A 127,739-nucleotide genomic window follows, 5' to 3' on the forward strand; every position below is an offset into this window, starting at 1 on the left:
GTTATGAGATGGTATAGTGAAATTTAAAATTTCTTCATGTTATGTCACTTGTTTGGGGAAACAGGGTTTTAGGAGGAGCAATGAAGACCTTTATGAAGGGAGCCATTCACCCTTGACAATGCCACATTGAGATTCGAGAATCACACTATAGAAAAGAGTCTTTTCTTAAAAATAAATAAATAAATCTTGTTTTATTCCATTTCCTTCACGTTCTTTCTGCTCATCTTTAAGGTACATTTCATCATTATGTACATTACCAGCGCTGAGGCATTTAAAGTGATCTTTTCAGTTTGACACAGAACTGATAATGCATACTTTCCTTATAACCTCTCCTTTCCATGTGCCTGCTGGAAATTGTTTTTCATTGTTCATAAATCCAAGACGTGTTTACACTGGAATACAGGAAAAGCTAAAGGAGAATGCTAGTGTGTAAGCCATAGTGGCTTTTTTTGGCTTTTGCTGTGAAGTGATAAATGATTCTTGGTCCCCCATGGGTTAGAGGGCACCAAACTTCAAATAACTACAACATCCGATAACAAAGTTTTTCTCCATCATTTGCAATCAAAACAACAAGAACACAGCCCTCTGGACCTCTCATCCTTCATGTTCAATTGTAAATCCTGATTAAATAGCTTGCAGGTGTCAGGATTAGAGTATATTCATTGGGAGCCTAAACATAGCACCAGCTGGGTTCCTCATTTGCCAGTTGTAGTTGCTTCTTTGTTTTGAAACTGTTGACAGTACAACTAAAAATATTCCTTTGGGTAGAGACAGAGTTAAATAACAAGCAGGATGAGTAAGGGAACAGCTGTAGATATTTTTCTGTGTTTAACATACCTGCCTTGTTGATTTATAGTAAGCCCTCCATATAATGTACATTCTGTGTAATCCAAAACATTTAACCTTTCGAGCTGGGGCTGTGATAAAGCTATCAAACACAGGAAAGGGTCTTGACAAGTCCTGTATTACCAGCCTTTTTCTCAAAGGAAAAGTGAAATATAGTTTCACCTCACTTTTAGTATACAACAACAAGCAGTATTATGCCTTATCAGTTGCTACCAACTAAACCGTATGCCAGACATGTACATAAACAGCAGCGTGGAGACAGAGAAGAAAAGATGTAACTTTGGCAAGATCTCAAAATCTTGCTCTAGTGAGTGTCCGGTTGGTTTGAGCATGGCTTCCTTGAAAGGAAGAGAAGTTCCGCTCTTCTTTTAAAAACAGAACCAAAGTGAGTAAGTGCTTAAAGAACAGAGAGGCCATTTTCACAATTAGTCCTTTGCACAAAAGCAAGCAGCATCTGCCAGCTTGCAAGACCACCAGTTCAAATTCAAATCTCTTTTATTACGATTTTATAGTGTAAGGGTACTCCACTGCCAGTACTGTTGTCTTAAGATGCAATACCAGGGTTGCAACTCATTTCTGTCAAAAGAATTTCTATTGTTTTTGCTATTTTGTCCAAAGCCATGTTCTCTTTGGAATTAAGTTCTGGCTACTTAAAAATCCCTGAAGTTTTCAAATAGTTATGAATTTTGACTTCCTCTCCCAAACTCTTGAGTAAAACATTACTATGTTGTAATCCCAAAGGCCACTTCATTTCAATGGGCAGTGAACCAAGTCATACGGAATAGATGTAAAGAGAGAGACACATGTGTACAAAAGACATTACTACTTTCCCTATAAAAGAGCAGAGGGAAAAATCTGAAAAATTTAATAGTCTTTTTATTACACGGCACTGAAGCAAAAAAAAAATTTTGAGGGTTTCAGATAATCAGTCCAAGAGAAGCTTAAACAAAATATTGACTATTTTACACATCTGTATTTATGAGGGGGGAGGATCATGAGTAGACATGGGCCAAATGGTCCCAAAGCAATTTGCACAGTAGTGAGGCACTCACCTCACTCATGACTAATTGAACCCACTTTTCCCAACATCAGGTCTCAGGAGAAATTCAAAGCACGCTATAGCATCTATCTTTAATACAGAGATTTTAACAAGTTAGCTTGCAATGCTGCTAGAGTTTTAAAGGCAAGTTCTTCCCAGTAAATAATATAATGAGAAAACATCAGCACTTAAGAGGATGCCACAGGGTTAATGCCAGGTTTTAAAAGACTTCAAAATGGATTTTACCCAGTTCACATGTCAGGAGGCACAGCACGGAATCAATTTACAGCAGGAGCCAAAGATCACAAATTTTAGGGGAGCCTGGGGACTGATTCCCCCAATCGGTGCCGTGGGGTGCACAGATGAAAGAGCAAACTTGTTTTTTTTCTTTAATGGTGACAGCGTATTCTGAAATTACGCACAGCAGGCAGGAGAAACCTGCATAGATTTCAAAAGATACTGCAGGTTTGTGTGCTGAAGCACACATTTAAGGTCCTAGTTAATGTGCTAGCCTTTCACCTCTGGAGGCCTGGGCTCAGATTTATCTAAGGTAAAATGAAGGAGAATTTGGGACTTCTATCTTCTTAACCCTTATTGGCCTTTAGTACACATCACAAAAGTACAAACCAGTTATCAAACTTTGGATCAAACTCTACTTACTTTTACTATACTGAAGTCAACCTGAAGTAATTAATCTAAACATTAATAACACAGTTCTGGGTTTCCACTGATTTAAACTGGACTTCCTGAATGAAAAGCCAAATTCTGTTCTTGTTTACAGCAATGGAAACTTAGACCTGTACCAGTATTCAGGGAAACCACGCAGAGAAATTAAGTACAAGACATGAGAGAACGAGACACCTACCCAGACTGGAAAGCAGACTTTTTTTCAGGTCCAGAATATTTGCTCAGAACCTGCTTGGAAGATGCCATGTTCTCTATTTTTCTTGTCATGCACAAATGCTGTGTAAGTATACCTTCTAAAAACGTGTGCATATATTTGGCTTTTACTAATGCCGTTCTAGATAGAATTAGAGTTCAAGATGTGCCAGGGAATTTCAAACACACCAAGATAATCCTTTTTCCTGAAAGTATAGAGCATTACAAAGAAAACAAACAACTCTCAAAAAAACCCTAAAAAGTAGCTATTTGCATGGAGACTATCCTGACAGAGTGGTAATCCAGCATCCCTCCATTGAAGAAATGAGTTCTTAAAACAGGGAAAGAGAGCTCAGAAGACCTATTGGATTATCTGCTTATGTAATTTTTAGGGCTTCTATAGAATTGTTCCTATACAGTCATATTTCCAAGATGTTTTTCTTAATCTCATTTCAGAATTTCCAAGCAACAAAGTACTCACCACTTCTGCAGCCCTGTTCCTCTCACTTTTAAGAATTTTCTTCCCCATGCGTTCATTCTCTTTCCTAATTTTCATTCTACTCATGTGAATCAAATAATTTATGTGAAATCTTTCCTTTCTAGACCTACCAACTACAAATCCAAGGTTATATTTAACTCTGTGTACTTTTATGCCAATTCTTATTACGTGTAAGATCTGTGTTTCAAAGATTTGCACTGCATAGGGTGTATCACATGAGCGGATGTATTACACATTACTTTTTACCTAGAAGAGCCATTTCTCTTGCAGCATGCTCTGAGGATAATGATGATATCTTTAGCCTTATGTGCAATACAAAGCTAGTCTCCATTCATAGGTCTCTGATATACAGAGTTTTCTCTTTCACATCTTCTATGCTGTCAGATCTGTCAGCTGAAGCAGCCATACCTAGCCTTTAAGCTGACCAATCTGTACCCTATATCAAGGCCAAATGAACCTTATTGCACTCAGGTACTTACTAGAGAAAGATACAGTACTGAGTTCAGTTCCATGCTGATGCAGGTGAGGCTATGTATAAAACCCACTGGTCCTGTATATAAATTCAGTCCTTAACAAAGTCATCCTGAATCTTCATCATCCTCTCTGGCAACAGCATGCCTGTTGTTTCCTACTAGTACAGACAGTATTTGTTGCACACTAACAATTTTCCTGTTAGCGAGCTTCCTAAGGACAAACATAACTTCTTGTAGGATATGACATGCCTGAAAAGACATATAGCCTTTTTTTGTTTTAAAACACAAGGTCATCTTAGGTAGAAGCTTATCCTTCCATTTATCCTATTTCCTTTATTTTTATGATGAGTGTAACCACCACAGTAACTCATATTCACTCTTGCATTTATAAATGAAAATGCACTTTCTTCTCAATGCATCTGTTTGCAGTTTCTCTCCAAAACAAATTTAACCACCTAATTCTGTCTGTTAAAAAATACCTCTTTACACTTTACAGCTTTAAAGTCTTCATTTTCTCCAGAGTGGCAGAAAGAGCTATGAATGATTATTTTTAAAAAATATCTAAATAGCTTTGCTTAAGCTGATTTGGGGCAGGGGAAGAATCTGAATTTACTCTGCAACCATTACTTTTTAAGTCCCTCTGAAATTTAACTTTAAACAATGCATATAGCGTTAAGGCTAAAAATACCTTAACAATATTCTTTCCACCTTGGTTGCGGAAAACATGATATCATGTTTGTAGGAAAACATGATAATCACCATTTCTATTTACTCATCGGGAATGTTCCTCTTTTCCATGAAGGACCTTTGAGTAAATTCTGTTGCTAATGAACTTATGAAGCCCTCAGTAGGTTGAGAGACTGTTATTAGAATCATTTTTATAACCACCAAGCCAAAAAAACTTGCACATATATTCACTGGAGTCTCCCTTCCCCCTACTCACTCTTTCCAAGTTCATTCAGTAATCATGGGTATAAAGAAGCCTAGCATACACAGCTGTTTCAGTATTGCTGGCTAAGAAGTCTGACATGAACATACAAGTTTGAAGTTTGGCAGTTGTTTGCGTTGCACGTGTTGAACAATGTTTTGTCTGTACTTCCAGTGACAAGCTGGTCTCAGAAATAGGTTTAACATGACAGCATAAATAGCGATGAAAAGGGCCACTTCTGCAAGGTAAATGTCACACACACATTATCAGAGCTCACACACAGAGAAAATTATGTCAAAACAGAATAATTAGACAACAGAAAGGAGTCAGTTATGCCCAATCACTTATACTAACATGATAGGTTATACAAACCCATGCAAAGGAAAAAAATTAACTGTGCAAAATATTACATATTACAATCTGACACAGTAGCCAAGCCTCTAATACACAGAAACATGTAGAAACAAATACATTAGACTGAAGGACTGAACACAAAATGACAAACTACACCTTTGCCTGGGAGAGGCAGTCATAAAAGATACATTTTGCTAAAACTCTTTCTTGCTCTGGCTCATTCTATTGTTTTAGAAAAATGTTTAAAAAAAGAAAAAAAAATCCATATTAGCTCATTTGAGATCTTCAAGTTTTTTCTAAACAGGGCAGGTGAATGAAGCGAAGAAAACAGTGCAAACTTCCTGAGCTACAGCTTACAAGACAACAACCTGAGACACGCTGCATGGCAAACAGTCTGGTCAGAACGTACAGAAAACAGCAGCTTTCTCTTTATAGGTTTCCTGCAGGTATGAAGAACCAAATAACTTGAATGTCATCTCCTATGATCAGATACAATATACGTTCATTCATTCACACAAAGCTGAAGTGATGTAGGTAAGATGTTACTTTGTAACCAGAGTAAAATAACCTGAAGCTTTTCTTCAATACAGTTCTATGCCTATATATGAAGAAATGTATTTCCCCAAATGGCAATGTCTTCATTCTGTTTTAATTCAATAACTGGGCATAGAAACTATGTGAAAAGTATGAGTAAATTTTATTGTAATTGGTGTTTTAACTTTGTTTGCTTATTGACGTAAATTAACTGTATTACATATTCTTTCCTGGAAAGACAAGTAATCTGATCTGTTCATACTGAACTGCATGCATATAATATATGCAAGTTGTGTGTGTGTATATATATGTAAACAGAGAGAAATAAAAAAACCTGCATGTCTTATATAAGCAGTTGGTTAAACAAATCATTTGCCAGTTTCAAGTTTAGATTTCATCACTAAAATACTGTCAATGCCGTGAAAGTCATTTCAGGCAGCTTAAGCATGATGGACAATTTTGTGTCCAGAGTTGTCTGGATTTTGTTTGTCAAAAATTACTTGGAATAAATCTTGATCCATCCATAGAGGCTAGAACAATGGTGTTCCACGACAAATTATGGAACAACCTTCAGCTCAGCTTATTTTAAAGAGGACTTGCTTGGTTTCTAGCAAACAGAGATTAGCCTGAAGCATGGCCACCACAAGCGAAGTATAAAGGCATTAATTTAACTTTAAACACTTTAATGGGGCTTTTGAGAATCCTAATCAACCTGTTGCTCCTGTTTTATCATTCATTTTGAAGATATATTCATTTTTTTCATGGATAATACTCAACACCACCTGTGACAGTATTTTAGCTCTGCCACATGCAGATGTTAAATCTGCATAAGACACCTAGCAATAAGCACACTGCATTCCATGCCTCACAGTTTGCACCTCACTTTTGTACCCAAACCACAAGAGAGTTGTTTGTTGAAACCAAAGTGTGCTAGCAGGAAACAGCATCAATTAAAAGATGCATCATTAAAAAAAAAAAAAAAAAAAAAAAAAAAAATCGAACGGTGGCCTACAAGCGATACTGCCTGTAACTGTTAGGTTATCACCTATTTCTTATGCCAGCTAAAGCAAGAAAACTGGAAAACTGGGAATCAGTTGCTCATGGCAAATAGCACTCAGCAGAGATCAAAATGACTATTCAACAGGAATCTAAAAAAGCTACCAGAAATGCCAGTTTATACATTTTAGAAAGTATTTGGCATGGTACAAACTGTAGTTTAATACTAACAAAAACACCACCTTGCATAAAAAAGGATGATTTTTCAGCATAAATTTTCATAGAGCACATGAATTCCATAAACTTCTATTCATTAAGTAAAATAAATTTGAGATCAAGACATACAGACTGAAATTAATACAGCTATCATGGTAACATACACCAGTTTAGGGTTTTGTCTTAAATGGGCAAATTATTCCCAACCAATACAGGTAATTATTTTCAGAATAATTATTTTCTGAATGAGTTGCTGCCATATGTTCTACAAATTCTGCTTCAGACCTCCTAAATGTTTCCTAAAAGATGACAGGACTCCTGCAAATTCTTCCTAGTCATAAAACACAACCCTTCTATACAATCTCAAATATTTAAATCAACAAGAACTAATTACGAAATGGTGTTTCACAGAACTTTATGCCTGATCTACCATTAAGTATTTTCATCAAATATGATGGCTAATTTTACTCTAAGTAATAAAAAGCTCTTTCATGTAGTGTAATTTAAAATGACCACATTTTTCAGCAAATGAAACGACATGTTGTCAATGAAATTTAAGCAACCTCAGGAGTACCATAGAGGTTTGACTAAATAATGATCAGATGAAAAATTAGTTGGTTAAGTCTTACCAAGGATGTCCACACATTAGAGTTAAGTCTGCACTGAAATGCTGCATAAACATATACTTCTTTCGAGTTTCTTTTTTCTTTTTTATTTTTTTTTTAAAGTGAGTGTTTTTCATTTGGAGATTATATCACGAACAGATGTAGGATAATGTTAATAGTCCCTTCTGGAAACATTAATCACAAGGTTTTACTTATTATTTGGTGTCAGCATTTAAAAGTTAAAGCATTTCCAGAACTGTCACCATTGAAATATTCCTTTTGCTTAAAGCTAAATTATGAAACAGTAATTTATTTTATAGTCCCAGCATCTTTTTTAAGGCATATATAAGAAGGAAAATGGCAGGCAATGCCCTGTTCTCATGGCAACAGTGTAGACTGACAGTAGTAAGCCTGTTTCTACTTTAGGAAGAGGACTGAAAACCCAACTCTACCAAACTTTTTAAAAAGTTTGAGCAAATTTAAGACTCCACAAAAGAGATTTTGGTTGTCAGCATGATACTAACATCATGCTTTCAAAAGTGGATTTCCCATTCCCAGCTCACTGAGCAAACATTAACCAGAGTCAAAATAAAAGCAGGCTAGGGCCTTGTTACCAAAGAGACATCAACCTCTCTTCCATATATATTCCCACATGTAGAACATTGTGCAGGTGAAGCAGACTGCTACTACTTCAAAATGCTTGTTAATGTACGTGCAGAAATGTCTCACTAACTATATTCAACACCCCTAAGAAAGTAGCCAAAACAAGTCCATATCCTTCTATTCCCAGGTAATGACCCTGTTAGTTACTTCAATGTCCTGGAACTCAGGAACTCTGCATTATTCTTCCTGTTCAAGATTTGCTCAATATCATCCTGGACAGGTTCAGCAAAGAGCTTACATACACTTTTGTATTTGGGCTATTGAAAAAAAAAAAAAAAAAAAAAAGAAAATATGCAAGCCTCTCCTTAAAGCATCAATGAAATGTAACCAAACACAGCAGCACAATCTCAACATCCCCAAAATCATTCTCCATTCACATTTGACCAAGGTGAAAGTTATTAACTGCTTCACATGAGACTTACCTACGGTTTTAAAGCAAGCAGATAAGAGAAAGACTATTCACTTGTTTATATTCGTCAGCATTTAGGGGCCAAGAACTTTTGCTATAACATCCTCCATCACCTCTTCCCTTTTAGAATATACAAGATGAACATCAAATAAACTCCTCCCAGAGATGCCCGTCTCTCTCCACTGGCTCTAGAATTTAATCAGCTTTAACTAAGTACAAAGTTCTTAGAGTACTCAAGGGATGTGAAATGAATCTTAAAGACCATTTAGCTATTCTCACATCTTTAGTTCTGAAATTTCAGTCTTAATCTTCCTCTGCCTAACTTCACTAACTGGTCCTTTAGATCTTGTTTGGCACCTCTGGAGAACAATAGCAAAGGGCTAAAGTAAAGATGGAACTGTGTTTGCTTCCATGTTTAGTAAAAGAGACCACATCTTGCAGTCTGTACAGAAAAGTGGCTTAAGCCTTCTCCCTGGCAAACTGATTCTCCATTTAGTTTCCACAGTATAATTTTCAAAAACATCCATGTGAAAATGTAAGCACGTGCACCAAGGATTATTTTGACACATGGTATCCATCACTTGGATTTACTAATTTTCCAAAATAAACTGTTTTGTCAGTTTCCCCGTGCATGTGAATTTTTGAGTACAGGCAACGTGTAATGTTACAAGACACATTCATGTGCTGACCTTTCACAAAACCGAAATTGTTAGTAACGGTAGGGTGGTGGGAAGCACTCCGTTTTCATTTTGGCCACAAAACACCCAGATTTGAAAAGAGAAGCTGACCGGCACTAGCCTGTGCTAATTCTGCTACCTCACATGAGTGATCTGACTGAGGACGCAGCATTAACAAAAGTTACTTGCATGACAAAATGTTTATATAAGTAGATCCTTTCAGAAAATTTATCTGCATATGACATGCACAAATCGGAACTAACTACAGCTTATTTCCAGATCTAATTCCAGAGGCCCTATGTTCCTTTAGTTTGGCACAGGTATTTCCGCAGCACGCACACAGAGAGCCAAGTTTTCTGTATTCCTTCCTATTCCTATAATCACAGCTTAACCCCTACTTTTACACAATATACCCTATTACTTCCCATTCACAGGGTATTTACACACGTTCAGTTTATTGACAGACTGAATTCTGCCTTGCTTTACAAGATTTTTTTAAAAATGTTTTGTATTTCCAGTTAAATACTAGACTGGATTCGAATGTATTTAGAAACCAAAATTCCAGCCTTTATATATATCCAGCCAGCGGCTATGGGACTCCATGGAAAGAGGCGTTACCAATGCAAGTCAGTTAAAGCTGCAGCATGCTCCCCTACCAGGCCGCAGAACAACATAGATACATTTCCTCACTCCACTTGAGTCTCCCTTCTGGAAAGGGTTTATACCACTGCAGGCTTTTTCAAGAGAATTTGCATGAGATCAGTTTATAGGCATTCTACTTTGACCAAACCATGGCTCACATTTTTACATAAAATTTTTTCAGCACTCATGCATGCTGCCTCATAAAATTGACCTCTACTCAAAAGAGCTCACAATAACAGGTTTTTAAGCTGCACAATCTAAATTTTAAATACACTGAGTTAAAACTAACTTTGCTTCAGTTCAGGCTGGTCTCCTACAGGGACGAAGCTTACATGATCACATGCTCTATCCTTCTTTCCATCTGTCATTAAATTTTGAACTCATTCACTCATTTCAACTCAATGCAATGAAGGCAAAAGAACTATAACTCCGAGACCTGTTTTGTTACGGCAAACCCTTAAGAAGCCAGCCTTGTTCCTTCCCCTTTCACTTCCACTAAAGGCAGGAAGAAGCTTCAAAGAAGCAACAGCAGTCACCATCTTCAAAGCACCAGAACACAGCAAATCTGTTTCATCAGGTCTCTGTTCCCTAGACCAACCTTAACTTCCCATTCCTAGCTCAGATACGGTCCAGGTCCTGTCCTCCTACTCCTCAAGGCAGTGAAATCTAGTTTTGCCTGCAACAATGAAAAGCCTCTAACTGGCAGGGGTCATCCTGGTACCTTTCCACAAATTACATGAGCAGAGTAAAAATTCCTGCTTTGTGGACTCTTAACGTCCAATTTCCTACAGCTGCAGTGTTCAGAACAGCCCGAACACATCTGAAAAAGGGTCTGAAAACACATCTCATTTGTCTCAGCTTCTGGGTGCCCAACTCTGGACAACAACATGGAACTGTCAAGGATCATCATCAATTTAAGTTCATGTTTACAAAGTACTTCTGAAAACAGTTACAGACAAAATAGTAACACTGAGCAGCTTTTAACCAAGAATCTTTCACAGAGGTAAATGAAACGCTTACAGAGTCCTTGTGGCACAGTCTGGAGCTGCACTCTCTTAGGAACTGCTGTGGCTGCGTGACCTGAGCTGTGCACAGCTATTACTACTGGAGATCTTTACTAATCCCGTACCTTATTGCAGCTTCCAACTCCAATTCTTTTGGAAGATGTAAAGGGATACTGCTCCTCCCTGTCAATACTCCCTCCCCTCTCCCACCCTGTATAAAAGTCTACATATTCCAAAAATCGAGACCTAAAAAAAACAAACAAACAAAAAAAAAACCCAAGCACTTTTCTTCCCCTTGAAGCACTGCTCCTGCCTTAAACAATATCAAGTAAAAGCACTTCTGTAAGGGAGAATAATCAATTCTTACAAGTATCTGTATGTAGAAATAATGAAACAATCCTTAAACTGTATAATCAGCCTTTGTAGCGGAAGGAAGTTCGTTCTGGAAGGACACAGAACTTCCTACCCACACAGCCGCAGAGTGTGCCCATCAAGGACATTTGACTTTGTACCTATTATATTACATGAATCAGTAATGGGGGTTAGTGTTTTCAGTTTGCAGTTTCTGGCAGGATCCCCAAAGTAATTTTCAATTAAAAGGTTAAATACTGGTACTTGTCAAATGTGAAGACACACAGCGCCATAACAATATGAAATAGCTTCCTTACAATTAAATTAATTTCATCGTGTATTTAAGTAGGGGTTGCAAATATTATGCCTTTGGGTAACTTGAAGAAATACCTAAATGAAGTGCAATCATTTTCTGTCACTGCTGTGTCTCAAGTGCAATACAAGCCTGGCCTTCAAATCCTTTCAACTGAATGATTCACATACATGTAGGTCCAACAAACATTTGCATATTTTTGTTTCCATTAATTGTTTTTGGTAAATTAGCCATCTTGTTAAAAAAACTACATTTTTGTTTACAGTGCTAGTCTGGTTTTTCCCCCCAAATATGTAAACTAGCCATAACTCAAAAAATAGTGATGCTTCCAGATAATCACACAAAGAATCAATGACTTTGACTAAAAAGAGGCAGTACTGAATAAATTAACACCCCCCTCCAGATCAGCCTAATCAAACTGTTAAATAGTAGAATCATTTCTCTTTTATAGGTCCATAGAAAAAGGCTTGGGAAATAGAACACACCTGAAACAAGGAAAACACAATAAATTATAGATAACTTCTGGGAATTGAAGGCTCACTCTTAACCCCAGTGAACTCAAGAATGAGACTTTCATGATCTTCAAGACATATATGACTGGGCCTCTAATTCTTGTATCTAATTTGATTGAGGAGTGAGAATTATGAAAATATATGAAAGTATATTTAGCCAGAATTTTGAAGCAGTCTGGGCTTGTGGCTAAGGCTCTGGCCTGGATTCAGAGGATAAACTAACAAGACTTTCCTAAGTTTCCCTGGTTCTAATACTCTTGCAAGCACTTAACTTCTACATGTTTCAGTTTCCTCAGGTGTAAAAGGACAATAATGATACCCTAATTTGAAATGTACTTAGACATCTGTTGATGAAAACACTTCATAGTTATTTTTTAATTTAATTAATTTTCAAATCTGTTCAGTAAAATAATATTCTCAAATGTTGCTCCTGTTACGTTAGGAGGTCAATGCAAAGATCCTATGCCTGGATCATTGTTTGAAGTGCTGCAGGATTTAAAAAAATGTGTGCAATTAAAGCTTTGACTCAGCAAAGTCTTACAAATGAACTCAATTTAAGTGATGGGATTATCCTTGTATTTAAAATTGAGCGTATACACAATTCATGTGTTTAAATGCAGAAGTTCAGCTCGGCTGCAAGAAACATACTGCATACAGAAACAAAGCAAGAATAAATCTTAATTTTCCTGTGCAGATGTAGGTGACAACCCCCTCTCTTCTAGCCTTGTAACTTGTCCTCCATTCATCAGCTGGTGTGTTTATTTTCACTCTATGTGATGTGACTAGCAGAACTTAGGCAATGAAAACTTTTTAATCAAGTGAAGATCTTTTGAAGAAAAAAAGAGGACCTGCTCCACTTCTCAGAATGCAAGGTCAAGAGCTATATACACACATTTAGAGCCCAGTTTCATTTAGTTAAGTTTACAACTAAGAAAATGAAACATTTCTTCATACAACCTGTGAAAAACACTGCCTCATAGAGTTACTGAAATAAATAATGTTTTGGCAGTAACAGAAACAGAACTAGATAAGTATATTACCATTAATAATCTATGTACTTATGCAGATTATAACTCTGTATCAGATCACACAGCCCACATGAGTAAATCAGAGAGAAGTTACTTCCATCTGATGCATAGCACTACTCTTATCCCCAGACAAAGCATTGCAGAAATGTGGTTTTATGCACTCACCTACCACCAGAGTATCAAGGTTTTCAACCGGTAAATACATGAGCAGTCCTGTATTTCAGTACCTAGAACACCGAATCAGAAATTACTCTCTTAGTATCCAGAGTTGTCCCTCCAGCCTCACACTGTAAGACAGGAGTGCAGTAAAGACTAAGAATAACTTGGAGTGAAACACATATATTGCTATGGAGTAAGAGAGGTGGAAAGGTAGCAGAGATTTTTTGAAGGATTAACTCAGCTCACCTCACCTCAATTTTATCAACTTCAGTGAAGGGCATTATCTTATACTTACCGCAGAACAAAGACACAAGACTGAAAACAGTCCTACCTCTGCTAACCATTTCCCTAGAGACATGGCCTTCTCAAAACCTCTGAGCTCTTTCTTTGTACTCCTGGGAAATGCCCTGGGGGAACCATGGGATATGCGGTCTTGACTTTAAAGTGCTAGCAGCACTTATTAGTAGTGGAAATGAGAAAAGGGTTATTCCTACACTCCAAGAAATGAATAGGGAGAAAAGAGAAACTATGTTCCCGATTTGTTATTTATTTTCCTTGTTTATTTCCCTTCATTCCTTCTCTATAGAGGCAGAATATGCTCATTTCTTTTCCGCTTTCCAGGCTTGGTTAGAAAAATACAGTCAGTTTACATGAGGCTTAGAAGACAAAAGTCATAGGAGAAGGAAGGAATGAAGCATACATCAGCAGAGGAGATGATACTTGAAACTTAAAGGAGACGGCAGTGAAGCTGCCCGTGTGGCTTCATTGGTGCAAGGCACAGCTGTAGACCAAACACTGCACTGTCTTTAAAATGATTAAAGGAAACAAGTCAAAACTATAGGTAGCCTTTTCTGTTCTGCTTCTATTACTTCCTATGTATGCCCAAGACTACCACTACTTTTTTTTTAAGCAAAATCAAAAATCACAGCTAGGTTTCTTTCTCCCTTCCAGTGGAACAGTAAGCTTGCTTTGTCCATGGCCACAGTGCCTCTGCTTCCTTCCAGCTCCAATGTTCCTTCCAGGATGACGACCGCATGCTAGCCACGGGCAGATGCTTCAGCACTCGCCCAGTGAGGACACTCTCTATGTTGCTGCAATCAATTTAGCAAGCGGAGGTGGATTATAACATCAGTCAAACAGAAAGTTATCTGCATTCCTCACAGGGGTTACCTGAAAGCTAGGGGGTTACCTGAAAGCTAGGTTATATCTGTAGTGATATATATACCTCAAACGTCTGTCATGCCATGGTAACTACTTTTGCATGTGCTCTTACACACCACTAACTGTCATAAGTATGAGTTAACTTGGCCTTCTCTCCTCTACCTGTAACTGCATCATGAAGCTCCTCTTACAGCAGAACCAGAGCAGCGACAAAGGCAGTTAACACAGCATACCTTATAGACTGTGGCTTCCCATTCATTTGTACTCGTAGTAACTTATTTTTTTACCCGCCTCTCCTTAAGCATGTGAAGTGCACCAGCAGATGCCAAACTGAAGATAAAGCTATGTTTCCTTATATTGTTTTGTAAGACCATTCCAAAACAAGAGAGAATACCACCTGTGTCAGGAGAGAAAGCTGGGGAAAGAAGGAAGCAAGTAAACATGAGAAAACGAAGGAAAGTGAAAAAATATGAACTGTTATAATCTGTAGACATCAGGAGTTTGGGTCTGATGAGAGAGAGAGGAAGAGAGTGGGAGAGAAAGAGAAGCTGAAGCTTAGGAAAGGAAGAGTAGTTTAGCAACAATATTTGACAAGACCAAAAATGAAATAGAAGGAAAAAAAGGAAATACTCAAGTAAGGATATCTTTTGGGCTTAGTAAAGTAACTCTTCCAGAACACCATGGGTTAGATTTAGAACTTTTGGATTAAAATAGTTTTATTGGAGTTAAGAGCAGAGTCAGCTTCTCAGCTCAGAAGGAAATTTCCATTCAGGAAATTCATAATCGCAGCCTTGAGTACCAATCAAGAGGAGAAGATGGGATTGTTTTCATTTTTTTTAAATTGCACAGGAATTCAGTAGAAGGAAGGGCTGATTACTCCACGTAGGTTTAAACTGTGGGATGTATCAGCCCTAATAGCACTACAGCCACGCTTTGTTCTAAACCATCAATAAAGAAGCCACAGTTAATGATGAGGTCACATTCAAAACTGCTAAATTCTTTATGGCCTTTTCATGTCATAGGACTATGGCACTAGAAAGGGATTTTTATGAGCTCTGCAACTGCTTTATCAAGCTGTTTAAAATAATCTAGTTATTTCCATGTTTCATACAGATGGCCACAGCTTTCTCATTAAGATACAATCAACTTACATTAATTTAAAAATAAGTTTTAAAGTTATAGCCAGCTTTATCAAACTCTCACTCTATTTTCATGTGTATAGATTCCATTCACCTATTTTGTCAGGTTCAGATAGTTTAGCTCCGTATCCAGTCAAACTTAATTCCTTCTGGGAAGCCTAAACAACTGTATATTTAGCTCTCTGGGTTTATTTTGTTAACAGCTATGTTACTTACTTTTAATCCTTCTACTGCAATGTCAATTTTCTAGAGAATTGAAATTCAGTGAATTTACCATTACCTTTAAGCACCAAAGGTAAGATACTATTAAGCCCAACAGAGGATGAAATGTGGCCTTAGGGAAATCAGCAATGTCAGATGTTAACTCAGCATGAGAAATTATATCGGTTCTGGTCTTTGCATCTTGAAAAAGAAATAGTAGAATTAGAGAATATAGAGAGAGAGCATCTGAAGTGATGAATGGTTTGCAGCAGTTGACTTATAAGGAGAGACCAAAAAGTCTACAATTTATCAATCTGGAGAGAAGATTAAGGGGGAATGCAATCAGGATTCCCAAAGTGGTGAAGGAAGTGTGAAAAATGAATGTAGAAATTCTATTCACAAAAATCCTGCAATTTTTTCGCTATTAGGAGGCACTGAATGAACACGTAATACAAAACAGATAAAGTACTTCTTCACACAGTGGGCAGTCTACTTCCTGATCTTGCTGCCACAGGAGGTGGGAAGGACAGAGTGTACCACCAGGTTCAAAAAGGGATTATACAAATTCACGGACAACAGGTCCATAAGTGGATAATATGCAATGAGTATGGGTGGGCTGTACACACTGATAGGCCTATAAAACAACTGCAGATGCTAGGGAGTCTAAGGAGAATGGAGCACCGCAAGTGGCTAAGCTCATGTGCACTCCCTATAGAGTGTCTCCTGTTGCAATGGTTGGAGCCACAGAGCTCCTCTGATTCAGTTAGGCATTTCTTATCTTCTTATTTAGATGAGCTTAAGCAAACAGTCACTTTATTTAACTATTTGCTAAAGAAATGTTACCTGACCTATATACCAAAAACTTCAAGATAGCTGCACACAGGTCAGATTATTTGTGAAACATGCAGCCAAATTAGGATGCTAGAGGAGAGCTGGGTGGAAATGTCAGAATGCATTAATCTGCATTGTATATAGATTAGGAATGCATAAATAAAAGAAAGGTATTTCTGTATTTAATTTGGAACATCTGATCAACAGTGTTACGTTTATCTGGAGTAGCAGTGCACTGGTATATATACAAAGAGTTTTTCACAATTCAGTAATTGTCCCAACTGCAGAAGTCACACAAAAGAAAAGCTTCACATGGAAAACTGTTACTGCGTCAAAACGGTATGCAAACTTTGAGATTGTGGGTTCTACAATTTTTTTTTTTTTTGAGACATAGCATTGAGAAAAACATCACCATCCTTCCTGTGAGTAACGAGCATAGCAAGATCCCTGAAGAAAAGCCCTTCTTTCAAGAGTAGTTCTCCTAAAACCACAAGGACCATAGAAATATATCTTAAGTAATGCATCTTAAATTTTTCAGGATATATTACAAACACAGCTGCGCAAACATTAGCATATGAAAAAAAGAATTTTAGCCAATTAGCACGCGAATCATCATTTAAAAGCCCCTTTGGTGTCATTTTTTGTTTCAGTCAGAAGAACTTCAATTTCAATTGCAACTATTCTGGGATATTTATTTTATGGTAATCCACTTTTCAAAAGTTTGAATCTACTTTCTTTTCATTGAAAAATATGTTTCTAAAATGAAACATCTGGCTAAAAGAAGAGGAGGAGTTTTGGCATTGCTGGGCTTTAAAAATCTTACATATATGAACCTACAGTGACACGCACATCAAAAGGAGAAAAATTAAGGCGAAAAGCTGTCATGGGCTTAATCCTGCCAGCAGGACAATTGTTTTTCTTCTGAAATAGAACGATTACAGCAGCTTTTAGAGGATTTCAAAAGTACAACTTATCTTGACCAGAGAACATAAAACACTGATTGACGTCTATATAAATTTCCACACAGCATATTTATTTTTATACACTGCTGTATTCTATTCTTATGAATGGGAAATACTTACGAAAGAGTCTTCTTTGAATACCATGTCATTCTGATTAGACCACGAATATGTTGACAATTTTATCAACAAGATTTTGACTGTGTATAAGTTAAGACAGTCCTTTTAATGAGAAGAAAATTATTCTGGTTTCATGATACCTTCCCTCCTTGGGTGCTCAGAGATGGAAGCAGATAAGAAGGGACTTTAGCAAAGGTTTTTTGAGCAAGTTATAAACACAAGTTAAACTGGGAACGTGAAATATTGTCTTTATTGGAAATAAAAATGCCAGGCCCATCTAAATGCATTAAGTGGAATAAGTACGCCATTTGTACTATTAATTGGTGAAAAATTGATGTTATAAAAAATAACAGAGCATATGAAAATCTAGAAATCCATGAAATTTGGAATAAATGTTGGTACTGTGGAGCAGCTTCTAGCTCTGTACACTGATTTGCTAGTCTTTCAGAGGGGTAATGACAGATGACTTTTAGTGCAGCTTTAATGCCTCCACTTCCAAAACCATAAGGATTTGTTAGATTTCGTGGCCTTCTAGAAAGGGTAGTTTTCCCTATAGCATCAAGGTTTGATCTACTACAGTGAAAATATCTTAAGGCATTACCGATTCTCAAGTTTAACCACTGAACCAAAAATAAAATCTCATGCAATTTCTACACACTCCTTAAAATAACTGCCATCCAAGCACTAACCAAAGGGGAGTAAATTAGGATCAAGCAAGCAATTATGAAGCTCCTCCATAAGACTTTTGGGTCATGCCATCAGCTTCATCCACAGAAAAACGCACTGTACTATTCCTCTAATAAACTGATACAGCTCTGTAATAAAACTAGTTAGTCCTTCTTATTCTGTCCCTCTATGCTTATTTGGAACCTGGCTCTTCTGTTAGTTAGAAATCTAAACTGCAGCTCAAATTTCCTGAAGGCCAGTTGATATCGATTTGTTTGTGTTTAATTGTTGTCTTTTAAATAGCAGTGCTTTTCTGGTATTTTCTCCCATGGATATATTTATAAGTCACATCTCAGATTTCATTTTGCTAGGCTAAATAAACTGTTGCCAATTTAGTTTCTTCTTACAGATAAGCTTATCATTCCCATGATCCCGGTAACTCTTCTGTGTATTTGTTGCGGCTTGAGTTCCCCTTTTTTCAACAAGGAAAATTGTAGTTGTACATGGTATTCAGATACAGCTTTATCATGCCCTTTCGGGCACAAATACTTCCTTATTTCAACTGGGAAGACTTGGTCAATCTCAAATTCCATTTGCTCTTTTGTGCCTGGAACATATTGCTGGCTACTAGCTATCCTGTGATCACCTAATATACTCAGGTCTGTCTCTTCCTCCGTTGTTTCCAAACAATGAGCTTCCAGTTTATATCAGAAATTGTCAGTGATCCCAAAGTGCCTGACCTTGCACTTCATTCCATTAACTTTCAGCCTGTTCGTATTACTCCAAACCCAGAGGTCATCCATTTCTTCCTGTAACATATTCTTGCCCTTCTGCATTTACAATGGGTCCCAACTGTGTATCATCATCAAATTTCCTCAACATTCTCTGTCTTTGTATGCCAAAGTCATTCATAGAAGTATAAAACATACCCAGTCCCCTGACTGATCACCAAGGAACTTCACTTGTAACCTTCCTTCCCACCCAGTACTTCCCCTCTCAACAGAACCCACTCTCCTCCCTCCTTCAGGCAGTTCCTTACCCGCAGTGTCTGTACAAATCCCCACCTCCTACAGTCTAACATTAGGAGTCCCCTGTTGCTCTCTAGCAAACGTTTTGCTGCAAAACAGCTAGAACAAACATACTTTTGCTAGACAAGCTATTGTTTTAAATACCTGTTTAATGATCTAACTTTGGCAAACACATCTCACATGTCACTTTTTTTTTTTTTTTTTTAAATCTCCATATTTAATTATATTTTGTCTTTAATACCTGTTCTCAAGCCTTGAAAGCACATTATATCCACTACAGGAGGGAGTATGGAGTGGCACACAGATTCAGATTCTCAATTGTATCTAGTCTTGAGGAACATTTTAAAATAATTTTTCTTCCTCATTGTTTTTCTGCCATTGGATTGGAGGACAGAGTATATTACACAGAGATTGTTCGGTACTTTCTAATTCTAGATCATTTGTTTGATTGAGATCTTTACTAGAAAGAGACAACAGATACGAAAAAGCTTCTACATAGTGGGAAACAAAATAAAATAATATTTTAGCTGAAAAGAGATAACTTGAAGGAAATATGGTTGAACAGGGAATGACTAGTCATTATTTTTCACAATAAAAGAATATAGTAGGAGTACCACGTAAAATGACGTAAAACAAACAAAAGAAAGAATTTGTTGCCATAGGATATGTGGAAGTCAAAAGTAAGAATGTCTTATGAAAGGGGTTTGATCAGTTCATGAAAGATAGATATGCCCATATCTATTAAACACAATAATCCAGCACAAGATATTCTTAAGCTGCCAGTTTCGAAAATTTGAGAGGGTCTATACCTGACCTTATAAGAAATGGCCACTGTTGGTACTTCATTAAATGAATATCTGGTCTGACACTGTGATTTTCGCTGTAAAACATGATTGGGTGGAACACCTAATACAGCTAATTCATTTAATGATGTCCAATTATATCATCCATGGTATTGAACAGAACTCTGGCCCCTTCATCAATACATAGGAAATATCCCTTAGAAATTAATGGAACATATTTCCGTACTCTATTCATCCACCCACACAAAATTCCAGAAGACTGTACAATCCTATTTTATCATGCTTCTCAACAATTTACTCAGCTCTCTGCTGAAGTGAACTTGGTCCCACATCCCTCTTACACAGCACAGAAAGTATTTCTTCCCTTTAACTTTTACATTATTTGAAATTGTGTAATAACAAAACATAAATAACTAGTCATGTATTGAAAACCATGAACATCAATTTTACAGGAAAACTTAGCACTTTGATGTATTCAAGTGAAGCATCTCATGTCCAATACAAACTCTATCTGACAGTATACCTGTAAGATCCAACACACTCTAGAGAGTTCAAACTCAGCCAAAAATATGTTTCCTGCTGAAGCATAAGACAAAGTCACAGGCCCCAGAAGGAGGCTGTGGGTGGAAGAGAGATGCGGGCTGAATCATTTTTCTCCCAAAATCAAGGAACTGTTTTGGCTTCTTCTTTGCTGAGGTCATTTTGTGTCTGCATAGATAATAATAAATAAATACATTGTAATCACTGTGGATTTATGAGGCAACTGAAGCTATTTGGACTCTTGCAGAAAGCAAGGCTGGGAAAATAAGCTGGCAATTTTTTTGATGTGTCACATGCCCAAGTAAAACAAGCTTAAATATAATTTCCCTTATTCATCCATACTTAAAAAAAAAAAAAAAAGAAAAAAAAAAGAACAAACCACAGCTGGCATTAAACCCATAGTGCGTGGGCAGCTATATTATGTGCCCACTTTGCAGACTTCAGGAGCATTCACAGGCTGGTTACAACACTGACAAAGCAAATCTTACCCCAACTGATTCTCACACACTCTTGGCAACCAGTCCTCTTCCTGCTTATTTTTCTCTCTTAAATTAATGTTCCAAATCCTACACCACTAGCTACACCCTGCTGATTTTGTGTCATACTTATGAACACAATACAATCATTAGAGGGTTTCTCCAGACAAGCCACCACAGAAATAAACCCCACATTTTATTTTGTTTTGTTTTTCCTGAAAGGAAAAGTTCTTGATGTAGCATCTTAATTTGGATATCTATTGACTGGTGTAGCAAGATGTCTCTACCTCCAAGATCCCAGCTGCTTCCTCTACAGATGTTAAACTTTTTGGAGCTTCTATAGGAAAAGGCCAAGGTTCAAAATATTAGGAAATAATACCATGATATTTCCTGAAGTGGACCTTATAAGGTGAATTCACCCTGGCACATCACCTTATGAATACTGTGATTTGCTGAAGTGATTTTCAAACTCTCATTAAAATAAGTGGGCTTTTCTTCCTTAGCAATGCTTTCCCGACCACAAGAACAGATTACTGGAAGCTACTAATGGTGATATTTCAATCCTAAGTTCCCACTCATCTACAGCTTGGGCATATAAAAGGACATAGGGACCTGCTTTGGGACCCCTACCATATACAAGAAATACATACCTCAGGCTTCACACCATTTTATTGCCAGCTTGTTTTTTGCCATTTCATCTGTACATTTATTTAGGTAGACTTGCTCAAATGAAAAAGATGCAGTATGTTGCTATTCCATTTTTAAGTTCTCCAAAGGACTCTAGATCTCATCCTTGTACCTAAGCCTTGCAGAGATAAGAGACAAGGAAGGAAACACAAGGAACCCCAGCCATTTCAGTTATGAATGCACAGCTTTTAAGTGGTCAACAAATTGAATTTGCCCTGCCCCCAAACATAAACTACTGAAAACAGCCAGATCTTTCACATACAGTGAAAACAGAGTTTTGGCTGACTTAGCAGGAAGAACTCAACAAATGGAGTGAACAGGATAAAAACTTTTTTAACAATATTGGCAGCCTTATAGGACTCCGCATTCAAAGCTGACAAAAAGATACTCTTAAGAAAAAAAGCATTCTTATATCTTTCCAAGGGATGGTGGCACATCTCTAAGGATATCCATGAACAAGGCCCAAAAATTAATCCCTATTCACTTGCTGAACATGGCATTTCTCTGTTGCTAATGTTACAATCAGAAGTGCCAGTTTACTTAGCAGAAAGTACTTTAAGTTATCTAGTAATATGACTTAATATTAACTATCACAAGTAGTACTTGAGGCCCACATCGTGAATGGGAGTGAGGATGTGGACCTTAGTGCCTAAAGACCAGACAAGACCAGGACCCCTTCCTCTAAGTATCGCCAAAGTCTGTGAGCACTGAAGCAGTTTAAGATGACAGCACAGACAAAAGGAGGGGATGGCACATACAAACAAGCAGAATGAGCAACATGAGACCATTTACAGTCATGTTAGTTCTACATTTCTGTATTTAATTTTCATGGGTAAGATAGTACATCACTAACAGGAACCTAGCCAGCTGTAGTGAAAAATGGGTTGCCTTTTATTTCCCTTTCTTGCTAAACAGAAGACCCAGAGCACTACAAATGCATATTTGCCCACCTATGAGATTTTGCAAGGTTTTAAGAGCCAGGAACAATATACTGCACAACATGGGTTATGCTGTGAAGTTCCAGCATCCCTGAAGTCCACAGCAAAATTCCCATTGACTCAAGCAGAGCCAGGACTTCCTATCAGTTCCCAAGAGGTCAGCTGTGCTGACAATTGTGAGCTGTGTGCATTGCAAAGAGCGAGTATCACCAACCCTTCAGCTTGCACTCACTCTTCTTGCGATCGTTTTTGCATGTGGTGGTTTTAACTTTGCATGCTTTACAAATCAAGAAGCCACCACAGCATTCTGGTTTTGTTTTATTTATTTCATGCAATAACGAGGCACACTTAGTTTCTGTTTTCCAACCAAAAGTGCTGCAGGGATGGAAATTAGATAAAACCTCGTAATTCATCTGGTTTCCCACCCCCACCACCTAGCTCTCTTTGTAATTACCCATTTGTTGCAGCTCAGTTACTAAAACTTTTCCCTGCTCCAAGTAAGCTTTAAACCTTGTTTCTTCAGCTTCAGTTACACATTATCAACAGAACTTAAACTGTTCTGGCCTTACTGATGCATGTATGGAACCTGAAAACAAATTTAGATTTGGATGAATTGCTGTCCCCGTAAGGACAGTAATTGACCATGGAAAGACATCGCAGTTCATTGGCAGTACTTCTCCTGACAGCTACCACCATCAGACCCTCTGTCCTCCACAGCCACATAGCAAAGAGGAGGAGACTAAGATGACATTTTATCTGCGTAAACGGATAGAGCCTGACCTGTAGGAAATTTTGCAAGTTTGGTTTGCACAGGTTCTTGTGAATTTTTCCTTTGATTTTTCCACATACTTGTTTTTGCACCCCCTGAATTTCACTTTTGAGTTTCAGGTTCAAACAAGAATGTTAAAAGCTCAAATTGAAACTCACTTAAAACTGTCAGGTTTCATTTGCAAAACCCTAAGTGGGCTTCAAGTCACTTGAAAGGTGCAAATTAAGGAATTTAAGTGAAACTTACAACAGACAGTTTTATATCTAAACAGAGAGCAAAACCTGAAAGTAGACAAGTTTTGCATAGTTCTGTAAGAAACATTTCATGCAGCAGTTCTCCTGGGCTTACTCTTGGTGCATGTGGAGAAATGTACTCTCTGCACTCGCCTAAGATGTTGCAATGCTCTAATATGCCAGATTATTTTTTCTTTAAACCTCTGCTTAATATCTCTCCTCCTTACTCTCTCTGGAGCAGAACAAGCACCAAGACCTTTGGGCAATGAACTTTTATAACAATTCCCCAGAAATCTCCTTTCCCATTTTAGGACCTAAGGGGTTCCTTGCTCATGGTTATGCACCATCTGTGGTTATCTACAAAGACTAAAATGCCAAGGATGGCCTTCAGCTGTCAGCTTTGCCCCTCTGAACAGGGTGTTACAGGATGTCTCATTCAGCATTTGCAGTCACAGGAGAGGGGAGATTCTTTCGTTCAGAGCAGGGAATAGCCTCCACAGCTGCAGAACACAGGAGGCCCAGGGAACTTCCTAAGGCCAGCAGCTGTGGAAGCAAATTTTTGGCTGGATTGGTCCATCATTGTGGATGTACATAAGGCCTGAAAATCAGTTTCAGGAAACAGTGCACATGCAGAAAGGCTCATGGTCTTATTTAGCTCTGCAACATATAATAGTTAAGCCTTGCTTTGATCTTATGCTCAATATTGTTAGCATTAATAAAAAATTATGCCAGCTCTTCTGGTGAAGTCATATTTAAAGGAAAACTCAGACCTGCCACCAACTCCCTCTTCAACTAAACCAATCCACTAGTGCAGTAATCATGACTTGAAAAAGTTGTCACAAGCATGAAGTTAAACTAAGTTAGACATCTCTTCTTTCATACTGTAATATGTATGAAGCTGGGAACATTCAATTTTTACTCCTACTGTGACTTAGGCACCAACTACTTACCATGCTAAATCACCCAGCTATACCCAGTATAGCTGTATGCCCTATCTCATTGCAAAATTTCATCTTTCAGAAGCTTCCTAGGAGACCTACATGAAGTCAATGAAACCCAACACGGTGTTCAGCACTACACTTTTTTAGTACTTCTGGCTCTGTCATTATGCACAGCCCTGAAGATGGGGAGATTTCTGTCACTCTGCCGCTGAATTACTTGAGTCTTCTTGTAAACTCTGAGCTAACTCATTATTTTTGCACCTTGATTTCAGCGCCTGTAACATACAGGTAACTTTTGCCCAACTTCACACAGATGTGGGTTTAGCTCACAACCCTCTGATATCTCTGATCTGAATCTGAATTCTCTCAGTGCCAGGAGGCACACAAGGCGCGAACATCGTTATTCCACTTCGATCGGTCTGCGGCTGCGTGCTCTGGAGTCCAAGGGCCACAGCACAGTCTTCTGTTGTTTTTTTCCTCAGGACATGACTGATTCAGTTCCATCTCCTCCTCCTCACTTCATTACTGATTTTCTCCATCTCAGAAAGTTGATGCTCGTCGTTTCTGCAACTTTTTTTTTTTTTTTTTTTTTCCGGGAGGAGGTAGTTGGCCTCCTGCCCAACCCCCATGACTTGGAGGGCCAGTGGTTTTTCTGTCAGGGTGGCCTTCCCTTAGGCTGCACTGGTTCGCGGCACCTTCTTCAATTTTATCCAGTGCACCCTCCAGAGAGGGATCCCCTATCCACCACCCAGGGGACGCGCCTTCTAGTCGTGCAGCCCCAGCCGAAGGACCCTCTGATATTCTCAGATGTAAATTCAGAACATTATTAGCAATACACATAACCCCAGAAAGGGCTAGGACGACATTTTCCCCAACACGTTCAGGCAGACACTAGACACGATCTTTCCATTTCCTTCCAGTTTCAGTCTGAGGTCAAGTAGGAAAGACTGCCCCTCCAAATCTAATGTTCTGCAAAGCAGCAGCAGATTCAGCATTCCCTACTTCATACCCTACAGAGCAAGCCAAAACCTAAGAAACAGACTTGCTCAACAGCTGAACGACAGAGGCAGAAACAGATCCATTCAGCAAAGAGAGCCAAAGAAGGAGTCAGAGAGAGCGCCAAAGCCACCAGCTTCCTCCTGCTGGCTATGCAAGTAAGAAAGGAGCCCAGAACAATGGAGGCAGCAGAACAGAATTACTCTGGGGTCATTTGGTTTAGTTCCCAAATTCCTGCAAACAGATGCCTCTAAGTAAAATTTGCTCCTCGTTGCTGCTGCCTCATCACCCTGGAGCCACATACCCCATGCTCAGTTTGGCAAACTGCTTCTCCTTGTCTGCTTCATCTACCCAGGCTGAGACCCAGACATCGATGGGCCCACGTGGGGGGCCCAAACTCCACTGGCTCCCCCATGTTTTCGGCCCATCCCTAGGACTGGTAATTATTCCTTTGGCAACACTTGCCTGCCAGAGAGCATCTCCCAGCCCACCCCTGTGGGGTTATGACAAAAGTGCAGCTGAGAAAAGGACTGGTATAGAATGGGTCAACTGACAAGCAGAAAAGGGTCAAATAACACTCGATAAGCATAGGAACAGAGGATAGTGAGGCAAGAGAAGGCACCAAAAGGGACAGATCATGGGAAGGGACAGAGAATTTGGGGAACAAGAACATAAAGGGAATACTATGACATGGCGGCTCCCAACCTGTGGCTTGAAGGCAACACATTGTAATGTTGCTTGTCACACAGGAAATGAAAATGTTCTGAGGAGGACATGGAAAACAAAGTACAATGTTGCCAGCAGCATGATACTTGCTCAGGGTTGTTGTCGATAAGCCAACACAGGTTGGGGAACACAGCTCTTTGTCTCCCTTAGCTGGAAGTTAAAATTACTCCACCTGATTCCCCTCCAAAGTTGTGGGGGTTTTTTGGTTTGGTTTGGTTTGGTTTTTTTTTGTGGCTGCATCTCTGGTTAGAGGAATTTGGCTCTGGAGCTGGCCAGCTCTAGCTGGCTACAGCATGTGTAGGCACACTCTGCAGCCAAGATAAAACAGTCACAGCCCATTTCCCCACAGGCAAGCGAACACCACACAAAATGTCCCCAGCACTGCCTGTGGCTGAACTGGACTCTAATTCTTAGTGCTGCTCATTTTGGTGCTCTCGCCAATGAGATGGTGACTGGAACGCGGAGAGATGCTCGCTGCTGCTTTCTGGGCTGATCCTGTTTCTGAGGGCATAATCTTAACTTCCAAAACTGCAAATCTGCCATGCTTCACAAGTACCCAATATATCACAAAAAATTAAAGACTTCTGCTGGAGATCAGACAAAGGAAAAGATCCTCCAGAGAGAATCAGAAGATAATGAAATTTCTTCATTTCTAACCAAATAAACACCGGAATGTTTATTCTCTGGTCCCTATTTCATGTACATGATGATTTTGAAATATTTCTGTTTATTTTATAATATGCAGCAAAATGAATGCTCCTTACACACAGAAATAAACAACCCTTTTTCTCCCTGCCATACACACACACACAAAATCCTACTAAGAAACTTCCTTCCACATCCTTCCGTTGTGGTTGTGAACTCCTCTGGGGCTGACAACTCCCAGCAGAGCCAATAGAACACTTGCCATTGCTTTCAGTGAGAATATGATTGTGCCCCTTTCTTGTAGCAGGCAGAGAGTTAATTGAACAGAGTTGAAGATGTATTGTAGGAGACAGGAGTAAATCAAATTATATGAAAACATTCCCACGGTTTTGATTTACTTCACAGAAAGAAGCAAAATATTAGACATCTTATATTACTTCACATTTGCCTGGAGGGCAAATGTGAGGTAAATGTTCAGAAAATTCTAAAAATGTAGCAATAAGCCCCTTCTACTAAGTTCTGTATGAGTTCTGCATTACTGAGAATACAATATTATTCTAAGATGCTGAATAGCAGTCTCTAATCCTGTCTCAGAGGCCAATAGATTCCATCGGTTTAGATGGGCTATTTCTTTACAAAACTGAAATAGGAAAACTAATTGAAATTGTAAATAGGACTCTCGAAGCAGTAAACCGGGCAAGTTTGTAGTGTTGCTGACATCTACTGAGAGAAAGCGAAATTGCACATCTTAGCAAGGCGATGAGGGGAGACTTGGACCTTATTTGTTGTTTGCCATTTCAGTTTTCAGCTGCACTTTATGCATGCTTAAATAATAATAAATTATTATTTATCTTCTATCAATATTCACTTGCTTCATTTAAGGTCAGTGAGTCAACAGAGACGATATAGGGAACGTTTAAGAACAAATATAAGGGACATTCAGGAGACAGCTGTATCCCTTACATAAAGGCTGCAGACAGTTCCAAAAGTCTGAATGCCCAGATTGACACACAGCATCAGATATATCAGGACACACACCTAGTTCATACTGACTGCACATAAAGCCCTCAAATTGTGGCAGCTGAAGCCAAAATCCCCACAGTGCAAAATACTGGACTTGGGAAACCATGCTGCACAAGTGATATTGAAAATTTATATATCATTTGTTTCCTTTAGGAAATGGATAATTTAGCTAAACTACAGCAGGAATAAAATATCACCTCTAAGAGAAAGGTACTCAAAATAACAATTCAGAGATACTTTCTGATCTGTGTGTCTGTTGTCATGATGATATATGGCAGTTACACTATTCAGGCAGTTCAAGGAAAATTTGTGCTGCTATCCTCATGCATTATACGGTGTATTCTTTCCCCATGATGGACAGAGAAGAATCCATAGCCATCCTTACAGCCACAGAACAATAACCATTACTACAGACCTCATGTCTAGAGATTTCATGCTACAAAGTTAAACAGGAAAGGTCTGTGTATCTCAGTTTGGGTAATAGCAAAACTAATCTGGGGGGGAGGATGGGGGAAGAAACAACATATAAAATTCTAATAGAGTTGGAATGAGTCAGGGTGATAATGACTGTGAGTGGATTTGTGTTTCTCCGTTTCTGGGTGAATTTCTCATCACTGAAGTTACACTGAATTTACAGGATTATGAATAAAAACTAATTTAGCCAATAAATATTTGTAACATAGGGCAACACTACCAATAAAGCCGCTTAATTAATTTTCTTTTTTTAATAAGAGAAACATCCACAGTCAAAATTAAATATCACATTACAAGATCTGATCTGTGATGAAGTTGTTATGAAATGCCCCTCTTACCTTGACAGGGACAGGATTTCAGTGTCTACATGGGCTTTTCACATTTGTTTCTGCAGATTCTGAAATGGATATAAACATAAGATAAGATCTTTGGCTTACGTATCTGATGTATAAAATATCCCCAGTAGTCATTCTTGGTCACACAGGGCTAAACCCCAGCTTTTTTATGTGAGTAGGTTCAATGGATAAAGGATAAAGCTGATACATACTCAGCTCTCACTAAGTTCTGCTTTGAATATCACACATAGATTAAAAACTGCAGTGCAGTGTTGAAAACCCTCTCCCAATTGTTCTCTAACTGAAGGTACCTCATTTCCATCTACGCTCCAGTTATCACCTTGAAGTTTTCTTAGTACCTAAAGCTTGGCTTCTGCGTGCATTCTGACATGCCACAATCTTGGGAGGGCTATACAACTCAGCACTTACTTCTCACACCAGGGTCCATCAGGACTCATGCAGTCATCACTTGTGCCTGATCCAGTATATATTCTCATTGTTCACACTGGCCTCCTCAGAAAAAGTAGTTGCAGCCTCATCTGTCTTTCTGAAGTAGGAAAAGGTAGGTTATATAGCTTGTCTACCACAATAATCCTTCGAAGAGTGACTGGAACCTAATCTTTCCCTTCCACGTGTCAGATAGGTTAGACACCCAGGCCGTGTTCTCCCTCTCTCCGAGGCTTGCTAATCTGGACAACAGCTTCCCCAGAGGAGATAAGCTTACACCAGTACAGAATAGTTTGCAGGCCTGTAGCTAATGAATTCTTCAGAGACATACACGAAATAGACTTGAAGGGAACAGGCTGTCTGCAATAAAGGGATTTAATTCCAGCTGAATTCTACAGTCACCTAATCTTTGCATGGTATGATTTCAGAGAAATGACAGTCACCTAACTTCTGAAAAGAAACACCTAGGAACCTTTTGTCCTGTCAGGAACCAGACTGCAAGTCCAGAGCACCTAGAGGTACTTCCTTACTGGCCCTCTTTTTACTTTCTGATGTGATCTGGACTTTGCATGGCTCTTTCAGAAGGGTCTTCTCACATGAGAAGCCCTGGCACTTAACTCATGGCTGTGCGTTTCACTCTGTGCTCAGACTTCTAAAAACTGCACAGCACAGTGCTCAACACTGTAACGTCTAAGGCTCAGAAAATCTCTTAATGAAATGTCATTTATACACTCATATCAATGCACCTTAAATGGGCATTTAGGAGGGTTAAGTATCTAGCAAAACAAAATCCCATGGCCTGGTACTTGGATGGAGTTCTAACACAGTGTTATATTTAAAACTCCACAGATCAGAAGTAAAGATGAGGGAGCAGATATATTTGGACAACTGTTCCTGAACAGAAATCGTTTCCTTATTCTATTATAAATCTATTTCTGATTACCTAAAAAGAATGTTGAAACATTTGGCTTTCTAGAAATAACTTGGTTCCAAAGATGCGTCTCTGAAAAGGCTCGTTCTGGCTTGCACTCATTGAAAACCAAGGCACTCAAATTAATATCAACATTTTGGCAATTCTAATAACAAAGACTGCCAAAAGTATGTTGTCTATCAAACGTACACGGAAGAAAGATGTTAGAATATTAAGAACAGATGTCACAGATATCTTAGGAAATACTCATGCTCCCTAAGTACTCTGCAAGGCAAGATGTACAAAAGCTCATGAAAGAAGAAATTAATGCATTTTGTCCAAATGCTTCTAAATGCCATATATGTATGTAAACTTACTTATAAAATATGTACATTTAAAGGTGTTAGAAAGAAGGATTGTGTCATAATTTGATAATAGCCTTGTATCTTAAAATTTAGAGCGTTAACAGTTCGATAACATATTAAAGACTACTTTTTATAGTCTGTTATTTAAATCATTTTGTTCTGTTTCAGAGAAAATGTGCAAGGTTTTCTAGTTATTCAGCATTTATTTACAATGTAATGATTATTCTACTGACAAAGGAAGTTTACAAAAAAACTCCTATTAGAAAAACATATACGCAACTTAATGAAAGTAATCTTTACATAAAACCAGCTTATTGTCTAAAGTTAAAAGACCACTTAGAAAACCTAAATATCTTGAGAGTTTACTTGAGTAGGCACAGAATGTGCTTTCATCCTCTGCTCTAGTTATTTTCAGTATTGACAATTCCAAACAGTAAAAATTAAGCCAGCTTCCAAACAGAAAATCATGGGGATTGGCCGATTTACTTATTTGTAAACATAGGAAGCATTGGATTCTTTTTAACCGACAGAATTAAGAAAAGATTTTACCTCTAGAGCCGATGCTTGCAGATTTCAGGCGTAGAAAATCACCTTATGCAAATGAAGCCAAAATTTTCATATATGACAGATTCAAGTGATGGAGTGTTTAAAAAAAAAAAAAAAAACCACCCAAAATCACAAAACCCCAAAAAACCCTATTGAATATTTTAAAGCTCACAATAAAATAATGGGCAATGACAACACTGTGTTTCTTATGGGATGATATTTTAAAGTCAATGACCAAGAAACCTGAACATAGCAGTTTGAGCTAATGATTTTGATTTTTTAATTTTCTTACCGAAATCAGCATTTCAGTAAGAAGTCGATCACGGCTCTATAAAATATGCCACCAACCTGCATTCACTTGAGCAAGCGGAGCCAAACAAGACTTGTCTTTATTTTAAGTTTAAAATAAAGATTTTCTGAGGTAAAAGACTAACTCTTCGATGTTAAAATGACTGTGCTGAACTCAGCAACATGATGTTGTGGATGATATGAGAGTAATGTAGTAACATAATAATAAAATAATACAATCATAATGTAATAATAACAAGAAGAGTGACATTTTCTGCTCTTTAAAGTTTTTAAAACACTGCTCATTTCTTCTTACCATATAATGCTGACAGGATAATAGCAACACAATACTGACAACTACAGCAATAATAATTTCTTGGCTAAGGGCGGACTGGGGTGCCCTCGCAGCGTCACAGGATGCAGGCTGCCAAGCCCCAGCCCTGCCACGGAGGCCGGCTCTCCTCCCGCAGCATAGCCCTGAAAAACGTGTTGTTCCTCTAAGCACCAGCATGTGCGAGGGCTTCATTGAAAAGGGATAGATTTAAGCCTGTTTTTGTGAAGTACACATTTACAGGCTTTGCTGAACCAAACCATGACTGCTCTTTTTTTAAAAATCATCCCCTTACAATTAACAGATGTGAAGGCAAACTTGGCATATACGGATGGCTTAATTTTTTCCCCTTTGCATAACCTGGTTATATCCAGTTTCCACAGCAATTGTAAGAGTGTTTACATTGTTTTTTTTCATTTCCCTCTTTTAATAATATGAAGCAGACGTGGTGCGTCTGATTTACCTCAGGAGGCAGCGGGAGAGGAAGGGTGCTGCCGGCTCCTCCGCGGAATGTGCTGAGGGGAGTGGAAGGGGGCGCTGCGGTCGGAGTTATTTATTTTGTTAATATCTTCGGACCCCAAGGGCCCCATTCTCGTCCTCCCTGGCTGGTCTCCAGACTGAGGCTGTCAGCCAGGGAGAGTATAATATCTTCAGGCTATGGCCCATTTAAAGTTTTTCCTCGGCTCTCGCTGAGCTTTTCCTGCAGCTCAGGGGAGGCCACGCCATCCCGCCTTGCCATGCAACAGCCATGGCCGCCGGGCCCCGGGTGCCTCGCAGGGCCGGGGCCCCACAGGGAGGGCCTGTCCCCCGTGCACCCGCAGAGCCCGGCGGCACTCAGCTGAGCCTGCTGGTACCGGCGGCCGTGAGGCCAGCTCCTCCCTGCCTGAGCAACCCAAGGCCCGTGGTGCAGCTCGGCCACCATTCTGATTTCTGTCACCCGGGCTTTTTCCACCCCCTCGCAAACAAAATCCCTGGGCCGGTACTTGAGGCCGGGATTTTCCCCAGAGCCCTGGCCCCTGGCCTGGGGGGTGACTTGCAGGGAGTTATTCCTGCTTTCTGCATTTCCCTTCTTCTTAAGCTCCCTAAGGAGGTCTGATATTTAATTAAAGTATCATGGAAGAACTAGATCTTTAATTACATTATTATGTCAGTTAGCCTAGCTTGACAGAACATCATAAATCCACAGAAAAATGTTTTAATGTTGGTGTTAAGCTGTTACCCAGAAATTGCAAACAGGCCAGCTATATTCTTCAAGCAACAGAAACAGAAGTAGTAACAGCCAGGCTCACACACACCTGTATTTTTCAGTAAAAATATCAAAAGACATTTTAAAACCCTGTTAAACAACGTTCAAAATTTATCTTGGTTGGTTACTCCACTGACACGAGGGTACGCTACCTAGGACAACGTCATTCGTTAGCAGGGCTTCATTCACCCAGGCAGAGCTCGGCACTAACGAGGCTGTATTGCCTCCACTGCCCTGACAAGCCAGCCACCTTTCTGGGGTGCTGCCTGGTGCCATGGTGATGTCTCTAATGGCATTACACCAGGAATGCACTGGCTAATTATACAAAAAAATAGTTACAATTTTCAAACCCTAAAGCAAGTTCCAAACAAGGCCATTTCTTTGGGGGGTGCAGGGGCAGAGAGGAGAGGGGGAATTTGGTTTCTCTCTGCCTCAGGGTTTAAAATTACTACGGCAGCCTTGAACCATTGGCACAATGAGAAAAACCACAAAATGCCTTGTATGGCACAGCTCAGCTCTGCAGCAGGGAACAGGGTGATCGTAGGGGGGCATGGACTCTCCAGCCAGAAGCACAAACTGGGATTTTACTGAGATCATTGCTCAATCAGATGGCAAGCCTGGTTTTAAGCACCTAGTCCCAACAAGAAAAAAAACACTACTGGGCAAGAGAAACAAATGGCTACACTGGTTCAGACTCACCCCACAAGTTTCACATTTGTTCCAGCTGTTCTGAAAAACACCTTTCTCCTGGCAGGCGGTGTGCTAGATTGAGTATTGCCCATCCTTACGCAGCTGGCATAAAACCATGAAGGCAGCATAACCAGCACACTGGCTGCTCCAGCTAAATAAACAACAGAAATAAGTTGTGTATCCACATAGGATCCTGGTTGAATTAGTACTGTTGATTGATCCGGTACTATACAGCACCAGTATTACTAATAGTAAAACAATAACCTGGAAAAACATTTCCTGCTGCAGTGGCAATCTGTAAAGTGGAGAGTTTCTCCTTCAGTATGTCTCCTGGTTCTCCTCTGGCTAGACACGGCCAGGTGGTCCTTGATCAAAGCCCATGTGCAATGTATTTAAATGATCCAGGGCAGCCCTGTGACATATAGCACTCCTACAAACATCCTCTTATATTACTACCACAGACATTCATCTCACTGCAGTGTCCAGGCAACAAAGTATGGATTTCATATCAAGTTCCACGATAAAGTGTAATCTGACTCTCCTGTCTCCTGTACTCCCACCAGTAAAGCTATTTACTTAGACATCAATTTAGCAGGGAACATGTAAGTATTAAGTATAGGCTAGGGTTAAGGATGAGTGTCATGCTCCCCTTCCTGGCACATAGCTAGAAAAGGCATTCTAGGCTTTCATGCTGATCTCTACATCATTGAATCTTAGAGCCTCCAAATATTTTGGAGCTATCCTTTCTTATGCACCAACACTTGAAAGAGAGCACACCAAGTTCTCTGGAGCACTTGCCTCCTAAGCTGTGGCAGAGAATTATGGACCACATACACAGGTTAGACAGATGTGGCACAAGCTGAAACACAAACTCTTGCTCCCTCCAGACCTGTGAAACTTTATCTCTCATCTCCTTGTTTTTAAAAGGTAGGAAATGTGCCGTTCGGGTGACAGCCTCCCACAGATCCTCAGTCCACCAGTAAGAGCACAGTCTGATCTCTCTCGCACAAAGCAAGAGGCAGAGCCCCTCTTCTGTGGAAGAAGAGTGTGATACCTCATAAGACAGGCATAACGGGTGAAATCTGAAATGGTGCTTTGCTGATTCCCGTTATGATAAAAGCCAAACACCATTGATAACCCTGAGCAACTACTTGTAAGATAGAGAACAGAGCTCCTTTGAGCATCTGGCTAATATACCTGACCTATACTCTGTTCTGCAGGAGGATTCTGATATCCTAATAACAATATGTGCTGTTTGCTGGGTTGTTTTTTTTGGTTGTGGGGTTTTTTTGGTTGTGTTTTGTTTTGTTTTTTTAAACAAAGTGCTATTATAAAGTAGAAAATTGTAGCTTTACCATCTAATGAAATACTTGATTAACATTTTTTTCTACATCTTGCTTTTTTTACTTTTTTAAACTTTCTCCGCATATAATGTAGGTATGTAGCACATGAGTACAAAAGTCAGCTTGTAATGTATGTATGTAAAGGTTTGTTATCTTTGGATCTCTACAAAACTTTATAATCATTTAGGAAACAAAAATACCTAAATAGAGGAATGACTTAACATTTTAAATGTACATACGTCAAATGTCTCAACAGCCACTAAGTATAAAGTTCACTTTCTCTCTACTGCATGGCAGTTTGAGTCAAAGGAGGGGTCAAGACATACAGCTCGAGCTCTTTTGCCTTTACGCAAAGCACAAAAAAAACGCATAAAGAGAATTTACATCTGCTACAAATAATTTGAAGTTAATTCTATTACTGTTTTCTATCAGCATGTTTCATTGTTGGGAAAAAGTAATCAATGTTGGAACAGGGCACAGCCGATAAGTGAGGCAGTTACCCAGACTGCCCCATCCTTTCAGCAAGATCAGAACACAAAACTGGTGAAGGAAACCAGAACTGTCAATGTATTTCAGGTTCAAGATCTGATCAGCAATTTCCATTAAATTGCATGGGAGTTAAGGTAGCCAAACCAGACCCTCAGGTTTTAATCACAAATAGAACTGAAAACAGTGGCTGTGCTGTAAGAGAGGGGTACGCTGCAGTTATGGCACGGGGCAGCGCGCAGAACAGCAGCACCGCCGGATCACGCGTTTACCCGGTCAGCACAGAGCTGCTCTCTGCAGTCAGTGCTTTGCCCAGTGGAGTCTGGAGCACCTGCAGATGAGAACCTAACACCTTCCCACAGGGGATCATTCAGCAGATAATTCCTCTGTTACAAGAGCTTTTACTTAATAGTCACAATCTACATTTTCCTCTCAGCTTTATCCATTCAGCTTTATTCCCTGTCTTTCCTAAAATGCATCTCTCCGAGTAATAAACCTCTAAATGATTTGTCTTCCTCCTCTGTGTTCCTATAAAAATGACCGGATTATACTGTCTGAACTATAACACTACAAATTTCTGGTGCATAGTTTTAGCAATAAGGAAATAGGTATTCTAATAAATACAAGGTTAAAACTAGGGGAAATTAATTACCAAGCTATAGATCAATGAGCAAGAGGTGAAACTGCCGAAGAGATGCTCTTATTAGATTATCAGACTCAAGGCTGATTTATAGCTTCCACTGTGCTTCCTTATCCATCATTTTTATAGTATGTAGAAGGGGTTACAAAGCACAAATTGCCTTTTTTTAATTAACGTTGAAGTTTTAGATAGGCTCAGATCCCGATAACCAGGCTAGCTTACTTTTTTTTTTTTTTTTTTGCAAAACATGAAAGCAGCAAACATATTTTATTGATCTGGGAGAGCTGTGACAGAACTGAATAATACAATACACTTGTCAGCCTGCAGCTTCCTAATATGCTTGCCTATGATTTGCCCAGAAATGACAACAAGCTGGGGAGCAGCCCTGCTGAAAAGGGCCCTGAGGGTCTTGGTAGAGCAAGCTGCAGGAGCCAGCGGTGTGCCTGTTTAGCCTGGAGAAGGGGAGACTTCAAGGGGATTGAACAGCAGCCCTCCAGTACCTGTGAGGTGGTCATCAAAAGACAGAGCCAGGCATAAGCTGGAACAAGAGAGGTTCAGACTGGGTTTAAAGAAAAACTTCGCCCCCCACCCCAGGAGGACAGTCATACATAGGAACAGGTTGCCCTGGGAGGTTGTATAGTTTCCATCCTTGGAGGTTTTCAATTCTAGACTGGATTAAAGCCCTGAGCGACCTCATCTGGCCTCATAGCTGACTCTGCTTTGTGCAGGAGGTTGGCCAAGAGCACCCCTGAGGTCCCTTCTAACCTGAACTGCCACATGAACCCAAGCCTGACTCAGGACACAACAATTTTGACAGCTAGCATAGAAGGGACTTTCTGAATTGTACTCAAACATAATTCCACCTCCTCCAGCTCTGAAAGGGATGATGACCTGTAGGTCAGGCTAACACAGCAGTTCCCTAAAACTTTCTTAACCTGTTGATATAGCATAACTCAACCAGTGACTCAACAACATTGGCAGCCAGCTTACACTAGCGCTCCTGCTAGTGACAGCCAAGGTAGGAAACTGTAGGAACACGTGCTGATCTTGACAGCCTGGGCTGTGGGGAAGCATAAATTAAACTGAAAGTGCCAATGAACATTACTAAGTCCTGAATACTCTTCAGAAGAATCCCTCAGCTTGTCCAGGGCCCCTGGCAACAAAGATACAGATTGTCTCAAAATAATAATAATAATAATAATAATAATAATAATAATAATAATAATAATAATAATAATAATAATAATAATAATAATAATAATAATAATAATAATAATAAAAAGCATGAACGTAGTCATTTTAATATAATAGGTACATAACTTCAACTCAGAGACATGATTCATTCCTTTTTAAATAAGTGATTTTGCAACTAGAGCCCACACTAGAGGCTTTTCTAAGGAATATAAAAGTCGCATAAAAACTGAGCATGCTTTTACTAGCCATTCCCTCATCACAGTTGTAATATCAGGATCAGATCTGGACTGCAACCAGTGTTTCATTCAGTCTTGTAGCTTCATTGCTACCTCTTTTAAATACGTTGGTACATATAAACATCTCTTCACGATAAGGGATACTACATTCTTAGTGCTACCGTATTACCAAAACTAAAAAAAGATAAGAAAAGAATCTTTAAAAATATTGAGAATAAAACTTTTAAAAATTATTATTTATAATTTTCTTTTCATCACAATTTAAGTGGTTACCATAGCTGGAATGAATTACAGTGCACTGCCAGGATTTGCAGAGAAGGCCCTTCCACCCCAGGAAAACTTCAGCTGCATTCTGCTTTAATGGCTCTTGGCAAGCTTGCACTATTGTTTTTGTACAAACAGAAGTAAATTTGATATAAATAAAAAATGGAACTTTATGTGAATGAAGCAAACATCAAATTCTTTAATCTTCAAAAGAAATTCTATCCCTGAATAATTAACTATGATATATTTATAAAACTAGAATAATTGGAAACAGAATTCTAAGTTGATTCATGTGGACTGCGCTGAAATATTTATTATTGCAAGTCCAGAAGATCTGTCTGGGTTTTGTCACTGGAAATGTCTAAACTCAGTGTCCAGATGTTTATTTAAGTTGCTCCCACATAGTTCTAATGTCAATTACCAGGGGTTATCAGAGAGCATCACTGTGTATCTTCCTTGACTAATATTCTCATTTCTTCTGCATCTTTGATGTTTTCTTTCATTAAAATTCCTGGCTCACAGCCACAAAAATCTGCCATGCAGGCAAAAAAATGGTCTGCAGACATGACACATGATGATGCCCAATGTCTGTGCAAGGATAATATTTATCATCAGCTATCATTTAAGCAGTACTATAATCAGTACAATGCCAATTTAAAGCAGCTGAGAGAAATACATGTGAAACCAGGGAATAAGAACTTCTAACCAATATGAAATAACTTGGGTCAGTAAAGAAAATATCATTGCATATAATGAAGATTTTGTGAATCTGTGTTGGGGTTTTTTTTCCCCTTCAGGAAAAAGCAGGGAGAAAGCCAATGACAAAGTAATTTCACACATAATTACAAACGGAATTGACGGATCTGTAACTCTGGAAACCACAATTACATCAAGACTTTTATAGTAACCAGGAGACAACACAGGCCACTCGTAACAGTGACTTAAACAGAAAGAGCATATCACACAGTCTCTGAAGATTTCCTACATTCAAATGCAAGCAGTTGGCTAACACAGCTCATTTTTTTGTCTATCTATCTGTTGCTCAAAACCAGTTGGTTCATTTGGTTTGGAGGCAAATTCTGGAAGATTTTTTTTTTTTTTTTTTTTTTAAGATTTGTAAGAAAACGGAAGAAAATCAATGCTAATTTAATCTAAATGGAAGTAGACATATAAGATGGCTGGAGAAAATAGTGCCAATGCCACCTCATGTTTTCACATTAGTACCCGGGTACTAACACCAGGTTCTTCTCTTGGTGAGGAATGTTCCCCATTTTAGTTCTAATTGATCAGTGAGAGATGGACACCTTGTGACTTCAATGGATAATGGTCTAAATGGCTTGGAAATGTAAATCTCATTGATTATGTAAGTTATTTCTCTCCCTACACTGTCAGTTCGGGAAGGCGTATCCACCTACCAGACAAAGCCCTAATAGCTAAGCATTCAGCCTTGTCAAGAATCCTTCTCCCTCACTGAGATCTTCTACAAATGGTGTCATTGCACGTCCAGATTCAGCTGTGATTCTGCGTGTGCCGTAAAAAATCCCATAGCTTCTTGCAGAATCGCAAGTTTCGTCACCGAATTTGTGCTCATTGCAGCACAGGTTGCACGCAACCTGCATGCACTGGGAGGGCAGTGCAGATGATAGCTTCAATTCAGAGGCGGATGCCGGAGATCACATGCTGTTATAACCAGAGCTACGCTACTCCCACCACTGTCTGACTAGTCTCTGAGTAAATTAAATGTGTATGTTACTAGCATCAAGTAACAATTGAGAAAACATTTTTCAGAAAAATTAACAACAGAAGAAAAACACAGATGGAAATTTTGCAACTGAAATTTCTATTCAGGAGAAGCGTACAAAGAACATCTCCTATCAAGTGCTCAGCTTCAGAGACTCAGCAAAACCTTGGACTGCAACTACTTGCCACGTTATATCACTGCCTTGATCTAATAAGCAACTACATTAATACCAGCTGTGTGGATAGAGGCAGGAAATATGAATATGTTCATTAAGCATTATGGCCCCACTTATCTCCCTCATGACTTCAGTGGAGATGTGCCAATTCGTGCATGACACAATTATGGTCCCCAATATCAAACCTGAAAGAAAAGCAATGAGGCCGTCACTTAGTGCAAATTCTTACAAGTTGCCCTGTCAAGAAATCTCTCTTATACTTACTGCTAGAGGACACATTCACTCATATTTGGGTGATTAAAAGTGAAATACTTAGTTCAATGATTCTAGCAAGTTGAAAATCAATTTGCTTCCCACACACATTTCACTGTGCTCATTTGTGTCATCTCCTCACATTCAGTAATTGGTTCACAACTCTTATTCACAGATTCCCTTGCACACGGAGATTAAACAAAACAGAGAGCCAATATCCCAGTTCAACAGAGCACTTGCACGTAAACGTTCCTAGAGGAATCAAGCTTTGACTTCAGTACGTGCTTTCATGCTTCACCAAATCAAGGGCCAATTTAATAAAATCTTAATAACCAAATGATCAAAACGGTTGCTTTAAACAAGAGATGACTAAATGCCTCTAAAGCTTTGCATACATATGGAATAATAATTACAGTATTTACAAAGGAGTCAAATGGAGTTAAGCACTCGTATCCCACGGAAAGTCAATGTGAGTGTAAAATGTTTGGACTACAGTCAGCTAACATTTGCCTGCCACAATGTCAGCAGTGACACAGCACTGCAGAAGTATGAGAATAAAACACAATCATTAGCTTACTGACAAAGAAAAAAATACCACAGCAAAATAAATGTTGTTTTCACACAGCTGTCTTTTCTGCTTCCCTTTCCCTCCCAGAACGTGGGAGTTCACAACCTAAAAACAAACATGAGGAAACCAGGAAATCTCAGTGGTGATCTCCACACATACCACCCTAAGAGCAGTGGACTTGCAACAAAACTTGAACCACAAACTCAGGAAAAATACAGTTCAGTTAGCACCCCCCTGGAACAAGACCACACCATGAACACCTACTCCCTGAAAAGCTTGTCCTTACAAGACACTTTGGAGAAATTACGCTTCCTTCTTATACTGCTCTGAAAAAGAAGCAAGGCTGGCAAAGCAGAGAAAAGCCACCTTTTCCTACAGCAGAGTCCACGGGGTAGGGCACAGCTTCTTCCAAGACAGGACTCCCATTCCCTGTCCCCTTTATGCCATTCATTTGATATAAAAGGCCAAGAATTCATTGTGATTCCCCTGGCCCAAGGACATTCCTTGCAGGCACTAACTTGCTAAAGGCAGGTGATGAGCCAGATGCCACTCAAATTAGGCCAAAAATGTTCTGAACAGGGTCCCACTACAGATAACTTTGACTGGCAAAACCCAGCATGGTACACAACTGAGATTAGAGTCAGCCTCCTGGATCCAGGGAACTGGCCCTGCAATGGAGCTGCACAAAACCAGCCAGCCAGATCTCCACCTACAACTCAGGCTAGTCAGGTCCTACCTCCTCTGCGAGACTGCTAAAGGCTGCCAGCTTGTGGTGTGTCTGCGATATGGGAATTGTCCGCGAGCTCCATACAAACCCCCAAACTACTGCCCAGGGGCTGCTCATGGAGCATGACCAACTTTTGCCTTGGCTTCCTCCTCAAGTTTCAACTCATCAGTCCGTAGCGTCTGGGTATTTTTTTCCCGACTCCTGATACTGCATCCCTGTGACAGGTTCAGAAATTCCACAGCACAGAGCCATGGTTTTCAAATTCTCTCAATCCGCAGGCCCCATTTCCTCCACACAGGAACTTGCAGCTGACTTTTTTTTGATCGCATGGCCCTTAGAAGCAGTCCACAAGCCATCAGACAGAAAACTACTAACAGTACTGCTGACCTGTCAGCTGGGTCTAACTCTAAAAACCAGGAAAAACTTCTGCATCTTTTCTACCCTTAGTTACTCTTATAGTCCCCCAAAACAATTAAGCACAGCAGCATTTAGGTCTTTCTGCTTTCAAATGTTATTTCCCAAATACTTAACGTAAATTTTTGGGCTGCTAAATCCTCTAGATCATGTTATCACCACGGCTGGCAAACCAGATTGCACGTTCTCTCCCTCGGTTACAGCTGTGAACAGAAACTCTATTAGAGCCAAAAAGTGCTTTTCTGCTGTGCAGTCTGGGGATCAGGTACTCCTAACAATGCAAAAAATCAAGGTACTACAGCTGCTGCTGTGCAGATAGCTGCCTCACACGCTATAGCTCTCAGACTTGCAGCACACCATTTAAGTTCCGTCTCTGTGCCGTCTTTCAGACCTGCACGATTGCCCAGCTTTAGGTCTCACACAGATCTTTTCTCATCCATTTGCATTCCCAAAAGTTTTCTTTCCCTATGTAGCAATTGTTTCCTAACGCCATCTCCAGTGTTTTCCTTGTGGAGCATTGAAGCAAAAGGTTCCAGTTTTCCCCCAAATTTGACTGCCAACTTTACATGGTCAAAACAAAACATTACACAAAGAACTTCAGAAACACATTTTCAATTCTTTATTTTCCACTGAGTTAACAGCCCACTCCAATAAAACAGCCCACTCTCCCCCAAAAAAGAGAGAAAGCTCCTCCATTCTCAGTGTACTTTTTGAAACGTTCTGGAACTGGAGAACAGTGAAATACACAACAGCAGCGATACCATACTTGATCAGAAACTTAATTCAATATGACCAAACCATTCCAAGATTCATCCTCTTATTCTCTAACCTTTTACAAACTTCTGGATTGTGCATTCTCCCTAACACAGGACTCTCCTTATACCTGACTCTTTGCTTTGTTATCACTCACAAAATCTTTATTCAAAGTACATACCTGCGCTCAGAACCTAAAACCAACAACCCCCCGTGAAAACCTCCAGGTTCTGCAGTAATACAAACCCTTTAGCAATAACTTAAAATTCATACCTTAAGCTTGGTTTTGTGTTCATGCAGCACTCTCTTCCACAAGGACGCCCCCAGCACTGTGCTGAACAGCTGCTAATTGTGTAACAAATGTGTAATGCACTACACCTGTTAACACAGTGATCCCCCCCCCCTCCCCCCCCTTAAGGGTGAAGTTTGCCCATTCAGGGGATCCACTTTGGTAAAGTCCCAACATGTTGAATGCCATCAAAATACAGACCCAGAAAACTGCCTCAGCTTCACAAAGTGTAGAGAGCAAAAGTAAACCTTAAAAGCATCACGGAAAGAGCATAATTTTAGTTAGCATAAGAGAATGGTCAGCAGAAGCCTACATTGAGCTAGATTTCAGTAATCTAGAAAACAAATTCTTAACTGTGTAGCTTTGTGTAAATTCCTTTAGCACAGAAAAGCTAGCATGGAATAACCACACAGAGTGACTTGAAAGGCGTGACAGCACAGTCAGTACAGGGACAAGGGTGGTGATCTTCACGAGGGGGAGAGATGCAAACAGGCGTGGAATTGGTAACTTGTGCTTCAGGCAACAGCAAAGGGAAAGCCAATATGCTTCTGAGGCCTCTCGTTCTTAACCAGTACAGCAGACTGAAATAATGGGAGGACTGATGACAAGACCCAGCTGGACAAGCTGGTGGTAGCATGGACAATGGTGATTCGAGAGATGAACTGCATCCACAAGGGAAGAGCACTCCGCTGGCCTGCGGAGTAAGAGCCACGCGCTGAAGCGAGACACTGAGGGCAGAAACACATAGAACAGAGGGATCAGATGGATCATCAGCATGGATGCTGAGGGATGAATGTGAATGACGGAAAGTGTGCCAAAAAGTAGTGCTGACAAGGACAAGCGATGGTGAGAAGCTGCAAGGATGAAGCAGGAGCACAGAAAAAACAAACAAACAAACAAACAAACAAACAAAAACGGGATAAAGCTGTAAAAAGGAGGCTATAAGGCTTGGAAGTGGCAAACACCTGCACAGTCTGAAACCAAAATAGGAAATAAGAAAGGAAAGCCTTAGTAGGAGGGCAGCTGCGGCAAAAACACAAGGACATTCAGTTTTCTGTGACATATTCAAGTGACTGAGGCATGTAGAAGGTGCCCAGGTGCACAGCTGGCATTTAGATAGAGTTACAGAAAGTAAGAGAAGACACCAACGGCAGGAAGATGTGTGACACGTGGCAGAAGTTAAATGCAGATACAGAGAGCGATATGTCTTATGAAAGGGAATGGGTGGTGCAGGGATGCAGAATATGAACTTGCTTTAGTGACGGGAGGTAAGACTTAGGAAGAAAAAGGAAAAGCAGACAGCTGATGAGAAGCCAATGAAGAAAGAGAACAAGAAACCTGTGAGAGGAAAGGGTACGGGAAAGAGGCATCACAGATGAGCAACAGATGACCTAGTCAAAAAATACCACATAGCAGCTTCGCAGCAGTTCCCCCTGCCAGACTGCACTGCCAGGGTACGGACTGTGCCACAGGGACTGCCTGGCAGAACTTGTGGAGCCGTTGGGAGAGAGCTACTGCCTGCTAGTAAAGTGCTGTATGCACTCAAGAAGTGATAGAGACTTTCATCTCCCATTTCTAGATGGCATCGTGCAGCTTTTTGAATGACTCACACCTGGAGCACCCTTGATTTCCAGAGTCGCCATTCCTGCAGGAGTATGTACACATCCAGGGAGAGCCTTGCACACGCTACTGTTGCAGTGTCTCGGAAAACAAGCGGTGCCGGGCTATACAAGGAATTTCTGAGGTTTGTTTTTTAGAACTGAACTCATACTAGGGCTGGAATATCCTAGTCAACAGTGGAATATCATTGTGAAATATTTCTCAGGTGTGTTCCTTATCTTTCAAAATTCATATTAAAAGGCAGAAAATGTTATTGTGAGGAAGAACTTTTTTTCATCTTCAACAAAGAGCTAAAACTGCAAAATACACAGAACGTTTTATCCAAGAAAACCAGAGGGTGGATCTCTTAATTTACAGTATCAGGCTATGAAAAAATAGTATTCCAAAGTATGAAAGCAATGTACAAAAATATGGAAAGACACCAAGACCTTTAATAAAAATATGAAAGTCTTCAGATTAACTTGATCTCTTCATGTGCTTTGCAGTAATCACTAAAAATGGAACAGCAGAGCCCCTTAAAGCCCAAACAGAATTTGAGTTACAAAATACCTTGAAATTCTTAACCTATTTATTACAACATAAAGGCAGAAAGTGTTAATTTAAGGTGCAGGCACAGAAACAAGTTCTCATGTGATAAGAGGCTAACTTACAGCCTAACTATCACATATTTATTGTAGCTGTCCGGGCATGTATTTTCACCATATGGTAAAAGCAAAATAATCTTAAATAGATAAAAGAAGTATCTCACATTTATACAAGACAAGAGCTTTCATACATGCGAGCAGTTCACAGGCATCTTAGCTTACTTTACGGACATTTGTGCCAATGCCCTTTGCAATCACACTTCTGTGCAGAAGAAACCTCTTGTAGGTGAGTCATCACAGCCTGCAAAAGTGTATTAAGGAGCTCACTTTGCTGTACCTGAAAACTACAGGGCATTCCACAAGGATTAACTGCCCCAAGTGCTCAAAACAGTCCCCAAACAACACTGGGGTTACCACTTAATAACACTTATATTCATGAGGTTTATATTGAACCCTTCCCATAGCTGTAATGTTAAAATTTTAAGAAAAAACTGGCTAGATCAAGCGTTCTCAATATTGAGGTTTGGGTTTTAAGAAGTACTGCATAAAGATCAGTTATGTGGCTCATCCTCAGACGTCTCTTCTTGAATTCAGTCCTCTGCTGAAAAATAATCTTCATCTCTCACTTCTCTGTATTGCATCGAGGCCTCCCCCTCTGGTTCAAACCTGAGCATTTTTATATTCAATCTCTCTGCAAGCTTCTGTGCTGCAAGCTTGGCTTGCATTCCCTATGCAGAAGAAAAAAAAAAAAGGACACAGTTAGAAAAAGTGTTCATTTATCATTTTTATCCTCATCATGAAAAAAATAATATACTAAAGTATAAACTTGACATAATAATATTAGTAATTCCAGAGTGGGCTTAATTAAAAGTTTTAGTAACTAGCAAAGAAATTTCAGGTTTCTTTTCATACTTAGACATAACTGTGCTATTAATATTTGAAGACCTTTTTATAAGAGTTGAAACTCCCCACGTGGCAGTCCTCGCCTGTGATACGCTAATGTCAGCTTTAATAGAACAAGATCAGCCCAGGTAAGAGAGCAGCTGTGCACAGTAACCATGTAGCAATAGCAATGCTTGTCTTTCAGCAACCTCAGCAAAAAATCTGTCCCCATTTTCCAAATAAGTTACCTCCCTTAAAGTGCCAAGATGACTAAATTAGCAAGTGCTTTTAAAACAATAAGCGGCAACAAACACTTTTACAGTAGTGTCTCATTTAAACATTAGTTTAGCACCACCTGGCAAGTCAAAATCAAAATCCATCACAACAGAATTTGAAGAACCTCAGAACTCGGACTCTTCAGGCACAGCATTAATAAAGGCAAACACAGATACCTGCATATTTTAAGACTAACAAATACTGCTAGGCCTTCATTTATGCAAGGGCCGAAACCACTTTAAAGACTAACAGGTAAGGTATACATTTAAATTTCTACTCAGAGGTGAAGTGAGTGCAATGAGGTTAGCATATCAACACACAAAGAATAACACTAGATTTTGTTTAATGCAAGAATAACAGTTTCAGAAGGGATTAATACATTATTTAATTATATCATTAAAAGAATCGAATACAAGAAAAAGTGCCTTTCCTCAAAGTCTGCCCATCTCAATTTCAACATCAAATTCATCAGTATGAAAAGATCCCCTTATGCTTTCCTTTTTTAGGAGCGATCCCAATTACATAATTACTTTTCAAACCAAATCTTAAATTTGTACCTCATAAGCTTCTTTTTGCTGTATCTGAATTGCTATGGACTCCTCTATGGATAACAGCTTAGCAGGGGAATGGTGAAGTGGTGGCAGCCGAGCTGCTGTGATGTCGTTCAAATGTTTCTTATCTCTAAGTCGTCTTTCTTCAGTAGTAATTGGAGAGCCAAATCCCCCAGGTGACTGACTGGATGAGGAACCATGCGATGATCCACTCTGCTCTCCTGATAATCTGGAAGAGATAAAACATAAAAGTTGTGACCCAAATTTGCAGCACAAGGTTGAACAACTTCAGTTCCAAAACTTGTTATTTTCAACATGTGAAGAGTTGAAAAGAAATCTGAAGTGTTGTGACACCATAAACAAAAAATAAGCAGCGCTCAGAAAAACTAAAAAGTTTTGCCAGTGGTTTAATAGTTTTGTAGCTTAAGCTATGAAACTCTATGAAGATTCATGACAATTGTTTCACCGCTCAACATTGAGATTCTGTGGCAGTTAATGCTAAAGAGCCAATACATTAACCTCGCCTGTCACATGACTTTAAATCTCTTTAATCGCCACAAGAAAATAAACCCACCATGCCTGTTCTGTACCTTTTCCAATTTTATACAAGTCAATTATTTCACAAAAGGCTTTTCTATTCCATAATACTTACACATTTGTTTTAAATTTGCTTTTTTTTATGACTGGGTTTTTGGCTCTAGACTCTAGAACTTCAATATAATGTGGTGTCTTGGGGTGCAGGCTTCCAAAGATATTGCCCTTATGTTTAGCCACATTCTGCTCTTTTTCCAATACTTTTTCACTATCATCCCCATCTACAATTGTAACTTTTTGAAAGGCATCAACCAGCGCGTCTTTGCTGTTGTCCAAAGCAGCTGTATGTTCTGTACCATTCTCAGCATTGCTCCGAGATACCTGCCGATCATTTTTCAGATGACTGCTTGTGGCTGCCTTGGAGACGACTTCATAGAAAAGATTCTGATCTTTTGTAACAGTCTTTACTTTATCGTTTTTCCTCTGATTCCTTTGATTTTCCAGAGCTGTATTTGTGGCATCTTGCTCAATACATTCTACCTCCTGCTTTTGAGAAGAAATCTCAGAAACTTCTTTAATATTAGAGTTTTCATTAAAGACTGAGGAATCTTCACAGTTTAGTGTGTCCTCATTTAGGATAACTTGCTGTTTGCTTGTATTAATCTCCTCTTGTTTCACCTGAAACTCCAACCTGACAGCAGATAACAGCTCAGCCGTCCTTGCCAATTCTTCCTCTTGTAAAATGGCAAGCTTCAGCTTTTCAGCAAAATCAGAGATCTTCTTACCCTTATCTGGAAGCCTAGCAATGAATTTCCTAAGACAAAAAAAAAAAAAAAAAAAAATTATTTAACAGGGTATAAACAATCCTATTTCAATCTGATATACAAAACAGTTTTATTAGAATAGCTAACGTGGCAGGTTTCTCATTCTACCATTAAATTTCTTATTTACACTGCAGATCTCTGAAAAGTGGCAAGACGCAAAGCACCTGCAGCCTCAGATATATACAGCGATAAAGCAACTATTACATCTTTCTCTGCGCAAAGGTGTACCCGCTGCTCTGAGAAGGGCAGCGTACACCTATCATTTAGTATTTCCATCCAAGTGGAGTACTCAGATTTTCCTGTCCGTGTTCCCAGAAATAACCACAGGGTTGCTACTGCGAACGCCCAGGGGCTGTAAAAGCGCGCAGAGGTGCGTAACCGGAGCGATGCCCCGCGGCTGTGACCCCGACAGCCGCGGCCGCGGGGCGCTGCGCGGCCCCACCGCCCAGCGCAGCGGCAGAGAGGCCGCAGCGAGGCCGGGCGGGGACAGGGCCCGAGGCGGGCGCAGGGGGCGGCGGCCCCGCGCCCTGCGGGGAGCCCCGCATCTCCGGAGGGCGCCGCCGCTGCGGCAAAAGCTGGAAGCCCCTGCGAGGCTCACGCAGCTTCACCAGCCCCGAAGGGGGCTGAACGAGAGGAGGCGGCCTGGGGGGACGGGCGCAGCCGGCGGGGGGCCTGACCCGCTCCTCGGCGCCCGCGCTCCGCCTCTCCTCACCGGTCCGCCAGCAGCCGCTCCTGCCGCCTCAGCATCTCCCGCAGCTCGGGGAGGCTCCGGCCCCGCAGGCCGCCGCCGCCGCCCGCCGCTGCCATGGCGCCCCGCGCCGCCTGCCACCGGGGCAGCCGCCCGGGCCCGGCGCCGCCGGCGCCGCTTCCGCAGCTCCCCGGCGACCGCCATCTTACCGGAAGCGACGGCAGGGCGGCAGGGCCCGACTTGGTCGGTGCGCGAAGCCGAGGCGGCGGCGGCGTGAGGCGAGGGCTCCTCCGCCCGCCGCCGCCCCTTCACCTCGGGGAGGCGGGCGAAGCGCGGGAGAAACCGCCCCGAGCGGAGGACGGGGAAGGGGGCGAGGCGGGGAGGGCGCAGCGGCCGGCGGGGGTGCACCCCAAGCGCTAGGGACTCGTTGCGATCCGCTCACAGCGGCCTACAACGCCGTCAGGCGTTGGCTTTCTGTCGGCTGAGGCAGCCGTTGCGTCGGGCGAGAGGCGCCGGCGGCGGCCTCCCCGCAGGGCGGCTCGGGCCCCTCCCGCGCGTCCGGCATCGAGCCTTGCGTCGCGACATCCTTGTGACAGAAATCCACGTCGCGCTCAAGACACTTCCCATTCGCCTGGGTGTGGGAAGCTGTGCGCAGCAGAGGCAGACGGCTGTTGCTGAACTCCGCACTTGTAGCGTGCTCAAAAAGCTGCAAAAGCTTAAATGTTTCTTGCATCAATTATTTTGCATTTTCATTGACGACAGCTGTGCCGTTTCCACGTGTTTGACTAGCTTTTAGCAGAGGATCCATTCCTATTTAGGACTCAAGGTTTAATTTTCAGAGATCTGTTAAGAGTTTTCTTTACATGGCATCTATTTTTTAACGTGTTTATGTATGATACTGAATATAGAAATTCAGACTGTAATATAACGTTGGCCTGCTCACTGCAAATTTCCCTAACTGATACAAGTGGCACGAGCATGAGTAAGTCTACTCCATCTAGTAGAAACAAGGCCATCAGCTGAACGGTAGTTCCCAGGTGGCAGATGTCAGCCTTTTAAAGTTGATCCCAGCGGAGAGTTCTTGATCCAAGTAATAGTGAAGAAGCACATTTCTCAGAGATTGTTAAAACAGTTGTTTTATGAACAGGATGAGCAGAGGGCCTACCCCGGAGGGACTGGAGGAGGAAGCATTTTAAAATGGCTGCCCGCCCCTTTGTTTGCTCAGCTGGAAGGTGAATGGAAAGGCTGAGGGCCAGGGGAAATGAGATTAATCAAGTAGGCAGCTACCCATGGAAAAAAATACCACGCTCAGGGTGAGAAAAGCCAAGTGAGGAGTTGAAGAGACCATTTCACTGTCTGTTATGCACAACCTGGATAATCTCCCATGGAAAATCCCTCAGGGAGTTTTCCCTAAGAGCTCACGGAGAGGAAATCACTGCGTTTTTCTCACCAGGACGTCACCCACTGTTATAGGACACAAGTTCTCTGAATTGCTGCCTCTGTAATACACGCTTGTTATGCCATGTATGTAACATTTCTGCATCTTGCAAGAAGGAACACTTTATCTTGCTTTTTGGCAGCTTTCTCCTGTGCAGATTGGAGAAAGGGGGAAGGCCGGGCATGGAAACAGCACTGCTTCTGCCCACGTGGAAGGGAGAGTCTGGAAGGAACGATCTCATTAGACCACTGCTCTGCATTTACGTGATTGTGCTGGCTTTGGCGGGGGTAGAGTTCATTTTCTTCACAGTAGCTCGCATGGGGCTATGTTTTGGATTTGTGCTGGAAACAGTGTTGATAGCACAGGGATGCTTTAGTTATTGCTGAGCAGCGCTTACACAGGGTCAAGGCCTTTTCTGCTTCCCACCCCACCCCACCCGCGAGTGGGCTGGGGGTGCACAAGAAGTGGGGAGGGGACACAGCCGGGACAGCTGACCCCAACTGACCAAAGGGCTATTCCACACCATATGACGTCATGGTCAGCATATAAAGCTGGGGGAAGAAGGAAGGGGGGGACGTTCAGAGTGACGGCGTTTGTTTTCCCAGGTAACCATTACACGTGATGGAGCCCTTCTTTCCTGGAGATGGCTGAGCACCTGCCTGCCAGTGGGAAGGAGTGGATGAATTCCTTGTTTTGCTTTGCTTGCATGTGCGACTTTTGCTTTACCTATTAAACTGTCTTTATCTCAAACCACGAATTTTCTCCCTTTTACCCTTCCAGTTCTCTCCTCCATCCCACTGTGAGGGGAGTGAGCGAGTGGCTGTGTGGTGCTTAGCTGCCGACTAGGGTTAAACCATGACAATGATGATGATGATGGTTCATCTCAGTTCAACTGCCGTTATTACATGTACAGAAAAGTAATGCCGGTATTTACAGCAGGTTTCAGCTTATGTGCTAAACTGCATAAACACAGAAAAATAGAGCAAAAAATTAAGAGAATGAAGTCCTAATAACATGACTGCTGGGAATCATGATTGACCATTCTGTAGCCTCACTTGGAATACCATTCACCAAGTCTGTATTTGTCCAAGGTCATTGGGAAGGAATATTGTTCATCTTTACAGTTCAGGAGTGTTAAGTTTTGGAATGCCATCGTCTGTTTACAGGTAACACACAGTTCCAGAATGATGAACAAATAGCTGAAATTTGGAAGGAGCCAGAACAAATATGTTCTTGTTTATGGAGAGATGGGCAGCGCCTAGATACAATACAATCTAGATTGTATTAATTTAGATACAAATGTGAAGAAGGAAGAATAGATTTAAGCTTTCTCAGTCAAGGAGCCGAAGTATGGGGCACTTGTGGGACTGAGGAAAATTACATGCTGAGGCGTTGCTTGCCCTGGGGCAAAATACAGGTGTGTAGGAAAATCCTCACTAGCCACACTCTGAACATGAGTAATCAGCATCCAGCAATACCTACTGCAAGTTTAGTCTTAGGACTTCGCTCTTGCTTAGGCACAGTAATATTGTTATTGTGTTCCTCAGAGCATGCTTGGCCTTTTTGATGAGAGGTTTTGTTTTTCATCACTTTCTTGAATATTTTGATCAGCATTCATGTGAGCTAAGTATATAACAAAACTGGCATTTTTATTATTTCTTACATATGGGCTTTCCTGTGTTTCTCACTTAGGGCATTATCTCAAGAGTTATTAGATAGTTTTCAGTCAGTCTGTTTTCTGTCACTAGATATCTAGAGTTAAATATAATTTATTCAGCAATAGCATAGCTAGAATTACTATGCAATTTAGTATTATTTCTACAAGAAAATTAAATTAGTAGAGTGACAATGAAGAAGAAAATCAGGTACACTAACAAAAAAGAATAAACTGCATGAAAAAAGCAACTCAAAGCAAGATGTGACCCACGAGTATTCATCTTTGTATATAGTATAGCTAAAAAAAAAGGTATTCAAATAAATAAGTAACTAACTTATTCTAGCATAGATTTTTTTTTTAATGGATTACACCAGTTACAAGGAACATTACAACAGACATTTGTGCCTGAACTTTTAGTATTTCTGTTTTATCAATGCCAGTTACGACTAAGCTGATGTATTCTAGTCATACGACATTTTGGGGGAGATGGCCATGAAGTACTAACTGGCTGAATTTTCTCAGGTGGAAAAATTTCCTCTCAGAATTATCCGAGTCTGCCCAAAATTGGTATTGAAAGTAAAACTAACACTCTTGCTTCTTTTCTGTTAAAGGTATGATTTCCATTGTCCTTTTCTCCTTTCTTCAACTTTATGTTACTCCTTTTCACTAGGACAAGGGGCAAAAGAGACTTTAAAAAGTAGGTTTTGAGGGGGGAAGAAACTACTTTTACAGTTTTTCTGCTCCTAGGTGGAAATATGGAGGGGCAGGAGGAGAGGAATCGAGCCACACGTACAAAATAAACCACCCCCAAAATAACAGAAAAAATGGTATGACTATTTGGAATTAAAATGAATAACTTTAATTTCATTTTCAAAAAACCCAGAAAATTTTTCTAAGCAGCATGATGCACCTTTGTATTAGTTGATTTTATTTTCCTTAATTTAAAGAAAATAACTCCTGCCTTAACCTTATTTCTCTAAAAAAAACCCCAAACACTTTAAAAGCAATCCTATATATACTTATACCTATCAACATACTGGTTTACATATGGGAAGCAACTGTCAGATTATTGTAGTATGCCTACACACCACACACACCTGTACAGAATATTGTCACCTCAGCCATGTTCACTTCTACATATTTTCTCTTTAATCCACCAGGTCCCTTTTTCCCTTGAAAGTTTTCACATACCTTAAGTTGTAGATGGCTGCTGTCACCTTGTTTTCCTGTGTTTCTTCCATGTTCTAGTGCTTGAGGTAGGGCTGGAAGGGCCTTAACTCCTCGGGTCTCTGAAGCACATTTCTTCTTTTACACATGCAAATAGCCCCAGGTGCTGAACGGGAATGAAATAAAATGTAAAAGTGGAGTGAAACTCTCAGCACGTACACCTCCATTCTGCGGAGCAGGGATTTCCCGTACAGAATTACAGACTTAACAATGTGGAGAGAACTTACTTCTTACCTATTTGCTCATCTGTCAGATGTCAAAACAAGGATTTAAAGCCTCTCCGAAAAGCATTAGTATCCAGCTCCCAGAATCCTGTGTTGTAGGTTCAGCAATGAGCATTGCTGATCTCAACAAGATTTTATGAGGTCCTTTTGGCAATCTGTACTGAATACACGTACACAGGGAAGCATTACTCAAGTAAAAAACTTCACATTCTTCAGCTGAGCACTGCAAACCAGTAACACCGTGATTGTCGTGTTTGCATGACCTCTTCTTATTTAGTTGACATGTAGATTGTTTCATTGTGACAGTCTTACAGATAAATACCTGTTATCAGTGAGTGCATGCAAACTGTAAAAAAAGATGGGCCACGGTCATCCCAGTCTCATCATGCTGAAGCCTGGAGAGCATCGTCCCAGATGTATTCAGATGTTATCTGTGGGATCTGAAGTTGCTGGGATTTTTTGCAGGAGCTGCGCTGCCCAGTTCTTGTTTATCCTGTGTAAGTCAATAGTTCTTTATTTCATAAAAGAGTTCATCTACTTTTGTTACTTGGCTTTAGGAAGAGTCTTTAGTCTTTAGCAAGGGAGTGTCTTCCTGTTCTCCAGAGCCCGTTGCCAAAGGAAACACTGACAAGAACATCAAGGCTCCAGAGGAACTGCTTTCGCATTCATACATGTTTTGAACAAACAAGATTGTGTAGATTAAGAGTTTGCAAGGTTTTAAGGTAAGTTTATTTCTAAATGAATGTTGACACAACAGAATAGAAAGTTTAAATAATACAATATTTATTGCAATTTATCCTTTTCAAGTCCTACATACAGGCTGTATTAAAAGCATACAACGTAACTGCATTATTTATACAGCGTATATGAAAACTGTATCCCAAAATACTTTCCAGAGTATCTGGAATAAATCACAAAAGAATACTTACCACGGTACAAACGTAGTCATACAATTGACTTACATTTAGTGCACTTTCTGGGACCTATCTATATGGCTTTTATTGATGTTTACGGAAATTTTACTGGTTTCTAATGTTATAGTACTAATTAATCTCAAATTGACAAAATTTATACCGAAGTGTTACAGTCTTTTCAGTCAGATTTGTTATTATCTATGCTAATTTACATTGCTGCCGATTTGACTGGAAAGCTCTGCGTTTTCAGGTAACACAATTATATAAATACTGCTCCTCTCCTGTTCTTCACAGTTACCGAATTTAGACCAGTAGCCCAGTCAAGTGATGGCCATCCAGTTCACTGCATGTCAAAATGCTCTTAAAATATAGCATAGACTTCAGTCCTTATTTGGTTTAGGAAAAAAAATCATTTAATCGAATAGTCAAGACAGAATTTACACAGAAAACTTTTACAGGAAAAATTCAATGCCTTGCTGCAGTCTTGGAAGTCTTGAGCAGATGATCATCATTTTGCAAGTCTCAGAGTTAAAATAGCTTGCAGTATTTCTAGAGGAGATCCTCAGGAGTATATTAAAAGTAGAATGAACTTCCTTTTGAAGTCTGTGTCAAAACAGCATTTTGATACTTCATCCTGCCCTCTGCTACCATTCACTGAGCACCTCACAGTCATCAGGTTCCCTTTTCTGAATTCTGGCCCAAAATAAAGGGATAAAGTATTTTTACTTATTTAAACTTGTCAGTTAATATCTTTGACAGCAACATGCATTTCCTTTTATCTATAAATACTGCCTTCAGCCATTCATCTTAAGTTTGAAGGTAAGTTTCACAAACCATGCTTCAGAAGTAAATTCCTGAAATATAGAGGGAGGATTTGGGCACAAAAAGTGCTAAAAGGCACTCTGTAGTGAAGTAAAGCTGCATCCCTAACGGACATGAATACGGCCAGCTGGGATTAGTTTTTAGTGTCTTTCTCTTCAAAACCAGGTACTGTCCAAGTAGGTGCTGTTAGCAGCCACTAGAGGGAGATACGATTACACAAGTACCAAGCTTATCCCTGAAATTCGAGTTGGGTCATTACCCATCATCTTTTGGGTACCTCGACATACACTTCCAATTTAAATGTTTTCTCATTTAGAGTTTCACTTCATGATCTTAGTTGTTCATAACCATAATTCATTCGGTTATTGATCAAATTAACTGTTATTTGGGAACTCTGTTCAGCAAACAGTCTCCCAAATTCACTCGAGCATCAAAACTTCATTCAATCAAAAATACCCTACGCACGGTTAAGACTACAGCTTCTCCAAGTGTCGGCTGTTTCCACGTCTTTAGTACCCAGGTACAAAACAATTCCTCTGCTTTGCATAATGAGAGGGTGCTTTGTCTGAGGACTGTTTTTATAGGGAGCAGACATTATTCTCGGGGACCTTCTCTTCAAGCCCTTTCCCACTACAGAGGTTTTGCGCCTCTTCTCTGGGAGAAGCTAGTTAAGCAAATGTGTGGTATTATGCCTGTTTACTAATCTGACAGCTGGAGGGTTTTCTTTGCCCTTTTGATATCTACGAGATCTTTTGCACTCCCTCATCACATGCAAAGTAAAGAGAGTTTCCTTTTAAAGCTATTAAAACTAACGATGTATTTTTTAGTTATTCTTTTTAAAAGAAACATTGAGCAGCTGTTAATGTTTGCAACTTTTATACTAGTGAAGATTACAGGCTTCCCTCACACAGTAGATAATTTACTTTTTTGTTAATGGCTTTGATTGCAATTATTGAATTTTGTGCATTGAGATTGTGTTTGACTTTTTAGAAAGAATGACCATTTTAAGTTCTCAGGAGTTGAACAGGTCACAAGAAAAAAACTAGCTTATGTGCAGAGGATGATCTGAGCACAAAAGCTGGAGAGGTCTGAGCTTCCCATTTTATTTTGTGTATGCTTTGATTATATCAAGCAATTCATGTTCCTGCAAGATACTTGTACCACATCAAAACAGCTTCTTTATTTAGTAGTTAAACAGCACAGCTACAGAATAAACAAAGTTCTCTAACAAATTCAGAAACCCATGAAATAATGCAGGAATAAGATTTGGATTATGAGATCAATATTATTATTTTAAATACAACTCTACTGAGTATACCTAATTTGAACAGACAGTACTGAATTTAAGAACTTGCATTAGATGGGAGATAAAAGCAATCGCTTTGTGAAGCCCTGTGGAAAGGTGAGTACCTCCTGGGACTGACCTTCAATGCAAGAACAATATTAACCATACAAAACATAAGTTGTTTGTCTTCTATAGCAGTTACTGCAATAAAAAAAAATGCCCTTCATTCATGTTAATAGAACTACAAGAAAATATTCATAATTCATTTTAGTTCACTAAGACTGGGAGATCAAAACAAGATGTAAAAAAATACCCTATATATATATTTAAATAAGTTCAGTACTAGATGCAGTCATTCCTGCTGGTACTTTGAAGTCAAGGATAATATTTTAAGTGCTTTGGAAGAAGAAAAAAAAAAAAAACCAAACCAACCCAGTACTCAAAAATCAAAATCCTGATTCAGGATTGCTATTGCTGTAGGAATTGCAGGGACTGCTGCAGGTTGCTATAGGCAAAATTCTGTTTAATGAAAATTCCTTCCTCTAATGGGAAAGTAAATAAAAATAAAAGTGACGGGGATTTTCCTACACAATTACTATTGAATGTATCACCAATAGTCACTCTATCCCATGACTGAGGAAGTGCAAACCAGTGCCCCAGTCCAACAAAGCAAAATCCATTATAATCCGCTCTATCGCTTACTGTTTTGAGCAACAAACACGACATTCATCTGCATGTGTTGAGGGAACTGTTTGAAACAGCCCAGTTGAATCTCTCCCTGCCAGCAAACGCGTGCTGGTTACAAGTGAACTTCTTCCAGGTGAACAGAGCCCTCAGCTATACCTGGTCTTTATGACAGGCGTGAACAGCCCTCACACTTTGTACACGACAAAGGGGGAGCTTTCAGACTAATGCCCACTGCCAGCGTAGTTTCAGATACTGCTTCTAGTAGTATTGAAAATAAAATACATTAAGAGCCTCATTACACAAACAGAATTACAACACAACTGAAGAAAAAAAAACTGTACAGTTATACAACTCCTTCCTTACAGGCATTTGAAATGACACATTGCACTAGACAGCTTCTAAAGAAGCAATATTGACTGCTGTTTCACTCATCCCGCTTCTTCCATATCCCCCTCACAGTTAATGTCAGTAGTAGCTTCAGATATGAAGTTACTAAAAAGTTGCTTTCAGGATAAATTTAGCAAGACTCCATGCTGCTGTTCTTCTCTATGACTTGATAAAAATGTATCTAATCAAGCTGCAAAGGCGCAAGATATTTGCTTGTGTTTAGAAAGCACGTTGACTTGAATGCTCAAGATGTACTGTTCTTTGTGCTAAATTCCAACACTCTCTTGAATGGGGTGTATGTCCTCACTGGCCTTGCACTTTCAGGAGATCTTCTGTTCTCGGTACTTGTACTGTTAAAGAGACAAGAAAAAGCTTACAGAGGTAATGTCAGAGTATCCGACAGCTGGGCTGGAAATGCCACGGCAATGAACTTGTGCCTTGTTATTGATATTGACAGGCTAAAAGTAAACTATTCAGTGTATTTGATATGTCCTATATTTCTTTTCTATAATGCCACAAAAAAAATATTTGATAAAAACGGTGGCAGATATTGAAAAGTTTACATGCAGGCATCTGCTGGAGCTCATATTGGAACGTCCAGCAATACAGCTACTAGGACTAAGGATCCTGCAACAATAAAGACAGCAATATTACATTTGAGAACACGTTCATTGTGAAGAGTAATTCCATAAAATCTGAGCTGCATAGAGGTAAATTTCTGCATAGAGAGAAATCTCAAAAATAGGAAAATTATCAGATAAGTAGGGGCTGTGGTTACATACAGAGGGGCCCCAGAGAGGACAACATGCTTTCTGTTGACACCATGAGTGAAAAACACTGTTTTTGAGGTTTCAAAACTCATGCCATTAAAATATGCTCTAGGCTGAACACTGAGATGATTGTATTTTTAAATCGGGAAGGAAATTTTAGTTTGTATTGCAGCTTGCTGATTTCATATGCTAATTTACATTCCTCAAACTAAATTATTCAATTTGCAGGGCAGTTAAGATGAGCAAGTTTACTTGTTGGATGGTCCTCCTTACCTTACTGTTTTGGCTTCTGTTTTGCCCTTGCCTGTGGTGACTTGTTGGGGGGAAGATTCAAGTGCAAGTCCCCAGCCTTGCTCCCAGGGCTCAGTGCAACCCTGTTGCAGTGTTCAGGGCAGAGAAAAGGGAGGAGGAGAAGGGGAGGCACAAGACCTGGATCTTTACAAAGCCGGGCTACAGAGCCACTGGCCACCACAGATCAGAGACAACCATTCCAGTGCAGAAGTGCTAATGTTACTGCACTGTTTATTTGGCAGTCTTCCACCTAGGGCTAGGATATCTCCAGAAATTGCTGCAGCGCTAAACTGTTAGTGTTGGTGTTACCTGCCCTTTAAAGTGGTCCTGGACACATCTCCCGGAACACAAAGAATAAAGCATGCATGAAGCCAGCATTAACCAGCCTCAGGGTAGATCTGCCCATTGTCTTCTGCTGCACTGCCAGCAGACACATTTCATCAATATTTCCCATATTTCACAAAGTCAGATCTGTTGACTTCTAGCTTTACTCCCTGCTTAAATCACGTTACTGTAAATAAGTACTCCCCAAGGGTTTGCAATATGTTTGCATCTTAAAAAAAAAAAAAAAAAAAAAATCCTACTCCGTAAGTCACTGAAGTACACTACACCCAGTAGACGTGCTCTTTTAAACTTAGGAAAATTTTGCAAACCTCCACAATCCACGGTTTATTAGCACAATGGTTTACTAATACAGCACCAATAAGGAACTTATGAAGAAGTTTCCTATGAACAAGCAGAAAACCTAAATACCTGTATGGAAGATCACATCCTACACCAGTATCTCTGGTTTCTATATTGGTCTTTGGTTGGTTTTCCATCAAGTAGTCCAATTTATCTTGTAATTCTTTATTCTGGAAAACAGTAATCTTCATTAGAAGCTTCTCTTATTTAAAATAGGTTAATTAAACAAGGAAATAAAATTGCACATTGGCTTCTCCCCACAAGAAATAATGTAAAAGTATTTATTGAGAAAATAAAGGAATCCTTATTTCTGGGAAAAATATAACAGTTTTATAATTACTTAAAACAGAAGCTTCTGAATAATACTGTTATAAAATTGTATGTTAAGAAACTTAGCATGAATATTGAGACTCTGGATTACATACATTCCTCATGTGACAGGTGTCATAAGTTTGATTTCCATACTGAAGAACAGCAAATACATGTAGTAAATATGCATCCAGATAACATCAGGTGACATCATTGGTTCAAATTTTATTTGGTTTCATAAAATAATCACAATAATATAGACTTAAAAGGTAATGCCTTACCTCACATTCTAGGAAAGAGATTTTTTCTAAAAGCTGTATTATAAATAATTCCTTTTCTTTTACTTTCTTCCTTAGCATTTCAATCTATGAAGAAAAATAAAGACATTTAGTCTAATGGGGATGGGAAGAGGAAGAAAAAGACTGAGATACTGCAGGAAGGAAACATGTTTGATTTTATAGTTCAGCAACAATTGAATACCTATACATATTCACAAACTGCTTTAATCCATGGATTAGCATCATCCCATACAATTAGGATCGCTTGTATAAAGATGATACATGTATACTAACATAGCTTTTAAGAATTTGTATTTTTCTGGAAAGAGAACAGAAACTCAAACACTGTCATGCAACAAAGCAAACTAGGGAAAACTCCATCTTTGATTCAAAGGCCTTTGCTCTAGTCAATTCTAACTACATCCAGAAATATGTTGCACATTTACTAGTTTATTGAAGGTCTTATTTGTTCAGTTATTTCCTGGCATACCAGACTCCTTGGAAAAAAAGTGCATTTTCATTTTATACCTAGGGAATGGAAAGAAGTTATTTATTTTAATTTTCATGAACATTTGTAGTTAGCTGCACCAGAAGCATTGCATCTAATACTGTTCTATATGGAACAGAAGACAGTCTTCCTTATATTCTGGGATTTCTGCTGGTCATGGAGGCATATAACAAGAACTTTTGTATTAAATCTTTCCCTGCTACCAGCACAAGCAGGTATGACCAGAGAAACTGGGTATGACCCAGAGTTCATACCAGTCCCTTGCTGCTGGCCCAAAGCTGTTCTGATTGTGTGCAAATGGCTTTCTAAAGCTTCTACAGCCACAGCTTTCCTTTTCCATTCTTCTGAAGCCTTTGCTTAAAGCAAGACTTGCTGTGTGAGGTTCGTACTGTTATCAGCAACAGTGTAAGAGACCTGTTGACTGGCACAGAGGTCAGTTCCTTTCAGTTGACCACACTGAGGAGACAATAGCATCTACTGCAAACAAACTGAATTTTCCCCTTGGACCAAAGGAAAAGTCACTTGTTATTCTCTCTCAACCCCTGCTGACTACACCTACTAAAATAGCGGCTAATAAAAAGAGCAAAACAAAACAGTAGCTAAATAACAATTTCAATTGTTACTGCTTCCCCGGGAGGCAGTTCAGGTTATTACTCATAGACAGCTGTAGACACACGCCACTTTACAAGCACAGAAGACAAGGTGCTTCCTATATCTGTAGTTGCAGTCTACTTCAGATGCAGAAAGCAGTGTTAAAAGTATTTCTGAGGAGAATCATCAGAAGTGCACTGAAAGATCAGTTTGAGGGAGAAGAGGGATTCTGCATCATATTTGCATGCAGGTAAGGACTGGGAGAAGACAAATTTCCCACTGTGTTCTGTGCTCCTGCAAGTCTTGTCCTGCAGCAACAGCAATGAAAGCTGATAGCAGTGGATGCTCTTTTTGCTCTCAGTGTTAATTGGTATCAGGTCAGTAATTTTTCCAATTAAATTTCAATCCACCTTTCTTGAACAAGCCATTTCAGCTCAGACGACATGGAAGTCAAAACCCCTATTTTCGCCCTATTAAGTCCGTGGGAATGTGTCTCTCAACTGAGGTGCGGCAACATCATTAGCTAAACCCCTCTCCCAGCTTCATGCCAGCTCTCTTCAACTAGGCAGAGCCCAACCAACAGCTTCTGCTTTACCAAACAGGGCATTATCTAAGGCAATCGTCTCCACAATTCATTAAAGTAAATTAAAGATATAAAAAGTTTCTGCTCTTAAGCCTGAAAGCAGAATCAGAAGTAAACCAAGCTAGTAAATGGATGGTTCACATCACAAATGGAATGCCAAAGTCTGCCATGCACAGCTTTTATGTATATATAAAAAAAGTACACCCGTTAAAGCTGTGTTAGATGAGGAAAGAAAGATATTCAAACTGCCATTACAGCACTAGATAAGTGTCCATCCCGCACATTCCTTCATATTTTTGGGCAATATGCCAACAGTGGGGAAAAAAAAAACCCTCATATCTATGCCTATAGCTTTTTTATCACAAGAAAACTATAAAAATACCTATGCTTAATTAAAAAAAAAAAAAAGGTATTTTCTATAATACTTCACATTAAGTGAGGTAGCTTTATTTTGTCAAGTTATTGATTGTCTGTGGGGTTCATTGATACAATTTTAAGGAAAAAAGTAAAAAGTATTTGGTAGTAAAAAATTTCGTGGACTTTTACTAAAGTGAGTTCATTTTGTAGAGCAGCCAAACTGGAATCAAGGAAAGCTCAGAATACATTAATTTTTCCTGGCAGTCATTATGTTACACTGATATGCAAGAAAGACCATTTGTAAATACTTGGGTCAAATTTTCCATGCACTCTCACCAGTCACTTTTTAACTCTATATCTTAAAATCAATTTTGTGAAGAACATTAACAAACCCTTTCAAAACCACCAGTCTAAAACTTTTCACCATGTCTGGAAACAATGATTAGTAGAAATATTCACATCCTGCTAAAAAGAGAATAATAAAATACTTGAAAGTACAATAATCAAAACAACAGTAGTACTATCATCCTCCCAAAAATTTACTGCTGGGTGTTATAAAACATTTCAACCAAAACATACAGAACTATGAAAAAAATGAAGCAAAACAAATGCATAAATTAAACCAAAATATGAAACGTTATAAAACCAACTCAACTTTCATTTAGTCTTCATGATCTTCAGTTATCACATCTCATTGACACAATGATCAGCTGTAACTTGGAAAAGCTAAAGCGTAAACTCCATACAGTAAGCGTTCTCAGCTGAACAGTTACAGAATATGAGTGCTATCATCATCCATCTTTCCCAAAAACAGATATTTCCTTTTTTTCTTTTACTTTAAAGTGCATGTAAAAACTCTCCATGTCATCTAAAGCTATTATCATTTCAGTTTTCAAATCACAGAAACACAAAGTTGTAGCATTTTCAGAAAATCATAGAACGTATTTTGATATTCATATTTAATTACAACTTTGTTTAATAGTATGACTAAATTAAGTCAGCTATATCTTCACTGGTTCAATAGCTTCAGTCCTGCCAATAAATTCCACTTCAGAAAAGATAAACTGCTCTTTTAGGACTTTCAAGTGAGTCTTCTCTGTTAATATTCTGTTCTCCTATTATGCATACAAGGAGATAATTTTAACACCAGTAATCAGTACAACACAAAGACGACTGAAGCCAAGCACAGCTACGTGATCAGTGAAGGGTTTTGCTCCGACAGATATCCATTCTTGTTATTGAAGATAATATAGCTCATCAGCTGCCTATTCTGTTTTTTACATCAAACACAAAATATTTCTGTTTCCACATAAGTGATTGAATTATCTATTATCCAAAAGCAAGACCAAACTCTTGTGTTTCATAGCCATTTACCTTAAGTTATATTCACTCTATGATACAAAGGCTCTAAGACGTGAAATAAACTGTGACAGTAACCATAAAGTTTACCAGTACTGTATACAAATAGATTTAGTGTCCGTTAAAATTAAACTTATATTTGTTTATTCTTCACATTGGCTACAGAGACACAAACTCCCTAAGGATGTTTTTGAGTTATTTCAACTAGAATAGTCTGAAGGGAAAAATGAGCAGGGACACCTTAAAAATCTAACAGAGAATACAAAGAGGAAGACCTTGACAAACAGCTTCTTCCCCTTCCCAAACACAAACTTGAACTCCAAAAAGACATTTTGTAATTTGTCAGGAATGTTACTGCTTTTACTTTTTGAAAATCCTCAACAGACTGGCAGACTGAACCATACACCAGAGCACTCCCTGCCTCATTTTAACATCTTTACATAGAACCAGTCAGCACCCATTAAATCGATCTACTTTGTCCCTCTGAAGAATTATGCCAGAATTTTAAAATAAGCCTTCTCCTCTACAGTATGGAGAAGAGACAATGTGATACTATATCATCACATGCACAAAGTCTTAGTCTGGCAGTGAAACAGAACGGAATGATGAGACCATGCAGATACAGATATGATAAGGCTGTGAATTGGGTAATTTACATAAAACTTTTGGTGGATCTTTAGAACATTATGGACTCAAAGACACAACCACACAGACCAAATATATTCCAGGAGGAATAAATTCAGCAGTGGCTAAAATGAGAGAGGCTGTTTCAGTGCCAGGAAAAAACTCCCGCAGTCCCTGCTCCCCAGATGCAGTAGAGCTACCCTTTGAGGCCACTGCAGAAGGAAAGCAGGGCCAGAATGTAGCAGGGCACCCGTATTACTTCATACGGGCATGCTGCGCCCCCAGACACATGGCCAACTACTTGTCTCAGCAGCTACTGCAGTCCAAGGGCTGAAACAACTTCCAAAGTTATGACACACCTTTAAACCTACCCATAGGCCTGACATAGATGACACATCCCACCAGAGCAGTTTACTACAAAAAAGTTTATTTACTGACTAAGGACTTGAGTACACATCATCTTATGCCATTAGCACCAGGTGTGAGCAAACCTGATTTGATTAACCCTTGAGGGGATACGTCACAGGAAACAAGGAAAACCAAGATTAACTTTAGGGGATTATATTAATATATTTCTATATTAAATAAAATGCAACATTAATTCAATACATTTATATAAGTCACATTGCATAAAGTAAAAGTGATGGTTTCCTTTGAGAGAGGAATGTAACAAGAACACCGTATCATAACGCTGATATTGGGTAAAAGCACTTCAGAAATGAAATTCATGCCTTGCTACCTAATGTCATTTTGATTTTTCCATAAAAATGTTAGTTATGGCGAACTAAAATAAGATGATAACACTTACAGCACCATAAACCTGTATTGCACAAACCCAAGTCTTGAGAGTGTCTTTGTTTCAAGGAGTTGCATAAAGCAAGAGAAAAACTAGCAGGTGACAGAGCAATAGATTTTGACTTTTGGTTGAATATAAGGTAAGGAGAAGAAGAGGAGGAGCAAGATAGGTCAAACAATACTGAACTGAGGGCCCAGGTGGTGGCCAGAATAGCCTAGGGTCAGAAACAAATCAGTGCAAGCCAAAGACTCTCAGCTTCCATGGACTGACTCTTGGATCTGAGTCACATCTGGACTGACTCCAGGACAAAATTATCACCAAGATGTTCCTACATTTTCTTTGCTCAATGCCCAAGGTCTATAATCTACCTCATTCTTGCTGTGTAGGCAGACTTCAGCATTTCAGCTCACTGACAGCTCAGCAACGTGCTCCCAAATCTGGCTTTTGCACAACTACCCTCTTGGATTTCTCCATCATTTTCTACAAGCACTATTCTGGTACATCCTTCACCCTCTCAGATTTCTCCATAATTTTCTACAAGCACTATTCAGGTACATCCTTCAGCCTCTCCTCTTCCAACCTTCTCTAGAAGTGCCCAGACCTTCCCTAGCACTTACCTCTTGTCCAGACTTGCATTGTTAGACTGACTAGCTGTTCTTTTCCCTCCACGTTTCTACCACCTTCATTTCTACAACCTTCAGGTCCACAACAAGCAGTCAAACAAAACTGGCAACCTACTTAGCAATATCATTTTACATTAATGAGCCACTCATTCCTTTCAAAACAGTTTGGCTAATAGTAAAAATGTGAATTTAGCAACCCTGGGCCACACCATCACCCTTTTTCCTATCACTTCATTCTCTCTTGCCTCCCCCACCCCACTGTATTCATTGCTCCTGCTTTCCCTTCTCCTGTTGGGAGACATCTGACTATTCCAAAACTGGGAAGGGAAGAGCTACAAGGCCAAAGCTACAGTTTGGAATTTATCTGGTCTGCCAGCGACTGAGGGGCACCATGTGCTCTTAGGCCATCCCAGGGGCTGGGGAGCAGAACACATTCCCCCCAGTGCTCTAACAACTAGGGCAGATGAAGTCCCTGGCTCAGTCACTCAGTACACACACGCTGCTCAGGAGCTCTGTGCCCGGCGACAGGCCAACGCGGCAGGGTGCACGTGAGCTCAGCCCTTCGGCCACCCCACTTCAATCCCCGGCATTTGGCTGTCGGGCACAGGAAGGGCACCTGATCTCTCCCCGTCATGGCAGGATCCATGAAGCTCCCTGCAGATTGCGCTGGGTGTGCAGCTTGCATTTCACATACCCACTACAATTTCTAATGATTGGAATCAGCACACAAGGCCCCATATGCAATGTGAATCATCCTGAATTTATCCACTGGCTCAGGATTAATATGGCCACAGCACTTCTCTTCAAGCTCTCTCCTCCTTGATTCGGTCCTATTGCTGTTACCACCTCTATGCTTTTGCCTCCTTCTGAAACCTTGAGGTCATTTCTCTCAAACTCCCTCAACCTCCAGATTGCCACTTTATCTTGTAGCAACTCCCAGAAAATTCAATTCTTGTCCATCCCATCAATGAAGATGTTTCTTTCTCACTACTGCACTTATAGAGTCTCCAATACATCTCCTCAAATACCAAACAAAATTGTCATGCTACTTAAATGGACTGTCTAAATACTTTCTAGGAAGAGCTGCCCTTCTGATTTTCTCTTGCTCCACCAAGCAAGTAAACTTTGCTTCACTAAGGTGGAGAGCTAGACGTACAAGTCAACAGCATTAAATTGATCTCATGGATAGAACACCTAAGAACAGTCAAGAGGAGAATCACGAGACCTAAAAGAAGAGTCTCTACAGAAATGCTGGACATGCGAGTAGTGATATTAGAAGGGAAGTCAACAGAATTACAAAGCAATTAAAGCAGAAGGAAAAAGCATCTTAAGAGAGAATTAAAGTTGTGTCCAATTGTAGAGCTCTTATAAAGAAAGTCTGAAATAGCAAACTATTTTATTCTGTGTATTCAGGCACAGTTCTGGAGGCTTGAAATATACAGTGATCTATTGGATTGGAACAGATCCAGCTGTTAGGTAAACTCAGTCAACATTTACCACTTGATATTATCATCCATTAGTGTAAAATATTTATCAGAACATGACAGTGTTAATATATTTAAGTATTATATATTATTCAAGTATCGTGTATTTTCCTTATTCATCTACCATTAATGGATTGGGCATCTGTAACACTGATACAGAGACATGAACAAACTGGTCATAAATATGACTAAACACAGGACAAACACATACTATATGATACAAAACAAGACAGACAAGACGTTGCAACATCAGCCTGAACTCTCAGAGGTAATTGGTGTAGAAGGAGAACAAGACTTTACTCAGTCCAATATTTCACTGGACCTTAAGTGGTATTTATCAGAGGCTAGTTAAGAGTGTTGAAATTTTTTCAGCGAACATAATACAGCAAACAGGAATAAGCACCTTCGCCTTTTAATCCTCCTTAAATCACTTGAGCAACCCCTCAATACTTTTTACATATTGTATTTAAAGAAAAAGTAAACAACTGATCGATTTAAGTTAATGCACCAACTTAGAGACCTTCCTAAACTAACAAGCTGCATAAACACATTATACCACTCTTTGATGTACATCTGTTGCTAAAGCAGGCTCACAGGGCCTAGATGTCCTAATGAGTTATAAACATTGGCACATTGTCTAACAGTTCAACCCACCTTATTAATAGCTACCTTAGTAATGTGCAAGTTTTCTAATTAATGACTTGGCCAGGCAATTCCCAGCTGAAAGAGCTGATGCTATGCATGTATAAACACTCTCACCAAACACCAGCAGTGATTCTACTTCTGCCAACAGATAAGCAATATACTGCATTGCTCAAGTCCACTGAGGCATGCCAAACACTTGAATTGGGGGTGGTGGTGAGTTATTTATGTCCTGCCATTTATCTTCTTCCTCCAAGCTCCCAAGGTGGGTTTCTCTTTCTACATTTGTTGTTGTGTGTTTTGTTGTTGTTTTGTTTTTACTGTAGGTACTATGCAATGCAGATTTTGATTAGTAAAAATTTGGCATCTGTTTGCGGCTGGTAATTCCATCTTCTCATCCTCTATGCTTCTGTGTGGCTTCTTTTACTTGACCTAAAATTGAAACTGTACCTCCATATTAAAACTGGGATATTTTGCTATATATCTGGAGTTGGAGTATCTTGACACAGAAGTTTTCAGCTGGTTATTAAGTTTTGGGTGGGAAAATTTCTTCTTTATTCCCCATTTGTGCAATACAATGTATCTTCTGTATTTGCGATATCATTTGCTCATTAGCACTTTGTCCTTTCATGCAAGTATCTTCCACAACAGAACAGGATACAGCTTCTCCCTGGCGTTTGGTCACCATCTATTATCCAAGGAATCTGAGACTAAAGCTGGAGAACAGCTCATGGGCCATGACCTAGAGACAGTTCAATTCAGTAGTTAGGGGAATTTCATGTGAAATCTGAGTTCTGTAGATAATTTCTTGGCATGGAATCAAATATCCTTTTCTCTTCTCAGTCCCCTTCAGAACAGCTCCCTATATCTGCATCAACCCACTTGCCTTGCTTACAAAATGTAAATGCTTATTTCCTTCCCCCTCCTGCTTCTGAACAATGAAACAATATTACATATAAAATAAGCTTATTGTGCCATGAAACTGCAATCCATTTCAGTGTCAATTGCACAGATCTCAAAAACTAAAGCTCTCTTAAATCTCTCCAGGTTTGAAATTGAGATCAAGCCAGGAAATACTTCTGTTGCCAATATAAAAATCAATGTTTTGATTTCATTTATCTTACACTAAACTCTTGCATCTCCTACACTGGCACAGACAGGATAAACTGATTGACCGTATCAAACGGATAACTTACAAGACAAGCTTTCACCCCTCTCACAGAACAGCAGCAATTTCAACCCTGAAAGAAACAATGTGGTAGCAGCTTCCCGGCCCTCCCATAGCGCCTCTGTGCCTGCATCTGCCTGCCCAATTCTGTCTCTGCATTGGAGACTCCTTAGTGGAAGGGCCTGAAGTTTGCATGCTTCCACCTTTCACGCTGTGAGTCTCCCTGCAAATTCTTCCTCTGATCAAACTGGCTTCTTCCTGGATTGTCTTTGAAAGTCTCTCTCTGCCCATCCATACTTTAAGATAGCTACAAATGCGAGGGCTAAGAAGAAACGAGAAGAGAGAGGAGAGAGAGTAAGAGAGGAGAGAGAGAAAGAGAGGGAAGAAAAGCTAATTGAGTCTACCATTAATAATGTTCACTGATTTCACCACTGAGCTCTGGGTGACCCACTCTAGCCATCTGTCTCTTCTCACTCTTTTTTTGAAAGCCTGCTATGTACAGTATGAGGAAAGGGCTGGGTTTCTACACTCCTGCCAAATGCAGGTCCTGCACTTTCAACTGCCAGCACTTCATGTAAAATGTACTGCACTAAGCTGGGAACAAATAGATTTATTTAACAAAAGTTCAACACAGGGATAAATCTGTCAGCCTTAAATCATCTGCAATCTCTCTCTAACGAGAGCATGAGGCTTTAAGATTATGCAGGATAACTTTCTGCTCAGCTGGTGCTCCAAGGCGCTGTGATCTTGGCTCTCACAGCAGAGAATACCTACAAGGCTGAAAAATGGGTGTGCGTGGGATCTAACACACAGAGATGTTGAAGGTCACAGACTCCAGCAAACTTCCATTTTATTTCTTCCATTTATTTTCTTCTGAAAGTTATTTTCTATGCTCCTATTTAATTTATGACTGGTTTGACTAGGTCAAGTTGAAAAAGATTCTATCAATGCCTGAGATGGAAGGATTTATTTTCAGAGAAAAAAATTAGAAGCAAATTATTTCTTTGCTAAGGAGTATAAGCACACTGAACTGTGATTGTCCTTCTCTGCCTAGGCTCAATTCCACAGGTCACCTATCTACTGCATTCAGTACCAACAAGATGGGTCCTATGAAAAGGAAGGCTTTAATACTCTCGTCCTCCATGGCTTCCTACTTTTGGTGCTTCTCTGCCAGCATCCCCTTTCATGCATGCCTAGACTAGGACTGACCACAGCCTCCCAACACACTTTTAAATGCCATCAAAACAGCACTAGAGGTGTTACACCTGCCTACTGCATCACAAAACTCCACTATAAAGCTTCTCTTTCACTTCCTCCTGACTACTTGCTGTTCTTTTACAGAATTCCCTGCATCTGTCACTTGCAAATAATCTGTTATCTTTCCCTAAAAAGGCCTGAAGAGCAACCTATTTTGTGATCCTTCAGCCAGCAGATTCATCTCGGTACTTGTTCAATTTTGACAGTTCTCCATATGAGTTTGAAGCAGCATATCTTGTTTGTTCAGCACCCCTTTGAAATGATGTTCATTTCTGTAGCTGCACTTTGTCTAAATTGGAGATGATAACAGCATAAACCCATTGTGGTTTACACTGAAAGAATAAACCCCTCATTTATACTTCAGATCTGTGTCCAAATATACCAAGATTAATACTAGATAAAGCTCATCCTGTAGTCAAGCAAGCATAGGCTTAACCATCATTCTCACCTAGTTCATACAGTAGCTTTGTTTCAGCTTCTAACAAAAGCACTGCTGATAATTTTGACTATTTACTTTCTTTCCACTTCTCTTCTGAGTTTCCCAGGTTAGCCTGTTCTCAGTCTATTCTCATGCAACAGAGAAGCTAAGTGTTTCAGAAAGCAGGCTTTCTAGGTGCTTTGATAATTCTTTCTTTCTTTCTCAATTATATTGTTTAAATGCAAGTTATTGATCATTATAATACCCTCATAAACCCTAAGATGGAATGTTATTTTACAGATACCAGCCATGAATGTATTGCAATAACGAGTAACATGGGAGGTTTTCATGACACTTTTCTAGATATTCCTAGCCATTACATTCTGCATTTGGTTAAATTTAATGGAGAGAGGGCGTGCATTTAAACATACCCTGATGAACACATTTTCTGGGACTTAAATAGTAGCGCAATTACAAAATCATTCCTATTTACTCTAGAAAGTATGTTTAGTGCTGCTGCTCCCTAGTTTTTAACTTAACTCCAGAACAGACTCTTCAGATAGCATTCCTTTTCAACAGCCTACCTTTTAAGAAGTACTTTTGTTGCCAATTTCTCAGCTTCTGTGCCATAGTTAGTAAGTGTTGCTTAAAGTGAGCCTAAAAATACTTTTCTAATATTTACATAGAGAAGAGCACAAAAGCATGAAAAATACCACATGCATGGATAGCTCAGGGCATACACATCTGCAGTGCTTTTTATCTTCCTTGCTTTATAGTGGACAGCTACTCTTCTCTGTACTACTAAAGCTGCTATTTTTAGGCCTTTAATTAAAATAGTCCAGTTTAAAATAGTGCATGCCAACTATATTGTCAGTATTTCCTCAAACACAGTACAAACACAAACAACGGATAGCACAAAATTAAAAAAAAAAACATTAAGTGCCTAATGTATTTGGTACCATCTGACCTGATCAAACCTCTGTTACAGGAGTCTTTAGTTAGCTCACTAGTGAAAATACAGATGTAGCTACAGGTGTTCATGCAGTTCTCAAGGAACCTGAATTAAAAGAAAAACTGAAACACACGAGGACACTAAAGGAGAGAGCAAAAATATATTCCCTGTGGCTACATGGCAGTCAAGGATTTGCAGAGAGATTTAATTGATTTTGAAAAGCAGGTAGTCAGACATCAATTAAAAGTAGACATATTTGACAGCTAAGCAGTGAGTTGGTCATCTAACATTCTACCTGTAAAATAGGATAACCAAAAGACCTAGAAGGACTTTCTGTGTATATGAAGGCACCAGCAGAGATACGTTACAAGGAATCAGCAAGGTAAACTCACCCATTAAACCTAATATTTATGAAATAATAATCATTGGCCTAAGCTTTACACATGTTTTTGCCAAAACACCCCATGGAACTGAAAGTATTTGTTACACCAATGCAGCCCACTGGAGGTCAAGTTACATCCAGCAGTTTAAAATATATTTAGTAATAAAGGGCAAAGTTTAGGCCACCATCCTCTTATATAGTACTAGAATCATCTGGGTTGCCACATGTATCACAAAGTGACATGTCCTTTAGGACTTTTGCTGAGAACAAAAGAGGCTCATAATATGATGGTTGGCTTACAGAGATGCAAAAAAGATTAAATAATTGTTCCCATAATCCATTAATTAGATGGACTGGATTATTAGATTGGAGAAGAAGTTTTCCTTAATAGAACACCATGGTATAAAGATTGTTATCTCAGTTTTAGGCCACCTGCTATGATGCTTGAAAATAGTGAAAATGGCAAACTGAACTAGAAACAAAACCTCAAGACTTTATACCAGTCTTCTATACTGATGATACAACAGAAGAACTTTAATGCAAAGAGATAGATATTTTTGCATCCCTCTGTGTAAAAGACACTTAGTATCACACATCTGATCATACAGCAGGACTACATCAGAATCTTCTAAAACAAACCAGACGTAGTTAAATGTATATATATAAATATAGGAGATCTATATATACATATAAAAAAAAAAAACACACCTTGATAAAAATGGAAAAACTCCATGTCTAATCAGAAATCCTATAATAGCACATTGTGAATGCAGAAAGAATGCCTTAGGTTAGAACGGTTTCCAAACATTTGATTTTGTGAATGTGTGGTGTCCAAACACAAATAAAAGATATTTCATGAATGCCTATCCTCTGTGCAATAGCAAGGCTCAGTGTAATAGTGCTGTCAGTCTACTTTGTAAAGTTCCAATTTAAACTTAATTTACCTATTTCCCATGTCATTCTTTCATCCACTTGGAGAAACAGGAATGTTTGCAATCACAGCCTTCTGACTGCTAAATAGTTTCTTGGCACATAGGTAGCCTGTAGCTTGAAGCAGCTTTCCAGCAGAATGCCACTTAAAATTTTACAGGAAATTATATCAGCTAAGGTGGTGTCCCAAGACCGGGGTAAAAAAAGATGAGTGGTGAAGAACCATGTTTGCCCCCCTATTTCTGTGAGGAATCACATTAAAAAAATAAAGAGCAGTTTTTGCCTTCCACTTCTGTACAGGAAGGAGACCCTTGATGACTAGTTTGCATTGTTTCTGCAGTTACCCTCCGAATGCGTCAAATTAAGTTGCAAGTTCTATGTTGTATTTCCTGGACTACCATGAAGAGTTCCAGAATCAGTGTCAGCCTAAAGATCACAGTATATAACCCACAGCCACTGGATTAAACTGCTTTCACCTAGTTTTTCTGCTTCACTAGCTCCAGATGCTTAACTCATGTTCCATTTTGTTTGTAACTAAGGTGGCATAAGGAAATTGCACACAAAACAGAGCTCTCTGTGGATTATGTACTAAAAGAATCAGCGTTCCCAAAAGACTCAGAATTGTTTTACTAGATCTCACCTCCTCAACCATGTGCTTGACTTTCTTCTGTTGGCAGTGGACCATATCATCCAGATGTTTGATTCGCTCTCTTAGGCTAGCTGCTACCTCTTCCAAATGCTGTGACCTAGCAGAACATGGAAGAATTAAGCATATCAGTGGGGAGCTATGCAGTATAAGCAAAACAAGAACAACCCCCACAATCCCACCATAAATCAGGAACGCTAGGTCTAGAGGCAGGCAAGTCAAATTCCACTGACAGATATCAATTTGTCCGAAGTACATTTTAAAGGTAATCTTTTAGTCAAAGTCACTGTCTCCACCCAAGTTAACTCACCTTTGTCTTGCATACTGGCACGCTTACTCAGAGCCTGAAGTGCTGACAATTAAACAATGTGACACAGCTCATCTCCTTAAGATGTCTGTTTTTCCTTGAAGTGAAAGGCATTTAGACAACTAGATCTTTATCATCAGAAATACACATTTATCCTGACTTATTACCACCTGCAAACTTTTTGGAAATAAATACTAAATAAAAGCCAGGAAGTACATCTGCTGGTGTCCTTTTAAAAGCTCTGCTGCAGGGAAGCCTTGAGTCAAGGATTTGGCATAGTTGCCAACAGCAGCAGAATGCTAACTGGAGTAGTATTAACACATCAACAGTCAGCAGGAATTGTTGTGGATGTTTTAAGTTTGTATGTATGACTGTCTAGATAGATTCTACATTTCTTCAAATCTGTTTAACACAGAAATTGAACACCCACAGAACTCCTGCCACAAGCTGGTTTGAAAGCTTTCCAAAAAAGTAGTCTTAGAATATGCAAAGAAACAGGAGGAAAGCTTTTTAATAAATTTTTGGCATGTTGGCCATGGGAGTCTCCATTTTTATCTGAACGTACAATTCTTGAAATTCTTCAAAGAAAGCAATTGCTTGCTTACAAAATAAACTTCTGTACTCCTAGGTTCAGGACTAGACAGAATTTGAGAAGTGGAGGAGGGGAATTAAAAACAAAAAGGCTTTCTTCATCTTGGTCTGTGCACAGCAGAAGAAACTGTTGAAGCTGCAAACAGAACAACCATTCTAAGGCAAAGCAGCAGATGGCAAACTGTATGACATGATTCCAATGAATGACTGAATTGTATGCTGTTTCCTCCCAGAAAGTCTCTATTAACAGTGAAGTACTCTACAGAATTGTAACTGCAGCACTTTGACAAGGACTCAAAAAATCAAGGCATTGCTGCAGGTTTTTTCAATCCTGCATATTAAGGTCTCACAAAAACACAATTTACACTTTGATTGCAATTGTAACACGTATTTCGTCTCTCATTGAAAGATTCAGAATTTTAAGCACTGATAGCAATGGAGCAATGGAACAGAGGTCCTTCCTCAGGTGGAGCTCAAGTGTCTGGTTGGGTGCAGACAAGTAAAGAGAACTTAAGAACAGACTTCAGCATCTGAACACAGATTCATTGCTTGCATTGCAGAGATTGCAACTGTGTGCCTGTTTGCATTGCACAGATTCATGTCTGAACATTGCCTTTACCCTTTTTTACTGCAGCATAACTTTTCATGCTGAGCGGACAGGGCAGGATTCACTGAAGCGAGAAGAGTATCTGTTATCCAGAGGTAAAGGAAGAAAGCAATTATCTTTTATCTCCATATTCTATGTTGTATGCAACATCTGTTCACTTTAAATTATTATTTTAACAAGCTGCTGTGAAAAGCCATTATTACCCTGAAACCGGATAAGCTGGTCACAGATCAATACAACTAGGCAGTGAGAGGCTCTCGGCAGGGACCTCCTTTTATGTTTATGCTTCCTACAGAACAGCGGGGTGCCAAAACCTCAACCTCTGGGTGCCACAGAAATATAAGTAGTTATCAAGTACAATTATTCAGTCTCTGCTTATAATTCATCTTTACCCACTCAAGTAGTGTCATATAAACCTTTGAGTGGCAGATGCAATTTTCACTCCAACAGCAGTTTATGCTATTTCAGCGCTGGATAGATTTCTCTTGAAACTTTGCCTCTGGCTTTCCTTGAAGCTTTCTTGTGCCTGGTCATGGTGCTCTGTCAGTCTCAAAGAAGCATCAAATGGATGCACCTGCCACCTGTGGGCAGAAACAGCACATCCATACCACTAGATCTTTCTTCTAAGCCTCATGCTTTCGAGAACAACCATTCACAGAGGTCTCACTGCCAATGACATCATCCTCACTTTCCCCAAATAACTTCATAGATAGATTATTTCTGCACTGTGATGCTACGTAACAGATTTCTTCCACGCCTTCACTTTGTTCATGTGCATATGTTAATGTGCACCACACGTGTAAACCTGCCCCTCCAAGCCTCAAATATATTCACCACTTTCCCTCTTTTATACAAAAAAAGACACCCCTGGCAGTTATATGTAAAACTCCTCCTCTCTTCAGCAGTTCATCTTTTCAAAGGGGATGTCCTACAGCTTAATACAGGATACAAAACGTCTTTTAAAACTGTGTTGAACAGTCTAGAAGGAGATAATGAAAGTATTCATAGTCAGGATCATACTGTGTTGAATTTGGGAATCCAGATTTAAGAAAAATGCAATCCACAAATATGTCACAACTTTTTCCATCTAAAATGTACTCTGCATGTTTGCAAACAACTTTTCAAGAAACATGCATGACAGTGGTTTTGTTGCAAAAATTAATCCTCTTGATATTTTACATGTAAATAAGCTTACATTCAGATGGACAATCCCTACCAGACCACAGTTTTAAAGTTAGAAAAAGTAAAATTCAGGTGTCTTCAAAAAGAAACAAATAAACCCCTAAAGTTTCCTAGCAATACTAGAAGTCCCAGACAAGACATATCTCACCTTTCACTGTCAGAGCTGTTGTCAGATTTTGCTCCAGATATTTGTATTTCATTTAGTTCGAGTTGTTTTTGCAGCTGGTGACGTTCCTAAACAAGAAATGTTATCCTTCAGTTCTCCATATGTCAAAATGTAAAGGCTTCACAAAGCATATTTCATTGCAATTCAAAAGATCATTTGTGAAATTAAAATAGAAAATGATTAAACAAAATTCATGCATTTCCTATAGCCAAGGAGCACAGAACGCATAATAATAAAAATCAAATTCCCAGCTATGCATGGAAATAAGATCAGAGTTTTCAATTTCCTATTCAAAGATGTATGGTTGTACTCGAAGCAGAATTTTTTGAATAAAAAGATGAGTCATCACAATCTTTAACTACATAAATGTCAAATTTTCCATGTTATCCCACCAAAAAGATGTCTCAGCCCAAGACTGAGATAAAAGGTATTGCTCTATGTTCTTCCCCAAAATATTCCTGGTTATTTTTTAGGTGTCCACCAGCACAGTGCTCATGAAGATCTATGAGGATTTGGGGACTGAGCCAACGCAAATTAACAGAGGAGTCTGCTATCCACTTTAATGGGAATTTAAGAGACATTCAGTTTTACCCTGCAAGTATCAGCCAGATAAGGGCAAATTAAACAAGCAACGTGAAGAAACTCATCTGTACTTAAGGATTATATTGCAATTCTTTATTCACTGCATAATACTTACAAGCTGTAGGCTGAAGCCCAGATGAAGTTAATGGAGCTACTAAAGGGGCATATTAAGCTGAATGATTTCTCATTGTAATCACTAATTCTACTAATAGATTTGCAAGCATTAGACAAAAGGGGCTCGATACAAATGCACATTAGACTAACCAGTCAAGCCAACAAGACTGGCTTAAAAAAAAAAAAAAACTATTTCTCGGTAAAAAATCTTTACTATACTGAAATAAAATTGGTGAAAGAAGACTTCACTTGTAGGACAGAAGATCGTATTCCCTCCACTTACTAGAATGCTCTCTGCTTCTGTATTTTAGATAGCAAGGCATAGATCTTTAAAGATAATGAGATGCCTGCTATTGAATGAAATGAGAAATGCCAAAGTACATCCAAGACCATCGGAGTCTTTTGGAAGGGCTGCTCTTATACCATTTAGAGTGACACTATTCAGTCTAAGGAGTAAACAATAACATTCATTCTCAATTAGGTGAATGATACCAGAAAACAAAGAGGAAATTTCACCGTAACTGTCTGAGACAGAAGATATAAAGCTTTTTCAGATATCTGAAAAGGTTCAACAAATGATGTTCAGATGCAATGTACTATGCAAGGAGAGGTACTGTGATACTCTTAGGCTTAACAATACATTAAAATAATCATCATCTGACTACTAGTCTGAGTTTTGCCCTGGAGCGAAGTTCCTAAAACAGAAGAAGGAAAAGCAGGAAATAAAAAGCAGCAATACAAAAACTGCGACAATTAGTTTTACAGTAGTACTACAAGAGGTAAATGTCTCAACACATTTCTGCTTTCAGAGCTTTAAAAGTAAAGTGTCAAAAACCTGCTCTCAATTACATTTTGGTAGGGAATATTTAGCCAGAGAGAGGAATAATTAAAAGTTTAATGCTATCAGGAAAGGAAGAACGTAAGTTTTGGTTTAAAAGGCAGTAAAAACTATTTTTTCTTTTCTCCTCAAAACATTCTGAGCCATAACCTAAATAAGACAGATATTTAGAAGATTAAGTAGCTGCTACATACCCACAAAAAAACCTCAAAACATTTTAGTCTGAAGCTTTCAGTTTAGCATTTCACCCACATGTGGAGAAATTTGGAGATACAATTCCAATCAGTAAATAGTAAGGTCTATTTGTAACTAAAACACATTTTAATGGACCTACAAACAGCATTTCTAAGAGACTTCGGATCATTTATGATTACTGCTTCTTTAGGCTTAGGAGACCTTGCATATTGAAGGAAGACTGAATGTTTTTTTTTAAACTCTTTCTTTAAAATAATGGTTAATATACTAAATAAATTTTGACACCTTAGGCAGCCCTGACTAAAGGCCACTACAAAGACAGAACCACCACTTAATCACAGTGTCTCTATGGTAGTCCAGGTCCATTTACTTATATGGAAACAATAACTAAGTAAGATGCAAATAGCAATGGTATGTCACTGAGCAGGGTACTGAGCAGCAGACTAAAAAAAAAAAACCCAAACAAAAAAAACCCCCAAAAACCCAAACTTCCTCCATGTACTTCTGCATTTCCTTTAAAGGTGGCAATCAACTAACTCTCATACCTCTTCCATGCGTTCAATCAGCCGGTCCAGCTCACCGATTCTCTGGTCTTTTTCCTGTATGCTTGTTTCTGTAATCTGCATCTTCTTATTTGCCTCTTCAATAGCCTTCAGAAGCCGATTTGTTTCCTCCTTCAAATAAGAACATTTACAATCACATTAACATACAATATATTAATGAGGATTTTTTTTTTTTTTTTTTTTTTTTTTTTTTTTTTTTAGGTCATAGAGCCAGGCTAATAGCTATTAAGCAAAGCTCAAAGCTTTTCACTACACCTACCCAGAAGTCTGGAAAAGTTGTGACACTAAATGTGAATTGTATAGAGCGGCACTTTGAAGTGCATAGGTATTTGTAAAGCATCATTATGAAAATCTGAGAAAAACTTTTACCCATTTCTTAGATATTTGTTTTCCCTTCTGAGGATGCCATGAGGTAACAGCATAAGAAAAATATGCTGTTGCAAAAGATCACATTTTAAACACCAAAGTTTGCCATGTTCAGCTTTGTACTTTCCTCATATAGAAAACTATATGAATAGAAAGAGACTGAGGAATCTGCCTTCAATCTCAGTCATTATCTATCTTTATCAGTTAGAAAAATGCAATGAGAAACCACTCATAGAAAGGTTTTACTTGAGGGTGGAGGGAAACGAGGGGACAGGAAGTGTTCTTGCTCCAGTAGCTTCCAATGAAGTTGTTCCCCCTCCTTGTCTTAAACTATCACTAAAATTGGACATATTTTCCTTTTTTTTAGAGAATCAGAAGTTAAAAAACCCAACTTACTCCATTTCAAACTTTGAAATCTACATTATCATTACTGTTACTGTGTTTGAACACATTATTTTCTCAGCCCTACAACCCCAAAAGCCTGGAAAGCTTAGTAACTGTGGCATGACTAGTCCCAGAGACAGGAGTGAAGGAACACGTCAACTATGGAGTATTAAGTGATTGAGAAATGACACCCAAGCTAAGCACCACTCTTACAGACTGGCTATACGTACTAGGAGGATTTCTTTCTCAGCTTTATGTTTCTGCTCCTCTTCTCGCATTTTTTCTTCATACTGACTATACAGTTTTCTTGTCATCTCTCTCATGACTTCAGCATTGGCCTCCTGCGACGACTCCACCTATGAGAGGGGAAAGGATGAAAGTCACAGCTGACCCATCAGTCACTAGAGCACTGCTGGCAGCAGGAGAAACAGAGTTCACATGATGTAAGGATAACACTTTGAACTTCAGCTCTACCTTGCTATAAATTTGACACTGCTGAAGCAGATTTTCATTTGCATCAAGACCATTTACAACACTCTGCCAGCATACAAGTCATTCGAATTTGTAGAAGTTACTGTTTCATCAAGTTTCACGTTGTCTGAATTTAACTAGTCATATTGCTTATCCAAGACCTGGCTATGCCTCTTTACTGAGCCCTTCCATAACAGTCTCTAAGTCACTTGGTTTGTTTCCCCATTGAAAAGATATTGTCTCCCCCCATTTTACAGAAGCATAGATTAGAGATGGTCTAGACTCAACTCCTGTTTCTAAATGACCATGAACACTCAAAGCAATAATTATTTTAAGCTGGACCTAAGTATGTGTTGTTAACTAGAAGACACAGCTGTATCCTCCCTCCTCTCTCTTGCTTTTTCACATACTGCTTTTTGTGTAGGCACAAGAACTGGGGTGACCATGGAGCAAAGCAGATCAGAGAACAATCAGACTTAAAATTTGTATACTCAGGGGTGTGGAAGGGTTAATTTTTAAGCACAGGACCAGAAACTTTACTACTGCTACAGGGAAGAGGGCAGGAATGGTAATTCAGAGACAGGATTTCCCCCTTATGTTGGCTCAAAACACTGACTGAACCACACCCTCGGTGATTAAACACTAGATAGGATATTCACAGCTTAAACCCATCTACTCCGTAAACCGCAGTAAAAGCGAAGTAAAATAGCTAGTCCAGGACATAGTTCCCTGACTAGAGATGCTATAAATCAGACAAGGTTCTAGTGAAATGCTGTGAGTGCTACAAGAATGTCAGGAAGAGGAGGAATATACTGTCATCTGGGAGAAAAATAATGTGTTCCCTGCTGATCACTACAGTTTGCACAGCTACAAAATACCTGGTTCTGATGATTAAGGTTTTGGGGTTGGTTTTTTTTCTTTCATTTCAAGGACTGAAAGATTTATTAAACCCTTGTGTTTATCTTGCATGGTAGGAACAAGCTGTTTTACTACCCTGTAGGATTAACAACAGTGTATTTCATCCTTTGAAAAGGGACTGAGCTCTGAAGGATTCCACTTGTACTGAATTGCCCCCTTTGGCATCTCACCTAGACCAACACTGGGGCAGGGGTAGTAACCTGCACTTTGTGAGACGGACTGGAGTTAAATTAAGTTTCAGTACAACACAAAACCTTCCACATTTCAGGAAGCCTGAAAGAATCACATCATTCAGAAAAAGCCAACAATCAAAACCCAGAGTCCTTAAGATACACTGAACTGGAATATGATCTCTGGCATTGTCTCTCCATCATTCCTTTGCTTATAGCTTGAGCAATGAGGAGAGTAAAAACAAGCATAAAAAGGCAGATGCATCAGGGCATCTGTTACAGTACTCTTAAGCAACGTCTCCAACCTCAATTCTTGTTACGATTGTATGAATAAACTGAACCTACTTAATAAGCTACATGGGTGTGTTCTCCCACCCAGAAAATAATCATGGCATATGGTAGTTACTGCCTTTCAACTGCTAACCTCCCAGGTTCCACACCGTCCTCTTACATTCAACCCTGGAATTAAATCCCAGATGTCTTGGCATCTTTGATAACAATTTTACACTTAACTTTCAAAGACAGCAATGAGGTATTTTATCCACTGACTTTGTAATAAAACTGCAACTTTGAGGGCAAAATTTAAACTTTTTCCTCATTAAGGCAGTGCATGTATCCTGCAGACCTTGACACGCTTGAAGATAAACTAATCCTTATGCATTCAGCTGCACTGGGACTTAACTCTGCAGTTCTCTGCCCTTAGAAGCAGACATACCTTTCCCTGACTTGTTGGTGCATGTCCTTTATAGTAAAGTCCAAATTTCCATTTTGAAATCTTAATTGCATCAGCTTTGCTTTCTTCTTTTAATTGTTTTTTCCCTCTTTTTATTTCCTGCTGGCAATAGCAGGTACAAAATACAGCTACTTTTATAGCCTGTAAAGCTTCGCTGTGAGAGGAAACTACAACATGAATTGTAAGTTGTAATACAGTTATGTTAATGTTCTCTCTTTTAACCATTCATTCTTTTAACCATCTATCATTAAGCATGAATGCAAGTCACTAGAGAGCCAAAACGAAACATCTTCTCTGACAAAATTAAACATGAATAAACCAGCAGTCACTTTAATTTCACAGTAACAAATTCTGATACAGTACTATATCCAAATTAGTCTATTTTTTCAGCAATTTTAAGAGAGACAAAGGTTTCTGGAAGAGGGTTTTTTGGTGGGTTGGTGTGTTTTTTGTTTGTTTGCTTTTTTAATGACATTAAAGGAATACATTTGGCAGATGAGGGGAGAAAACGGTCAAGCTTTCTGGCATATAAAACCTCCCAGTGTGTGTTTTATTCCCTTGCATTTCTCTGAAAGAAATAGCTTAATTCTCTTTCCAAGACACTTGCTGTTACAGCATGTATCTGCTGACCATATACTCATAAGACTTAACAGACTACCTATTAAAAATTGTGCAATACCAAATAAACGCATCAAACATCAATAAATTCTTATAACACGGTGTACAGTTATAATATTCCTTTACTTATAGTAATGGACAGTAATAACCATTTAATGGTTTGAATTTTCACCTGGTAATTTTCACATGGTAATCCCATGTTATGGAAAGACTGACTGCTACCAGCTGAGATTCTTTTTTATTAAAACAGTATTGATTCACAGGAATATGTCAGCTCTAGGGAATGATGAAGGCATGAAGAACCCTTTACAAATAATGCCAACAAATTCATTTAACATCCTCCTAATGCCCTTGCTGTGCAATATTTTTAGGGGAGTTTATATACTGCACCTTTAATTTCAGTAACTGATTTTCAATTTGTGCTGTTTCCAGTTGCTTTTGCTTCTCTCTCAGCTTTTCCATAGATTGCTCATGTGTATGTTTTAAATTCCTTATTTGTTCCCTTATATCAGTGTTCTCCAATGTAACATCCACTAGAGTTTTCTAGAAGAAAGAGACAAACGATATATTAAAAATCACAAATAATTTGGTGAACTAATATAGTCAAGAGATTATGGAACAGACAGAACATTTAAGAGTTTCCTGATGTGTCAATGCAGTGTGAACAGTTTTGCAAGTTTTAACATTTACAATTATGGCTTTTGTTTCCTGGAAGGTATTTCCTTGAGGAACATGCTTGGTGAAATTAAGTCCTGGAACACTATAAAAAAAAAAAAGAAAGGAACATGGATACATTTCAGTATGAATCCTACTCCCAACAATCTTCCTTTCTTCTCTCCAAGGGCCATGCTATACATATTAAATGCACCAGACTGAGAAAAACTGTGACATAGAAGAAAGTGGGAACATTAAGTTGTTCAGCTCAGATACGTGGGAATTTGTAAGTCTTTAAAACAGAAAATTCATTCCCACCTTTTCCCTCCCGCTACATTTCACAGGTATGTAAAGTCTGACAAGTGTTTAGCATCCAAACATGCCACTTCCATTACTGTTAACCAGTGAAGGTAGGAATAGGTCAGAGGATGGACCGTTTTGCACAATACAGAACAAATCACATTTTCACCTTTGATATTTCATAGAGACATGACTAGTGGCATTAGTCTGCTGCAGATCAGTATCTCTTTATTGTACACTATTTTTTAACAGGTTTTTAAAAAACACAGGTGTTGGATTTTTTTTTTCTTAATTTCCTAAATTAACTGCCTTAGATATCCAAGACAGTACTTTATGGGCTTGCTTAGTGTTAGAATCTATATTTATCATCCATGTTTTATGTATGCTTTTAAATCCACATCAAAAAAGGCAGTTGTCAGCTGTGAAACAGCTATTAAAATGTACCTGCAAGTCTATTGATGCTGATGTCAAGGAGCTGTTCATTTCACTAAAGCTATCTAAGGCTGCAGCCTGCACTCGCACATGATTCTCTAAGGATTCCTGATGAGCATTTGTCACCTGAGCAGGAAAAAAAAAAAAAAAAAAGTTTTATATAGAATAATGATCAAGTTTACCTATTCTTTCAAAGGGAGCTACAGAAGAAAAAGACCCCATGGTTAATTTTCATAGTACTAGGATGCTTAAAATATACAGGCCTCAAACCATATCCTTCCACCTCAGAAACAAACAAACAAACAAACCTTAGAATCCAAATATACTAACAGAAATAAGGCACAAGTATCTATGTTTATTGCTAGTCTGTAATCACTGTAAAAGCTGTTCTTTTTGAAAGCACAAGAGGACACCTGGCAGATGTCTATTCAGAAAGTTTATATACACAGAGTGGGCAGATTGTAAAAAGTCACAGAATGAACAGCAGAAGAATGCAAGAAATGAGGAAATCTAGAAAGGTTTGGGTGAACTGTAGAGTAGCCTTAATTAAGAAGGAACTGACTAATCAGGTACATAAAGAAGCAACATCAAGAATACTTAAGGATGAAACAATACGAAGCAGGTAGGAGAAGTCAGCAGAGAGCTTTGTTGTGTGAAAATTTGTCATCTTCTGTTATGTATACACACGCTTAAAAATTGGAGGGGAAAAAAAAAAGGCACAAAATTATATCATTTAAGAAGAGACCAAAACCCAAACAGTGTAAATGATCATGAACCATCCAATAATAAAGAACAAAAAATATTAGTAATGGAGGTCAGCCCAACTCACATTCTTAGATAGACCAGATTTGTTTCTTGATAAAAACATAAGAACACTAGGGACCAATATGGAGAACTATTAGTGTTTAGTATCCAAGTCATACACAGATTAGGTCAGCATAGGGAGCAGAAGCCAAGTAGTTACTGTTAACCCTATATAAAGGTGCACTCATGTAAAAACAAACGAACAAACAAAAGCAGAAATGCTTTGGATGGATTAAGAAAGTTACAAGATAAGAACTTGTGTGAAGAAGCATACTGCCCAGGGCAGGATATTGGAAGTACAAACTTCAAACAGACCTTATGAACAAAAAGTAGTCCTGCAAATTGGTGGGAAAAAAGCGTAGTGATTCAAAGCTGAAGCGAAGAGTATATAAAGGATTTTAAACAGGATCCCCAAATAGCATGAAAGATGGCAGTCATGTAAAACCAAAACCCAACCAACAAAGCATATATTATTAGGTAGAACAACACTTGTGCTTTCTTTCAGGGACTCTGAAGTATTAAAAAAGGGGGGAGGGTGTCTCATAATGTGCCATTTATGTCAGAAGGAGTGCTTCATAAACTGCTAATTTTCAGAACTAGAGATTCTGTCAGAGCCGGTCAGAAACCCTTAATTAAGGGATATGTCCAGACTCATGCAGGATTTCTACTGGTCTGACAGAAGACCTGCAAGTGCAGAATATCACCACTGCTATTCAGGAAGTATCAGCAGCAAAGACAACAAAACTGCATCTGAATCAGCATTTGCCTCACCTTGTTGGCATCATTAAAGCTATTTAACACAGTTTACAGAAATTCCATTTTCTCTCCCTCCTCCTTTCAAGTCAGGGTGTTTTTTGGTTTTTTTTGAGACTAGTTGCCACAGAATAAAAGTACCAGTTTAGCAGCAAGTTCTGAACTTTATACATAATACAGCATGCGGGGAACTGACAGTCTCTAAACGAGGATGGCAGAAGGGCACAAGTCAGGGTCCCAGTCCCTTGAAGTCAGAATACATTTAATTGCCAAAGTTTCATCTGAACCAAAGCTGTGAAAATCAATGTTGAATATAAAATCCACAGCAAGTTTTCAGGGAGATTTTTTTGGACCAAAGAACTCAGCAGTTTAATATGAAGGATACTTCTACAGACTGCAGCAGCTTTTATTGCTAAACCAGCATGTCAGAAGAAAGAGAGGTCATCAAGTGACCATTGAAAGGGTCAGTTAGGAACCAAAAGGTAAGTCATTTTTAGAACTGTCATGCACTTTTAATATTAAAGAATATTGCTACTTCTTTTACTATAGTGTTTAAACAATACAGTCAGTAAAACAGAGCAAAGTCCGCTGAAATGACACCAACTAAGTTGCACATTACTCCTAATTATGTAAGTTATTTATTCAATTCACCTGGCAGCTTACTGGTACAAACATCTCCACTAATTACCGATACACACAGACAATGCTATCAAGATCATTCTTTTATTTCCAAGAAGCAGGCAATTAGGAATTCCATATGCAAAAGCATCCCTGTCCTACTTTACCTTGCTGGAGGGAAAAATAAATAAAGAAAAGTATAGATGTCACATAAAACAATGAACTGGAGTGGTTTGAGAAATTATTTCTGTTCTGCTGAAACAAACAAACAGAAAAAGGTTTCTAGATAACACTGGGACAGTTATTCTCATATGCTTTCCCTACAAATTAATGTATACTTACTTTCAGTTCATTCGTAAGCTGCTGTATTTTTCGTTTCATTTCATCATATTCACCATACATTTTCTTTCTTACTTTTTCCAGAGTTGCTCTCACCTGGTGTCAGAAAAATGAAATGCCTTTATCAAACTTATTGATGATACTGTTTATACTAGGACATGATTGGTTTTTTCCTATGTCCTTCATTGTTACTTTCAGTAATTTCCATTATTAATCTACCTTTTCATCAACAGCAATTTACTCTTAAGAACAATACAAAAACTTAACTCTCAAGACTTTTCTACATAGGGATGATACAAATAAACATCTCTGAGTAATTCTAAACTTCTCTGTACACACTTAAACACTTGTAAATTAATAATTTAAATAATGAATATCAATTAAATTATCTGTAACTCATTCTAACCTGATTACTAAAGGAATTAAAAGTAATTTGAGCATATGCTTTCTTTCTAAAAAAAAAAAAATCCATACATGGATTTACTACACCTTCATACTTTTTAAAGTGGTTAATTAGTTTTTCCTGAGTATCCTTTGAAGACAAACCCTCTAATTTCAGACTTTTAGGCTCATATCTAGCTAAACAATATATAAGCATGAATTTACCAATGTAATTTCAAATCTTAAGAACAGAGTACTGAATTTTATTTTATTTAAGAACTATGGATGTAAATTATACCTTGCCTTTCTAAAAAAAGAAAGGAAAAGAAAAAAAAAACATGCTGGAAGCCAGCTTGGGTTTACATGCCATTGCAATCATGCACAGAACCAATCTTCTCAAGAGCACACGTTGTAAACACTAGTTAAATGTTTGCCTACAGTCTACCTTCCAGCTACATAATTCAAGCTCCTTTTTTTTTTTCCCTTCCCTTACCTCTATCAAACACAGACTGATTGCAGATGATCTAGGGCAGTGAGCCTACCTCACCTCCGCATAGGCCTGGGCAAGGAGCGAGGGGATTAGTAGGGCCTTATACAAGAGGGGATGTTCTAGCAGCTCTGCAGTATACCTACTCCCTCCCAGAAAGAGGGGCATTGGCCACCAAACCTATGCAAGGAGTAGGCACAAGCCTACCCCAGACTATGTGCTCCCTTTATGATGAGAAACACAGAAGGAAGCTGACTCCTGCACTTACCTCAGGAAAGCAACACTCGCCCTGTCCCTACCTACACATAAGCACATGCACACACACACCACCACCACCACCCCACCCCCCCCGCCTCTTGCAATATGCAAATTTGACTCAGATACAGAGGAAACTGTCAGCAGTTCTGACATGGCCCATCATTTTTGGTCTATTTAAGTCAGCACATACGTGGCACAAGCTGAGGACTCTTGTTTAAGACTACTTTTAAAGACAAAACTTAGCTGGCAGACCAAAGTTCACATACTAGCATAGCTGAACACAGCCTCCAGAAGACGGGAGAGCAAGGGACAGTATGTCTCTTCCTATGTTTTTCCCACTTTTTCCTGAAAGGATCAGTACCCTGAACACACATGCAAGACATGCTGTTCACCTGGTCTGACACGCCCCTCCATGCCACAAGCTGGCTGTAAAGAAAAAAGGGCAGGGAGATGGTCCCGGTCCAAGCAATCTGTGCCAGGTACCAGAAACAGCGCGGCCCAGGGAGCTGCACCTGCTGCGTGCCAATTCACCCACCTCCGGACACCACCCCGGCAGGGCTGATAAGCAGGAAACCAGCAGCCGAGGCAGTTTGCGTGCCTCGCCTGCCGTGCAGTAGTGACATACCCTAGCTGTGAGTGCAGGAACTTGAGAGTGGTAAATGCTGGGAGCTAACAGACAGTGAGTAATAAAGGAGACGTCCTGGGTTCTGCTGGGATAAAGTTAATTTTCTTCACAGTAGCTAGTATGGGCCTACGTTTTGGATTTGTGCTGAAAACAGTGTTGATAACACAGGGATGTTTTAGTTACTGCTGAGCAGTGCTTACACAGGGTCAAGGCCTTTTCTGCTTCCCACCCCACCCCACCAGCGAGTGGGCTGGGGGTGCACAAGAGGTTGGGAGAGGACACAACTGGGACAGCTGATCCCAACTGACCAAAGGGCTATTCCACACCACCTGACGTCATGCTCAGTATATAAAGCTGGGAGAAGAAGGAGGGGGAGGACACGTTCGGAGTGATGGCATTTGTCTTCCCAAGTAATTGTTACGTGTGATGGAGCCCTGCTTTCCTGGAGATGGCTGAACACCTGCCTGCCAGTGGGAAGCAGTGAATGAATTCAGTTTTCCTTTGCTTGCGTGCGTGGCTTTTGCTTTAACCTGTTAAACTGTCTTTATCTCTACCCATGAGTTTTCTCACTTTTACCCTTCCAATCCTCTCCCCCATCCCACTGTGCAGGGAGTGAGCGAGTGGCTGTGTGGTGCTTAGTTGCCAGCTGGGGTTAAACCACAACAGGAAAGAAGCAAGTGCTGATAGCTAGAGACCAGGCAGATGTTAAGGGCACAGATAATTACAGTCTCTTACACCGCTGGCTTGACTCAGTGTTCCTCCCTTTTGTATCAACTCAGTTTGCCCTTAAAACAGTGTAACACAATAACCAGTGACCAATAGCTTCCTGGGTGGTGAAGGTGGATGGAAAGAGAAGGTCAAATTATTTGCCCTGGGCTAATTAGGGGGTTATTGCCAAAACCTGAGAGCCAAGGAGTGACAGGCAAAGAGATGCTGAGTTTCAAGCACAGAAACCAGCAGCATCAGAAATGCATTTTTTTTCTTTCAGGAGACCTTCTGCCAATTATGATAAATGAGCATGCACAGAGAAAGTAGTACAAAGTCATCCTTATTAGGCTGACTATTTTAAGGCTGCCTCAAAATATACCCATGTGATTTTACTATGTCACCTAATTTAGTAGCCTTTTCAAAACTGGGGAGTTTGGGGATGGGGAAAGCAGAGGAAGAGAGGAGAGAGTTTATACTTTCAGCTGTCTGCTTACATAGTTTCTTCTGTATCACGTTTGAAATTATGAAGGCTTCAGGACAGGAACCCCAAGATCTGTTTGGCAGTTTACTCGCCCAGCTGTAGCCCAGTCAGCCAGCATTAACAAGTATCACTTGGCACAGAAGCCTTGAATCTGGACCGCACAGTTCCCAGGTATATAGCATGCTTTTTTTCCAACTTGAATACTAACAAGGCAAGCCTTTAGCTTCAGAGTAGGTTCCCAATTCAAAGTCAGGTGTTGGGCTAGACATCAGTCATCCCATATACACTCACAGATCTACATGAATATATGGAAAGGGTATTTGACAAATTTTGAAGCTGAGAGCATAACTCACTTCTTTAATGTAATTCATCTCCTCTTTCAGCTGATCAGCTGACCAGCCATAAACCACCATTTCTCTCTTATGGTTGTTGTCAGTTCGGTGCACCACGCCATACACCATCCCATGAGAGAGCTTGCCTGGAGACATGCCATTTGGTACATGGTAGAGCTCCTTAAAAGTAAAAAGAATATAAAAAGCTATTTTAAAATCAGCACTAGAATAAAAAAATAACAAACAAAAATACAGTAACATAGGGCCAGGAGAGACAGCCAACTATAGTGAAAGCACAACAGTACCCAAGAACATTAGTTCCCAAATATTTTGGGGCCAAACTGTCAACCTTCATGTTTTTGGGAAGACCAATGACCGGTTTATAATTGATAGAGGTGACAGAGATGTCTAATTTCCACTGGCTTCAATGGAAGTGATACAGGTACAGCTAGAGACAATAGATTGTATTTGTGCAAGGAGAGGTAGAGACATGCGAGAGAAAAAATTATCCTGGCTTATTTTCATTCACCAACATGTGCTACTTTTCTGCATTCTTCCAGAGCATTGTCAGTTCTCACAGTTCCCTTTAAATTCTTGCAGCCACAGAATTGCCCCTCATTCCCCAAACTCCTGCCGCAGGAAATACAAAAATTCACAAGTTTAATCAAAAATTGTAGAAAGTTCTCAGAAGAAACTGAAATTAAAACATTTTAGGCAAGGTTCCTTACACAGAGCTCAGAAAAAAAAAAAATGTTTATTTTGGACATAAAGAAAGTAGAATTTCAGTTTGCATTTAAAGCTAACTAAGGATCTCCAAAGCAATCAAACATTCATTTCAGGGCTGCATTTCTCTTAGAGAAGTTGTAGAACTGACATTGTAAGAGCCAAAGCAAAGCTATGAAACAGCATTCATGTGGGTGTTCCAGTGATATTAACTATTGTAGGAGGATAAAACTTTGAAATCAGGTCTTGGTAGGTAAATAGAAAGGCCGTTTTGAAGTGCCTACATTTGTTATTTTAATGATCTACAGAAATGTGTAAAACATACGTGTAATAATTGTACATCTTGCATATACTCTTTGCACAACAGACTCTTCTTATTCATCTCATCAATACACTTAATAAGAAAAATACTCATGCAAACAGTAGGAATCATTTCCCTCAGCACGTAAATAAAAATCTGCAAGGTCAGATGTAACCACCTGACCTAACTACTCACCTAGGCTCCCTTCTAATCAACCCAGAGAAACATCCTTCTGTAGCAATCATCTGAAATGAGTCAGTCTCCAGAAGTACTAATTTCTCTTCTTGATTACAAAGAATTTAAACAACTAGCTTAGATGAAGACATCCACATTATGGCTTTTTAAAAAGAAGGGAAAAAAATAGTCTTACCTAACTTGGAATATTTGCAAACTAGGAACCTAAAATTAGTGATTATTTCTGAACAGAAAGTTAGAAAGACACAATCTTGGAAACACAGCTGTTACTGCTTAGCTTTGCACGCTGTCTTTGGAAGGCCAATGCTGGGGGCACATCAGTTATAGGTAATTTTACTGAACTTTCTCACAGTAGATATACCAGGATATGGGTAAATTTGAGAATATTTACTACATTGACCTTAGAATATGTTTTGTTTTGTTGTTCAGTAATGACACTGTATGAAAACCAACAAACTTTGAGATTCTTTACTAAATTAAGAGTCTAAGCAGTGTCTAAATACTCTCTTTGATACCAAACAGCGGCTGGAAGAGACGAAGCTCAGCATCTTATATCCATCTGCAGCTGCATCCTAGAGAGGCTCCAGTCCTTACCATGACGGACAGTGATGATAGCATCTGCAGCCTAAAGCAGTAGCACTTGCAGTTTTTAGCAGCCAAACTAACACAACTATGGTGGCAATATAAGAATAAATACTTCTTTGGGTAAGGGTAAAATGAACAGAAAAATCTACTTGAATTAAGAAGAATGGGTAAAGATAGACATTTGTTTTATATTCTGTCCCTCCCACACGGCAGTGACAGATTTTCTCAACGTGTGTGTGTGTGTGTGTGTGTGTGATAATCAGAAGTTTCATAATTACATATTATCGGGTTTTTTGTTTTGCTGTTTGGATGTGTACAAACAAAAACCCCACACCTGACTTTTTGAGAATAAATACAGAAACTAGATGGGGACATAACTCAAAACTTTGTGTTTGTTTGCTTCCAGGGTTGTACAGTTTCTTTGATAGTTTCATCGCAGCCCCTCCCCTGCATCTGGATAAAGGGATTACATGCAAGTTTCCATCTTCCTGATAACCAAATGAATAACCACTTTGATTGTTTAGAGGTTACTAAGGCACCAGACACTGAATTCATAATTCCATACCCTTTACCCATGATCATTCATTTTTTATGACATGAACAGCTGAATACCAGTAACTACCAAGATCCTTTGTGCCTCCGAAACATTAGCAGAATTGTTTAAAGTGCTGTTTGCAGAGTTCTGTATGAAAATTATGACCAAGTTCCTTATTTTTAGAGTATTATAAGCACATTCCTATGGAATGCTTTGAAGGATTTTTTCCCCCCTCTAAGACAGACCTACAAATTCAGACCAACGGGTTTGCAGCTGGAGAATCACCCATGGCACTTACATATTTCACAGATAAACAGATTTAAATTTACATCATAATGGGCAGTACATGCAGGATTAATTATGCACAAAGCCAGGCTGGTGACATGTCTCTAGCAATGATGCTAAACTTGCCTGTTGTCTATATTTGCACAAGCCTCACAAGATGCCTTTGTCACTTCCCTTTCAGAAGATTAAAAGAATCTTCATCATCTGTTGAGTGTTCCAGTTCTACTATGTACTACTTAAAATACAGGATATTGCTTTTATGACCCTTCTTATTCCTCCTTCGTATCACAATCCACAGGCAAGCACCTGTTAAAATTTCTGTACGGTTCTTGTTGATTTAAAGCTGTGTGAACCAACAGCTATACAAATAACTACTCTTATATTTCTTTAGGTTTTTTTCCTTACTGTTCTATTCCAGCTATGCTTACCTTCTACTCCCCCTTTTCTCTGGTTGATAACTCTTAATTTCCACCCAATAACTACTTGTTTCAGGGTTCAGCATATGCCCTGACAAAAAAGGGCTAACCTGATGCAGTCTCCTCTTAGAGGAAGGGTTACAATCAGAAAACTTTGCTCAATACAGGGTTGAGAGGTGGATGGGTTGTTTGCTTTGTTGACTATTTTTTAACACAACTTTGCCTCTAAAGGACGCCTGGCTGAATGGCTCAGTTCTCAAACTGCTCCACAGAACTGCATCACTAAGTATGCATCGAGTATACTTTCTGCCAGTTTGTCTCCTCTCTCAAGCTACTCCTACCCACCTTTGTTTATTTTTCTCCGTTCTGTGTTTTTTCCTTTTCTGCCTTGTCCTGTGTTCTTCCTCTGTCACCTCTCTCTCTCCCACATTTCCTCTTCCACAAATCCTGGATTTTCCACATCCTCAGGGACTACAGAATGTTTAAGTCAAATACTTTACATCATTGTTTTTCTCTATGTATGTCCCATACATACCCACTCTCAGAACTCAGATATTTTTCTGAGAAGGTCCTTGCCTGTCTCCACTCTGATCTGCAGTGAGGCACCTTGTGATGGTAACAGAATAAGTAAATACATGCAAGTATTTAGGAGGAAGTAAATACTGTAAAGCTAACCAGAAAAGTGCTTGAAGATGGAAGGTTTCGTTAGATTAGTTAACCATTGCCATTTAACGTCAAAATATCAGCCAGCTCCAGAGTACATGGAAGTTCTTGCTCCTCACCTGCCTGTGCACTTGCTGTACTGAAACAAGTGCAGTTGTTGCCCCAAATTGTGCTCAAAATCCCTTCTAATGGGAGCTGCTGACCTGAAAAGGCAGACTTAGCTTAAGGAATTTGCGAATATTTCTTTGTACCTATAGTCAGTTTTATGACAGTCCAAGGTAACAGCAGGCACACATCACATGAATACTATAGCAGCTTCCAGGAACATGCTTTGTCTTTGTTGCAGCAACAGTCATATTGCACTTGGTGTGATCACACATCATGTAGTAAAGAAACGCAGACTGTGTTTACTTAATTAATAAATATTTAAAACAGCAGCCTACACCCCAAGGTTGCAAAAGTCTTGATAATTGCCATGCATCCTGTTTATATCTCTGTCCAAGGAAGTAGCACAAGTAGCATGAAAGAGATGAAGCAAAGACACCATAAAAACAAACCCTAAATATGAGTTGTTAGCTGTTTTTTGTATCGCCCATGGTTTTATTGGCATTATGTAAATAACACTGAGGGATGATTTGCCTCCTCATCTCCATCAGTTTTTTAAATGAAGTCAGATTGCCCCATACTTTCTACTTTCTCCCTGCCCCAAAATTGGAAGCAGGTATCTTATTTTGAGGAAAAAGGACATCGAATGTAATGATTAGCACAATTCTGGGTTTAGTACTCATATAGCCTTAAAATTTTGCTAAATCATCATCTTCTGTTTGCCTACATGATCTAAAAACTCTTCTTTTAACCAGAACTGTATCAGTTAAGCGAGGCTTTATCTTTTTCTCAACTGCCACATTCCAGAGGTTTCTGAAATATCCAGTTATGTTTTGCTTGTTCACTAGTTACAGAAGGAACAAGAACATTCACATTGTTACTTAGGTTACATATTTTCTGTTCAGTAAAGTGGCAAATTTATAATATTGAGCTCACCAAGGAAAGTCACTGTGCTCTGACAAAAGGTAGCTGTGTTTTAATGTCTTTTCATATTCATCTACAGCCCATGAAACCCATGTTGCATTTAGGGACATTTCATACATAAATAGTATTAAAATAGGGAAAATATGCCAAGACATAGACATGAGTGTTTTTAAATTCATTACCCTAAATAAGAAGCATAATTTAACACATTCCAACTTCTAAGCTCCTTGAAATGTAGAATTTAGGTGCCTATCTCAAAAAATAGAAGTGACAGGCATTATACAAAGTCATACCTAATCAATGAAATCTGTACACAGAACACCAATGTTTACACACTAAGAAAATAAGATACAACAAATAGAATAGAAAACAAATAGTCAGTAGAATTCTTTCTGTGGTTTTTGTGTAGTACTGTTTTTAATGAAGGTGTCACTTAATTAGCGCACATCAAAAATCAAGCAATCAGTGCTGGAGAGGCTGAGAAACAGTAACATCAGCCACCTGTACCAGGCGAACCACATTTGTTATGACACAACTTCTGCTGTGCTGATGGGAGTGGGCTGGCAGCAGCAGATCAGCAGAGAAAATAGGCACTGTCCTAGATTCAACGTGCACAACAGCCCCATGTTCATTGCACTCATAGTCTTTGATCCTGACACAAGTTTCTGCTCAATTCTCTCCATCACATACAGGAGCAAATTCCCCTTCTGGCTTCTTTACAGCCTACTTTTTTGCTGGTGAAAAAAATGTTTGCTATGCTTTTGTATTCCTGCTTAGGAAGCAAAAAGAGTTTCATCTTTGGTTGGATGCTTTAAAAACATAAGAAAATTAAAGAGTTTGAGGATATATACAGCCAAAGTAACAATTAGAGTTTAAGACTAAACACTGCTCAAACTCTGTTGAAAGCCACAAAGACAGGAAAGTGACACAAATTTCTAGAGTGTTATCTCATTTTCATTCTCTTGTCCATGTGTCCAAATGAAAAAGAAAAACCTGCCTATATGTATCTCCATATTCCGACCTCAAACGCCTAGCTGCAGCTTCCCATGACACTTCCAAATTTAGCCATGACAGTGAAGAAAGGGACTGATGGATAAAAATAAGCCCAATCCCGAACAGGAACAATGCCATTGTCTGGTAGCCCTTTATTATGCAAGACAAGGCAGGCTTCAGGACATGCAGATTTTGCATACAATCTGACAAGCACAATATTCCTTTGTACTTCAGGGTGAAGTAAACAGCCTCACACTACTGTCATCCATTGTCTATCATTAACAGAAATAATGGAACAAAATCAACATAGTTTCAGATTCTCTCTACCTAAAGTGCTAACAATTCAGAGATATTTAGCAGTAGGCTTTTAGCCTGTAAAAAGCAAACAAACCAACCAACTAGCCTCTACTTGTGACCTCAGTTCTTATAGGCTTCTTTCAAGGTATCATAGCCTAAATATGAATATAAAAATCCAACCTGACTCACTGGAGCACAAGCTCACTCCCCCTTTCAGCTTTTGAGATCAACTGTGTACCATCTGCCAGCCTTTCACAAAAGATGGAGGGAGGCCATCCTAGTACAGTAATGCCTGCAGCAATTTTCTTGCAACAAAACTGCCCAGCTCCATCACTTTGTTTTAATCGTTTACACTGGTTCATTTTCATTTCATGGATGTATAGCAATAAAAAAAGTCAACCTAGAAACTTAATGCACTGATGCAGATTTAATGAAATACAGCATACATTTCCTGCTAAACTTGGACTACAATGTAAAAGGCTAAGCTAGCAGCTACTAACATAACCAATAAAGAATCAGTTCTGATCTGACATGAAGCTCCAAAACAAGTTATTGGGAGGATCGGCTCTAGCAAGAGCTTCTGGGCAGTTCACTAGCTGATTTTGCAACTGAAGCATCTCTTAATGAGAGATGTTTCTGAGCCCCAGAAAGATACAGAAAAGTAACAAATAGTCAGTAAACCATCACTATGTCACATTAGGGCAGCTCAAAATCACCTCCTTCTAATGAAAGATTTGAAAGAGGAGATTACAACCAAATGTCACGCCACGGTGTATTTATAGCTTTCTGGCATTCCCTTTGACACAGCAAGGTCTCTGCTCTCCTCCCTCACCAGCAGCAGGCAGAGGGAGGGAAGAGTGTCTCCAGCACTTGTCCTGCCCAAACAGGGCAGCCAGGCTCCGGACAATCCCACAGATTATCCCTGCAGTTCATTTCCGTAAGTCACACTACTATATTTTAAATACCAAAACCATTTTCCATGTTCCCATTTTCTTAATATTCAGCATTTAAAGACAGCACAGAACTCTAGATTCCAACAAGAGACCTGCTGTTAAATTTGATTCTTGTGAAGCTGTATTGTTGACCTTAAATTGCAAAGTGCAAGGCAGAAAACTGAGCAATTCCCCAATTTCTCTCTATTATCCCTATTTCCAAGAAGGGGACACAGTTCTCATAGCACTGTGTGAGGATTTGCTAACATTGGAAAAACCTGTTATTCTCAAAGTGCTTTAAGTAATTTCATCAACATTGAGTCAGTTGAGCATGGGTGGATCAGCAGAGATATGTAATCACTGCTTTTAGGAGATGCTTTTTTTTTTTTAAATTGAAAAAAAAAAACCATGACTAGTCAGGAGTCCTGTGTGCACTGTAAGTTACTGTGTAACTAATTCAAATACATAAAGCAATACATTACATAGACAATAAAAATCTACAGGTAATACATTACTGTCTTGTTTTAGAGACATGAGGAAAAAACAGTTCATGATTAGTGATTTTTTTTGTAGCTCTTCTATATACTATGACTATACAATCTGTAGGGCTATTTTTCCAGTTACACAAAGACCATAAAACACAAGTAGATGACACAGTTACTCAGTGTTTTTTAATTGCTATGAAATTGACTAATCAGATCCCGTCTAGCTCTGACGGCTGTATATATACTTTCTAAATGTCTTTAAATTGTGTAAAAGTACTGAACTTTAGAAAACTACTCAGAACACACAATAATTAAATTACATACCCTTTTTTTGGTCTCAACTAAAAATGACCCATCTCTTAAAAATCACTGTGCAATATACTGATAATGTACAAGTAAGTATTCTAAAATGAGCCCAATAATGTATTTATTACCTCTCATATCCTCTCCTTAACATTCTCTGATATAAAACCCACTTGCCTTTACTTGTATGATGGGGAAAATAGAGCTCTTATTAAATACAAGGTCCCACAGAGAAAAAAATGGTCACATAAGAAAGTCACTACAAATTGTCCAAGCCCTAGTCATTCACACTTCTTTCTTATTATTACGCTACTCAGCACAGTAAAGTGAGTAAGCCATGAGTCAAAATCTATCCTCCTCAAAAACAAACTTACATTACCCTTAGGGCAATGGGCCCATATGCTTAGGCCAGTCTGAGGGTTTCTGCAATCAGATACAAACTGACAGAGACTGACAGAGTAAGTAGTGGGGGAAGCTACTCTAGGTGCTACAACTAAACACCTCTGTACAAAATGAATTATTACTATTTAATGGTGGCCCAAATTTCGTTTGCATTAAGGCCTCTTTAATCCATTCTGTAAGTAACATTTATAGATCCTCTGCCAGAGCAGTGGATGAAAAGCTGAGCATATACAAGATTCCAGTACAAGAAATATCTGATAAGGAATCTTTACCTTGACCATTCTACTTTGCATTTATTTTTATTGCTTTAAAATGTTTGTCTTTGAGTCATTTTGCAGTTACTTTTGCTTCTGAGTACCACTAAGAAATTATTTCAAATAAATCCTATTGTTGTTTTGCTTCCTATTGTCATATTGCTATTCAGACACTGGGTCTGGTAAACTTAGCCAACTTCTTGTTTGATTTTGGTTTATCAAAGTGTAAATGTGGTGAAGTTGCGGAGCCTGTCCAGCTTCCCTTTTTTTTTTCCCTTGTCCCTTTAAGACAAATTAAACATTATCTATTGCTCTGACACAGCTCTTAAAGAATAAGTTCTGCACCAAAGCACCTGTAAGATTTTTCTGTGTGCATGCTACTTGCTTCTACAAAAAAACTTGCCATTTTGAACCCTTCTATGCACATGACCTTCAAATCACTTTCACTTCAGAACAATCCTGAATTCTTTATTTTGTATTTCTTATTAGTACATCACCTGTTACCAAAATTAGCCAACACAGCAAAACATCTGAGTCCCAGGCAAGCCAGCTCCCACACACATTAAGGCTAAAATCTTGCACACTGATAAGCCTACATGAAACATAAAATCCCCTTCAGGTGAGGATCAAGATCCTGTTTAATTCAAGACCCTGCTCTTGATAAGAGTTTCCTACTCTTTTATATATAAATATTAAATAATTAAGTCTTAACAGTACCTCAGTCACAAATTACCTACAATCTCCGCACTGTTCCTCTATTACTGTCCTGTCTTACATGCAGTTTTGCTATCCCCAGCTCCAAGGTTCAGGCTCAAAGCTCACAGCTGACTTGCTCAGCTTCCACATGTTCTCCACTCTTCCAAGATGACTGGGCTTTGGACTCCCCAAACAACTAATATCAGCATCTGTGGATGGCAATATTTACTCCTTGTTTATAGGGAATTTAACTTCGATTCATAGACCTTACTTACATTTTTCTTTCTTTCAGGTTCCTTTACTCCCTGTTCAGGCTGTGAACCTTCATCAGGTGGTACTGTTAAGCGTAACCTACAGACATTCATCTGAAAGAAAAATAGAAGTTTGCTTTTAGATTTAAGAGTTACAAAAAATTATTTTAATAACTTGCTTTACAGAATGAAGTGTACTAAAAAGTTTTAATTTACTATTTTCTACCTTCTGCCACATAGCTGACAAGAGATTATTTTTTTAAAGGTTGGAGGGTTTTTTTAGCTGGCAAGAAATAATTCAAGGGCATCCCCATAATTACATACCTGAAACAGCAAAAATCCATTTCAATCAACAACATGTTCTTATGTACTCATAAATGACATTGAGAACTGAGATAAGAGAACAATGAACATAATTTTCTAGTTTCTCAGTTTTGTTTGCAGATTTGCCATACTTTTAATCTTCCAAAGGAATTATTTAGAAACACAAAGTGTATTCTGGAGTGAATGCCTCTTTGCTGTTCCGTATATATCCAAGTATTTGATCCAAGGATACCTCAGTACTGCAATTCCACTGAATGTCAATAGGAATAGCATTGAAATCTGATACATACAAGTTGCTTGTAAAAACTAAGCTTCAAAATGCTTCAGAGAAAATTTAAAAGGTATTGTTTCCTATCTGATTTCAGAAAAGCCATTCTCTTGCTGAGGAAACAGGCCAATAGGGTTGATGCCTTTCTATCCCCAATTGCAGTTTGCCTTGCTTTTGGCTGAGAGATCTTTGGTGTAATGATATTTTTAAAGCAACACATTTCATAGAAGAAACTTGGTTAAAACTTTCATTCTTAGTCCTATTCATGAGATATTTTTGTGGAAAACAACTAAGTAAGTCCTAAATAGAGCATAGCAAATGATGAAGTGAGAAATTTGTCTGTCCAAATTTGAAGCTGCACAATACCTTCCCGTGAAATCCCAACTGTCTGGTGACAACAAACAGGGCTTTTAAAGCTCTTCCTCAAAATGTCTAAAATATCTCTTTCATGATTACTGGGGGCCATCACCACTGTTCTTCTATAGCCCAGCATTTCATCTGATCTAGATCTCTCTAGCTTCTCCTAACTACTTACCTCCAGTCATGCTGAATGAGTACCTTCTCTCCAAAGTACACCTTTCCATTGCATTTGCCCAAGCTCACACCTCATGTCTTGGTCATTACAGCACTTCCTTTTGCCTTGAAAATGGCAATGATGTTCTGCGCATGGGCATTCAGAGCACAGCAGCAAAGTCCTTTTCATAGACCCCAAATTTTACCATTTTATAATTCACTTCTTCCAACTGTATCTTATATCAATTAAGCTAACTTGACTTCACTTTCAAGGCTTTTTACAACACAACCTCCTCAGAGAAGCACTATTCAGCATCATGACAAGGATTCCCATTTTCCCTGTTTCCAAACAATGCACCTTTTTCAATTTTTCAAACAAGCTTTTTCTCCTTCCCAAGCAAAAGCAATTGGAAGAACTATGCAAATACTTGCAGCAACTTCACTGTTTTTCTTCCAGCCTTCTTTAAATCTGTTGAGATGACAAATCAACAGTGTTTAGACTACTGCTATGCTGTCAACTGTATTAAAAAAATGCTACTTTGTATTGCCTTCCATCTATCTTCCTCTCTCAGTTTCGTCTTTTAGGTCTGCAAGGCCTTCTACCAATAAGGAACAGTGTCCTGAGATACAGATGAAGTTCCTATAAAATATGTGAGCTGTGTCTGTATTATAAAAAAGAAAAAAAAAAAAGCCTATAATAAGATCAAGGTGAAATATAATCTACTCTTTAGACACATCTGTGGAGGCTACTTTTTGTGCAGCGGGCTCCCCACCGTTAATTCATCATTCAGCTGTATGCTAGCAAACCTAGAACAAGAAGCCACAGAGAAAGTGACATAAAACCCCCAAAACTTAGTATAAAAGCAGGTTATCCTTTCATATTTGCTAAAGAATTCTGAAACAGTGAAATGCATTTAAAAATGATGAATCCTTGCACATTGGTTTTTGACACTGATTGACTGCTATGTTTGTTCTTCTGAGAACACCAGACTCTCCCCATATACTGCAGAAGCTGGAGGTGCTTCCTACTTACAAATTAGTTATCAAGATATATTATAATAAACTCCTCACCTTTGGAGCTCGTTGGTTCTCAAGGTAATTAACACCACCTTTTCTCACCTATTTAATTTCCATTTCCTCGTGCTCTTTCTTCCCATTAGCTTAGCAAGGCCCTTTCCTCTTAAAACATGCCTGTTTACAACAAGAAGGGAAACGGCGTCTGGCATTCCTCCACGCAGGCAAACAAAGAAAGACCAGACCCATGAATAGGAAATAGAACTGAGTTTGTGCTGCGCTCTGCAGGAAGTGATAGACGAGGCCAACTTTTTCTTACAGTGATTTCAAATGAAGGAAAACTGGACTAAAAGGAATGAAAGGATTGTTAGGAGACAACATGAAAAATATACCCCAAATAAATAGAAACAGATAATGACTAGCAACTCAAAGTTAGGAGAAATGGAGTTGTGTATGATTCTCTGAAGCTGGCAAATGGCTTGCCTTTTAGTCAGTATGGGACTAATTATAGCCAACGTACTTATAGATTCACAGTGCAGTGATTGTAAATAAGTAATTATCCCTGTACCTGTATACCAGTTAGTGAATCATGACTGCCTGTCACATTACAGCAATTGATGTGTTACAGGGTTACTATGAAGGAAATCACAGAAGCCCAGTACCGATGGCAGTCAAATCATAACAACTAGGTTGGAAATATAAATTAATAATGGTAATTTGTTGTGACTAAAACCACTGTACAATCAAAGAGTTGCTATCATTTAAACTGTTTTTCTTGCCCTTTTCTTTTCACATTGCCTTCTCTACTACCCCATGAATCACTTTTTTTCCCTCCCGCTTCCTCATTTCCACACTAGCTCCTTACTTTTAAAACACCTCAAATCAGTATCATATTTTTGGCAGTATTCCTGATACAAAATAAAGTTTTAATGCTTTACTTTGCAGCCTGTTGCATGCAAATGCCAAACAGAGGGTGGCACTGGCAATCATCTAAGGATGCCAGCCTTGAAGTCGTGCCCAGTGAGGCTTGTACAGCAGCAGCAGCAAAGTACCACCCAATTCCTCGCTAGGACAAACTTATACAGGCTGTACTCTTGCTATTGTTTATAACAATAGGACTTCCTCAGCATCCCTGGGGACACAGCAGCAAACGTATAAAGTAGCCATTCACTCCTGCTCCTCCTGGGCCACAGATGACACACTCTATCTAAGGACAGAACTACACACCAATCTGTTAAAATTCAAGTACACTGTAGAGATTGGAAGGGAAAACCAACAGGTATTGCTTTTTCCTCTCACCTCCAGAAGCAATTATGAATACTGTACCTATACTGTTCTTGCTATGCAGCGCTTCCTGAAGAAACAACACACTGTACCATTTGTCAGCAAGTTTACTTGACCAAATGAATGAGCAGGCTCACGTGGAAACTGTAGCAAGCCCTCCTCCAATAGCAAAACACTGCTGCAGTGATACCTTAAAATGGAAATGAAATCCTAACAGGAAGAGGCTCAACCCAGTGCCAAACAGTGTCAGAATAATGTGCAACTGAGGATGAAGGAGTAATTTCCAGAAACAAATTGGGTTATGCAGAGAGAAAGCAGTTAGGAGAATGAAAGAGAACTCCCATAGCAGGGAAAAGGCTGTGATTCAGTTTCCTTCAACTGCTGACTGACAGTAAGAACAAGCGAGGAATAACAGGGACAATGTCTTCCACCCTACCTTTATGTTACCGACATTGTAACTTTGTGAGCATAACTTTTCAAAAGAAATACTGGGTAGAAAAAGAACCAGGTATCAGGTTTTCTAGACCATCAGATTTTAGTTTGATTTGCAGCATTTGTAGCTTTGGCAAGCCAACAATATAAGTAATTATAATTGTGCCAACATTTTATGTTTGCTCCTGGCTTTTTGACACCCACAACTCACAAGCAGTATTCCAAAGCTCATCTGACATCATTTGTGAAACAAATATGCAGACAGGAAAACAAAGGCTGACAGGTTCAGCCCAGCACAACACCGGACAGCAAATTTTGCTGAGTGCTATGGAAATTAACAGGGGAAGACATACTCTTTTACCAAATTTCTAAGAGGCTAGTGGGACAGCATAGATGAGAGCTACTGCAATATGGCAGTTAAGAAACCAATCTAGGTTAGTTAAAAATGCTAAGAATTCACGGCCCAGATCCACAATCCACATTCATGTTTACCATCCTACTCAAATCACCAGGGTGCAACTTAAAACAAATACAGGTGACATTCAGTTTGAGTAATGTTCTTCAGCTTCTTCTTCCCCCCTTCTAAAAATCAAAGCACCCAGAAAGACATCGATCATAGTTAACTATATACTGAAATAATTACAGAGTTAGCTTTAAAATAATGAACAATGTTTTTATAGAACAACCAAAGTTACTAGTACAGAAAGAGAAAAATACAAGCTGTTCTACCAGAAAACAATCCCGTTCTAAGATTTTTACCCCCACAGGGAAGATGTGGTTCAATATTAATCTAGCTCCAAATCAACTTTGGAGTTAACATCACCAGAACTTAATATCATTGATCTTTCTAATGTCCGATAACAAAACCGTTTGGGGATAAGACGTTTGTTGAGTAACTATCTGCTGACCTACCAGCTCAATGGCCAAAAATCACTCCCTTTTCTAAGACCCAGTGTTAGCTTTAGACTTTTGAAGGCGAAAGCAGAAAAGGAATGGGTGTTTACTTTCAGTCAGTCCTAAAAAGCAAAGAAGAAAGTACTTTCTTTGGTCATTTATCTGTTGATTAGCCTGCTCCATTTATAAAATCTCTGCTGTGACATTCCCCACACAATTAAAGGGCACTTCTCCTGTGACCACAGGCACACAGGAATGTGACACACATCTTTCATTTATTCAGCAGTTATTCTAACTGTCTTCCTCCCCTCTTTCGGCAACTCATGGTACGGGAGTCACATTTCACTAAAAAAAGGAACAGCAGCTCCCAGTGGGTTTTATTTACAAATTAGGTTTTTATCAGTTTCCTTAAGAGAATGTATCAAACACAGTTCATTTTACATTGTCCCCGGCAAATATGCCATGGGGATGAAAATAAGGAAGTTATCACTTAAACACAAGTTCTCTTAGCTTTAACTTCTTTCAGAAATTCATAGACATGTAGGGAACATAACTATGATTTCCAAGTCATCTTAATTTTTCCACATATATGAGCAAGGTCATTTTTATTAAGGCCAGCGATTTTTTCTGTGGAAGAGCCTGACCCTCATGTTATCACGTAAAACATAGCAACATGACATTCTTCATTTGTTTGAGTTATGAACTCATATTTTTGGAGTGTCAAAACAATCACTAACTAATTCAAAAAGCGTCACGATCACATGATTGTCTTTCTTTGTAAGGACAAGCTTATCACTTATTTTGATTTACTTCTTCACACACGGAATGTGCATTCACAATGATAGCACTGTGGTTACAGCAGCAAAAAAGGGCTATTTAAACAGGGTGGCTGTAGAGACATTCCTGTCATATCTGCCAGAGTTTTAACGACTTTTAAAAGCATTTCCCAACAGATTAATACATCATTATTATTTATCTCATTCATGAAAGTTAAAAAAAAAAGTCAGTAAATTATATTTCTGTATTTGAGGAACTGATTATAAAAATAAATTCTTAAATACTGTTGCCATCTAAATCATTACGGTGAGCTCCCTCATGACAGATAGCACTTGGATAGACAAGTTCCCAGTTGTAAATACCGAGTTGCATTTCAGGCGGCAGGGGAAGTCTCCAACACAAGCACACCTTCCTCGCATGTTTCCAGAAGAACAGTCAGGGACTGGCACTAACAAAAACCTTACAGGACACCCCAAAAGCTCTTCATTTCCCAGCACCTACTGCGAACGCGCAAAAAGATGTTCTCATACACCGCAAGCTTCACCTGAAAACACCGAAAATAAGCAAGGGGGAAAAAAAAAAAAGCGCTCCGCAGGTAAACTATAAGGGGGGAGTGTGTGCGTGTGTGTGTGAAACCGCCGCTGCGCCCCACGACACCGCCCGCGGGACCTCCCCGCCGCCCCCCCCGCGCTGCCCCGCGCACCTTCCGCCGGGCGCGGCCGCCGTCGCCGGACGGCCTCCGGGGGGTGGTGGCGGTGACCGTCAGCCCCGAGCTGTAGCGCAGCATCCCCGCGGGCCGCCGGGCTGGCGCTGACTGCGGCTCCCTTTGGCCGGCGGCGCCGCTCCGCCCCCGCGCACATGGCCGCGGGCGGCCGCAGGGGCCGGGCCGGGCCGGCGGGGGCGGGCCGGGGAGGGGAAGCGGGGCTCGGCGCGGGGCGGCTGCGGGGCTCCGCTTGCCCGTCCGCGGCCCGCCCCCGCGGAACTTGCGTCCCCGCGGTGGCTGCTGTGCCGCGGCAGCGCCCCATTGCCGCGCGGGGGTGAAACTGGGCAAAGTCGCGGTGGGACGCCGCCCCTGAGAAATCTGTCCTTGGGACGCTGAGGTCCCAGTGCGGGGTGGCATTCCCTCCGCTCCCGGGAATTTCGGGTGCTGCAGGTGCAGCGTGGGGACGGGGACTTTGAGAGGAGGACCCAGACGGCTCCATGTGTCACTCAGCCACCTCCTGGGCAGTGGAAAATGGGGGTTAGGGCTCGCAGGAGCCACTGGAGGCCACTCAGTCCCAGTTTTCTCCAGTACTCACCTCTGGGTGCTCTAACCAGAGAGTGCTATGTGAGAGCTGGACACTGTCCTCCCCTCCTTCCCACAGCTGCAATTCGTGAGCCACCCAGGCCTGTCAGTTTGTTAGCTGTGCTCCAGGAACGGGTACCAGCCTGATCAGAAAGCACCCAGATCCCAGACAGCCTTGGGCGAGAGGCACAAAGCCGGTGCAGCTCAATGCATGAGTGACAGCGTAAGCCTCAGTGCCAAAGGTCCAACAGGGAGGTGAGCCTGGTGCGCTGGAGTTAGCTGGCCCTGAGCCAGATTGCAGGTGTGGACTTCAGCATTTCAGGTGCTCAGCTCTTCCAGGATCTGGGCTAAGGGAACGCCGTAACCCTACACTGCTGTACACAGGCCTAGGCACACACACACCTTCATCTGCAGCGTTGTGTGTCTGTCATGAGCAGTACATTCCTCGGTAATCAAAGGAGTTACAACCAAAGGAGATGCTCTTGTTTAAAAGAAATTGCAGAACAAATACCTATAACAGCATTTTTGAAATAGATTATCCTGTGTCTCCATGTAATAATTACCTTGAAATAATTAAGACCATGAGAAAACACAGTTATGGCTATGCAATGTCCTTGCCCATTACGATGTTAACGACCGTGCTTGCTGTGGCTGTATGCTGGTTCCTCATTTGGAGAATGCTGAAGAGAGGGAAGTAATTTGCACTGGAAAAATGGAAGCCGCACTGAACTACCAGTGCCTCACCCTCTGTGTACAATGGGTCTCTTCTCTTCTGCCTCTCAGCTCCCTGTCCCCAGGGCAAGATACTGAGCTGTCAACATGACAAGGATCTGAGGCAGAGAGGAAGAAAGCATTGCCCAGGCCCAGAGGAATGAATGAAGGGTCTGCATTTAGTATTCAGCATCTTTTCTGTTGTTTTCCCAGCTACTTCTCTTCTCCACCCGAGGAAGGTAATATAGCCCAAGGCAAATGAGATGATAGAACAACCACTTTTATTTGGGTTTCTCTCAACTCAAGATTGGCTGCACGTTACATGACTTTTTTTGTGCGAAGGTGTCTTGTGCCTACAAACAATTGCATTTCCGTATGAAGCATCCACTGTCTCAACCCCTGGTTGTAATGCTGCTGAGCAGAAATATCTCAATTTAAATTCTGGTTGTGCAGCCAGCTGCTGGCCTTTGTGGTTTCAGCTGCGAAGTTCATACACCTATGAGATTCTCCTGGTTAGTGAGAAGTTGTGCCTTCTGGACTTCATTCCCCTCTGGGAAAAGGTGTGTACGCAGGGCTGTCTAGTCACTGCAAGGCACAAACGGGAGAACTGCTTTTCTAAAAACAGGCACAGAGACTAAACTTGTGCCACACTATGGGAAAGGACCTCCCCTCTCATACACTACAGCACAAGAGAGCAAGGCACAATAATTGGTGCTCTGGGAGAATTTGCAAGGTCTGCATCAACTTTGATAATTTTGGTAATTTTGATGGAAATATTATTGGTGCAGATGAGGAAAAGACTTGTCCATGGATAATATGAAGACAGATAATACAAATATAGTTTTCTCCATTTTGTCTACATTAGAATCATAGAATTGTTAAGGTTGGAAAAGACCTTTAAGATCATCAAGTCCAAATGTTAACCTAGCACTGCCAAGTCCACCACTAAACCATGGCCCTAAGCACCACATCCACCCGTCTTTTAAATACCTCCAGGGATGGGGACTCAACCACTTCCCTGGGCAGCCTGTTCCAGGGCCTGACTGCCCTTTTGGTGAAGAAGTTTTTCCTAATGTCCAATCTAAACCTGCCCTGGCGCAGCTTGAGGCCATTTCCTCTTGTCCTATTGCTTGTTACTTGCGAGAGGAGACCAACCCCCACCTTGCTACAACCTCCTTTCAGGTAGCTGGAGAGAGCGAGAAGGTCACCCTTGAGCCTCCTTTTCTCCAGGCTAAGCAACCCCAGTTCCCTCAGCTGCTCCTCATAAGACTTGTGCTCTAGACCCTTCACCCTTCATTGCCCTTCTCTGGACACGCTCCAGCACCTCGACGTCCTTCTTGTAGTGAGGGGCCCCAGCATGCTATTGGCCTTCTTGGCCACCTGAGCACACTGCTGGCTCATGTTCAGCCAGCTGTCGACTAGCACTCCCAGGTCCTTTTCCACCAGGCAGCTCTCCAGCCACTCCTCCCCCAGCCTGTAGCGTTGCATGGGGTGGTTGTGAGCCAAGTGCAGGACCCGGCACTGAGACTTGTTGAATCTCATACAGTTGGCCCCGGCCCAACAATCCAGCCTGTCCAGATCCCTCTGTAGAGCCTTCCTACCCTCCAGCAGATCAACACTCCTGCCCAACTTGGTGTCGTCTGCAAACTTACTGAGGGTGCATTAGATCCCCTTGTCCAGATCACTGATAAAGATATTGAACAGGACCGGCCCCAATACTGAGCCCTGGGGAACACCACTTGTGACCGGCCACTAACTGGATTTAACTCCATTCACCACAACTCTTTGGGCCCAGCCATCCAGCCAGTTTTTTATCCAGCAAAGAGTCGCCTGTCCAAGCCATGAGCAGCCAGTTTCTCCAGGAGAATGGTTTGGGAAACGGTGTCAAAGGCTTTACTAAAGTCCAGGCAGACAACATTCACAGCCTTTCCCTCATCCACCAAGCGGGTCACCTGGTCATAGAAGGAGATCAGATTATTAGCAGCTCTCCCCATTTCTTGGAAAATAGCAGCAGGCCATGTCTACCTGATTTACCAATATCTGTTTGAACAGGAGCATCTTCTACTTTTGGGCCCATCCTCAAAATCCTCCAAGAAAGAATAACCTGCATGCACGGCTGGTAGTTTGCTTTTTTTGGATACTCTATGAATCATCTCCTTCCCTACCCCCCAGTCAGCAAGCTGCACAAGTGTAGTAAGTAGTCTAATTTGTCTTCTGCCTTTCTAGTTGGCTGTGTATCCCATGCACCCACCTGCAGTCTCTTCAGCCCTTGTGCAGGCTGTGTGGTCCTATGTGCATAGTAAACATTTGAAAATACCTTATAATCTCCGAGATCTGCCAAGGCTGAGATGAACATGTAGATATGGGACTAAAAAAAAAAAAAAAAAAATCAAAAAATACCTCTGTTTGCATGAAAGCAACATTTGGAATAACTTTTTCTCCATCCCCAAAGCTCTGATAGACTACAGGGATTATGAGGCCAGCCACTAGTACTGAGTGAACACCTGGTACCCCCAGGTAGGAAAAAGGAAGTTCAAGAGAAGATGTTGCAGCAATATGAGACGTACACAGAAGGGCTGCAAAAAAGCTCAAAGTTACAGAATTATTTTGGATGAAGACAGAATAAACAGAGTTGGATACAGTCGGAAGCAGATTTGCCACAGTTTAGAGCTTTTTCCCTGCAAGGGTCATAGTGAGCTGTTGTGAGCATTTCATGCTGTCTGTGGTTTGAACATGGCACTAGCTTACAGAAACAGGATGGGGGAATGGAAAGTAAATCACTACTTGGGAATTAGTTTGACTAAAACAACAGTATTCTACTGATTTTTACAGTTGGACAGACTACACAAAAGGTATATACAGTCATATAGACTGCTCATAGACAATATACAATGTGGTGGCAGAACATAATCTGACCAGGATACTGAGCTTTCAGTTCAAAACGTGCCAGTGCTTTGTGAATGCAATGATCCAAAGGCACAGCAGGTTAATTACAAGATGACATTATAGTATGAATATCTGGAGCAATAGTTGTTGTGAAACAGCTAATATAATTACACAGAAACTGCAAGAAATTTAAAGTGTAGGCACCTTCTTAATTTTTTTTGCAGACTACCTTGTTCCCCACCACCAGCATTACTGAAATGTTTTTTTCCCAGGAGGCCTAAAGATCATTATGCTGTGGGAAAAATGAAACAGGATGTCACAGAATCAACAGGCCTTTATATGAAAAGCCCTTGGTCACAAGATGGGCAACAGAGCATTCAATACATGGAGTAGGAACTAGGTCTGCCCTCACAGAATATCAGATCATAAAAGAATTCCTGCGGGAGTAGGTAGCCTGGTCTTACCTTAACAAATCACCTAAATGTGGGCATGATAAAAGGCTGATTTTTTTTTCATCAAAAATCTCCTCTCCAGCTTCAGGCTAACTGCTGACAGAGTCCAGAGGAAGAAGAAAAGTTCCAATAACACTTGATCAACTAGAATATTAATCCTGTGGGATTTGGGAATAATTGCAGAGTTACAAATTGAACAAGAACTCACACCTGTGGTCATTAAGGTTATAAAGTCCCATTTGTATTGCTACAAAAATGAGGTGTTATAATTAACTTCTAATAGCCTTCACTTTCCAGGGGAAATAAAATCTGTTCTGCCTTCATCATCCCTAAGGCATGAAACCCATTTATAGCAGAGATTATCAAATGGACAGATGCATGTAAAATATTTCAGAACCAGACTCAGTAAGACCTGTGGGCTTGATCACCTGTTTTTCCTCAGAGCTGTTTCTTTTTTTTGCTAGCTTTCACCCTTGTATTCTACAGACACACACTTAGCTCAGCATCACGTAACTCTCAAGCTCTCTTTTCTGGGAATTACAGCTAGCATGAAAATTTTAGCCTGCTAATGGTCATAAAACAGCTTATGTTAGGGGACGTATATCAGAAACTGAGCCCCCAAATTCAGTAGTCATAGGTCCCCTTATATGCAACATACAAACCAATATATACTATTGTACAGTTCTTGTCTTGAGCAATATTTTGTCTTTCACTGGCAAATACATCTTTGCTGCATTTGGAGCTACTGTGGTTTATAGTTACCCTTTTGAAGCAGCATAACACATACAGCTATCTGAATGTCCAGCTCGGTTTAGCTACAAGCATCATACCACTTCTCAAACCTATCGATATAACTGTTTGCTGTCACTTAACACTCTTGCTACACGGCTAATACAGGATTACTACAGAAACTCAGAGCCTCCCCTGCTGATCTCACATATACAAATCTATAATTAGGAATTCCCACATCAGGAGTTTGAAATGCAGACTATACATTTTATTTATAAAAAGGCCCTGAGGAAAAGGGCTTTTACTGACGAAAGCCCTCAGTACCCATTTTATGTGATTATTTCAGTTATGGCTCAATAAAAAAAGAAATTCCTGGAGTTACCTGCAATAACAGCTTGATTCCATCTTTACTGATAATGTAGAGTCACAGACTATAATTGCAATAAATGTTTCTTTTAATGTTTTCTGCTTTTAATTGTTGTCCTACTCCCTGCTTAAAGTACATCTTCCTGTTGAGGTTCTCAAAGTACTTTTTAACTACATATCAATAAAGTCACAAAATGCTAGATAGCTCAATAAATAATTCAAGGCAACGTGCACTATCATTTCTTCTGGAAGAGACAGAAAGGACAAAAGAGAACGGTTAGTCACTCAAAGGCGTATCTGGGCGAGAACATAGAGCAAGTCCATCGAAGCCAGTCAAGTAACAATAATAGTAACAGGATTCTGCCATGTACCTTTATGCATATGATATATATGCATGTCAGTGTATTTCACACAGTTTGTGCATCTAGCAGTTAGAAAAATGAGGATTACACCTGGTAGCTATGATGTGCAGATTCAGACTGTTAAAAAGCGATTTATAGTGAAATAAAAATTACTGCTAAGATTTTAAAGAAGGCTGCAAAGCCCTAGAAGGGCATGTTTTTCAGGAAAAAGAGATATTTTTAGGTTTATTTGGGAAGGCTTTTGATTGAGCATGTCTGTAAGTCATAATATTTACACAGCTATAGTCATGGCTTTTATTTTGTTAAATAAAAAATAAAAGCTTGGACTTTATGAAAATCAACTGAGAGATATGAAATATATCAAGACAAATACAGAATAGTTTCATTTATCATGAATATGTGGCCACATACGAATGAAAAAATAGCACTGTCATTTTTCAGTCACAAATTCTTAGGGACATAGATAGCATCACTTCAGATTTTGCTGAAGCATATAGGGCATCAATCCAGTTCTGATTCAGCAGAAAAAGTACCACCCATTTGATTCATCTTCACCATTTCCTCTTTCATGTAGGTCTCCCATTCAGTTAACAACCAGGTCACAGCCCATAGCAATGTGGCCCGAGACACACGTGCAATGCTAGAAGCCTGTCATTCATTCTTCAGCAGTAGGTTTTGGTTTAGTCAGTCCACGCAAGCAGGACAGTTCAGCATAAATGTCATGTAAAAATAATGCAGCACAGGAGCAGCAGCATTGTTCACATAGGGGTGTGACTTGGCCCGGTCACGTAATTGAACTGGTTAAGGTAGGTAGGAGAGTAGAAAACAGGCACGCCCCACCATTAGCACCACAGTTATATTGTTAGGTAGCTGCATTTAAAATCATATTTCACCCCCTGAAAAAAATATCAAAGGATAGATCTCTTCCTAAAGACTGATTTCAGTATTGTCACTGTGGCAGGAAATAAGGAAATTTTAGAGGCAGAAATAAATTGTGGAGTGCAAGTTCTTCTATAAGTGTAAGGAATGGACATATTTCAGGGAGCGGGAGCATTAAGGACAGGAAATCACTACATGTGTTTGACTGACTTCTTTTAGCTTACAAAGAGGAAGACGAGACACATTTCATCTTTGTTTCTCCACAGGAAAGGAAACATAGAAGAGGAAGATGGGGAAAACCTGTATTCTGCTTCAGCTCTATTTTATGAAAGAAGGCCCGAATAGCAAGTGGTGGATTTCAGCCCTGCTTCAGGGCAGAGGATGATGGAACATTTTTCGAACCAACAAAGCAACCAGGCATTTGTCTAGAACATCTGCACAGATGCTACAGAAGTTCTTGGTTGTCTGCTTCCCCCTTGTTTTAGACCCAGTTTAGGACCTCCATGTTCCCCATCTCAGAATGATACACGTGGGAATTTAGCAGTTCTTAATGACTCTCCCAACCCATTGCCTGATCACACACATAGCTGGGACAGGGAGCTGTGCATAAAAGTTGTGAAGTACAAATGGAAGATCTGGTTCTATTATTTATTTTCTTTCTACATACTAAAAAGAAGTTTATTAGAAGTCATATAAAAAGAAAATAAGGTGGAAGGGGAGGTACTTTAACCATAAACTATCAGGTCATACTGATTCTTGATATCAGGGGACTTTCATCAGGAAAACTTTGGTCCCTCCATCTCCAAAAAACATTCTAGTGGACCTATCTGTATCTACAGTATGAGAAAATTTTCTTATCCTGTCACCAAGAATTGTCTCATTTCCTCTGTGCATAAGTCATTACCATAATAGAAAAAGAAGAAGAGTTATAATCAATACAGAAGATATTGTTGGGCCTAACTGAAGTAAAGTTATTAGGAGGGAGTGTAAGGAGGACTAAATAGTTAAGGGTACTTACTAATAGCTCAACCACAATGACTAAACATTACTTAGGGAAATGCCCCTCTAAGGATAGACCCAGTCCTAGGAAGGAAATGGATTCACACACCTAACCACTTATATATTTGGTCACACGCTGTCTCTGTAAATCTGGATGGCCACTCCCCAGATTTCCAGTGTGTCATCCTTCAGACAGCTTCAGCCCAGGAGGAGGAGTATGTTTTTCCTTCACCTGCATATGGTGCATCATCCAGTTAGCAAGAACGCAGCTGAGAGTTGCATAGTTCTGGGTCCTGATCACAGAGCAAGAGATTTTAACTATTCGAGGAAGGCACTACAGACTTTGATCAAACCAGTATCAGTGACTTGGACCAGTAGACCAGGATTTCCTGACATTCTGCCTCCTTGATGATAATGTGAAATCTAAATAAACCTATGGCTTTTGAGTGACAAAGGCTGGACTACAAAAGGAAATAAACCAGTTTGCAAGATCACTTGTAATTCAGCAATTAAAGTTTCTACTATGAAATTAAATTGTTCCTGCAGTAGGACTATTCCCATCAGATTTCTCTCTCCCGAGAAAACCACAACAAAAACTAGTGAGTATTTGATCAAAAGACCTTTGAAATGACTTGAAAGACCCATTCACTTCTGTTGGGTTTTGACTTACTCCGTCAATTTATTCCAGTCAGGAGATTTGGATGGCAGAAGTCTCCATAAAATTCTTCTGCTTTCCCTGCATTTCAGAATGTGCCTAAAATTTACTGTGCCTAACATAACTACCTGAATCCAAGGGAAATGCAGAAAAAGAAATACACAGAAAGCAATGCACGGTGACTATAGTACGGCAAATTCTTTGCAGGCTCTGGGGAAGGCTGGGCCTCTTTCGTATCACTCTTAACTCCATTTTATCTTACTCTTTCTATTCAGATGCCTGGCCCTGTCTCTAGTGCTTCTGACATGCCTTTGTAAAAAGATTTCAAACTATGTCTGTTGACGAAGTCTTTAGTTGCCCAAATTAACTTTAATAATATGTATTTAATTTTGTAGATATAGATTTCTAAAAGGTGTCATTAGCATTAACTTGAAAATGGAATTTCCCTGAATGATCAACTGCTATTCTTTCTCATAACTTCACCGTGCTTAGGCATTTTGCTGCATTTCTGGCATACCCAGATTACTTCTTAAAGAAGTTTATTTATTATAGGTCAATAAAGCACCATTCCCACCTCTGGATATCTTTGAGAGGAGTTACCTGAAAGCTTGAAAATCTGCTGGAGTGGCTGGACTGAGTAACACATGGGATTCTATTAGGGCCTCCCTGAGTTGGCCTAATAGGGCACATACCCCTGCTTGCTTGGGCAGAATCTCATCTTCACCTGGCAGGGGGAAACAGAAACAGCATACCTCAAGAGACGTATTTAAATTCTTCCCTGTTGCACATTTGTTTTTTGCATGAGTATTTCAGCATGGAAAGCGAGCACTGTAGGGCTGCTGTATTTATTCCAAAACACAGCTTCTGCAAGGGGTGTTCTTTTCCCATTAGCTTTGTTTAACTCACAAAGCTTTTTTTAAATGCACACATACACAATCACATGCATGACAGTTGATTAACAATGTCCTTTAGCTTGTACAACTTAATCTTGCTGATTTTAGAACTGCACTATTCTAATGTAAGCAGAGAAAGCAGATATTAAGCAGATATTAAGAGGGGTATGGATAGTAAAACACCTGTCTGGAACACCTATTCTCCCTGCTGCAGAACAAGAACAGAAAGACACAAAAAATCACTAAAAGACAATTAATTGCCCTACTTCTGCTCTCATTTTTACTAGCATCTGTCTGATAATAACTGAGAAGTAAACGGAGGTGCTCTGGATATTAATGTGGGTTAATAGAATTAAAGTAGTACAAAGGAAATATCTTATTGCTTTTTATAATTAACCTGGAGATCCATTGCTGCCGCAGGTCACTGAACAAAGTTACTAGCATTGAAGGAAGAGATACAGAGAGATATGTGTACAGGATCATGTTTGGGTCAGACAAAATGGTGAGCTAGCTAGCATGAAATCAGCCAGAGCTATCCATCAGGTTTACCCTCTGGCTAGCAATGATCAGAGAGAGACTGACAGTGACCCAACTGACACTAGACATGGGGGGAAGGAAAGGAGGGGATTTGCCTTCCTATGGGGCCCTGGGAATTGGCCACTGTTGAAAACAGGATGTTAGACCATCAGTCTGCCCCTGGAAATTTCTATATTCCTACCTTTTAGAGAAATATTTACCAAATGATTAATACAGTAACACAAGGCCCAATCCTTCTGCCTCTAAAATCAATAGCAAAATTCCCAGTAATTTCTACAGACATTGCGCAGAGAGACTATATTAATACATTAATAGCATGCACTGGATACCTTGAAAACACCTGATGGTTGTTAATTTTCTAGCTTGTTTTATTTGAGTAAACCATTTGGGGGAGTAACAAACACTTTAGAAATCTTCAATCCGCTGTCCTATGACACACAGTGTACTTTTGCTAAAGCATTAGAATGAAAAGTACACCAAAATATTCTGACAGCAGACAGGCTAGCAAGCTCTTAAGGAGTCTTGGTACATTTCCCACTTCTCATATGACTGGAGTTATGGAGTCTCTATTAATTTTGGGGTTCTCCTGTGCTGATATAAGTTTACTATTTTGATGAATTAACAAGAGAGAATCTTAAGACAAAAAGATCCTATAGAATTAAACATTAGACAAAAATCATTGAAGTGCCCTCCAGAATTGTATTCCTGCTGAGCATTTCTGTCCCTTTCCTTAGGGAGACAATGTTGAAGCAGATTTCTCAATAGAATATTGTTTTCCTTTCCTTGACTTATGCAAGGGACAGTGGCCAATGTGGGCATAAATTGCAATGGAAGATGAATGTAACTAGAATGCTTTTTGGGTCCTACCCAGCTGGCCACATCTTCCTGTTTAATGGTGTGCCTTTTCTGCATAAATCTGCTGTAACCATAAACAGGATCTCACCCTTGGATTTGGAATCATTTCAGTATAAAGGTGATTCTCTGATGGCAATGGAAGGATCTAGAAAAATAATCAGTTGAAACATATTTGAATATTTGGCTGAAGTTTTGACCCTGATGGGAACCTGACATTAACTTCCACATCTCTAGGTTGGATTTTTGCAATGCAGGACAACCACACAAACACACATACAGATGAACACCAGCATTAAAGATACCTGAAATAAGGTGGGGTTTTTTTTGCATGCTTGCTACTGGCCCACGTCCACAGATTTTCTGAGTGCATATTGTCAACCGTATAGCTTTCAGATTGTTTGGAATCTGTTTCTGTATTGCCAAAATAGCACTGCTGGCATAGTTCAAATGTCTTCTGTTTGTTTCCACCATCTACCGAACCTATACAATTTCTTCAGTTTTTAACCTGTGGCTGATGTTGTTTATTACTTTTCTATTAATAGTGCAGGTGTCTGGTGTAGTTTCCATAGATCCCATCAAATTCTCTGGACAGTTTTCAGCCTGTGGTTAGATTGCTCTTTGTCTGACAGTACCAGAAATAGGGGCAGTATAGAGGTCAGATTCCTTGGCTACCTTTAAGTTAGCACGTTTGGGTACAAGCAACCACTTTGCAACAGCAACACAAAGTTATAATTCACTGACTTACCCTATTATGTAGATATAACTTGAATTCCACTCTTTCTGTAGCCCCATGTGGTCTAGACACTTATAATTGCTTTGGCTGAATTTTTAGCTGTCTTTTGGTAAATACCATCTGATCATTTTAATGTAAAACCTTCCAAAAAGAGTAGGTTTTCCCTGTGTAGAAATTCTGAGGTTTCCCTTAGGCTAGAACAGCATGATTTTGTAGAGGGCTTGGTGATATAAAGTGGGGAACATGTTCAAGTAGAAATTGTGGTCTTGTTAACCTAGAAAATTTCACAGATTCCTGATGACATGGCTAGTGTAGGCCATCAGTAAATAAACCACACAGATTTCACCACAGTTCATTCTGTCCTGTGTGAATTCCGGAAAAGTGGAGGAACTCCACCAAAAGTGGAGGGCCCACATTGTGAAATGGTGACTGCTCAAAACTCACTGGTCTGCAGATGACATATTCTACATGTCACAAACAGTATCTTTGCAACTGGGCTGGCCACTGGCGTTGATACATATTCCAGTAAGCAAACATCAAACAGATCATGTTTTCAGTGAGAGAGAGAGCTATTAGGATCTTATCAAGTCAGATGAAAAAAAGGGAAACTTCTGAGAAAGATCACAACAAGAAGGTAACACCTTCTTGTAACACAACACTCCAGTTCCCTAACGAAAGCATGAACATAAGCGGGTGCTTCTACTTTTCTTAACACTGCTGACATCTCCCTAGGTCAGTGCCTGAATTTAGGTGGAATGAACCCAGGTCTAAAGCGGCATTGAAGATCATTTGTTTGAGAATACATTAAAATGTTGAGGCAAAAGACAACTTCGTTTCTGATAAATTCTTTCTGTCAAGTCATAGTCCAGCCATAGTCATGAACTATCTCCTATTGCCTCCCAGATCATCACTCAGTATTATGCAGAGTAGTACAAATGCCCAGAGTGCATCAGAGCTGCTGTCTATCTTGTCTGTCAGTAGCCAGGATTTCCTGCTTCAGAAAGATATGCAAGAACTTCACAGGAGATAGATGTTAATTATCCTCCCACACCCTCCAAATATCTCCCTGAACTTCTAATCATTAGAGACTGGCTTACTTCCTGAACTATAGGTTTAGTAACTCCTGCTGACGCGTTTTCATGAATAATGGGTATTCTTACCAGCTATGAACTTTTGTTTCTTGCTAAATTACCACCATCAGCACCTGCGTGTCTAATCATGCTGTATAAAAAAGTACCAATTTTGATTCTCCTTTCTCCGTTCTGGTGATTGTCTTCTTGTTAGTGTTACAAAATGGTAAAGAGTAGATGTTATCTATGCTCTTTCTGTCCTTCATAAATTAATTTTCCAGACTCAGGACCACTCAGTTTTCTGTCCTCTTAGAGTCATGCAATAGTATCCGAGTACTTCTTGCAGCAGCAGCACTTTTATAGGAAAGCACCATATCCCTTCTCACATTAGTCACTTCGTGCACCTTAACATCTTGAATGCTATTTTGACTGTGGTTCTATACTGAGAAGGATCTTTGTTGAGCAGCAGGTCACTTTCTGTACAGACTACTTCTTGAATGGCAACCTGGCTGTTCTGTATTGTATTTCATTGCTGGAGAATTGATATCCAAGGAGGATTAAATAATTTCCCCATCTTCCAAGAAACTTGTGCTCTGGCAGGAGTTCAACCTCTAGATTCCAAAGCTTAGAGATACCCTTTAGTTTGTCAAGCTCTCTTTTAGGTTAGTGTATATATGAACCCTCTTGGCAGAGGGAGCATCATGATTGGCTCCACGCCAGTTGCTGCCTGGCAAAACAAGACGAAAGGTGCACTATTAGGGCATAATTAACACAAATCAACAGGGAGAGTGCAATACCTCAGTTGCAATGACAGCCGCAGCAGGACTCCCTGGCTGCTTAGCAGTGCAGAGGGATGAATTTTGCCATCCTCACTATATTGAAAGGATGCCAGCAACAAAATAAGGCAGTAGTGCCACTGGGCAATTTATCACCCACATGGGAAGTGGTCACCAGCTTCACGGATATAACTGTGTGATTCTTTGCAACAAACTCCGGTATTTTGGCAAAATGCGTACAGTCATGGTACACAGAGGGCATTGCGTCATTAAATGCAATTCACGATGTATTAAAACATACCTGCAAAATGGGATTAAGACCCACATTTGCAGGAGGAGTTTCGAGACTGAGCAGGGGCACCCCCATGGCTACCGCCACCAGCACTGCCTGCTGCTGCCACCTGCGGGACGTGCTCCCCGAGCGCCCTGGGTGACAACGACTTCTCTGAGGCAGCTTAGTCACGACTGCAGTTCCCACGTTTAAGACTTTCAAACCTTCCCCGTGGAAATATAGTCCTCCTCTCTCCAGAAAACTTGCAGCAGCTTTCCCTTTTTGTGCCCCCCCCCCCCTTTTTTTTTCTCAAGGCCAGAAATGTGCTCTGCTAAGCACAAAAAAGTTTCAGAGGAGCAGCAAAGTTAATGGGTATCCATCTTCCTTTTTCCCTCCATGTAACTTCTAAATTTGTAAAAATTATGAAGGTGACGAGAACAATTGCACTGACTAGGTAAAGTGCCAATCAAAGTTAAAACATGCTCCTTTTATCTGATTCTCTGCACTCAGTTGCAGAGCATCCTCAAAGGACCTCACAGCTGGTCTCTGGCAGCCGTGCACAACCACATTTGTGGTCAGCAGCATGTCACTGCACGTATGCTTCAGTAAAGTGTAATTGCAGCTCGTGCGGTGGGTATCACCAGTACGCTCTGTGGCTGGTTGGTATCTTTATATTCTTGAGAAGAAAAGCTAAAATAACAAGACTTACAAAAGTTTGCGGAATCAAAGCTCAGTTACCTGATATCTGATGCTCCAGGCTTGGCAGGTTGTCCTGGTTTCAGCTGGGACAGAGTTTTCTTCTTAGTAGCTGGTATAGTGCTGTGTTTTGGATTTAGGATGAGAATAATGTTGATAACACGCTAATGTTTTAGTTGTTGCTAAGTAGTGCTTGCACTAGTCAAGGACTTTTCAGCTTCCCATGCTCTGCCAGGTGCACAAGAAGCTGGGAGGGGGCACAGACAGGACAGCTGACCCCAACTGACCAACGGGCTATTCCACACCATATGACGTCATGCTCAGCATATAAAGCTGGGGGAAGAAGAAGGAAGGGGGGGATGTTTGGAGTGATGGCGTTTGTCTTCCCAAGTAACCGTTACGTGTGATGGAGCCCTGCTTTCCTGGAGATGGCTGAACACCTGCCTGCCGATGGGAAGTAGTGGATGAATTCCTTGTTTTGCTTTGCTTGCATGTGTGGCTTTTGCTTTAACCTGTTAAACTGTCTTTATCTCAACCCACGAGTTTTCTTACTTTTACTCTTCCAATTCTCTCCCTGTCCCACTGTGGGGGGAGTGAGCGAGCGGCTGTGTGGTGCTTAGCTGCTGGCTGGGGTTAACCCACGACACAGGTACAGGAGGTACAGGTCTATTTAATCACTCAGTGTGGAGACCTACTCTATCCAGGAGTTACCATCCTGTGCACTGGCAGTAAGCCTGACACCATACAGAACAAACCTAGGTAGACTCCCCACCCGACTGTGTTTCCAAGTATTCAATTCCCTCCTGCCACCTGCACTGCCTTTCAGATGCAATGGCTAATGTCACTCACTTGATGGCACATTGACATCTACAGATGCTGCTGTTTATACACAGGCTCCTGAGCCTTGTGTCATCCCATTTTGAGCCACAAGCACCTACCTTTCCCGGAAACAGCACTGTGAAGCTTTACAGTAAAAGCCCTCCAGGTGAATACAAACACGCTGCAACAAGAGGCTAGGTAAGCAGTAATTACACGAGTACAAAAAGCTCATTATTTTGCTCAAATCAGCTGAAAGATAGGTGTTCAATGTCATGCCCACAGTGTGTCATGACATTTCTTGTACTACCAGCCTGGCAATGTCACCACAGCAGACTGCAGATACTGCCTGCCTCTCACTATACTTGTGGACAAAAGGTAAACTAAAAACATAAATAAAATAAAAATCCCATACACATAGTCAAGATTTCATCCACAAGACAGAGAAGACCCAACAGACACCTAGAGACCACAACCAGAAGAGAAACCTCCCCAGGCTCAGTTTCGTTTTCTTTTCCTCTGACCTAAACACCCCCAAACTTGCCCAAAAAGCAAAATGTCCAAAAAACAGCCACCTATCAAACACCCAGACCTTTCTGTCAGCACCTGGGAACCTGTGTTTGCTGTGAATAAGCTAATGTTAACTCTATGTTTTCCAAATATCTGGTGGTCAGGACTCCTCACTTCCTCTCTACCCTGGTGCATCTAATGCCATGCATTGGGTCTCCCAACAGAGTGTCTCCACTTGTCACTGATGAAGGAAGGACCACAGCTGGGAAGTGCAAGAGAGACCCTCAGCCAGGTACCATGTTAGAAAGCACACCACAGCATAGCACGAATTGGTAGTCCCGAGATACTTACTTGCACCTTTGCAGGGCTACTGTGCGGTAAGTAGCTGGCCCAGCAGGGACGGTGCTGGGGCTTGCTTCATGGTAGCTGTCACAGGGTGGCAGGTCTGATGAAAATCCAGTTTTGTCTTTGAAAAAATACTTTCATGGGACCTACTGCAAACATATACTTGTTGACACATACATGTCTTTGAATGGAACCTGTTTCATTTGAAAAACAAATAGCTGAGTTTGTGAGCATTTTGAGTTGGTTTGTTATGTATGTACAAACTTACAGCTACCTTTCTCCTGCAGACAATATGAAGGACTGTAGCTTACTGAGTAGGGGCTTCCCAATGCCACTATAGCTCATCTTCTCAGTAGAGAAGCCAGCAACAGCTAGAAGGGCAGAAGAGGAAAGGAGGTTGATTAAGCAGATTGCAGTTTTCCTTCTGTCATCCTCACTCCATATCAATAGTACCAGTGTGGTACATGCATATAGGAGGCTTATCGTGCACACACCTACAAAGATTCCTTTCCCCTCATAAAGGCAGCAGCTATAGTGGCCGTATTTCTTATTTGTTCTTTTCTCTTCTCTGCTTATCCCACAATGCTTATTAAATTCAGTGCATCTGGAAAAGTTTCCTAGCAAAAGGATGCCAGGCAAACTGAAGAGATGAAATCTCTTGAGCTCTATAGGAGGCTCAGACTGCCCTCAGACATCCTGACAAATATTTATCCTTATGCGGTACCACATAGAGCACCACACAGACCATGGTCTTCCACTGTGACTCTTAGTAATGCTTAAGAAGTTCACAGTTGGGAGAGACATTTTGATCTGAATTGTGAATTTGATCTTATCTTTAAAATAGCTGGATACCACACACAATATGTACTGAAATAGCAAGGCACAGTGAGCTGTGTTTAAAGTAAACATAGCCCGATTCAGGAAGCTTCCATGCTTTGGTTGGCTGATGTTACAGCTTTTACATAGTTTTATTGGACTTACTTACTTTATTTTTTCCTTCCCTCTTTTCATAGCCATTCTACCTGTTACAGAACAAACCATTTTCTTACTTGAAGAAAAACAAACTTGAAACTCCCCCTAAAGGAAGGAAATCCAGACTTAAGTCTGTCGTTCTGCATCAAAGACACTCCACAGAGCCTGCTGGTGACTGCAGAGCCAGCACAAGACCTTCAATCTCAGATGTGTAGCAGGTAAAAGAGCTCCCCACTTGGAAAGCGTTGCAGCGTATCACAGGCTGCAGGGCAAAGGGCTAAACACAGCACAGAGAGCAGATACGCTGAAAAATCAGATTCACTGAAAAATCAGATCCTTGGCATTTCCTCCTAACATTTTGGGTATGCAGACACAGTACCAAGTTTTCAAGGACTAGTTTTGTGCTCCATTTTCGAGGCATGTTGACAAAAGTACGAGGAGGTCAAGGACTGAAGGAGCAGCTCAAATGGATTAGAAACCAGAATCCTCCTGGTCCCCAGTGCTCTACTTCCAAGTATTAGACCATCCTGTCTTCTCTGGATGGTTCAGCTTCCTTTGTTTTCCTTTTGGTAAAGTGTTTAAAAGACAAATTAAGAGGATTGTTGGGACTGTTAAAAAGCTCTTCTACACAGCAGACATCCAAGAAAATGCCAGAACTCAGACGAAGGTGGTCGGCGCTGAGAAGGATTTACAGTAACCATAGTGTCACCATAACCACTGAAATTGTGTATCAATTTCAAACAGTCGGGATTATGTTTTCAGGCAGGCACCAAATCAGCTGATACAGCACTTGCAGCGATGCACACCCATCTCTCTCTGCCTTCAGAGTGTGTGTGCGCGCATGTGTATTTGCTCTTGCGTGCTCTAGTCATGAATACTCAATGAGTCCTTTTTCCTTAAAGAGTATTTGCTGTACTTTAACCAAAAGACTTGAAGAACAAAATTAAAAGTATACCAATCTCAATCTCGTCTGTAGTACAGAAATCACATGCTGGCAGCCTCAGCCAAGTCAAGTTCCAGGTCTCAGTCCTTTATCTCCCAGGAAAATAAAGGTCAGGCTGGGCTGAGAATAGCCATCTCTGTGGGTGTGAGAGGTGAACTTTTAGTTAACAGCTCAGCTCTCCTATGCACAGTGGAACTACTTTCTAGAGAAGGAAATTTCATTTTCATTCATTCATTTCATTCAAGGGCAGGAATGTTTTATCTCTCTCTTAAAAAAAACCACAGAAGTAAATACATCTTTGACAAAAAGTCAAATCCAAGGGAAAACACAGAACTACACACACAATTTCTTTCTGGAGAAAGGATAAGATAAAAAGTGAGTCATGCAAAATAGATGCTTCTGATACTAGCAGGCACTTGGGTATCCAAGGTTTGAAGATGCTGAAAGCATTTCTGCACAACAGAACTACCCATGCTGCACAGGGGTATGCAGCTAATCAGTCTCCATTAACAGTGCATCCACAGAAGTATCAGAAACACATGCTGCTACTTTTTCAGTACTATCATTTGTCTCAGCTGGACTCTCTTGAGAATCTTTCTGCAAATGCATACAGGAAATAGACATTTCCTAGCACTACTTCAATGTGCACTACTTCAATGTGCTCCCTACCATCCTGATCTTGAACCTTTACAGTCTTTCCCTGGAAATAAAATCTTACATCCATCCCAGCCCAAGTTAGGTATCTGTAGGTTTAAGATGGCTTAAGCAACATTCAGTGCCAGGCTCCTTAAGAGGAGTGAAGGGAAGGTCAAAATCAAATTAATCAGAACTGGATCCTGTGCTGATCTTTCTTACTGTCTATATTTTCTCCCTTACTTCACATTATGCCGTTGGTAGGTTTCCTCCTAGCCAGACTGCATGCAACCAAAGTAAAAGGACTGCTGGAAACCAGTGAAAATAGCTTTATAACATAATATATAAAGCGTTGTTCAGAAAGCCCATTCTGCCGAAGAAGCAGAAGTACACAGAAAGCATAGAAAAAACGCAAGTTACCTGTAATGATTCCCTTCTCTGCACTCACATAGAAGTGTTCCTACAGTTTTCCTATTGGCAACTTGGAGAGCTTAAACGTCATCATCCACCTATGCTCAGAATTTAAGTGAAATTTTTTGATTGCCTGTTCTTCTGCTAATGGCATGAAGCTTCAGGATCTGAATAAAACAGCAAATTGTTATTAGAAGTGGAGAAAAGATCAACTGTTCCCTCTTCCATAAACCATACAGTCTCTGCTGACCTCACATGAGGTTCACTGGTACTAATCATTAAAGGGCTGTCACACTCCTACTGAGGTAGGTGAGCCCAGTTCACTACTGCACTTGACGTCGTCTGTTGAACTTTACTCCCCTTCTTCTTCTTAAGTCTTTCCTTTCTCATGTGTTAAAAGAAAAACCTATAATACAAAAAAAACTTTCTATTAATTTCTATACCTTTTTCTCAATAGTCCAGTGCTCATGAATAAATTTTGAAATAACAATGAAATTTTCCCCACTATAACATAGTAGGGTCAGAGGGTTAAGCATGTGACCTAATCAGCACCTTATGCAAAAAAGAACAAATTAAATGTGTTTTAAACCCTGGCAATCTCTAAAGAATGTTGCTCTTTCAGCAAAGTCTGAACATTTTGCAATGTTACTTGATAACTGCAGTTGGTAGAAATTAGCAGCTGAAATGCGTAGCTCTACTCATAGGATAGGAAGCTCCAGTAAGCTAAAATCATCAACATCTAATTACTGAAATATGCTGTGTGATCCAGAAAAGGCCTAAAAGCTGAAGCTATTGCATTGTGTAGCTCACTCAGCAAAGCACACAGCTGGTCTGTAAAAAATGAGGAATGCACATGGCTTCTGGAATAGTTTAGAAAATCAGCTATAAATCAGAACAGATTATTTAATCAGGAAAAAGGAAAGAATTAAGTTGAGAATGAGGATAAATCAGAGGGATATGCAGATTAATCAACAAGTTATAGTCTCATCACCAAGAGACTACATTGTGGGGGGGAAACCTGCCTCGTGATTGAACAATAAAAAGCAACTAACAATGCTGAACTAAGAAAGTACTTGCACAGCATAGGGTTTTCCATAAATTAAGTGCAGCGCAAGGAAGCAGGTACAGGGGACAGCAAGAAGACAACAACTTTTCCTTTTTTTTCCTCCATGTACTAAAAAGAGATATGATGCCTGAAAGACCTTAATGCTTTTATGAAAAGAGATGCCTTCCAAACTCAAGGGCATTAAAATCCATTATATGTGATGAATATCCTTAATTTTATTACTTGGACAGTGAGTGAGGAGTCTATGGAGAACAGGAGGATTTTGTTTGCTTGCTTGTTTTATATTTACGTATTTTGCATTGTATAGCAATTGCCATTGAAAGATCTTGGAGCACTTGCCAAATGTTAGTGACTTAAAACATCAAAACACTCTTGTAGAAGTTAACTTGTGTTCTTCAATCTACAAAAGTAGGCTCAGAAAACCAAGAGGATCTGCCAGACTGTAACAGATTAGTGAAAACACTCAAAATAGAACTTGGATTAGAGTCTCAAAACCAGGAATTATAAATCACCATGTAAGTTGTCTTAAGGCACAAGTTGTCAGGAATTGAAGATGGCCATATTAATCTTACACAGGTGTTTGAAGACATGTATATTTAGGCAGAATAGAATTTTAATGGGAAGAAATATTGTTTTTACAGTAAATCTCTCACCACATAAAAATGGTCAAAAAAATCTCAGTGGGACACGAAAGGCCATTAATCCCAGAGAAGACAAAAAGTTCATTGTTCATCATAGATTACTTACACTGAAAGAGAAGCCTCCACTATATAAATCATCAGGTTAGGCTTATATCAAAAGTGATTTAGCTTGGGTCTGTTTGTTTATGAGATATTATGGTATCATCGAAGAAAACTGAAATGTCTCTACAGCTCAGAATTCAAGGCATGTCTCTAATACACCAGAAACTCTGATGTTTGTACAAACTTCTAGGGACTGAATGTCTCACAACCGTGTTTCTTCACATATTCTCCCTCTTGCTTCCCTTTACGGGTCAAGAGCTTCTTCTGAAATTCATTTATAAACAGATTACATGGAAATATCAAGAAAATTTTTCTAAACTAAACCTTGACTTAAGATGAATTTTGATCAAAAACTGCCATGAGATGGAGTGAACAAATCAGATGTCCTTAAACTATTATCAGTGTTCTTTTGTGGCAATCAAGATCTAGACCCCACCCTCACCATAGCTAGCATGTATTAAGAAACAGAGCTACCAACTGTTTTGTGAATGACTTGAAATACCCTTTTCAACATCTTTAGATTTTCTTTGATTTTAGCCATATCATTTGAGAACTCTAAAGAGGAAATGTCCACAACAATGCATCTCCCTCCTTCTAACTTATTGTAAGTTCAAATGAGAAAGGAATCTTCTAGCTATTACACCTGCCACCTGCTTTACAAGTTACAAAGAAAGTAGCTATCCAAAAAGAAGAAAATGCAAAAACTTGTTTACAGCATCAGTATTTCCCAGATAATTATTTTCTTGTTATATTTTAAACACATGTCTTCCATATGGAATTCAATTGTCATATCAAGCTATGTGCACATACAAAGTAGGACTGAAAGAGCTGACTGACTGTTTATTTTAAGTGAATTTTTCTTTTACAGTTTAGTGTAACTGGAGGTAGATGCAATATTAAGTGATTTTCTTCCAGTGTTTTAAAATAATAGCCATCTATGAACATTAGGACAGAGTACTGGAGATTGGAATCAGTTCTTTAAAGTTAAGCCAACATAAACATGTAAATGAAACAACAAAAAATAAATCATAGCAGGTTATATGATGATTGTCAGTACAGTATAGTGCAGATCTTCTCGGAGGAAAGGCTGTTTCTATGTTGTGAAAATAGTAAAGCTAGTACTGCAAAAAAAATTATATGATGTATGCTACTTGAAAAGATACACAAGATTCAGAGACAAGAGTATTACAACTATGCTGTTAATATTATTTCCCATGTATCTCAAACCATCAAAATCAAGTTGAAGGGAATTACATGTCAAAAGAGTCAGTAATCTGCTATGCATTAATATATTTCTGATCCCACAGGCAGGAGTTTCATTTCATATAATCATATGAAAATGGATACTGCCATTGTCAGGAGTTTTGCCTTAACCAAGTCTATTGGCCCCACTTTCAGAGCTGTTAAATTTGTCCTCTTCAGTAGATGCCTTTGTGGGAGTAATGGAAGCTCCCACCAACTTCAGTTTAAAGTATTTTTTATAATTACATTACACTATTATTTGGTCCATTCAATGAAGAAGTGCTCACTAACCTCTAACTGGGGACAAATACCAATAATCAGACAGGACTTAGCTATGGTTTATTAACAAAATTATGTAGCAGTGCCCTTTCCTTAGAATTCTAGATTTGCAAAGGAGCAAGGGTCTGGTGTAATATAAATGGCAAAAAAATACTTTTAGCAATAAGTTGGAAAATGGTTTTAAAATAAAGTCTGCAATGTTTTTTTTTTCTTTTAAATTTCCCGCAAATTTTGTTGAACAGATGGATCACCCAAAATGCAGATACTTCTGTAAACTGAAATACTAATATATATCTGCATATATGACCATACACTGCAATATACCACAAAGAGATGCTCAAGAACAGCTTAGAAAGAAAAATCAGATTACATGCTTTGTGTTTCCTTGGTGCAATTTCTTGCCAGGTACATAAAATTTTGGGATCAATTAACAAAAAGATTTAAGCATGTACTTAATTCAAAGACCACAAGGAATTTTACTGGAACAAGTGGGGCTCTCTTGGAGACTTTAAGATAAGCCTGTCCTGATGTCCTCAAATCAGCAGGCCTATAACGTTCTGCCTCTGGCAGTATGGAGTCCATTTCAGGAAATGAAAGATGCCAAGTAATAACTGACCTCATTCTCACCCTTCCCTACTAAGAACAGAAAGCTTCCCAAATGAAGTTTACAAGAAAGCTGTAAGAAAGGCTCACTCATCATGCAGACGTGATGGTCCTTTTAAAGTCAACAGGCAGGATTAACATTTGATCTCTAATATACAGAACACATACAATAAAACTTGCGCTGGTTTTAAAATGGGAATGTGCTTTCTGGCTCAGGA

At 39.7% G+C, this 127,739-nt stretch overlaps 1 protein-coding gene across 1 annotated transcript; it reads right to left on the reverse strand.

The window, feature by feature from the left end:
- Nucleotides 1-42,859: 42,859 nt before the first annotated feature.
- LOC309595283 (uncharacterized protein) lies at nt 42,860-104,228 on the reverse strand. The gene is made up of 18 exons (XM_082322048.1): nt 104,166-104,228; nt 98,322-98,411; nt 88,974-89,132; nt 85,684-85,776; nt 83,179-83,292; nt 82,171-82,323; nt 79,101-79,226; nt 78,103-78,231; nt 75,811-75,896; nt 72,970-73,075; nt 59,659-59,742; nt 59,138-59,238; nt 57,631-57,673; nt 49,135-49,388; nt 48,707-48,988; nt 47,289-47,984; nt 46,643-46,865; nt 42,860-45,655 (listed from the first exon to the last, which is right to left on the reverse strand). The coding sequence occupies exons 1-18, from the start codon at nt 104,220-104,222 to the stop codon at nt 45,518-45,520; spliced, it is 2,934 nt and encodes a 977-aa protein (XP_082178174.1). The 5' UTR covers nt 104,223-104,228; the 3' UTR covers nt 42,860-45,517.
- Nucleotides 104,229-127,739: the final 23,511 nt, after the last annotated feature.

Source organism: Platalea leucorodia (genome assembly GCF_965183815.1).
Source record: "Platalea leucorodia genome assembly, chromosome: 9".
In the NCBI taxonomy this organism is placed as follows: Eukaryota; Metazoa; Chordata; class Aves; order Pelecaniformes; family Threskiornithidae; genus Platalea; species Platalea leucorodia.

Excerpts from the sequence above, each read along its gene's own strand:
- LOC309595283 (XM_082322048.1), bottom strand. The coding sequence starts at position 104,222 with ATGCGAGGAAGGTGTGCTTGTGTTGGAGACTTCCCCTGCCGCCTGAAA. Across the intron at positions 98,412-104,165 it reads GCCGCCTGAAATGCAACTCG|ATGAATGTCTGTAGGTTACG; the intron begins GTATTTACAACT and ends TTTTTCTTTCAG. Across the intron at positions 89,133-98,321 it reads AACCTGAAAGAAAGAAAAAT|GAGCTCTACCATGTACCAAA; the intron begins GTAAGTAAGGTC and ends TTTACTTTTAAG.